The following is a 144179-nucleotide window of genomic DNA, read 5'->3' on the forward strand; positions in this document are numbered from 1 at the left end:
TTCGACTTTTTCGAAATTCACTGGAGAAGGAACAACAATTGGAACTTATTGTTACTATTACTTCCTGAGTAACTAAAAGGACTTAGAGTTGTGAAATGAAATAATAATAAAATAAAAAGAATGAAACAAAAGAAGTGGCAAACCAAGAAAAAGAAAAAGCAAAAGATGAGGACTTAATCATTGCATTTTCAGTTTTGACATATTTATGTGCATGTTGTTGGTTTAAAGCCTTATCACAAGTTCTATTTATTTATAATGGGTAGAATTATTACCCTTTGCTTTAAAACTTTGAGATATATGTGAATGGTGCTAAATCAAAGCCCTTGTCACAAGCTTTATTTACTTAAAAACAATTTATTTACTATGACTGGAATTACTGCCCATTGCTTTAATTTATTTATTGTATTTTTTTTTTGTTACAATGAGTGCATAAGTGACCCGAAGTTCCTTGATTAGATAAGAACCTGAAGTTTCTTGATCTCATCACATAAAATGATTAGACCCGAAATTCCATCATGCAAAAAGATCAGGAATGAAGTCCCTAGATCCACAAGATCGGACATGAAGTTTCTTGATAAGTACCTTAAGTTTGAAGAGTCGAAGTGCCACAACTTAATTGTAATAAAGGCCACTAGAGTCCCAATTCATAGGCTATTAAATAAGGACTAGAAGTTCCTTGATGTATGTAAATGATGATATAATGCATATTTGTTGGAGAGTTTACATCTCAAAGTCTTGATGATTATTGCATATCACTGGGCATTCATGTTAAGCGCCATGTTCCTCATGTCCATACCCAAAAATGGTTTAGCAGAAACATTTATTAAGCGGATGAAATTGATTACCCGTGCTCTGCTCATGAAAAAAAATTGCAAGATGGGTACATACCATTTTACATAATTCATTATTAAGTTCGGTTGAGACCAGTTGCCAACCATCAATATTTCTCAGTACAACTCGTGTTTGGGCACCAGCCAAACATTACACATTTACGAGTTTTTGGTTGTGTTATCCATGTACCTATTGTATTGTCACAACGTATTAAAATAAGACATCAATACAAATTGGGAATTTATGTTGGATTTGATTCACCATTTATCATTCAATATTTGGAACCCTTATTACCAGCATAATTTACGGACTATGATTTTGATAAGACAGTTTTCCCGCCGTTAGGGGAGAAAATAACATTGTTCCAGAAGAACGATGAGAAAATATCATTCCAAAAGAATGATGAGAAAAGACCATTACAGAAGAACGAAGAGAATTTGTCTTATTTTGATTCACGAAGCAATCAATGAGAAAATGAAGTAAGAATAATTGAATGATGCAACGAAAGTGATAAAATCAATATACTTGCTACAAATGTGCCTACAAGAATTGATGTCCTTATTGGACAAAATAATGTGGTAGCAAATGATTTATCTATTACACGCCTGAAGCGTGGTAGACCTTTAGATTCAGAAGGTTCAGTCATTTGAAAGAAGAAGAATATGACATTACTAAACAATTGCATTCTTGAAACATAACTATTGCATGCTAGAAGCATGACAGTCGCCGCATGGATACACGTCCTAGAAAGGACAATTCGTGGACATTAGAATTTTGACATCTCATGCATGAAACATGATAGATGTATAGGTTCCAATGCCTCAACTCCCAAAAGTGGAGATTAGAATCCAAGCTCTATAACACTCCAAAGGAGGTTAAGATCCACATTCTCTAAATTATGACTATCTTGAAAGAGATAGTGCAATGCCCTTGAAGAGGCAATGGATATCCAAAGAAATGAAAAGTTTTAATGCATGCGCATGCACATGAGAATATGGGATCTCAGATTGATGATAACCTATGGTAATTTCGGTTTTTACAAGTAGCTACTAAATTCATCAATGAACTGTGTTGATATTGAGCTGCGTTCTTTTGTTCGTCGACAAAAGGAAAAATTATTGGCAAAAAAATGAAGAAAGGCAATCCCATATCACTTTACCAAGAACGTGGAAAATGGACCTATTGTACAAATCGTCAAATGATGTTAAACCCAGAATGTTACATAAGGCATTTGTAATACAGTGAGCTACACTCAAATGATATGACACAAGGTTCTTAGTTGAAACCTGAAATTGTAATACACTCTTGGAAACATGATTTCTCATTATGAAGCTTGTCCATTTAAATGGAAAATTATATATTACACGAAACTTTATGAGATGCCTGAAGCGTATCTCCACAAGTAAATCCCTCAAGTATATGTGGAAGCAAGTTGCTCTGTATAAATTTCAAAGGAGAATGTGTCATGAAGTTTAGAAAATCCTTGAAGGATTCAAATTGCTTGAAGTAAGCCTTGGAAGGGTAAAGCATAAATAAAGTACTCAATACCAATGGATGATATGAATTGCCTTGGTGAGTACTATCATTATGATATTGTTGCAACATACTAAAATATCTTGATATTATTAAATTGGAACTCCTGAAGAGTCAAGAAAGATTATAAAGTGTTGAAAGAAATATTGTTTCGAGTTGCAGATCGAACAATATGCCAACACGAATCTTATCCACGATGTTTATGGTATTAAAGAACCATATTGATTGAAGATCATGAGTTGAATACTCAAGTGGTTAATTAATATTTAGACACTAAGAAAAATCATTCATCCTCATGAGGAAAAGATGAATGGATGTTTGGTCCAGAAGTACCACATTTTAGTGAAGTTTATGCTTTATTGTATTTACACAATACATTGAATGAAATAAAGCTGACCTATTAATATCTTCGAGAAATTACATACACATGAGTTAAAACAAACAAACAGGAGGGAACCTTCACAAAGGTTGCTCATGTGAAGCCTTAGTACTCGGAAGTACCCTAAAAGGGGAAGACACCAAAGGTTGATTATTTGGAGCCTCAGTACTTGGTGACACTCCAGACGGCTGAGACAATGGGTGTCTTTGGAATAAAGACTCGAACCCCTGATTGTCATTTTGAGTCTGACCTTCAGATTCTAGTAGCTATTCGAGCTTTCTTTTCATGCTCGTCGAGTAATTATTTGCAAGCATGTGTAACACTCTATTCTCGTGCTTGAACCCTCTAATCTCTTGTTTAAGACTTGCCACCTCAGCCATCAATGATTCAACTTGGTGAATTCGAGCAAGTAGGCGTTGACCCATATTAGAAACAGAGCCTGCACATTGAATACTGAGAGTCAATGAGTCTTGAACGGCCGACTCATCAGACCAGTTTGAAAGGATTCTGTTATCCTTGGGAGTGAGAAGATTCCTAGCTACCACTGTAGCAGTTAGGTCATTCTTCATCATAGAGTCCCCAACCGTAAGAGGACCATTAGAAGATAAGAAGGACGTGCGCCATATATTATCCAGACGTGGCTCGTTTGTACCACTCTTAAGATTCAAATCTAAGCAAATATTAGATGGGCAAGCCATTTTTCAGAAATGATGAAGGAAAAAATGAGGTCGGATAAAATCTCAAAAGTGCAAAACATACATTTTGAGCACAATTGATGCCTCTATAAAAGAAGAATCAACAGGGCCACTTGGTCAAAAATCAAAAGGACACCACTCTCCGAATTTCAAAAGCCAGATTTTCAAGATAAAGTTCGTCAACATTTCTCAAACGCAATCTCAGCTTTTGAATATCACGTGCAACTTTGTCAAAGATCTCTGATAAAGTTGAAAATGCGTGAATCTTACTGTTCTAATTACAACACAATTGCTGACAAGAGTAAAGGCACAACACCACTACCTGTAATTGGGAAATCCTTATATATGTCGACCTCTATCTTCCATAACAAGGCAGACCTACAAAAATATCTAACTATTCTTCCTCTCCGAGAATGCATCTTCAACAAAACATCTCGAAATACTCAGTTTTCTTCCTCTCCGAGAATACCTCTTCAAATGAGTCACACTAGAGCAAGAATATTTCATATCATCAGGGACGAGAGCAAAAGTATCTCATATCATGCAATCTCCTTGTCATTTTCTTTGTCCTTATTCGCACCTGGAGGACTAAGGAGAAAGAAAGTAATCAGTTGGAACTTGAAATCAAATTTCCAGTTAGGAACCGACTGCCTGGAAACTTTCCTGATTGCTTATCTAGCATTGCTCTCGAATACTCATTTTCAAACTATTGATATGATGATTGGAGCTGCCAAGCATGATGAGTCACTGAGAAGTGAAGTTCTGAAGGACATTTCAAATGCAAGGTTTGCATTCCACTCCTGCATTAGAGGACAAATACTGCAAGAGAAGATGCCAAACCTGCATAGGGAAAATACCACTTCTACAAAGGGAACATATAAGGTAAGTGAAAATGATACATTGAAGTATGTGGAGACAAGCATAACAAAACACGAACTGATTCATTCCCGACGGAGCTGAAGATCACTTGTCATGTAGAGCTACTCGTGGTTCCATTTCATTCAAGGACAAGTCCCAAGGATCTTGAAGAAATCATAAGTCCGATTCAAGATCAAGTGTCCACCACCCTTGAATCAAATTCCTCTCTAGATAAAAGGAGTAAATCGAGACCTTTGGTGCAAGTCTATCAGAAAGTCCTATAGACCAGTTCAAGAAAAAGCTTGTGGAAAGTTAACAACAAGTAAAACACCTTATTCGACAACTTTCCCCGCTAAGAGACTAAAGCAGAAGGATCGATGATCAACCTAAAGAATTTGAAATCAGTGGGAGATATTCATCAGGGGGAACATCCAAAACAGATCAAAATTTTAACAAGTCAATTGAAGACTTGTGGTCATCCAAGGGGGAGTATTGTAATTCACAGGCCATTCATTGTGGATGGCCACCTATTCCATTACCAATCCACTGTTCATCCCACCACAACTTTGTCTAAAGCCTTGCCTATAAAATGGATGAGAAGAAGGAGAGCAAATATACACAGATAGTCATACGGCTGGTAGAGGAAGAAAGAAGAGAGGAAAAAGGGAAGAGATAATAGAAAGAGTTATCTTTGTAATTTTATTATTCCAGATTATAATGAAAGCACCACTGCTGCCCCAAGGATGTATTCCAGTCGCACTAACTGTAGAGGAATCTCGTAAATTTTGTCTTGTTTATTTATTCCACTGCACACACCGTCAGTTTTACAACATCAATTATATTCCCATTCCAAAAGGTTTTTAAACTACTTCAACAAGAATTCAATTATGACTCATCTCCATTCAAATTCGGGAACTTTAACGAAAAACTTTTGTTACCGTTTACTTTAACGAAAAACCATATTTTTATACTAAAAAGTCAATAATGATACTATTCATTTTACTCTTTATTTTATCTTTATCATTAAAACTCAAAGTTTCTCAACTATTTTCATTAGTTTCTTTCAAATTACTCAGTTTTTATTTCATTTACTTCCGTAAGTTTGGCCGCCGGCGCATACACTTGTTCACAGATACGCCTATAAAATACCACACTAAAATCACAAGGCTGTGCAGCCCAATTCCCTCACCGTCTCACACACAAACAATTCGGTTAATATAAGCATATTCTCTGCTTCACACCGTCGTTGTCCGCTCTCGTCTCATCTCGTTCTGATTGGTCTCTCCGTTTTGTTTGTTTGTTTGTTTTTTATTTTTGTATCCGTTACCGATTTTCTCGCCCTCCACTCTCTCTCCTCTCTCGCACTCTCATCGTTTCCATCGTTGAGAAGAACAGTGAACTCTCTCTCCCGACTCCTATTTTCTTCTCCCCGGAAAACTCCTCTTCCGGCAAGGCCGCCATGGATCTGTGGTCCGTGCGGGCGAATAACATCGGCAGAAGCCCTTTTCTGCTCAGAAACTCGTTTTCTGAGAAACCCATTTCGTTGAGTTTTGTAAATGTGCGGCCTTCCTGGGTTGGCGTTGAAGATGGGAAGGATTTCGACATTGGGGTCTTGAATTTGAAGCGCAGGATTTCGTCTAAAGGGTTTCGTTCTTCAGTTGTCAGAGCCATGGGGAAGAAGAACAATAATGGAAATTCGTCCAACTCTTCGTCTTCGTCAGGTTTGCTCTCTCAGCTGGAATTAAATTGAATCGCAATTCGCATGTGATTGGTCGCTGTGAATTTGACTTCTTTGATTTTGATGGGTTTGATATGGTTTTGCTTTGGTTTGTGTGTGTGGGTTGCGATCGCGGTGATATACTACTGTTAGACGTTTGAAATTTTATGGTTTTGAAGTTTGACTTTCTGGTCTGTTTGGTTTCCGGTGAGCTGGAGAGTGTGGAGAGTGTAGATGTGGAAATCTACAGTCATAGAAAGCAGAATGTCCCACTCCCATATAGGACAGAGGGACTAGGTTGTCCATAGGCCATATGGTTTCACTTGGGCAATCAGACTAGGTAGGTTCCTTGCAAACCTTTATATGGATTGGACGGACAAGATAAATTTGTGGTCTGAAAGCCGTAGTTTACCGATTTCTCAAGGAACGACTTTGGCAGATGTTGTGGTCTGAGCCGGAAAGTCGGTAAAACTAGGATATTCATCTGTGAACCCAGCTCCTATGTGTTTGAGTCCGTAGTTTGATCCTGTTTAATTGGCTCGGTTTAGACAAAAGTGTGCTTAGGCTATAATGGTCTTTGTTCTTTCTCTTATGTGATTGAGAAGTTTCGTCTCCTGGCTAGATAGTTGCATTTTACCCACATACTTCCACTCAGGAATTTGTCAGTTGTCGAGGCTAAGAACTTGATAGCGGATCATGAACCGAGTACTCTGTAGGTCATCAGTGTCAATGACGTGTTTTCTTTAGGATGAAAATCTATGTTCTCTCAGAAAGGAAATGTAACATGTTTATACCAACTTGGGTTTTATGGTTTCGAAAAGTCGAACAGCAAAAAGAAAGATCTTCTTAAAATACTTAATTGTTTGCATTTTCTTTTTCTTCATTTCCTCATTGTGACCAAATAAAGCCTTTGGGGTTTGGAACATGAGATTGTGTATAACTAATATACTTGGTACCAAATTAGAATGGCAAAAGGCATGCAAAGTTTATGTACATGAAATACTTAGTTATATATAATGAAATGATTCAAGATTGTGAAGATTATCTATATAAATTGGGGCTGAAGCCTTATTGTATTTCATCTCAGACCACTGTACAGTTCTCAGTAATTTGAAGAAAATTTTATACTAATAATATTCCAAGTTATGTTGGATGTTTGAGGTAGTTAAATATGTTAAAGACTAGCTAAACTGCCGACTTCATTTCTTTCATTACAAGATAGTGACAATTGTTTACTCCTGATGAGTGCAGAGTTTATTTCTTTTGGCTCCCTACTTATGATGCTATCCTACATGTATATTTTAGCATCCGAGGTGGAGATATAATATGTGTTTTTAATTATGAATGTTATAGTTCCTACTCTTACAACATAATACTCCAATTAGAGTATGCCATGTAAGCATCCCCACATGTGATAGACGGTGACTGTCTTGTGCATTATGTGGCTTTAAAATCAATTCTTGCTCATGAAGCTTTTAATTGGGAGTAAAATTTAGAATTCATCCCTGAACTGACACCCGGGTACAAGGAATGAATTTAAATTTTACTCTTTAAATTGGATCTACAGATGTCAATAAATTGAGGCCTATCTCTATAAAAGCTTGTATAAGATAAAAAAGGGAATTTGTACATACCGTAGAGTATTGCGTGTTGTAGTAGCAGGGTTTCTGTAGATACTGCATTCCTGCAAAGCAGAGTTGATATCTAGATTTCTTGGCAATGGATGCAACTATTAACTTATATACCAGGATGTACATCCCTTTGCTATGTTATGTCCAACCATAGCAAATGGATGTCAACTCCAGAAACCTGAATTTGAGTTTCTTTTTCCTTTTGGTACTCGAATCTTTCGGTTTAGCTCACCAAGTATATCTGCCCTAGCTTTACATTTCACGCGTAAGGTTCATTGATTTGTTTTCATCCCATGTTTGTTAATAGTTGACTAGAATTTTTTTTATCTCCAGTTTCCAATAATCAGGTGTAACATGACCATAGGGGTAAAAGGTAATTAATTTAAATTAATTAGAGTCATTACGGCATGATCACCCACATACTAGTGCATGTTAAAATATTGTAACCCACTGCATCACATAGAATTGTTGAAGTCCTATCCTCACTTCTTAAAGGACACTAATGGTCTATTCTATTTCGTTTTGCTCTATTGAGAATTTGAGAGTATGTTCTTTTCAAAAGAGAATCTGAGAGTATATTCTTGCCTTGTGTTGTAATATAAATAGATTGCTTTTCTTTAGTGCTAATAGTTGTATTATGCTTTTTCTATGTCGTTATCTACATGGTTCTTTCTTTCATTCCTAAAAGTTTCCATCAGTCCCAAACTATTGTATTTGCTCTTCTACTTTCTGTCCTGAATAATTATTCATTTCATTTGATAAGCTTCTTGCTATTTTACTTATGAGTACACTACAAATATGACCAAACAAATTTTACTTTTTGAATCCAGTTGTTTTCTTCTCCCACACTTATGAACTCTGTCAGTATGCCCTCCGCATTACATGTCAATTCTTAAACCCTTCATGATAGCTAAATAAAGCGTTCATGTGATCAATGCTAAGGGAGCTGTTAATAATTTAAATAACGAGAAGAAATTGTAGGAACAATAGGTACTCAATTTAGTTTTCTTCTATTGAGAGATTTTATTTTGACAAAGATGGTAATAGAAACTCTATTGGAGTCTATACATTGTCCATATGCTATGGTGATTATTTCAGAAAAATAATTCTTTCGAAGCCAGACCTGTAATCGAGACTCTTTTCAAATGATTATTTATTGGGTCTGTTTTTCAAATGACTGGGTATAAAACTTTCGTCCTCCATTTATTTCACTTTTCGGTAAAAAGTGAAAAAGCAGTAAAATAATGTTATGTGGTAGTTCTTAGTTATCTATCTATGGGTGTGTGTGTGTGTGTACACTTATCGTATGCGCATCATGTCTTTATGTCTGTATGCACACATGAATGGAGGTTTTCAGCTTTCACATAATACTTAAATTGAGCATGGTAAGAGTGATTTACTTTTAAATTACTCTTTTTTATTTGTTACAACTTATAACTACTTGCATCACAAATAATTTTTGCCATTGGGTTTACAGGAAATGGTGACCGCTCTATTCCAGAAGGTGATAGTGAACAAGAAAACTATTCTTCTGAAAACTTCAGTGACGCTTCTTCCCAGAAAAATTATCAGATAAAGTCGGACTGGAGAGAGGTCAGAGCAAGGCTGTATACTATAGAGCAGGTGAAGTTTTACTTTCCTGAAGGGCTAATGTCCTCTGAAACTAAAATGCATAATAATCATGTTCTATACAATACTCATCAATATATTTTCACTACTCTTCCCTTATTTAGTTAATCGTTTTTTTTTCCAAGGTGATAATAAGACTTACTGAATTTCGAATCATCTTGTTATGCATTAGTTAACGTGTTATTGACCCTTTCAGTTTGTAGGTGATCGGTCGGTTTGCTGACACAGTTGGTTTCTCTAGGTCGAAAATTAAATGGAACTTAACACCCAAACGCACCATGCGACCCTCACATACACCGTGTTTAGGCAAAGAAAAACTCACCCACACAAACCAACCATATCACAAATGTCATACGACAGCCAACCTTATCACAAATATCATATGACAAGAATACACAAAGCAAATCACAAATATATATTTGTCTTGTCTCCCTTTTATGCATTTTATTTTCTTTAGTGTTCTAAGTTGATGGTTACAGACAGCTTTGTAGAAGTTTTGATATCCTACCGTAGACTTCTTCACATCGGGTACTGGTCTGTGGCCTTTTTGGTTATGAGTGAATCAGTCCATAAATAATTAGTGAGTCTTCTTCCACCTTATTTTGATCCTATGCATCCCAAGTGTAGCATTGATCAAATCTAATGGCCGGAGCAAATAAGTGCCCTTGTAAGTTTGTTGGTCCTCACATGGCCCTAACATGACAATTTCTAATGATGATCCTCCATTAATTTCCAAGTTTAACTGGAAACTTTCAACAGGAAGAAAATGCTGAGTCTGATGCTCAGAACCAAGGTGGGGCACCCCACCAGTCGAAACCTCTTGGCCTGAAATGGGCTCATCCTATTTCCGTACCAGAGACAGGCTGTGTCCTTGTTGCCACAGAAAAGCTTGACGGGGTTCGCACCTTTGAAAGAACTGTTGTTCTCCTCCTCAGATCAGGAACCAGACACCCAGAAGAGGGACCATTTGGAGTTGTTATCAACAGGCCACTCCATAAAAAGATTAAACACATGAAGCCCACAAATCCTGATCTTGCAACCACATTTTCTGATTGTTCGTTGCATTTTGGTGGGCCTCTTGAGGCAAGCATGTTTCTGTTAAAAAGCGGGGGCAAGTCAAAGCTTCCTGGGTTTGAAGAGGTGATCCCTGGCCTTTGTTTTGGTGCTCGTAACAGCCTGGATGAAGCTGCAGGGTTAGTAAAGAAGGGTGTTCTTAAGCCTCAAGATTTCAGATTCTTTGTTGGCTATGCTGGGTGGCAGCTGGATCAGTTGGCAGAGGAGATTGAATCGGATTATTGGTATGTGGCTGCCTGCAGTGCAAATTTGATTTTTGGGGCTTCATCGGAGTCCCCACAAGGAAGTTTGTGGGAAGAAATTTTGCAGGAAATGGGTGGCCAGTATTCTGAAGTGAGTCGAAAGCCGAAGCAGGATATGTAGCTTAGTTTATGAGCCTATTCGTGCTCAATAAACAGAACCTAGTTCTAGAGTTTAAGCGAATCGTGCAGTCGATGTATATGTTTAAGCCAATTGTACAGAAAGTTGGCTGGCTTTTCAATTAGTACATCTCGTCTTGTTTCATTTCTTCCATTTTCTTTCGTTCTTTCTTTCTTCTTGTACTTTTTCAATAAAGTTGTGCTATTTCTGGTTTTTGTATGCAAAATGTCCTCTTAACTCAGCTGAAGATATGCACTGCAGAAGTTCTTTGTCTGCAAATTATTTAGAAATTTTCCGGTTGAGTCTAAAGTTCAGTACTCGGGGATCAATTGCGAGACAACCACAGATTGATTAAGACGTTACTGCACATAACTTATATCGAGCGTGTTCTTATCTTACAAGAAAAATGAATCATTAAGAGAAGAAAATTGTTATCTTACAATGTACACAAACAACATCCTTCTCTGTACTGTACAAGGCGAAACTCCAAACCTATAAATTGTCCAGGAACCAACAAAAAACCAAAAGTTCCTTCTCGGTTCTCGTTTGCGCGGTACCTTCATCTTCTCTAGACCTCCATGCTGACATTTCTCATTGGTTTTTGTAGTTAACTAGCAAACTTGGCCGGTGCAAGCAGCTGTTTCTGGTGAGCACTGAGCAGATCAGCATGGTTATAGAAGAGGCAGCAGAATGTCAATCGTTCAGGATCACCGAGGTATGTCTTTTATGGTCATCATCAAAGGTCTTCATTGGTCCTGGCCTTCATCAACGTGCTCGTGCTTTACGTACAGCATGCTGGATTTGTCTTTCGTGCTCTTTGAGCATGTCCTCAAGATTTCCCCCCGGAGGCACCAATGGTCCAGAGTAATGGATTCTGTTCTTAGGTACATAGCACTGAAACCATACAAATAAGTTAGTTCATTATTCATGACTACTTTCGTACAAGAAAATAAGATAACAATCAGAAAAGAATCTGAAAAGAGGAACGAAAAAAAGCGCGTATGATCAGTATCACTAAAAGCATGTGCAGTCTTTCGTAAAATACGCTCCATTGTCCTAAAAGTCATGTCTAAACTTATTTTAACAAGCGGAACAAAGATTAAGAGATCATTAGCCAACACTACAAGCCTTGATTAGCCAGCAACTTTGAAAGAAGAAAAAGCATAAGAAGGTGAAATGAGTGCCGAAAAACAATTCCTTACCCTTCTGGATTCTTTGCTAGCCACTGTTTCATCTTTTTTACTGGAATAACTTGATAAGTCTGCTGCAGCTTGAGGCATGTGAGATCTCTGCGACTTTAACTCTGGCCTACTTGTGTGACCTGCTGTCTTATTGAATGATGATCCCACTGCACTAGGGTGTACCATTGAACTACAAAGAGAGTACCCATTTGGTCTCGCTCCTCCAGGTGGTTCCATTGCAAAGCCAGAGACACTATCTCGTTGGGGCGTGTACTTGTGACCTGTCGTTTTCAGGTTTCTCTGTCCCTGCTAAGTTTATGTTAGCCAAAAGAGTGAAGCTCAAAATATAAAGTATCGACGATTAAATAAATGGTAGATGTGTCAAATTCATTTTTATACCTGCAAAGATACATCTCCCTGAACATTAAATTCTGGTGATGGCCCCTTGGTATCTCTTGAACCCCCTTTAAATGCACCGGCTTTTCGCCTAAAATTTAAGAAAAGACAAATATGAGCTCAAGAGAATATTTGACAGCATCGCTTCCTGGAATGTTTCAGTAGTTTTTTTCCATCCAATCTGAAAGAAGATGGATTTTTTAATCGAGGCTCAGATCATTCTGCAGACTTATTTATCTTTCGTTACAGCTTATCTGATATTATTTTCTGTTATCGGCCACCATGTCATCAACAGATACTAATATAACGAAACAAGTTGATCAAACTGTCCAAAAACTAACCTGTGTCAGCATTCCTAGAACATAACGTATATTTCTGAGTGCCTATCACAGCCTACCTCAATTACATATTTAAGATGCTTATACCTCTGAACGTACTATACCAATTTCTTGTTTTAGGGAAAGGATTTATATCAGGACAAGTGCAATATCATAACAGAAACTGACAGAAAATGAATCAAATTGTTAATATTCTCTTTCTTGTACATATCTCTTCAATATGTACAAGACAGAAAGTCAAAGAAATGAAAGCCTCTTAGAGAAGTACCCTTTTTCCTCATCCCGATGCTTTGCATCAAACTCTTTGCTTGGAGGATATTTTGGTAGACCTGCTGGATCACAAGGTAGAGGATGTGTACCGAAGAACTGCAATGAACAGAGCCAGATAAAAGATACATGAGCAATATTTATTAGCAAATGAAACTAAAGACCAGTGTTCTATAAAGACAGTCGGTAATGATATTTCTGGAAGCTATCTCTACAATTGCATGATATAATTAGTTGCAAACTCGTGAAACTAACGCAAAACCAGGAGATAGTATTAAACACCATCATGAAGGCACATGATTATAGTATTAAAGGAGAAGCTTAAATTTACCTCACTATTAAGCACTGAAGCAGCCGATCCCCGAGTCTCTGGTTCTATTGCAAGGAGTTTTTCAATAAGCCCCAAAGCTGAAGGAGGGAAGTCCTTGAAAGTATCTGCAATACGACGCTTGTAAGGTTGTTGAGGTTTGAAACTAGTTGCAAGGGGTAACTTTGTTTTCTTCCAGAATTCCTCGGATGGTGAACCACAAAGCTTAAAAATTTTATGCATTTGTTCCACCTGAATAGCAGCAATATTAGTTGCCAATGATAACATCGAAGACAATTGTAGAACAATTACTGTATTTACGGATAATTTGTATGAATAAATATATAAAACTAGAAGATTAGACTCATTCCTAACTTATTTTGGAAGAAAAACCTGGCAGAACAAATTGACAGCTCATATAATTTTCAACAATTTTTATCATAAAGCAGGCAGACAAAAAGGACTAATTATTCAAGTCCGGTATCATGCACTTACCGGACCCAGCGGTCACTTGGTTACAGCAAGCATGAAGAAATTCATGAAACTACGAATGAAAAAATTAGTTATTTTACAAATTGTCAATAGATTTATCGGAATGACCAATTTACCTCTGTTCTGCCAGGCATGATAGGCTTTCCAGCAAACATTTCCGCTAGGATACAGCCAGTGCTCCATAGATCTATAGAAACTCCATACTCAGTAGAACCAAGCAAAAGTTCAGGTGCCCTATACCACAGTGTCACAACACGACTTGTTAATGGCTGCTTTTGATCAGGCTCATAAAAGGTCGCCAGACCAAAGTCGCCTATCTTGAGAGTTCCATTGTTGTCAAGCAAAAGATTTGAACCCTTGATATCTCGGTGCAGGACACCTTGACTATGACAGTGTTCTAGTCCGCGAAGCAATTGTTGCATATAACATTTTATCTGCAATTCAATCACACAATTATAATCATAGCATATTTTGATGCAGTGCAACAAGTACATCCAGCTCAAAAGTTATAGAATAAGGAAAAAGAAGAGTGTGTACCTGTGGTTCAGTAAACTTGATGCCACGTGTTGCTGCTAGACCAGCAAGGTCATGTTCCATATACTCAAAGACAAGGTATAAGTTGCACGACATTCTTGAAGTGACTAGACCCTCGAGCTTCATAACATTTGGGTGATTAAGTCTGCGTAAAATTAAGATTTCTCTTGCCATAAAGCGAACACTTTCTGGGTCCATATTTACGAATCGTACTTTCTTCAATGCAACGATTTTACCAGTTTCCAGGTCGCGAGCTTTGTATACACTGCTATAAGTTCCTTGTCCAATCTGCAAAGAAAGCATCCATTGATGTTTAAAATACTTCACCCTGAGGAAAAACTCTTGTCTAGAGCGCACCTACAAACCCCACCTAACGCAAATGATTACATAGCTACCAAGTACATATAGCGCCAATTTCAGTCTATAGTTTTTCATATCAAATGTACAATCCACAAATTCAAAACATGCTATTCTATCTTAATTTCACATGAATCTGATATCCGTTTGAAAGTAAATAATATGCACGAAACAGAGCAAAAGAATTCAACTTAAAACTATCTCCCGATACAGATGCAGCTTTCTGTAAACATCATACAGAATTACCGTTTCTTTTTTGGGTCAACGACAAAATTACAGTTTTAGATTTAGGCAAAAGCACATTTCAAAATTCATTAACAGGAAATAACACCAAAACTCAGTAAGGGCAACCAGACAATGAGAGAACTAATGCAAGCATTTAAAGCACTAAGTAAGAGGAAGTAGGGAAGCAACAATTAGAACTAACTTTGTCTAACTTTTCAAAGGAGTCTGCCCGTCGAGGCACCCACCCTTTGATGGCATCTCCTGCAACCGAAGTTAGCCATGATGGCCATCCAGCAGCAGTTTGTTCTCCCTTTGCCCCATGTGGCATGCTTACTATCCTAGACATCACAGTTTCCCTTTCACTTGCTCCTAAATCCAGTGTTGCCCCTCTTTGATGATTCGAAATCCCTGGCCTTGAGATGACTTTGGTTTTATTTCGATCATCTTTACCAGCATTGTTCCCCACATTTGCTTTTGAGGCTGTTCTTGATAACCTGCGCACTGACCCCTCAGCCCCACCACCGCCACCACCTACTTCTGCTACAATGTCATCTCTCAATGAGGGAGTAGGAGCAATCAATTGAACCGAATAATCCTTCAATGGGCGTTCTACTGTATCAGATTCCTTCACCATTTCCTCTTGCGATGTAGCTTTTGAGCAAAGGCAGCCCATATTTTTGTCACCTCCTAAATCCCCTGTTTCCTGTTTCTTCCAAATTAAACACCCCTTTCGCAAATTATTTAAGTGAGAGCTTTTATCAAATAGGCTACCTGCATTTCCTGGGAAACCCAAGAGTTTCCCTCCTCAATCCATCATTTCTCCTTAAATTCTCAATCTGGGTATCTCCCTTTCCAGCCAAAAGTAACCTGAATTCACATAACCGTAAGCATTTGACCCCTACCCAGATACCCAAATTCCACAAAACCTCAAAATCAAGGAAATGGGGAAGGAAAGCTCTCTCTTTTCTCTATAAAAAAAATAAAAAAAAAGAAGCAGAAAACTGGAAGGTGAGAGAAATTATCCAATCTCAAAAGCCAAAACTTGATCAACAATACTTGGACGTTGTTGTGGAGGAGGAAGAATGAATTAATGTACACAAAAGATTGGAGCTTTAGGAATGGGAGACCCAAAAAACCAGACCAGAAATCCCTGCACCAGAAAATGAAGAAATGAAGTGCTGGTGGAATGCAGAGTTCTGGCTGGCTGGCAGGTAGATTTTTCTGAATTTCAATTATCAATTAATTCCCTATAATAATAATAATTAAATTGCTTTTGGTGTGTTGTTTGAGAAACCAGAAAGTAGGGAGGGAAGAGAGGAGAGAAGGACATGGATGGAAAATCCCCCAAAAAAAAAATGAAAAATAAAAAAGAGAGGAAAAAAAAATGAGGGTAGGGGGAGGACGTGAGTTGTGATTTGGAGGTGGGTCGAGAGAGATAGAGATTTGCGTGCGGACATGGCCCCGAGAAACGCGAGGGGCCGAAGGTTTTTGGGGCTATGACAGGAAGGAAGGAGGGTCCGACTCTGATTCTCTCTCCCTCTCCCTCTCCAGCTGAGCTGTTGTAGAGAGAGAGCTTTTACAGAGAGAGAGAGAGAGAGAGAGAGAGAGAGAGATGTGTAAGAAGCATCGATTCACAGGTACAGAAGGAAGATGCGTAGAGAGAGAGAGAGAGGAGAGAGAGAGAGTGATGAAGGATGGATTTTGGTCTACGATTACTGACTGCATGCATGCACTAATCTACAATGAGGACGTGCGTCGCATAATGTTATGCGGTTCTTGCCCTGTTCAGCATTATTAATATTATTAGTATGGGAGTGGGAAGATTTATTATTTTTTTAAAATTTTTAATTTAATTTTATTAATGATATGTTAGAATTACATGTAGGTGAAGCTTCAGAAAAAAAAACAGTAAAATTTGGTTTTGTGAAATTACATTTTTGCCCCCTATTTCTTAGTCATGTTATGTTTCAATTAGAGGTTAAACTGGTAATTTCATAGGGTTTTAATTGACAATGAATGTTTTATTAATTAGTAGAGATTATTATTTTCTCTATGCCACATATTATGAAGGTGACCCTTTATTACAGTGATGAAAAGATGTTGAGCTTTTGCATAACGACGTGGGCTCAAACCTCATCGGTGGCTAATCTAACAAAATCTACCGTATGAAAAAAAAAAAAAAAAAAACTATGCCACATATTGTTTTAAACAAATATAATAGAATAAAAAATCTATCATTTGTTGCAGTTAATGTCATTTAAGAGTGTAATTCTGTAAATCTAGAAGGATAATGCTAGGGAGACCTAGACAAAATGTGCAATCTAAATGATGTATCACCAATAAAAATGAGCATGTTTATCAATGCTTAAATTCTAATCTAATCATCAGCTTCCATATCAATTAGTTTACAAAATTTTGTCTACAAATATAGTTTCTCTAGCATTATTCAATCTAGAAATAGGATTCCAATAGGATTTGGGATATGTAGTCTCTTTATGACTTGTATTACTTCTAAGTCAAGTAGAGACTACCTAACTAGTATAAATAAAGGTATAAAGCTGGAATGGTGTGCACTACCACTGAGCTCTCTCTTTCTGTCTCTCTTTGAAATTGGATACTAGGCGGAATATCCTGCAAATAAAAATTAACTTTGCACAGTAGACTAGTCAAATGAGCTAGTAAACTAGTTACAAGTTAGTTAGTTAATTAGTTAGTTAGTGATATAAAGTGTAGTTACAAGAACAAAACCTAACTGACCAATAGTTCAACTAAGTAGAGTTTGCCCAGATTAGTTTCACAACAATAATTCCTAAGCTTGAAGACATTTACATATCAGTTCATTATGCAAACAACAATGACAAAGCAATTATGAATTAAAGTATGCTGGATTGACTAATGAAGCTCACCAATCAGCTAAGTATAGATTCGTCAGTTAATCAAATGCAAATCTACGAATCAAACTTAGTTCACTATAAGTTATCCTAGTTAACAACAATTAAGTTCATTGTTCATAATATGCAGTGTAAGCTTAGCCTCTAACACATATCAAATAACGATTCAAAGGATGCATGAAACATATACAAGTAAATAAGATATGTGGACAAACTTAAGAGACAAAGAACGCAAGAAGTTTTTGGCCGGAAAAAAAACACACCTCTAGGTTAAAAAACAGGGGACTCTTCACTGTGTCAAATCCACTAGTATAATCAAAATTCTTACAAAGTACCACGCAAAGCCCAATTCCTAGACCTAGTCTACGAAGCAGATTTATCTTTGTGTAACCTTGCCTTACACGAGATGGATTTCTTCGGTCTTCACAAAGTGGCAGCTCCTCTTGAGCTCTTTAAGGCATCGAAAATGTGTTGTCTCCAATCTTTATAAGATGATAGCTCCTCCTAAACTCTTCACCTTGTGGCACTAAGACCAATTCATAAACTATGTGTATGATAATATCACAATGATATGCAGATCTTGATTCAAATATCCAGTCAGTTTCTCCAGTCAAACTGTTGAAGGAACAAACTGACAAGAACCAAAAAGAGGTTAGTATGAAGATTTTAAACTTGAAAAACTTGACCACAAATTTAAAACAAAATCACAATGACAATGCAATCCTAATATGTAATGATTTGGGTGTTTAGAGTATGAGTGTGATTTTGTGGCTAGGGTTTCTGATGAGGAACTCAAAGAGATAGCTTAAAGCTAAAAAATTATTTTCTGAAAATGTGAAACTCCTAGCCAAAACAAATCAGCATATAAACAAATTTAAGCCAGCAATTTCAAAGATAGATTTAGAAATATTCGATGAAGAACATTACCCCATAATATATGTTTGATGCTCCTAGGAGATCTGAGATGGAGTTGAAAAATAAAGCTCTAAAATACTTTTCCAATCTCAGCCCCAAAAACCAAATGAACCCTAGTAGCCCTTTTAAAGAAAGACATGGATATTTCAAATAAAGGAAGCAAGAGACACATGTCAAGTCCACAAACAATCAAGAAAGATCTAGGGTTAAAAATCACTCTTGGGAAAAAAGGTGTCAGCTGACCCATGTGGGCTGTCTGAAAGTGTGTGCCCAGCAAATTAGAACAAATTGTCTCTCTATAAGAAGATCAAGTCAAGAATGGTGTTCAAGCAATTACTATCCAACTAACGACATCTAAAATTATCTTTGTCAAAGTTCTATAAGCCTTTATGCATGATAACTATCCCATGAAGCATGAATCCTATCTTCAATTTTGAATTATATATCTTGCCACGTCGCGCCGAGCCGCAAACAGCAAACTTAGCCCTAGTTTGGCACTGAGGTGATTCTGAAAAAAAAATGGCTATAAAAAAAAGTTGGGAGCTTTTTTATGTTTGGTAAACATTCAGCTTTAGTTTTTTTCACAGTTTTGGGTGAAAAAAAGCCAAAAACACAAAGCTGCAAAACCCAGCCTTGAAAAACCAACTTTTTTTCACATCTGTTTTACATAAAAGTTTATCAAACATTATAATACTGCTTTTTTTTTTTTTTTTCAAAAGCACTTTTACAAAAAGGTTTACCAAATACTCTGCTGCTTTATTTCACAGCTGCTTATTCTTACAGCACAGCAAAAGCAGATTTTTTTCAAAGCACAACAATATTAAACCAGCCCTTAAACGCCATATGCATGTCTTCTCAGCCCAAGCCGAGACCAAAAACGACATGTCGTTTTTCAACGTGGTCGTTTTCCATAACTCGGCAACCGCCATCTCTGTGTTATGAAAACCTGGCTACAATCTCGATCACCTTTGACGATCATATTGATGCATCAGAGGTGTTGGTCACCAACCAGTGGACGAACCAAAAGATTCTTTTAATCTCACTTAGATTTGTTGGCCCATGCCGTTTATTCCCACGCTGTCGTCTCATTAAGTGTTATATACTTAAACAATAAGTCATTCCCTGGTTAGACCCTTAGGCCTTGTTTGGCACACCGTATAAGACACTGGATAATATTATATAATACGAAACAGGTGTTTGGTGAGCTTTCATGCTAAATAAGCACCGGATTATTAATGCGACCCCACATATTTTGTCTCCCTTACACCCTTTTGTTTCAGGTTCACGGAAACAAAAACACATGACTTTCCTCCAAGCCATCTGCTCTGCACATCACTAACTTATCAAGGTATTATTTCCCTCCCTCTTTCTCCATCCCCATATCCGATCAATATCAAGCATATTTCAAACAATATTCTTTCACTCCCTCTTTCTCCATCCCCACCTGCGATCAGTATCAAGTAGATTTCAAACGGAAAACCAGAGGTGGTAGATAGAACTCAAATCACGCCGGGAGACATTATCTAAGTGTTTAGCTTAAATGTTCCTTGATTTTGTTGATGTGTGGTGATTAAACTCAAAACTGGGTAAGATTTCATTTGGGTTTTTATTATTTCAAAATTTTTACTTTTTTTGTTTCTTTCAGTGGAAATAAGAATTTCGTTGAATTGTAGAGATTACTTGTGGAATCTTTTTTAAGTGCAAATAGGAATTTTGTTGAATTTTGGAGGTTACTTGTGGAAATTTGGAACTGGAAGAATCAATGCTTGAGAGTGGAGTGCATAAATGTTAATATTATTACTTTCTTTTCCACGAGATTGACTTATCTTTTCAGCAAGAAATTGTTTCTATGTTTTTTTATTTTTCTTACAATGATATATATTCACGAGAAAAATAAATTTAAGCGCTCAAATTTTATATTTTTTTAACACTTCAAATTTTGATTAATGTGCTTCCACCTTTATCTATAACATTTCTCAAATTTCCAACTCAACATTTTATGTAAAGTTTAAAGAAAATAAGAATTTTTTATTATTATTAAAACTGAGATAGTCCCTAAATTTGGGTTATCTTTCAAGAATTCATCTACCAATTGGTGAAAGGAGAAACCTTGCAAGAGCTTATAAGAGGTTGGCTACTCCCCATATTGCCAATTGGTTTTATGGTGGAGCATCAACTTTCTTGGACCAAAACATAGCCATATCTTTATCTAGGATAAAGTTGCCAATATTCAAGTGGGAATGTATTGACTTGAATTAGTAATTTAGAGCACTTCCACCGAGGTGCAAATGTGCCAGCACCCAGTCAAAAAACCAAGCTGGGGGTTAGTCCATTCACTCCAGCCCACAAACTTGCCTGGCACCTAGCCCAAGCCAGGCAACAGACTAGCTCATTTTTTACAGACCTAAAGACTGGTCTATTTGGGTGGCGTGTGCAGTTCACTCGCAAGTAGGGGACATGGGTGCAGGTAGCGGAGCCCACTGTCAACCCACTTGTTCTTCACCCGGAAGTAGGCGACGTGGCCCTCTTAGTGTCGTTGGATTTCCAACGGCTAGTTTTTCTAGACTGTTGGATTTCCAACAGTAAAAAAAATTTAAATTTTACTTTTAAAATGGATCATCCGATCACAGATCAATGGTCCACGTTTTTTCCCCAAAAATAAAAATAAAAATAAAAAGGCCCAACGGTCAGAATTATGACTGTTGGCCACGTGGAAGCTCCTTGGCTCTTGGATTTGAATATTTTTCAAATCCAACGGTCCAGATTAATTAACTACATTAAATTAATTTTTTTTTCTATAAATATATAACCCTCATCTTCCACCTTACACCACATTTCAATATTTTCTACACTTTCCACATTTCAATATTTTCTACACTTTGAGAGAAAAAAATGTCTACGTGTCAGCTAATTGAAGATGTTACATTGTGTGAATGTTGGGCTCACACAACTCATGACCCGATTACGGGTAATGAGATGGATAAGCGAGAAATATGGAGCAAAATTATGAAAGCGTTTTGTGATGTACATGGAAAAGACGCCAGAAGTAGTCAAGGTCTTCAAGGTCGCTGGAAAAAACTCAACGCATACTTTACTTGTTGGAAAAACGCCATCTCTCATGCTTTTGGTGATCTACGTAGTGAGACAAGTTTAGCGGATCAGGTGACAATATTTTTATTTATTTATATGTATTCCACCCGCATCAATATTTTAATTTATTTATTTGTGTTACACCCACATTTTTTATAATACTATCGTATCCCACATTTATAGACACTACAAGCACATGCTTTCTACAATGTGAGAACCACAACAAATCATTCAACAAATGAGAATGTTGGCAAATTGTCAAAGATTGTCCTAGATACAAAATTGTGTCAACCAGTCCAGAAGTTGTCATGCACAACATGGGTCTACACAGTTCACCAAAACCAGACATGGCCAAACAAGAAGGCGACACATTTGAAGACACGGAAGGGATGCCTGAAGAAGTGTTGGAGACCCAACCGACTCGTCAGTCCCTCAAGCCTCAAGATAAAAAGGCATCAAAGAAACAAGGTAGTTCTTCCAAAAATGACTACACTAAATATATGGAGGAACTTGCTTGCCAAGGTGAACTAAACATGGCGCGAGAAGAGGCTAGAGATGAGGAAAAAGCTACTGCTATGACAGCAATATTAGCAACTACTGAGAGACGTGATGCGGCGGCTGAGAGACAAAGAGAAATAGTTAATCGAGAGAACAAGATGATTAAAGAAGCATTAATTGAGAAAATGAGATGCTTAGAGAAGAAAGGATAGTTCAAGTAGATCGTGATATTATGAACAAGTCTTTAGTAAGATTGTCTTCAAATTCAAAATATTTTTGGACATTGGAAAAAAGAGATGTCGTGCGAAGGAGGCGTGAGATGCGGAAACAAGTTAAGGAGGTTATAGCTACACAAATCCTAGCAATGAAGATCCTAGCACCACATATCCTAGCTCCAGAGACTTTGTATAATTTCGTATTTATTTGTAGTACTTTATTTAATTTCTTGTGTAATTTCTTATTTATTATTAGTACTTTATGTAATTTCTTATTTATTTTTATTTATAGATGTAATTTCTTATTTATTATTAGTACTTTGTGTAATTTCTTATCTATTATTAGTACTTTATGTAATTTCTTATTTATTTTTAGAACTTTATGCAATTTCAAAAAAAAAAAATGCACTTTATTTAAACACATCAAATAAGATTACATAACCTCACCACATAAACTTAAAAATAAAAAAAAATAAAAAATAAAAAAAACACTTTATTCTTCAACCACAAGCTCATTTTAATTATCTTCGCCTTATTGCAATCCCCACTGGTGCTTAATCAAGTCATTCTGGCAGGTTACGTGCCAGTATGGCTCTTTCACATCAATGTACTGCTGAACGATCAATTCATTGTAATGTCCATCATGTTCCAACAGCTCGTGTTGCACGGGATCTTCGATTTGGTCATGAACATAGTAGATACATGTTCTTGAGTTGTTCATCGGATCCGGCTCATATTCATCAACGGCATCTTATTCATACTCATCTTCCACAATCATGTTGTGGAGAATAATACACGTCATCATAATGGATCGAAGAGCCTCGACATCAAACAGTCTAGCAACAGACCTGACAATCACCCAACGAGCTTGCAGGATACCAAAACAACGCTCCAAATCCTTCCTACACCCCTCTTGACATTTTGCGAAGTTTTTTTCTTTTTCAGTCTGTGGATGTGGCACTATTTTGACAAACGTAGACCACCTTGGGTAAATGCCGTCTGCAAGGTAGTGTGGTCCATCGTATTTAGTGTTTTTAACCCAATATGTGCATCTCGGCGATTTTCCTTGTAGCAGATCGTTGAACACTGGAGATTGAGCAAGGACATTTAGGTCATTGTAAGCTCCTGGAACACCAAAAAAGGCATGCCAAATCCATGTATCAAATGAAGCCACCGCTTCCAAAATGATATTTTTGGCTCATTTTCTGTCGCCATAAGCTCTTTGCCACACACTTGGACAGTTTTTCCAAGTCCAGTGTATGCAGTCGATGCTTCCAATCATGCCAGGGAAGCCTTGCATCTCACCCTTCCTCAGAAGCCTTCGCATGTCCCTTGGCGTAGGTGTTCGAAGGTACTCATTGGTGTATAAGGCTTCAATTGCAGAGTAAAACCGCATCAGGGACTTCAGAACAGTTGTTTTTCCCATCCTCGCGATCTCATCCACTTGATATACAGATGCTCCATATGCAAGCATTCGCAAGGCAGCTGTAATTTTTTACTTTGGAAGAAGACCTAGAACACGAAAAGCATCCTCTTTTTGCACAAAATATGGATCATGGTTGCAAATAACACTCATGATTTTGTTGAGCAAACTTTGTTGCATTCTAAAACGACGTCTAAAAACATGATCAGGGAATACGCTATTGTGAATAAAATTATCTTCCAAGAGATCTTTACCTTATCTTTCCCTTTTTCTATCGAAGTTTGCAGCATGTCTGGTTTGGCTATTTGACCCATAGCTTCCATGAAACGGTGGGAATGTAAGGCCATTTGCCTTCTATGGTCATCATCTGAATCCTCCTCCATTTCAAAAGCCTCATCTCCACCTCCACCTTCCTCGAGGTTGATCAATTATTCCTGTTGTGCCAACAATCTTTTCTGTTGCTCCACAAATTGTTTATGCCCTCTCCTTCAAGAGACATTGTAAAAAAAACTCAAGATTTGAAAACGACGAAGAAGGATTCTGAGCTAAAAAGAAGGATTGTATTTGGTGTGAGGATGGATGTAGAGATGTAGGGTTTATATGGACAAAAAAAGAAAGGATGAGGTTCTAGACAATGCCACGTGGCACTACGTAATTGGTTGAAAATCTTATTGAAATCTTGGCTAAATTATTGCAAATAGGAAGTGACATGTGGCGCATTGGTTAAAAATCTTATCGGAAATTTGTCCACAAAATAGTACATTCGGATAATGACACGTGGCGTAATAAGATGGGTTGAAAATCTTATCGTAATCTTGGCTAAATTATTATAAATAGATAGTGACATGTGGCGCATCGGGATTGGTTGCAAATCTTAGAGGAAATCTATTCACAAAATAGTACGTTCGGATAATGACATGTGGCGTTACGAGATTGGTTAAAAATCTTATCTAAAATTAAAACTATTTTATTTATTTATTCTTTTATAAAAAATTTAAAAAAATTTTAAATGGGCCGGGTGCCAGTGCATTTTGTAAGGGTGGAAATCGTTTATGCCAGCGCATTTTTTTAGGGGTGGAGATGCTTTGGCCTATTACTGTTCATTGGGGTCTATTACTGTTCACTTGAGTGGATAAATGCGTTGGGTGCTAGTGTAAAGTCTTTAGGGGTGGAATTGCTCTTAAAGTCTTGGTCCTTGGAATTATTCGATCGTAAAAAAATTAGAGGGGATTAGTTACTCTCACCACCAGCCAGGACATACCACTTACGCGTGGCACCTAACTGCCAGCTACTACCGGTATGGTGCTAATGGTCTCACGCTAATCTCGATCACAGTTGTACATGATTGGGGATAGTTAGCACCTTGGTCTTCAATTGTCATATACAACAAGACCGTAATATTAAATGGAAAAACTCTATTTTGAGTAAGAGGTTTCTCTTACAAGTGAAAAGAAATAAGACTAGATTATAGTACTAAGTGACAAAACTTTATTTTCATTAGAAAATTTTGTGCTTATTTTGTCAACATTTTCGTAGTTTTTTTTAGAACATTTAAGCCAAAAAAATCTTTGAATTTAGGCAATAATAGATTTCTAATCTTGTTTTGTCAAGTTTTGTATATAAAGTTGTTGGATTTACGTTACAGATTCCTATTTGGGTTCATAATATGGCATTTCAAAAAGAACAGCAAGACAATGAGGGCTAGTGTTATAGTGAAAATTAAGCACTCATGTGACCCTTCTCACTCAGATTCGAAGCTCCTCCACCCTCTTTCGCCCTGCTTTGTCAGAACCCCACCTAACTATTGATAAAAATAAAAAATAAAAAAAATAAAAAAAGCAGATTCCGAGCCTCTACATTTATACAATACATTGGATGATTGATTCCCCTCCCATAAGTTTGAGTTATCTTGAATGCATGTGTCAAAGGTGATCCCGGCAATTTTTCCATATACAGTTTTTCTTGCTAACTCTTGAATTTCTTATTCATAAAATTTGAATTACAAACTTGGGATTTCAACATACATAAGAATTTATTAGACATCATAAACTTAAAGGTTTGAACAGCGTATATATAAATATATATAAAGCATTCACTTTATTATCAAGGGAAACGATAAACTGATGAAAAAGCACGACTCATTTATTTTACTTACTTTTTAAGCCATTTTTTAGTTGGGGCTTAAATTACACGCTTCCTTGAATCTTTGAACTATAGCCACTCTGGTCATCATTGAACTTATCATACAACATGACACCTCCATACTTCGCAGATTTCTTAACAAAAGGCAAAACTTGGTTTATCAGATCATTTGAAGGCACATAGCCAGTGCCAGCAGCCGCCTGCGCAGCAGGGAGTCCCACAAAGAACCGATCAGCTCGTATTGAGGAGGTCCATTTGTTCCACGAGTTCTTGAAGGCATCTGGATTGCTAGAGGTGAATTCACACTGTCGATTGTTGTAGAATTGAACCCAAACATAGTCAAATAGGCCAGTGGTTAGTGCACCATTGAGTTTCTGGTCAGGAAACGGACATTGGGGTGCTGCACTTAAGTACACTTTTCTGCCTCTCTGGCTATACTCAGACAGCCTCCTAGCAAGTGCATCGTAGTGAATATCACCTCTCTCGATATCGAAATCCACGCCATCCAATACGGCGTCTCCTAGAGGCCTCGAGTTTGATTGCCCCCCTAAGAAGTTATTCCATATGTAGTCCGCTACACCTCTAGCATCATCTGCAGATGATAGCGTGTAACTCCCCCTGCTGCCACCAATCGAAAGCAGGACCTTAATGCCTTGGTTCTGGCAGTTTCTGATGTCGATGCTCATTTTTTGACAGCCGTTAGACGCCGGAACACAGTGGCCGGCTAAGTTGATTTGAGGGGTTTGGCCATTGCCAAACTGTGAGAGGAATGCTATGTTTACAATCCGGTACCTTCCTGTGTTACATGTTGCTGTTAGTGTGCCCTCCCCTCCATTTTGGCCCCAGTAAACCACAATGAGCCCGGCGCACGATCTTGAAACCAAAAATGGGAGAATCAGTAGGAGGGTAATGACAACTTTAGAGCAAGACTTGGTATACAGGGAAGCCATAGTAATGCTAAATTGCTAATGAGTTTGTTGGTACCAGTGGTTCCTTTGGTATCAGTTTATTAATATTTATAGGTGTATTCACAGACGTAATTTCACAAAACAAAATTTTGTTGTTTTTTGCTTAAGTCTCACCTACATGTGATTTTAACACCTCTAATTAAAAAAAATTAAAAAAAAAATTGAACCTCTTTAACTCTCCCCATTCATCTCTGCTTTAATTTTAAAAACAAAAATTAAAAACTTCCCATACACTTTGTGTGTGGGCATATACTAGTTTTTGAATTAAATTCTCTCCTCACCCCCCCTCCCCTTTTTTTTTTTCACCCTTCACAGCCTCTATATATCTTAAATTATTTTTTATGAAATTTTCTGTAATTTGTGTACAAAAAGCATGTAGGATTGTCAATGTATTATTTCTGATGAAATAAATAATAATTAGTTTGTTAAACGTTGTGGCATCGTGTTAGACATAGATATAAATTACTACTTGGATAAAAATAAAAAATAAAAGTTAACCCTTAGTAAATTTGACAGGATTTTGCACCGGAGTGCAACCAATCCTTTGAACTAAAATTTGCGACCAACAAAACAATCATATGCAGTTCAGAATTAACTGAATTTCTTTAGTAAATATCATGGTTCATAACATATTCTACATAAAGGTCTTGATAAAGTAAATGTGGCAGTATAGTTCTTACAAACAATTAAAACTAACAAATCATCTGCCAAGGATATTTGGTAGTAAAGTTCTTTATATGGCAACCCAATACTTGAAAACTTGTACAGATAATGGCCTATGGAAGCTCTTCTAGTGAAGTCGTCGCTGTCTCAGAAGACGTTGAAGATAAAAGTAAACAAGCACGCATAATTAAGTTTTGAAGAAGACAGCCAAATTAATAAGGAAGACTTTACAAAGAGATGCATGCCTATTGTTAATTTTTAGAAGGAAAAAATAAAATTACCATTGCTTCTTAATTGGTGGAATTCTTGAATAACAAATTAGTGGATAGTGAGAGATGCAATTCTTGAAGGATGAAGGCAACTCTCCTACAAATCTGTTGCCTCTTAATTTCAATGTTTCCATGTGATATAGTGAGCCTATTGTGGATGAAGGCAAGTCTCCTTAGCATTTCTCTACAACACTTGTTTACTTGTAGTTCATGCATAAAGTTGGATAAAATTTATGTGGTCATTTAATCAATCAGTGTGATATAGTGAGCCTATTGTGGATCAAGGCAAGTCTCCTTAGCATTTCTCTACAATACTTGTTGACTGGTAGTGCATGCCTAAAGTTGGATAAAATTTATGTGGTCATTTAATCAATCAGCTGTAGCAAATAAATAAATAGTTCATAATACTTCATCTCAGTTTACAACCCTCAAGTTTTTTGGTTTTCGACATTTGGTACATCGATTTTTTTTTTCTTTTTCATTCCAGAATGGTACTGGAAGTCATAATTCAGGGACACTTTCATACATCTGTTAAGGTTAATGTTAAATCAACTGTTGACCAGTGACATAGCGCCCACATAGACAATAATTGGGCATAACGTGTCAATATTGGCCCACATGAATATTTAAAAATTAAAAAAAAATTAAAAAATAAAACTTGAAAAAATCAATATGCGCCCTACGCTCAATAATTAATTTTGTTTTGAATGGAATTTTTTGGTCAGAAAGGTTTATTTTTCTTAACTACTATATTTTCCCTGGATCCCAAGACATTGGGGAGAGAAAGAGAAACCCATTGAAAAGCAAATTAATTACCATAGGATGTAAATGCAAGGGCCAAAATGAATTGGTCGGTCGGATCCGAGTCATTCCCCGAGGACCACGTTCAATCTGGGCCTACTGGGGTGCCACTTTCAAAGGCTTCCGGATTCGATCTGCCACCACTTTCTTCAATGCATATGCCATTTCATTTCGGACACGCTACAAAGAAAGGTAGGCCGATAAGTAATCATCATAGGCAATTCAACAGGTGATCAAAATAAAATCACATCTTTATACAGGAATTAAAGTTCCCACAATTCAAGTGGGAATGTATTGACTTCATGACTTAGTAATTTTAAGTCTTGGTCCTTGGAATTATTAGTTAAGAAAATACAAATATTTGTTGACCTGTAGTTCATGCATAAAGTTAGATAAAATCTATATACTCAGGATTTATTATTCGTTTTAAATGTTGTTTGCCTTAGCCCTTTGGCATGTGTGTGATTTACTTGTAGTGCATGCATAAAGTTGGACAAAATCTATAAAATCGTTTAGTTAATCAGTTGTGGTAAATAAATAGACAATTCATAATGTTTTTACTCATTTGTTTTTTATATAGTTGAATGACTTAATGATTTTATATTTTATTAATTTTTTAAAATAAGATCTTTACAAAGTATTTTATAATATGAACAGTTTTGATCATAAACATGAAATTTCTTGAATTGAAAACTAAGTATCTTGAGGAAGTTAATTTAATGAAAAAATGATGCTATTGTATATAATGACAAACATAGGCATGGTTGTGGGGGTCGTGGCAACGACAATAGTGGTGGTGGTAATGGCGGTGATGGTAGTGGCAAATGTGGGGGTTTGGTGGTTGTGACAATAATAGGGTGTGGTGGTTAGGATGTAGAGGTAGCAGCGGTGGCAGCAGTATTAGTGACGATTGTGGTGGTGGTAATGGTGGTGGTGATATAAGGTTAGTCATTGTAGTGGTAGGTGGTGGCGGTCTTTGTTCTCCGAGGGTGAAAATATACGTAGAATGATAAATAATGTCAGTTTTCCTTAATGAGTCTATTATAAGAATTAAAAATATTCATTAAACACTTAGCTCTGCTTTTTATGAAAGCAAGTCTTAAAATTTCTCATTTGTTTTTGTTATGGATAATGTTAGGAAGACCAAATTTTAACAAAAATGCTACTTTTACCACTTAGTTATATCATCTTTTGTACCATCTTTCTAATAGAGATGGAACCCATATGCGTTAGCGGGCCTTACTTCTATTAGAGAGATGGTACAACTAGGTGGTAAGTGTAACATTATTTAAATTTTAACCAAAAATTGCAAACCAAATGACATGTCACCGATCAGAAATAAACATTTTAATCAACACTTAACTAATGATTAACAATCATGTCATTTGTTTGGTAAATTTGGTTTAAAAATTTGGTTTCCCTAACATTATTCGTTTGTTATTGTGAGGTGATTTATGGTTTGTGTTAACCTAAAATGAGATCCATTTTTTCTCCGTAATTAGTATCAAATTCAATAGTGAATGACCATATATTTCTTGATTACCAAGTAACCAAAAGAACATTTGGTTCACAGATTACTCAATGCCTAAGCTGGAGCATAACAAAAGCATGCACATGGAAGTAGTTTACATCTTTAAATACAAACTTGCATCAGATTTATAGACTGAAAAATGCCTTTGCAAATTTAAAGAGAAAAAAAATGAGGAGGAAAAATATCTGCTACAAGGTATGGTGGACTTGTATTTGCACCATTAGTGTCACAGTCATATCGATTTTATATGATGGCGAATTTCTTTGAGTTCTTAGTCATCTTAACCAAATTTAGGTGTCTTTTGATTTCAAACATGGTACAAAAGAGAAATAGACTGACTTAACTATTTCAGCCGAATCAGGGTTCTACTCCTCCAGTTGGCTTGCAATTTCGTCCTTTGTGCACCTCATCGTCATGTTAGCATCCCGGTGTAAAAAAAATTCACATGTAGGATGATGATTAATAGTAAAATGCCAAAAGCACAATAATTCCCTCATCTTAAAAACAACTACAATCAAGATCAAGAGGCATAAACACAATTAATCAAGAGTGCATTGCCTTTGCCCCTGTTACATCTAGTTTTGAAAAGTCAATATGCCAAGTTTTTTTTTGTCCAACCGTGCAAGTGGGTCGGAGTGAGTTTGGTTTCATTTGGTTTCGTTTTTTTTTTTCTTTCGATTTTCGATCTTAACTTTACATGTGTATGCTCATGCAAACTTTCATAACACCTGTGCAGACAATATCAACCATTAGAAACAGATCTTGCAGCCACATAAATTTGAACTTTTTCCATTTATTTTCCACATGAACAAAATATCTTTCCTTTGCTCATTTCTCATGTTCCTTCATATTTTTTCTTTGGTAAACCGATAAATGTCACCAACAATCTATGACACGGTACATTTGGGTGGGGGATTTTCAAGCCATGATTGATAACCAAATTATAAAAAGAAAATACCACAAAATGAGAAAATTCTTCAATAGTACGTAGTCATGAATGATAAAAAATGAATAGACAAGATTGAAAATAGACTATTCAATATTTGTGGAAATCTTTGTACAATAAAATAACCAATCGTTCTTATTTTCCAATGCATTTTCTATTTCATCTCAAACACACTACAAACAAAGGTGGGCCTACAAGTAACTATGAGAGGCAATTCAACATGTGACCAAACCGACAGGAATTAAAGTTTCCCATTGACTTCATGACTTGGTAATTTAAAGTCTTGGTCCTTTGAAATTATTAGTTCATAAAATACAATATTTGTTGACTTGTAGTGCATGCATAAAGTTGGATAAAATCTATATGGTCTTTCAATCAACTATAACAAATAAATAGACAATTCATAATACCTAATCTCAATTTACTACCCTCAAATTTCTTGATTTTCAACATTTGGTACATCAAATTTTTTTCGTCCCGGAATGGTACCTAAAGTCATAATTCAGGGACACTTTCATACATCTGTTAAGATTAATGTTAAATCAGCCGTTAACTAGTGACATGGCGCCCACATGGACAATGACTGGGCACCACATGTCAATATAATCAATCAAATGTGGCAAATAAATAGACAGTTCATAATGCTTTTACTCATTTGTTTCATAGTTGAATGACTAAATGATTTCATATTTTATTAATTTTGTTAGATATGATCTTTACAAAGTATTTAAATGGTTTGATCATTAATACGAAATTTCGTGAATTAAAAACTAAGTATCATGATGAAGAATTCCCTCATCCACTGAGTCATGAACAAAATTAATTCATAATATTAAATATTCACTAACAAGTGAAAATGAATACAACTAGACTTTTAAAAGTTGCAATTTGAAGGCCATTGCTCTATTCTTTCTTTGGTAAAATCGATAAATGTCACTGACAAACTATGACACGGTATATTTGGGAGGGGGATTTTCAAGCCATGGGATTGAAAACCAAATTATAAAAAGAGAATACCACAAAATGAGAAAAAATTTCAATAGTATCTAGGGGTGGACATAGGTTGGTTTGGGTCAGTTTTGGGCCAAAATCGAAACCGACCAAACTAGGTCTAAAACCAATAAGGTCGGTTAACCAACAATGACGGGTTGATTTGGGTCAATTTTCGATTTGTGTGAAGATGAAAATACATAACAAATTCATTTCCCAAAAGTTATAGAACGTAGCACCAATATGAGTGATTGCTCAAAGAAAAACACAAATGATGCAACTTAAGGAGAGCACCAAAGAACAGCTACTACCTTCTCCAAATGGTGACCCTATTTTCCTTTCATAATTTCACTCATCTCTGCTTTTTAGGCACATAAAGGTTTCCTTTTCTTTTTGCTATTTTCTTTTTGAATGAAAGGAAAAAGGACTCTTAAACTATTTAGGTTTTATTTTCATGTGGTGTACCCACGGTAACTCGTAAATAACTAATTATTTATATTACTACATGTATTAATTATGGTTAGAAAAATAAAATAAGTATATGCGGGTCGGTTCGATTAACCGCACCTGAAGAATTTTGAAAACCGTTTGCCAAACCAATTAAGATCAGTGCAGTTTGATTTAACCACCGAAAATTAAAAAAAAAAAAAAAAAAAAAAACAAACAAACCAAACCAACCCATCGATGCGGTTCGGGCAGTTCTATTAGTTTTTTTTTTTTTTTTTTTTTTTTTAAATCCCAGCCCTAGTACGTAGTAAAGGCTTTGGGGAAGTCGAAATAGGAGAGCAGTCATCCTGGGATGGGGTTGCTACTTAGATGCTTTCAGCAGTTATTCACTCCGCACTTGGCCACCCAACGTTTATCGTGGGCATGATAACTGGTACACTAGAGGTGCGTCCTTCCCGGTCCTCTCCTACTAGGCAAAATAGTCCCATAACTTCAGGAAAAGGGGTGCCCCCAATTGCTCAAGATACCCTTTTTAGCTTCTAGAAGAAACTCTGTTATAGTCATTTATGTATATTCAATGTACTCTACGAATAGAGGAATACATAGAGTTGAACAATGAATGATACAGAATGAATGGACAAAATTGAAAATAGACTATTGAATACTTGTGGAATCTTTGTACAATAAAATAACCAATAGTTCTCCTTTTCCAATGCATTTTGCCATTTCATCTCAAACACGCTACAAATAAAAGGTGGGCCTACAAGTAACTATCAAAGGCAATTCAACAGGTGACCAAAACGTAGCCACATCTTTAATTATACAGGAATCAAAGTTTCCTATTGACTTCATGACTTAGTAATTTAAAGTCTTGGTCCTTGGAATTATTAGTTCATAAAATACAATATTTGTTCACTTGTAGTGCATGCATAAAGTTGGATAAAATGTATATGGTCTTTTAATCAATCAGTTGTAGCAAATAAATAGACAGTTCATAATACCTAATCTCAGTTTACCACCCTTAAGATTCTTGGTTTTCAACATTTGGTACATCAAATTTTTTTCATCACATAATGGTACCTAAAGTCATAATTTAGGGAAACTTTCATACATCTGTTAAGGTTAATGTTAAATTAGTCGTTGACCAGTAACGTGGCACCCACATGGACAATGAATGAGCGCCACATGTCAATATAGTCAATCAACTATGACAAATAAATAGATAGTTCGTAATGCTTTTACTCATTTGTTTTTATATAGTTGAATGACTAAATGATTTCATATTTTATTAAATTTGTTAGATATGATCTTTACAAAGTATTTGAACGGTTTCGATCATTAATACGAAATTTCTTGAATTAAAAACTAAATATCTTGAAGAAGAACTCCCCTCATTCATTGAGTCATGAACGAAGTTAATTCATAATATTAAATATTCACTTACAAGTGAAAAAGAATACCACTAAACTTTTAAAAGCTACAATCTGAAGGCCACTGTGCTATTTTTTCTTTGGTAAAATTGATAAATGTCACCGACAAACTATGACACGGTATATTTGGGTGAGAGATTTTTAAGCCATGCGACTGAAAACCAAATTTTAAAAAGAGAATACCCGAAATGAGAAAATTCTTCAATAGTACGTAGTAATGAATGATACGAAATAAATGGACAAGATTGAAAATAGACTATTCAATACTTGTGGAAATCTTTGTACAAAAAAATAACCAGTAGTTCTCCTTCTCCAATTTCATCTCAAACAAGCTACAATCAAAGGTGGGCCTACAAGTAACTATCTAAGGCAATTCAACAGGTGACCAAAACATAGCCATATCTTTAAGGGTTTTTTTTTTATCACAAATGGTTTTTGAGATTGATCAAACTCATCATTTTGGTCCCTCACTTTCAAAATCAATCAATGTTGTCCCTGACATTCACTACCGAACATCAATTTGGTCATTTCGTTAAGATTCTATCAACTATTCTATTAGTTCATATGCGGGACCCACAAATCCAATAAAATGGTGACACGTGGATTACACAAAATAAGGATTTTTATCGCAAATGGTCCCTGACATTGATCCAACTCCTCATTTTGGTCCCTGAACTTCAAAATCGATAAATTTGGTCCCTGACTTTCAGTATCACACGTCAATTTAATCCTTCCTTTCAAGTTTCGTCAATATTTTTTGTCCCACTAATTCAATCATATGGCGCCAAGTGAATTAATTGCAAGACTCTTTTTTTTTTTTTAAAGATTTAAAACTAAAGGTAAAATAAGAGACTGAAAACCAAAACTAAAAGGGGAAAAAAAAAAAAATCATCGTCGTCTTCATCTGGGTATGCTAAAAAATAAAAGGAAGGCACCATGACACCACTAAAGTACTTGGCCTCCTGAACTCACTCCTCCTTCTCTCTAGATGCTTATAATCCTATCAACTTTGAATTGAATTTGGATTTGATTTTATCGAATTTAGATTGAATTTTTCTTCCAATTGGGGTTGTGGGATGCAAAAATGTCAGCGCGGAATACTCGTCCATTGGTTCACTCTTAAAAAAAATAGTTTCTTACAATTAATCCACGTGGAGCCATATTGATGAAATTTTAACGAAATGACTAAATTGATATGCGATTGTGAAAGTCATGGACCAAATTCATCGATTTTTGAAACTCAGGGACCAAAATGAGGGGTTGGACCAATGTCAGGGACCATTGCAATAAAACTTTTATTTTGTGTAATCCACGTGTCACCATTTTATTGGATTTGTGGGTCCCACTTGCAAACTAACAAAATAGTTGACGGAATCTTAACGGAAGAACTAAATTGATGTGGGGTAGTGAATGTCAGGAACGACATTTATTGATTTTGAAAGTGAGGGACCAAAATGATGAGTTTGATTAATCTTAGGGACCATTTGTGATAAAAACCCTATCTTTAATTATATAGGAATGGGTTTTTATCACAAATGGTCCTTAAGATTGACCAAACTCATCATTTTGGACCCTCACTTTCAAAGTCAATCAATGTCGTCCCTGACATTCACTACCACACATCAATTATTTTGTTAGTTTGTATGTGGGATCCACAAATCCAATAAAATGGTGACACGTGGATTATACAAAAGAATGGTTTTTATTGCAAATGGTCCCCCAAACTCCTCATTTTGGTCCTTGAGTTTCAAAAATCAATAAATTTGGTCCCTGACTTTCACTATCGCACATCAATAGAGTCATTCCTTTAAAATTTCGTCAATATTTTTTGTTAGTGTGCTGATGTAGTCCCACTAGTCCAATCATATAGCGCCAAGTGGATTAACTATAAGAAACTAATTTTTTTTTTTTTTTTAGCTTTTGTTTTTAATTTCTTATAGTACTTTTAGTTTTAAATCTTTAAAAAAAAAAAAATTATAGTTAATCCATGTGGTGCCATATGATAGGACCAATAGGACCATATTATCACACTAACAAAAAATATTGACAAAATTTTAACGGAATGACTAAATTGATGTGCAGTAGTGAAAGTCAGGGACCAAATTTATTGATTTTTGAAACTTAGGGACCAAAATGAGAAGTTTGATTAATGTCAGGGACCATTTGTAATAAAAACCCTTCTTTTGTGTAATCCACGTGTCACCATTTTATTGGATTTATGGGTCCCACACGCAAACTAAAAGAAATAGTTGACGGAATCTAAACGTAAGGACCAAATTGATGTGCGGTGGTGAATGTTAGGGACGACATTGATTGATTTTAAAAGTGAGGGAGCAAAATGATGAGTTTGGTCAATCTTAGGGACCATTGGCGATAAAAACCCTATAGAAATTAAAGTTTCCACAATTCAAGTGGGAATGGATTGACTTTAGTAATTTAAAGTCTGGTACTTGGAATTATTAGTCCTGAACATACAATATTTGTTGACCTGTAGTGCATGCATAAAGTTGGATAAAATCTAATACTTAGTATCCGTTTTAAATGTTTTTTGCCTTAGCCCTTTGGCATGTGTGTGATTTACTTGTAGTGCATGCGTAAAGTTGGACAAAATCTGTAAGATCGTTTAATCAATTAGCTGTAGCAAATAAATAGACATTTTATAATACTTTTATTCATTTGTTTTTATATAGTTGAATGACAAAATAATTTCATATTTAATTAATCTTTTTGGATATGATCTTTACAGAGTATTTGAACGGTTTCAATCATTAATACAAAATTTCCTGAATAAAAAACTAAGTACCTTGAGGAACAACTCCCCTCATCCATTGAGTCATGAACGAAGCTAATTCAAAATGTTAAATATTTACTTAAAAGTAAAGAGGAATACGACTAGATTTTTTAATTAAATTTGCCGTCTAGAGGCCATTGTGCTAGAAAAAGGTAGAAATTTTTTTTTTTTTTAACCAAACACTTTTTTATTGTTTAACTTTAAATTGAAACATCTTTTTGTGAAAAAATCAATACCAAATGAGGCCTTAGTGTTACAAGTTTACACAAAGGGTGGAGAGAATAAATTTGTTATATTTACACCTTTTTCTTTCATACTTTTTGAATTCCTTGTCATATATACACCAAGGAGTGAATAGAATAAATTGGTTACAAACTCTTAATTCAGATTCGAACCTAAGACCTTTTTATTACAAATAAATAAAATCATTAATCCAGTATTGCACCAAACGCCATACTAATTTAGTCAGTACTATCCGATGGCTATTTATCATATCTGATTGAAATAGTCAGTACAGTCCGAGGTACCAAATGAGGCCTTAAGGAGTAATAATGGTTTGAACTTGAATAGGCTAAAAAAAAAAAATTAATACAACCTTGGCAAGAACGACATTCTACAGAATATATGACTCATGCTCCTTATGTAATAAAGAGAATGTGATCTAAAGATGTTAAATTCCTGGGACCTTAGAATTGCCAATTGGTCATTGACAATCCGGATAGATCTGCACATACTATGTCTTCTCCCTGGCAAGTGACTAGTCTCGAGCTATTGGTGTGAAAGAGACCAACGCAAGTATGTAAGTGCTCAATAAAGGGTGAGTTCACTGAATGCGATCAACCAGGAGTTCGCATACTTATGTTATATGTAAACTCACTAGTTGGGATATACAAAGTAATCATTTGACCTAAGACACCACAGTTGCCTTATGAGTATGTCTTTGATCATTTGACGATGTAACACAGAGCATGCCTCATCTTGGGCATGTTCCTAGTATTGTTAGGGTCGTTGATTTATTCGTAAAGACATGTAAGTGTACAACAATGGATCTCTAACCTTCAAACCGTTTAGGGAGAATAGTTTATGATGTGTTTAGAGTCTCTAGCCATAGCACCTGAATGTGATTTAGGAAGTAAGTTTCATATCACATTCAAAGTAATCATATAGGCAAGAGAATCATATTAAGTAGTAAACATGAATAAACAATCAACCAAATAATGTGATCAAGAGTATTGATATCGAGAATACCGTATTGCTTTTATTCTCAAACTGAATAGGCTATCCACTTCTTCTGCTTAGTTCGGATAGCTATGACATACTGCCCTACGTGTCACTCATATTTGTAGAAGTCCTAAGAATTAGCAATCATTGATCTTTGCTAATGAGAGAATACAAAGATAGGAATTTTTTTTTCTTTGGTGACATTTGAAAACGTAATTTTCAATGAATCATGAAGTGTTCCTCTTTAGAAACACGAGAAAAAAAGAAGAATCTATTGCGTCTTGTCGTTAAAATGTTCTTAGTTCAATTAACATTAGAATCAAACTCAATTTCCGCCGCCCTACCTTAGTAAGGTAATTAATGCGACTACTTTTACCACACAAAATCAAAATGTCGTGGGTCACTCAGTATGGTAATGGGACTGTACATTTCGATTACTGCATGTCGAGTGATCAACCAATGACTCTTTTCACACACTACATGACCTATCAATTTCACAACGTGAATAAGTAACGAAAATTGTCAAGAATATCTTTAGGCCACATGTTCACAGGGGGTCAGCTACGGAATTTATTAATATGGGAGCTTATTACATGAACAACACATATCGAATGCAATAACTTTGTTTAACAGTTCAAAATCTCCGTGACAGCTAAAAAAAACACAAGTTCAACAACCATAACTTCTTAGAACATGTTACTAAAATAGCTACTTCCCTAGAAATGCTATAAATTTCATTCCATTTTTATCTGACGCGGGGGACTCTGTTGGGAAACTGTGTTGGGACCAATAAGTCTCCTTGGAGGAGTGCCTTCCAACAAAGGCCTCCCATAGCCTTCTGAAATAGGCCTTCCGGTGCCCACAAGGGAAGTCCTCCTTCCACCGTGCGTTGGAAGAACGAGGCGGAATGTCCAATTCAGGACCTTAGGCGCAAACACCCTGTACAGCAGGAATATGTCATACCAACTTGGATACTTAACGTATGAATCTCCTCGACAAGCCCCAGCTACAATCAACCTTGCAAAATCCTCCACAGGCCCACCGGTCACATGTACCTACGACAATATAAATGTCCCACTGATTGGAATGAATAGATATATATATATATATATATATATATATATATAATTAAGCGATTAATTTGTCTGCTCCGGGTACGCAAAATCATTCCAACCAGCATTAGTGCAATGCCTCGTTGGGCCAACTTAATGAAAAGCAATACCATCGATCAATCAGTAGCTCTTACCTCCCTCTCTTCTTTCCACTGCATTTCAGCCCCCTCCTCTATCATGAACTTCCCTCTTGTCATTTCACTTCCAATCCACCCGTGAGTTGCAATTGTTATCCCTACCTCATGGTTTACTTCTAATCTCAAGGTCTCATAAAAGTTAACCAGAGCTGCCTTTGCCGCCTGGTAATTCAAACACAACAAAAGGATAGTAATAAATTGATGCTTGCTAGCTCTTTGATATAGTTAACTTCGACTACAAAAACTGGTCCTAAATAAGTTTTACAAGAAAGTTTGACAGGTCATGGAATGCATCCTAACCACTGGGTAATTCTAATTTGATGATGACGTATACGATTCTAGTTCCATGTATATTTCTCCTTCTAAAATGTTGACTATACTTGATCAATATTCCCATAATAATATGAAAGGATTAAGTAATATATACTCACAGCATATAAACTCATTCTCGGCAGAGGTAACCAGCTCTCAACTGATGCATTGACAATGATCTTTCCATTAGTTTGACGTAGGTAAGGAAGAGCAACATATGTTGGATAAACATTCCCCCAGAAATTTATATCCTGAGACCAATGATATTCAGAACCGCAATACCTCATTGATAGAGAATTTGCCTCATAAGAAATATAAGTTTGTATTAAAAATGTAGTGCAAACTTTTGGACTTCTGCTCATGCAACTTTGCAATCCTTACCAGCAATTGGGGAAAGACAGACGTGTCTGTAACTTCCTCGAAGTAGAATGTATGTCCTAGACTTACTGTATTTACAAGGTGATCCACTGCAAAATTAGAGACAAATCAAAATAACTACTTTAGTTTCAGAATTAACGTCATGGCAGCAGTGAAGGCACAAAATTCTTCTCATGGAGAGATTATGTAAGAAATAGTTACTAGGTTAGTATTAAACAAAAGAAGGGAAGTTACAGAACGGGACAGTGAAGGCTCGTGACAGCAAGCTCTTCTCCCTAACCTTTCCGTTATATTATTAATGCGCAAGCGCACCCCTTTAGAAAAAGGGGCGTAAGCACTTCACTCGCTAGGGGATGGGATTCATTCACTTGCATTCCTGCTAGCAAAATCATGCGGAGTGCAACTATAGAGCATTTTTCTTTTTCCGGTTTAGTAGGAAATCAACTTAAAACAAGCACCACTATCTATCATCAGCTTACAATAAATCATTTATTTTAGCCATATTCCAGCAACTGCTACTAATAAATACAACTCCTTCATATATATATGTGCTTAATTAACCCATGAGGTTTATCAATAGACGTCAGATGTCAAACAGTTGCACTCTCTAGACAAACAAATATATCTAAGAAATTAAAAGTCCACAACCAAATTAGGGTTGGAGTACTGGTATATCCTATAAAGCTTCACATCTGATTCTGTACTAGCTAAAGTTCGATCTTAATTCCTCGGCATGTGTCTGTAGCTTTCGTAGTTGTAGGTTACTGTGAAAAATGTTCAAATGTACATAAATACTCTACTTAATTGAATAAATCTGCAGTCCACTAGTCCGTCTCTGTCATGCTTAATTATGACCTTTCAAGTGTACAACTTTTGTTTTTAAAACTACGGCTTTCTAAATAATCAAATTTGTCCCTGGCGCATACCTCGGCCATAGAAGCTTATCGTTTCACTGATGAAACGCCTACATTCCTCTTCCTTGACAACGTCGGCGGCTACAATCATGACATGCTTTGCACCCATACGCCTTGCATTCTCACTGATCACTCGCAGTCTGTTCTGTCTTCGTGCCACTAGTACAAGATTTGCTCTTCTCTTCGCATATTCATATGCAATTTGCTGCAATCACAACCCTCATGCTACATCACACACACACACACACACACACACACACACACACACACACTACACACACACATATATAACCACTTTTATCAAACTATCAACGTATCGGTGATTATGTTCCTGTATTGTATCCTCTTACCTATCATATACTTACACAATCTGAATTGTGTTTTAGAAAATTAATATGTAATATACATGCATTGTTAAGTAATTAAACATTTGCTAAAGTTTCAGAGTAAACAAATTTATGTTTTGGGCAATTTTCCATCATTTTCATCTAACGGTTAGCGATATCAATATTAAATATCACTATCGATATTTCCATAAAAACCGATATTTAAAACCTTGCTTGAAACAAGATGAACTTCAAAATTAATGGATAAAATTATATTTGGAAATAGGGGACTTATAATTACCTCTCCTATGCCAGAAGAAGCTCCTGTAATTATAACAACCTTATCTTCGACTATTTCACTGTTGAACAAATTGTAAAGCCACTCACAACCGGTGACGAAGGTCAACGCTGGCCAAGCAAACGCCACCATCACTAAACTTGCCGGTGGCACCACCCAATTCAACACCGAGTTAAACAAATCCATCGGTTCGGTTCGCAAAAAGCGTTAACTAACCCTAATTAAACACACAACAGCTTTGCTTTTTTTGTTTTTGGGTAACTGATGATGGTCCGAAATGTGATCGATCAAATTCAGATGGGAATAGATAAGACCGAGAGAGAGGAGTTGATGAGTTTGAAATAATACAGTGGGCAGTGGTAGTGGCAGAGATGATCAACTTCAACTCACATTATCATTACATGCAAGGAGGGCACGTCACGTGTTGATGGCAAGCTCTTGTGGTGACGAATGGAAGGGTTTTTGGATTTCCTGCATGAGTTAGCGTGCTGCTCCAACTTGCCATTTGCTCAGATGTAGCACCATGGTCAGGACACCTGTTCTCTTCACTTGGTTATCTTTCCTTCTTAAAGATTAAAATAAATAAAATAGACTGCCCTAGGGCTACCATTAAAAAGGTTTTTAACTAATATATTATTGTACTTGGTATGGCAGACAGTGTGCCGACACACTAAAAAATTCTCTCTTAGCGACTTTCATTTATTTGAATTCTTCAAGAAGGATTACATGAAGTAAGACAATTAATGAGGAGGTTGGAATCCAATTCGATGGTACAATTTGCAACATGCATAAACAGTTTAAATCACGTATGGTTATTGGGCTTCATATAGGAACAACCTACTCTGATATCATATAAAAATATAATTATTTGAATTACTCGTGTATAATGTTTACAATATAGAGGGTTTGAGAAAATTCATATGTGATAGGAATCTACATTAAAATTGATATTATGTTCTGTTGACTACGGAGAACATTAGGAAGATGCAAGAAAAAATAAGACGGGAGCGAATTTTTAGGATAAATTGATGTTCTACTATAAAACTAATTAATAATATAATAAGTAAACTATCTTACTTATAAGTCATGCAAGTAAAACATGAGAAATGTTAACCAAAATTTTAAAATATCAGAGAATTTTGTGAAAAGATGATAAATTGGAGGTGTGGTTTCATAGATGACAAGATTTTGCGTCTTTATTTTAGTAGTTTTTTATTTCTTCACAAGAAAAGGGCGCACAAAAACATACCACAAGCGCAAGACGAGGAGACCGAAATCGAAGCCCAGCGATTCAATTAAAGTAAGAAAGCCCAAAACGCACCACTCTTCCTCCAACTCCCTCTCCCCCTCTCTCCTTATTTAGCCTCTGCAGCAGCGCCGCCGCCACCACCAGCTCAGACCAGAGGTCGACGCCAGCTCCACCAACCTCCTCCCCAGAATCCACCCACTGTCCCCTCTCATTTCATCTTCCGTTTAACCGGCCTCCTCGGATAAGGTACCAAACTCTCATCCGTTGTTCATTGTAATAACCATATGATGAACATTTTCTTGAGTATTTAGATTGTGCTTTTTCCTATTTAAATTTCTTCGCGCATTAAATTTTGGGCTTCTTGGGTTTTTGTTTATTCTATTAATTTAGGGTCCGGCTTTAATGGTACGCAGCATTCAGAGTTAGGGGTTAGATTTGATCTTCAAAATTATATTTATTTTTCGTAACATTGAGTACTACGTAACACTGAAAAAATTGAGTACTTTATGATTGGAAGTTAATTTTCCAGTTTCTTCTTGTTTATATATTTGTACAGAGGCTTGAAATTTTGTAGATATTGAGATGGCTGCTTCATCGTCGCTATTTTCATCGTCTTCGTTCCAAGGGGTCACGTCGTTTCAGAGCACAAAGTTATGCGCTAGTTCTTCAAACTTTGTCTACAGACAACCAATGCACCTGAAGAGATCGTCACAAAATAACGGGACGGTTTCCTGCCGGGCATTGGAATTTGACAAATCATCTTCCTCCTATTCGGTGGGGAAGGAATTTCAAGTTACTGATGTGATTGAGGCTCAGCAATTCGACAGAGATCTTCTCGGAGCGATATTTGATGTTGCACGAGAGATGGAGAAGATTGAGAAGAAGTCACCAGGAAGTCAAATTCTGAAAGGTTATCTTATGGCTACTCTCTTCTACGAGCCGTCCACGAGGACTAGGCTTTCCTTTGAGTCTGCAATGAGGCGGTTAGGGGGCGAGGTCTTGACAACTGAAAATGCAAGAGAGTTCTCTTCGGCAGCTAAAGGAGAAACCCTCGAAGGTTTGCATATCTCCTTCCATTTCCATTCACGTACTGGAGATGGTTTTTACTTGCTACAATTTGGTCGTGAATCGTGATCTAATGGGGGATTGATTGATTGATTGACTTACAGATACTATAAGAACTGTTGAGGGTTACTCGGATATAATTGTGATGCGGCACTTCGAGAGCGGTGCAGCCAAAAGAGCTGCTGCAACTGCTGGCATTCCTGTCATCAATGCAGGAGATGGTCCTGGACAACACCCAACTCAGGTATCGCACAAGTTTTTAATACAGAAGAGGGAATTGTACCATCGAAAAGATAGATAAGGGATTGTTAAAACTTAAAACACCAAAGTTCTAATCCTCAGATGGATTCTTGTGGGCCAGCCTCAGGAGGGATATTCGTTTATAATTGACTTGCTCAGATGTCTGTTCCATTTGTACATTATCCCGTACTAGAGAACTTTGTGCCGTTGTTTTAGTCTTCCCAATTGAAAACTGTGAATTTAAAAAATAAAAGTACAGAACTACGGTTTTATAACGTAAATGCTGAGGTTTTGTAATGTCAATTACAGATGTGGCTGGTAGCATAATGATCATATCTCATGTTTATGGCGCTTGCATTGGTCTTATTATTTTCCGATTTATGTTTGGCTGCTAGAAGCTCTACAATCTGTTGTGTTAAAAGTTCTGTTTTTTCTTCCACAGGCTCTTTTAGATGTCTATACTATTGAAAGAGAGATAGGAAAACTGGATGGTATTAAAGTTGCACTTGTTGGAGATCTTGCTAACGGAAGGACAGTGCGCTCACTTGCATACTTGCTCGCCAGGTATAACGATGTGAAGATCTACTTTGTCTCTCCTGATGTGGTAAAGATGAAGGTAAAAGTCCAAAATCGTACTTGCATTATTTTGCGCATTTTCCTTTTTTTGATTTATATAAACCTTAGTAATTCAGGAAGTGTGGGGACTACGAGGAATCTAAGATATTGGAGTCTCATCTTTTTTATATTTCCTGTTCCAGAATGATATAAAAGATTATTTGACATCAAGGAACATTCAGTGGGAAGAAAGTGCGGACTTAATGGAAGTTGCTTCTAAGTGTGATGTTGTGTATCAAACTCGCATTCAGCGTGAACGATTTGGAGAGAGAATTGACCTCTATGAAGAAGCTCGAGGCAAGTACATTGTGGATAGTCGTGTGTTAGAGGTGATGCAGAAGCACGCTGTGGTCATGCACCCTCTGCCTAGACTTGACGAGGTACTCACGTGATAATGAAATGGTTTCAAACCCTTTAGCAGACCTCCTTTTATCAATTTCAGTATTCTTAATTTCCATTTTCTCTGAATGTCGTGCAGATTACCGTGGATGTTGATGGGGATACACGAGCTGCCTATTTCAGACAAGCAAAGAACGGCCTATATATAAGGATGGCTCTCTTGAAACTCCTACTTGTAGGGTGGTGAGGGATGCCGTTTTGTTTTCAATTTTTAAGTTTTGATTCAGCTCAGAAGAAAAATTCAAGTTTTGGCACTTGCTTTTCTTCCTTGATTATTTCGAACAAGATTTTGTTACGAAAACCGGCGGAGTTCAAACTCGATAAACAAGCGGGTAAGCTGGTTTCTCTTGACTAGTTCTTTGAAATTTCATTTTTGTTTTCCCTTGGGTCATCATAGTAAGCATGGAAGAACAGATTCTATGAGTGTAAAACGTCTTCGGCTGAATTACCCCTTTTGTGTACATACGTGAAAATGCAACACTAACACATAAAATGCATAGATGATTGTAATCAAACCGTATACGATCAACATAAAACGGAAGTCAGTGCAAACAATTACATCTATGCTCTGCCTTTTCCTTAAAAGCTGAAGAGATTTCCAGCAACTGATCCTCCGAACTCGGGAGCTGGATGTTGAAGGAAATCAGCAGATCGAGAAACAATCTTGAAGCTATGTTCCGGCCAAACATCGTTCCAAACATGTGCTTCTCCACTCTAGCCCGTGATTGTAATGAATTTAAATAGTACATCGTTCGTCCGTTAAATAGTTGTCACATAGTGTCACCGGTTGCATAGAAAATTGCTCCATTTTTCTGGGTTTGCTGTTGGATCTAATATATACGTTCAATTTGCAGCACCAAAACGTGGTTTTGCAATTCATAATAAAATATGTTTATGAAGTGTTAATTGGGCTCGAAATCATCATAGGACACTTGCCTTTTTCCCATGGAGGATCGTTGAATTCAAAGTATGTGAACCGTCATTTGTTCATTATTTGTAAATTCAATTGGTTAGGTGAATTCACGCACTGCACACGAGATTTTGAATTTGTTTTTCGTTTCCTTTTTATCTTTTGTATCAAAAAATAAAAAATCGCGGTTTACCATATTTTCCTTTCTTAGATTGTAGCTCAATTAGATTTTGTATTCACACCTTGTACGTGAGGTCTCAAATCCAATTTATGTTTTTTTCAATATCATAAAGTATAATAATGCAACGTGACTCCTTTTTTGGGAGGTCAAAGTGGTATTGTTACCAGTCTATTTCCATTTCTTGGGCATAGAATTAGTGTACGTTTGTTGTACTAGATTATTTCGAACTGAACTAACTATAGTGATGACACTGGACTGGCTTGACTTGGACTAAGCATGATAAGAATAGTAAAGTGTTTGGTGCAATGCTTGATTAAAGCTGCAAATTAAAATACTTTTCTATTTTTTTATTCACTTTTACAATTTTTTTTTTTTGTCAAACGATAGATTTTGTTAAACTAGCCACTGACGTCGTTGTGCAAGGACTTAACACAAAAATAGTTGACATAAAATGCATAGAGAATAGCTTTTGTGTTAATGGAATTACTCCTTTTGATATATCATTTTATTTCATTCCATTAACACAAAAGTTATTCTCTGGTCTGTATTTTGAAATTTTTTTACTTTGTATGCTTCAAAAAAACACCAACCACCGCTCCAATCTCTTGAATGGAATCCAACCATCTTTCGCGATTCAATTGCAAACACTCCAATCTCTTCAAGATGTGTGATTAATTTGTTTGTAGCTGTTGTGCAAGATAGCTACGGTCAATGTCGAGACATGGTTCAAATAAGGGTATGGAGAAGGCTGGAAAAAGTTGTTGATAGAGCCACAACTAAACACCTTTCGGAAGTGATCAATTCAATTGTAAACGCCCCAATGTCTTCAAGATGCTTTATATCCACTGTCTCTAATCTCTTCAATACTTCTCTTCAAATATGTTGGGATACGATTTCTGAAGTGACACGTAACAAACGCACCCTTAGGGGGCATTGTTTGCCCCCACTAAGTGTCACTAGACTACACTGACATGCTTGTTCTGTAGTGGGACTATGTTAATGAGACTAAAGGGGACTCGCATGGACAAACTCCTTCGCTAGGAGTTCTTAGCGAGACACCCATGGGATTGGCAAGACCTCGTCTGCTCCGTCTCATCTTTTCTCCACTCTTTGTTCTCTTGAGCACCAACAACCACCATCACACCATAACTTGCCAACTCCAGGGGGATCACACCATCAGCCCACCACCACTATCTCCTTCTCTCCTCACCCCGATCTAGAATTTCGAACTGAGGGAGATCCCACTTTTACCGTCGTCCGTCCAGCTCTAGTCGTTTGCTTCATTGCTCTTCGAACTCGACCTCGGACTTGTCGGCTTCGCATGATTGACGAGATCTTGTGAACCCAGTGGTGGGTGAGCCACCCAGTGCGCTTAAAGGAATATAGGAGGCCAAGAATGCCGAAGCCTATGATGGCGAAGAAGACATTGGCTGGATTGGGCAACATGGGCATGTTCTCCGTAAAGGGCAGCGGCTTAGGATTCTTGTTTTCATTTGGTTTTGATTTAAATTGTGTTTTCATTTCGAATTGGGTTTGATGTGACCTGGAATTGGCATTTGATTTGCTCTACAATTGTTTGAATGACTTGCATGTGTAGAATGAATTTTTGGGAAAGACGAAGAGAATTTAAGGGGAAAAAAAAAAGAGACTAAATAACAAAATATTAATATATATTAGATTAAATAATATAATATTAGAATTTGTTATCATTGCGTTTCTTAGTCCGACACAGCACCAAACGTTTCACTAAGTTAGTCCAACTTAGTACAATCTAAGCCAGTTCAGCTTAATCCTTGAAACTAATCTAATCCGAGATAGTTCGGTGCAACAGACGCATTCTTAGAGTCTTACAGCGAGTTGTTGGAACTAACCTAAGAATTAACATTTTACCCTACATCACAATGTGATGCAAGTGGTCATTTACCACAATGGTGGAAATGTGTTAAGCCCTTGCATGACGGCTTGGGTTCAAATCCCGCTAGTGACTAATCTAACATCCAATCTTACAAAATCTATCGTTTGACCAAAAAAAAAAAAAAATTCATAATGCGATATAGACTTACCTCTCGAAGCCATCGTGGTTGTCAAAAGAACTCTTCTACTCATATAGAGACCTTCATATTCTAATGGTGATAGACCCAGAATGTAGAGCACTTTCTTTGTGAGCAGGAAATTCATTTATATGGATGCAATGGTAGCTAGGGGTGGGCACTTGAAATCGAAAATTGAAACCAAAACACAAACCAAATTGGACCGCACCAAATGGTTTGGTTTTGCGGTTTTAAAACCGAACTGCAATTTAGGAAGCGGTTTGGTTTCGGTTTTAGCTTTTGAAAACTGTACCAAAACTGAAATCGCACCTCAATTTGATGTCATCTTTTAATTGGCTATTTGTTAGAGTCCATACATTTAGTATGGACTCAACCACATTAGAATGTCATCCGTTTCCTAATTTTTTACCTTTGGTGCTTCTTTCGTTTTGAATAAACCGTCATTCTTCAACACTAGGCTAAAAAAAATAAAAAATCCATGTCACAGTCACTATTATTTTGATCTCCAGATTTTGAAAGATGGAAAAAGAAATACTATGTAAATGAAAGATGTACTCAGCCTTTTATATGACATGGAACAAGAAATATTTGCAAGTTATACTAAACATTTAAAGAATTAAAGTATGTAGACATTGAAAATTACATTGTGTTCGGATGAAATAAGCACCTAGTTTTCGGTAAGATTAGATCCTTCACCCTTGCTGTTTTTGGAATTGTTTGATAATGACAATTGCTCGAACACAATCTACAAGTTTATTAATTAATGTATTGTGTGAAAAATGAGACCGTCTTATGCGTACGTATGTGTAAATTTTCAATTGTATATTTTTTCTCAAAAATCAATCCAAAAACGTTTGAAACTGCACCGAACCGAACCAAATAATTTTGTTTCATTTGGATTTTGGCTTCAAAACCGCACAAAACCGAACCGCAAAAAGTTTTGGTTTCGATTGCTGTTTCACTCAAAACCGAGCTGTGCCCACCCCTAATAGTAGCCAACTTCCATCTTTCTTGAAGGGTTGGTTGTTCACCTGTTGCACCAAATCCTGATCATGTTGGAGCAGTTTTGAGTATTTATAGGATGTAGGTTTTACACTTATGCAAACTCCAAATGAATTGTATTTACAACACATTAGTTCACCCTTATCATAACCAGTTGACTCCGAATCTGGATCCTCTTTGTGAGGATCTCAGAGATTGGTGAATTATGTCCGTTTATCGTACATCGTGTGGTCAGAAATCATTTTAAATATTTTTGTTTAAAATTAAACATAAATAGTATCTCACAAAAATGTCCGATAAATGGACACGATTTACGGATCCGTAGGATCCTCACCAAAAGGATCCGCAGATGATCCTGTTGGGTTGACTCCAAATAAGATTCTTAGATGAGTGTCATAGACTGCTGCATATATATATTCAACAAAATCTACCCCTATATACAGACACGTGCATAATTTTAGTTACAAGTATATGCTGACATTGCTAAAACATACCTAGACCAAAACCATATAAGTTGACTACAAAAGGTAAATGGGCCTGCTAGTGAGGTCCTTCCTCCTCAATTGCATTGCGTCTCAAATTCAAATTATCTCCCTTAATTTTCTTCATGTAAATTAGTGCTGTGATAAAAACCATATAAATTTGACAGAGATTGACACTAATTAGATTTGGAGATCATAATCGTCAATGGAAATGCTCAAATCATAATCGTCAATGGAAATGCTCAAACCCCCTTGATGATCACCGCCGTTGCCAAATCCATGTCCTCCTCCCCAACTGCCCCTAGAAGTAGAAGTAGAAGTAGAACTCTCTCCCACATAACCATCTTCCCAAAACTCAGTCGTCTCAACCTCATTGCTTCCCGTTCCAGCTGGCTGCGGCGGCTGCGACTTGTTGGCAATCAGCTGAGCATCAACTGCCATGCCAGCATCCGAGGCTGCCTTCTGCACCGACCTGGGCGACATATCATCCCTCGCACAAGACGGTAACTCCAACGGGAAGTTAAGGCCTTCCAACGTGGAAGGTCGACGCAAGCAATAATACGCAACGTCTCGAGCCACCGCTGCCGCCTCTGCCGTGGAGAAGGAGCCTAACCAAAGCCGGTCTTGGGTCCTCGGAACACGGATTTCGGACACCCACTTGCCCCATTTCTGTTGGCGCACCCCCTTGAGTTTTCTGTTTGCTGTGCTGCATGGACTCCCGCCTTCTTCCGAACTGTAACTCATGATGATGATGAGGATGATGATATATACACACACACTTATGTATGTATGTATGTAATAGTAATTAGCTAGTAAAGGAAGAAATGGGAAACGTTGCGACTCAGATTCTGTGAATGAAAAAGGCAAATAGGAAGAAGCGTTTAAATAGGTCGAACAAGTGGGAAGGTCAGACTCAGAGGTGCAATAATTTATTGGGTAGACCCTAGTGGGAGGAAGGCCAAGGTCAAAAGTTTCATAGGTCAAAGCAAGAGGGGATTTCACCACCCAAATCCAATTACATAACGTACAAGCGGCATGGACGGGATTTGGATTCTCGCCCGATCCCGTCCTAGGGATTTTAGGGATTAACGAATCTGGACCGTTGATAAAAAATCGTGCGATCTCAATTAAATATTTTTTATATTTTTAAAAGTCAAGAACCATCGTTTTGCGTAAAAAATATAAATAAAAAAAAATTATGACCGCACGATTTTTGATCAACGGTCCGTGTTCGTTGATCTCTAAAATCTCAGGGGATTAGTGAGGATCCAAATCCGCATGGATGGTAAGGTACTAAAACAAGGCAAGGATTTTATGCACGGAAAGTTAGTCAATTCTTTTTCTTTTTTCATTTACTTATAAAAACTAAATAAATCAACCAAAAATAACAAGAAATACATGAGATAACATACTTTAATATCACGAAAAAAATTAATTTTTCTACATAAAACAATTAATAATATGACCAGCATTAAAATCCTTATTTTCATAATTGTGAATTTATATTTTCAACACACTTACGCCTGTGTAATAAATTTCTAAATTTAAAACTTAAAAAATACACATTAAATGACGTGCAACATGTGGTTTTTAAAAATAGAAGAAATAGGAGTCCTTTTCTACAGAAAAAAACACGAGGTTGATGAAGGTGAGAACATGAAAGCCCATGTTGGGATTTAAGATGGGAAACACACGTCAGGAACACGAACAAACAATGGAGTTTTAGAGGCAGAGATTAAGCCACGTCAGAAGACTAGAAAATACCTTGGGATGTCAATGCATATTACCTAAGCCATGATGTCATGAGTCCACCGCCAACATCTGTCTTTTAGATACGGCCAACATCTGTCTTTTAGATAAAACGCAACGAAGGGAGCGATTGTCCACGGAAAAACCTTTGCCGGTCCAAAACAAGCTAAGAAGATTGACCAGACTGTTTTCATCGTCCTATAGTTATAGCTATAAGTGTTGTTTGCTTTTAGTACTTTGTTGGAGTTACATGAAATCAATTTTTAAGGTGGTTTTTTTTTTTTTTCCCTGCAATTTTTAATGTGTTGATGGCAGCCTTCCTAAGAACATTCACTACTTATTTTTCATTCGTGTATTGACTTTAAATATTCACTCTTCATTTAGTATCATAGGAAATGATATGGAGATTTTTAAAAGTGAGATTTTCTATGACTCTTCGTCACATCATGTTTTTGGCATAATTTTCGAAATAACATTATATAACGTTGTGCAAAAAACATGATGTGTCAGAGAGTCCATAAGAGTCTCACTTTGCAAGAGTCTACTTTATCATTTCTCTTAGTATTATAGTCTGGTGGGAATTTTCTGCAGTTGAAAATGAAAAATCTTGAGTTCAATTCTTGTAAGTGATGTTTTCGTTTTTTTAAAAAAATTATAATAAAAACCTAAAAATTTGTAGCTCTGTTAGTTTGTTTTGTTCTTTCTCATGATATTATTTGTATAAAAAAAGAGTCTTTCTTTTTTTGGTGAACTGGATACTTCATTAACAGGGCAAAGATGCCAAAAAGATACAGAGAAAGCCTACAAGGCGGTAAACAACCAATTTAAAGCATAAAACATCAGGTAGTGTAAGAGGGTACATGATTCCTCGACGCCGTATCTAATGCTTAAAACGTCACCCCTTACATTACCAAATAAGAAACTCAGGAGGGCAGGGAAGCCTATCATTACAGAGGACATGAACTAGGGAAGATAGAGATCGATTAACCCAGATAAAATCGCACATTTCCCTACAATGATTTCACTTGCATACTTGCTCGCCAGGTATAACGATGTGAAGATCTACTTTGTCTCTCCTGATGTGGTAAAGATGAAGGTAAAGTCCAAAATCGTACTTGCATTATTTTGCGCATTTTCCTTTTTTTGATTTATATAAACCTTAATAATTCAGGAAGTGTGGGGACTACGAGGAATCTAAGATATTGGAGTCTCATCTTTTTTATATTTCCTGTTCCAGAATGATATAAAAGATTATTTGACATCAAGGAACATTCAGTGGGAAGAAAGTGCGGACTTAATGGAAGTTGCTTCTAAGTGTGATGTTGTGTATCAAACTCGCATTCAGCGTGAACGATTTGGAGAGAGAATTGACCTCTATGAAGAAGCTCGAGGCAAGTACATTGTGGATAGTCGTGTGTTAGAGGTGATGCAGAAGCACGCTGTGGTCATGCACCCTCTGCCTAGACTTGACGAGGTACTCACGTGATAATGAAATGGTTTCAAACCCTTTAGCACACCTCCTTTTATCAATTTCAGTATTCTTAATTTCCATTTTCTCTGAATGTCGTGCAGATTACCGTGGATGTTGATGGGGATACACGAGCTGCCTATTTCAGACAAGCAAAGAACGGCCTATATATAAGGATGGCTCTCTTGAAACTCCTACTTGTAGGGTGGTGAGGGATGCCGTTTTGTTTTCAATTTTTAAGTTTTGATTCAGCTCAGAAGAAAAATTCAAGTTTTGGCACTTGCTTTTCTTCCTTGATTATTTCGAACAAGATTTTGTTACGAAAACCGGCGGAGTTCAAACTCGATAAACAAGCGGGTAAGCTGGTTTCTCTTGACTAGTTCTTTGAAATTTCATTTTTGTTTTCCCTTGGGTCATCATAGTAAGCATGGAAGAACAGATTCCATGAGTGTAAAACGTCTTCGGCTGAATTACCCCTTTTGTGTACATACGTGAAAATGCAACACTAACACATAAAATGCATAGATGATTGTAATCAAACCGTATACGACCAACATAAAATGGAAGTCAGTGCAAACAAGTACATCTATGCTCTGCCTTTTCCTTAAAAGCTGAAGAGATTTCCAGCAACTGATCCTCCGAACTCGGGAGCTGGATGTTGAAGGAAATCAGCAGATGGAGAAACAATCTTGAAGCTATGTTCCGGTCAAACATCGTTCCAAACATGTGCTTCTCCACTCTAGCCCGTGATTGTAATGAATTTAAATAGTACATCGTTTGTTCGTTAAATAGTTGTCACATAGTGTCACCGGTTGCATAGAAAATTGCTCCATTGTTCTGGGGTTGCTGTTGGATCTAATATCTACGTTCAATTCGCAGCACCAAAACATGGTTTAGAAATTCATAATAAAATATGTTGATGAAGTGTTAATTGGGCTCGAAATCATCATAGGAGACTTGCCTTTTTCCCATGGAGGATCGTTGAATTCAAAGTATGTGAACCGTCATTTGTTCATTATTTGTAAATTCAATTAGTTAGGTGAATTCACGCACTGCACACGAGATTTTGAATTTGTTTTTCGTTTCCTTTTTATCTTTTGTATCAAAAAATAAAAAATCGCGGTTTACCTTCTTTTCCTTTCTTAGATTGTAGCTCAATTAGATTTTGTATTCACACCTTGTACGTGAGGTCTCAAATCCAACTTATGTTTTTTTCAATATCATAAAGTATAATAATGCAACGTAACTCCTTTTTTGGGAGGTCAAAGTGGTATTGTTACCAGTCTGTTTCCATTTCTTGGGCATAGAATTAGGGTACGTTTGTTGTACTAGATTATTTCGAGCTGAACTAACTCTAGTGATGACACTAGACTGGCTTAACTTGGACTAAGCATAATAAGAATAGTAAAGTGTTTGGTGCAATGCTTGATTAAAGCTGCAAATTAAAATACTTTTCTATTTTTTTTATTCACTTTTACAATTTTTTTTTTTTTTGTCAAATGATAGATTTTGTTAGACTAGCCACCGACGTCGTTGTGCAAGGACTTAACACAAAAATAGTTGACATAAAATGCATAGAGAATAGCTTTTGTGTTAATGGAATTACTCCTTTTGATATATCATTTTATTTCATTCCATTAACACAAAAGTTATTCTCTGCTCCATATTTCGAAAATTGTTACTTTGTCTGCTTCTAAAAAACACCAACCACCGCTCCAATCTCTTGAATGGAATCCAACCATCTGCCGCGATTCAATTGCAAACACTCCAATCTCTTCAAGATGTGTGATTAATTTGTTTGTAGCTGTTGTGCAAGATAGCTACGGTCAATGTCGAGACATGGTTCAAATAAGGGTATGGAGAAGGCTGGAAAAAGTTGTTGATAGAGCCACAACTAAACACCTTTCGGAAGTGATCAATTCAATTGTAAACGCCCCAATGTCTTCAAGATGCTTTATATCCACTGTCTCTAATCTCTTCAATACTTCTCTTCACGATATGTTTGGATACGATTTCTGAAGTGACACGTAACAAACGCACCCTTAGGGGGCATTGTTTGCCCCCACTAAGTGTCACTAGACTACACTGACATGCTTGTTTTGTAGTGGGACTATGTTAATGAGACTAAAGGGGACTCGCATGGACAAACTCCTTCGCTAGGAGTTCTTAGCGAGACACCCATGGGATTGGCAAGACCTCGTCTGCTCCGTCTCATCCTTTCTCTACTCTTTGTTCTCTTGAGCACCAACAACCACCATCACACCATAACTTGCCAACTCCAGGGGGATCACACCATCAGCCCACCACCACTATCTCCCTCTCTCCTCACCCCGATCTAGAATTTCGAACTGAGGGAGATCCCACTTTTACCGTCGTCCGTCCAGCTCTAATCGTCTGCTTCATTGCTCTTCGAACTCGACCTCGGACTTGTCGGCTTCGCATGATTGACGAGATCTTGTGAACCCAGTGGTGGGTGAGCCACCCAGTGCGCTTAAAGGAATATAGGAGGCCAAGAATGCCGAAGCCTATGATGGCGAAGAAGACATTGGCTGGATTAGGCAACATGGGCGTGTTCTCCGTAAAGGGCAGCGGCTTAGGATTCTTGTTTTCATTTGGTTTTGATTTAAATTGTGTTTTGATTTCGAATTGGGTTTGATGTGACCTGGAATTGGCATTTGATTTGCTCTACAATTGTTTGAATGATCTGCATGTGTAGAATGAATTTTCGGGAAAGACGAAGAGAATTTAAGGAAAAAAAAAAAGAGACTAAATAACAAAATATTAATATATATTAGATTAAATAATATAATATTAGAATTTGTTATCATCGAGTTTCTTAGTCCGACACAGCACCAAACGTTTCACTAAGTTAGTCCAACTTAGTATAATCTAAGGCAGTTCAGCTTAATCCTTGAAACTAGTCTAATCCGAGATAGTTCGGTGCAACAGACGCATTCTTAGAGTCTTGCAGCGAGTTGTTGGAACTAACCTAAGAATTAACATTTTACCCTACATCACAATGTGATGCAAGTGGTCATTTACCACAATGGTGGAAATGTGTTGAGCCCTTGCATGACGGCTTGGGTTCAAATCCCGCTAGTGACTAATCTAACATCCAATCTGACAAAATCTATCGTTTGACCAAAAAAAAAAAAAAAAATTCATAATGCGATATAGACTTACCTCTCGAAGCCATCGTGGTTGTCAAAAGAACTCTTCTACTCACACAGAGACCTTTATATTCCAATGGTGATAGACCCAGAACGTAGAGCACTTTCTTTGTGAGCAAGAAATTCATTTATATGGATGCAATGGTAGCTAGGGGTGGGCACTTGAAATCGAAAATTGAAACCAAAACACAAACCAAATTGGACCGCACCGAATGGTTTGGTTTTGCGGTTTTAAAACCGAACTGCAATTTAGGAAGCGGTTTGGCTTCGGTTTTGGCTTTTGAAAATTGTACCAAAACCGAAATCGCACCTCAATTTGATGTCATGTTTTAATTGGCTGTTTGTTAGAGTCCATACATTTAGTATGGACTCAACCACATTAGAATGTCATCCGTTTCCTAATTTTTTACCTTTGGTGCTTCTTTCGTTTTGAATAAACCGTCGTTCTTCAACACTAGGCTAAAAAAAATAAAAAATCCATGTCACAGTCACTATTATTTTGATCTCCAGATTTTGAAAGATGGAAAAAGAAATACTATGTAAATGAAAGATGTACTCAGCCTTTTATATGACATGGAACAAGAAATATTTGCAAGTTATACTAAACATTTAAAGAATTAAAGTATGTAGACATTGAAAATTACATTGTATTCGGATGAAATAAGCACCTAGTTTTCGGTAAGATTAGATCCTTCACCCTTGCTGTTTTTGGAATTGTTTGATAATGACAATTGCTCGAACACAATCTACAAGTTTATTAATTAATGTATTGTGTGAAAACTAAGACCGTCTTATGCGTACGTATGTGTAAATTTTCAATTGCATATTTTTTCTCAAAAATCAAATCGAAAACGTTTGAAACTGCACCGAACCGAACCAAATAATTTTGTTTCATTTGGATTTTGGCTTCAAAACCGCACAAAACCGAACCGCAAAAAGTTTTGGTTTCGATTGCGGTTTCACTCAAAACCGAGCCGTGCCCACCCCTACTAGTAGCCAACTTCCATCTATCTTGAAGGGTTGGTTGTTCACCTGTTGCACCAAATCCTGATCGTGTTGGAGCAGTTTTGAGTATTTATAGGATGTAGGTTTTACACTTATGCAAACTCCAAATGAATTGTATTTACAACACATTAGTTCACCTTTATCATAACCAGTTGACTTCGAATCCGGATCCTCTTTGTGAGGATCTCGGAGATTGGTGAATTGTGTCCGTTTATCGTACATCGTGTGGTCAGAAATCATTTTAAATATTTTTGTTTAAAATTAAAAATAAACAGTATCTCACAAAAATTAACCACATGATGTACGATAAACGGACACGATTTACGGATCCGTAGGATCCTCACCAAAAGGATCCGCAGATGATCCTGTTGGGTTGACTCCAAATAAGATTCTTAGATGAGTGTCATAGACTGCTGCATATATATTCAACAAAATCTACCCCTATATACAGACACGTGCATAATTTTAGTTACAAGTATATGCTGACATTGCTAAAACATACCTAGACCAAAACCATATAAGTTGACTACAAAAGGTGAATGGGCCTGCTAGTTAGGTCCTTCCTCCTCAATTGCATTGCGTCTCAAATTCAAATTATCTCCCTTAATTTTCTTAATGTAAATTAGTGCTGTGATAAAAACCATATAAATTTGACAGAGATTGACACTAATTAGATTTGTAGATCATAATCGTCAATGGAAATGCTCAAATCATAATCGTCAATGGAAATGCTCAAACCCCCTTGATGATCACCGCCGTTGCCAAATCCATGTCCTCCTCCCCAACTGCCCCTAGAAGTAGAACTCTCTCCCACATAACCATCTTCCCAAAACTCAGTCGTCTCAACCTCATTGCTTCCCGTTCCAGATGGCTGCGGCGGCTGCGACTTGTTGGCAATCAGCTGAGCATCAACTGCCATGCCAGCATCCGAGGCTGCCTTCTGCACCAACCTGGGCGACATATCATCCCTCGCACAAGACGGTAACTCCAACGGGAAGTTAAGGCCTTCCAACGTGGAAGGTCGACGCAAGCAATAATACGCAACGTCTCGAGCCACCGCTGCCGCCTCTGCCGTGGAGAAGGAGCCTAACCAAAGCCGGTCTTGGGTCCTCGGAACACGGATTTCGGACACCCACTTGCCCCATTTCCGTTGGCGCACCCCCTTGAGTTTTCTGTTTGCTGTGCTGCATGGACTTCCGCTTTCTTCCGAACTGTAACTCATGATGATGATGAGGATGATGATATACGCACACACTTATGTATGTAATAGTAATTAGCTAGTAAAGGAAGAAATGGGAAACGTTGCGACTCAGATTCTGTGGATGAAAAAGGCAAATACGAAGAAGTGTTTAAATAGGTCGAACAAGTGGGAAGGTCAGACTCAGAGGTGCAATAATTTATTGGGTAGACCCTAGTGGGAGGAAGGCCAAGGTCAAAAGTTTCATAGGTCAAAGCAAGAGGGGATTTCACCACCCAAATCCAATTACATAACGTACAAGCGGCATGGACGGGATTTGGATTCTCGCCCGATCCCGTCCTGGGGATTTTAGGAATTATCGAATTTGGACCGTTGATAAAAAATCGTGCGATCTTAATTAAATATTTTTTATATTTTTAAAAGTAAAGAACCATCGTTTTGCGTAAAAAATATAAATAAATAAAAAATCATCGTTCTTCAACACTAGGCTAAAAAAAAAAAAAAAAAATCCATGTCATAGTCACTATTATTTTGATCTCCAGATTTTGAAAGATGGAAAAAGAAATACTATGTAAATGAAAGATGTACTCAGCCTTTTATATGACATGGAACAAGAAATATTTGCAAGTTATACTAAACATTTAAAGAATTAAAGTATGTAGACATTGAAAATTACATTGTGATTGGATGAAATAAGCCCCTAGTTTTCGGTAAGATTAGACCCTTCACCCTTGCTGTTTTTGGAATTGTTTGATAATGACAATTGCTCGAACACAATCTACAAGTTTATTAATTAATGTATTGTGGAAAATGAGACTGTCTTGTGCGTTGTATATTTTTTCTCAAAAATCGAACTGAAAATGTTTGAAATCGCACCAAACCGAACCAAATGGTTTGGTTTCATTTTGATTTTGGCTTCAAACCCGCACTAAACCGCACCGCAAAAAGTTATGGTTTCAATTGCGGTTTCACTCAAAACTGTACTGAACTGAACCGTGCCCACCCCTAATAGTAGCCAACTTCCATCTATCTTGGAGGGTTGGTTGTTCACCTGTTGCACCAAATCCTGATCGTGTTGGAGCAGTTTTGAGTATTTATAGGATGTAGATTTTACACGTATGCAAACTCCAAATGAATTGTATTTACAACACATTGGTTCACCTTTATCATAACCAGTTGACTCTGAGTCGGGATTCTCTTTGTAAGGATCTCAGGGGTCCGTGAATTATGATCGTTTATCGTACATCGTGCAGTTAGAAATCATTTTAAATATTTTTATTGAAAACTAAACACAAATAGTACCAACAAAAACTAATCACACGATATACGATGAACGGACATAATTCACAAATATGTAGGATTCTCACCAAAAAGATCCGGAGATGATCCTGTTGGGTTGACTCCAAATAAGATTCTTAGATGAGTGTGATAGACTGCTGCATATATATTCAACAAAATCTACCCCTATATACAGACACGTGCATAATTTTAGTTACAAATATGTGCTGACATTGCTAAAACATACCTAGACCAAAACCATATAAGTTGACTACAAAAGGTGAATGGGCCTGCTAGTTAGGTCCTTCCTCCTCAATTGCATTGCGTCTCAAATTCAAATTATCTCCCTTAATTTTCTTAATGTAAATTAATGCTGTAATAAAAACCATATAAATTTGACAGAGATTGACACTAATTAGATTTGGAGATCATAATCGTCAATGGAAATGCTCAAACCCCCTTGTTGATCACCGCCGTTGACAAATCCATGTCCTCCTCCCCAACTGCCCCTAGAAGTAGAAGTAGAACTCTCTCCCACATAACCATCTTTCCAAAACTCAGTCGTCTCAACCTCGTTGCTTCCCGTTCCAGCTGGCTGCGGCGGCTGCGACCTGTTGGCAATCAGCTGAGCATCAACTGCCATGCCAGCATCGGAGGCTGCCTTCTGCACCGACCTGGGCGACATATCATCCCTCGCACAAGGCGGTAACTCCAACGGGAAGTTAAGGCCTTCTAACGTGGAAGGTCGACGCAAGCAATAATACGCAACGTCTCGAGCCACCGCTGCCGCCTCTGCCGTGGAGAAGGAGCCTAACCAAAGCCGGTCTTGGGTCCCCGGAACACGGATTTCGGACACCCACTTGCCCCATTTCCGTTGGCGCACCCCCTTGAGTTTTCTGTTTGCTGTGCTGCATGGACTCCCGCTTTCTTCCGAACTGTAACTCATGATGATGATGAGGATGATGATATATACACACACACACTTATGTATGTATGTATGTAATAGTAATTAGCTAGTAAAGGAAGAAATGGGAAACGTTGCGACTCAGATTCTGTGAATGAAAAAGGCAAATAGGAAGAAGCGTTTAAATAGGTCGAACAAGTGGGAAGGTCAGACTCAGAGGTGCAATAATTTATTGGGTAGACCCTAGTGGGAGGAAGCCAAGGTCAAAATTTTCGTAGGTCAAAGCAAGAGGGGATTTCACCACCCAAATCCAATTATATAAACTACAAGCGACATGGACGGGATTTGGATCCTAGGGATCAATGAACACCCGAACCATTGATAAAAAATCGTATGGTTCCAATTAAATATTTTTTATATTTTGAAAGTAAAGCACCATCATATTAGGTGAAAAATAAAAAAATAAAAAATAAAAATTATGATCGCACGATTTTTTATCAACGGTCCCTGTTCGTTAATCCCTATGATCCTTTAGGAAACAAGGCGAGGATTTTATGTACGGAAAGTTAGTCAATTCTTTTTCTTTTTTCATTTACTTATAAAAACTGAATAAATCAACCAAAAATAACAAGAAACACATGAGATAACATATTCTGATATCATGAAAAAAATTAATTTTTCTACATAAAACAATTAATAATATGATCAGCATTAAAATCCTTATTTCCATAATGGTGAATTTATATTTTCAACACACTTACACCAGTATCATAAATTTCCAAATTTAACACTTGAACAATACAAATTAAATGACATGCAACATGTGCTTGTTAAAAATAGAAGAAATAGGAGTTATTTTCTACAGTAAAAACACGAGGTTGATTAAGGTGAGAGCATAAAAGCCCAGGTTGGGATTTAAGATAATGGAGTTTAGAGGCAGAGATTAAGCCACGTCAGAAAACTAGAAAAGACCGTGGGATGTCAATGCGTATTACCTAAGCCATGATGTCATGAGTCCACGGCCAACGTCGGTATTTTAGATAAAACGTAACGAAAGGGGCAATTGTGCACGGAAAAACCTTTGCCGGTCCAAAACAAGCTAAGAAGATTGACCAGACTGTTTTCATCGTCCTATAGTTATAGCTATAGGTGTTGTTTGCTTTTAGTACTTTGTTGGAGTTACATGAAATCAATTTTTAAGGTGGTTTTTTCTTTTTTTTTTTTTTGCAATTTTTAATGTGTTGATGGCGCCCTTCCTAAGAACATTCACTAGTTATTTTTCATTCGTGTATTGACTTTAAATATTCACTCGTCATTAAGTATCATAGGAAATGATATAGAGATTTTTAAAAGTGAGACTTTCTATGATTCTTCGCCACATCATGTTTTTGGCATAATTTTCGGAATAACATTATAAAACGTTGTGCAAAAAATATGAAGTGTCGAAGAGTCCATGAGAGTCTCATTTTAAAAGAGTCTACTTTAGCATTTCTCTTAGTATTATAGTCTTTCTGCACTTGAAAATGAGAAATTTTGAATTCAATTCTTGTAAGTGATGATTTCGTTTTATTAAAAAAATTAGAATAAAAACCTAAAAATTTGTAGCTTTGTTAGTTATGTTTTGTTCTTTCTCATGATATTATTTGTATAAAAAAGTCTTTTTTTTGGTGAATTGGATACTTCATTACCAGGGCAAAGATGCCAAAAAGATACAGAGAAAGCCTACAAGGAGGCAAACAGCCAATTTAAAGCATAAAACACCGAGTAGTGTAAGGGGGTACATGATTCCTCAACGCCGCATCTAATGCTAAAAACGTCATCCCTTACACTACTAAATAAGGACTAAGGAGGGCAAGGAAGCCCATCATTACAGAAGACATGAACTAGGGAAGATAGAGATCGATTAACCTAGATGAAATCGCACATTTCCCTACAACGCCACAACGCTAAGTAGTTAGCTTCCATATTGGCTGATCTTGGGATCCAAGACCAGTGACAATCTTGGAAAGATTCCCCCCCCCCCCCCCCCCATCTTTTACTCTTCACCAAAACGGGAAAAGCTTCCCAACTGCCCTTAGTTAGAGTATTCCTGGGGCAAGAAATTGATTCCGACAAGTTAGACTCAATGATTCCGACAAGTTAGACTCAAGTTAGACAAGTTAGACTCAACTAGCATCCACGTTGATTTTTATGACCTCTGGGCAAGGTGGGATCCAATGGACCATAGCATCAGTAGCAGGATTGCAAGGTAGAAAACTTATAATCAATGGGCAGGACACCTCAATGAAGGCTTTAACCATGGTGGATATTGCTGCTATTACCTGTCTTGGGTTGATCGGTTGATTGTTGAAGAAAGCGTCGTATATGGCTTTCCAAATTTGCCAGCACATAAAGGCAACATAGGACTTCTTTTTTTTCAAATCATGTTTTGATCCATTAGCGGAACTAGAGATGGCAAGAAACCAATTAGCCCATGTAGTTATGTCCTCATGGTTTATCTTGGAGTTTAAAGCTCCACCAAACCAAACCAACTCCACCCAAGGACATAGAAGGAAAATGTGTTCAACCAATTCCTCATGCAGATTGCATGGAGGACATGAAGGTGATGGAGAGGATCTTCATTTAAACAAATTCGCCATTGTAGCAATAGCCGAATGAAGAGCTTTCCACATAAAGCACCGAATTTTAGGGGTAATCTCTAATTTCCACACCATTTTCCAATGAAAATTGGTGATGAAAGCAAATGATGAAGACCATATGTTCCCTTGAGGTAGGTTCCTTGGGTGGGCCTAGTGGTATCCAGATTTGACTGAAAAAGATTCCCTTTTTATCAAAAGGCCACACCAGCTTGACCCGGAGCAATGGATCCCCAATATGAGTCTCCAAAATCGCATCAAATTCCTCAGCCTAGATAAATGGTTTCAAAAAATGAACATCCCACTCCCTGTTTGCAGGGCAGATCAAAGAGTCAACCCTTGTATTACGGGTGACCTACATCGTGCCCATCAGAGAAAGCCGACTCAAGGGAATGGAGGGGATCCATCTATCAACCCACACTCGAACCTTGATACCATTCATGATCTGTCAATATGTTCCCTTAAGAAGGATATCTTTTCTGGCAAGTAGGGTAGACCAAGCCCAAGAAGCTCTCCCACCCCGCTTAGCATCAAGGAATGAGCAGTTAGGGAAGTAGCGAGCTTTTAGCACCAAAGCCCACATGGAATTCAATTCATTGATCAACCTCCAACATTGCTTAGCCAGTAGGGCATCGTTGAAATCCACAAAGCTTCTGAAACCAAGTCCCCCATCAGCTTTTGATCGACCTAATTTTTCCTTCGAAACCGAGTGAATGCGTTTTTCCCCTCCTTTTTGCCCCCACCAAAAGTTTGAGATCATAGCATCTAACTCATTGCATAGAGTCGTGGGGAATTTAAATAGATTCATCGGGTATGTAGGAATTGCTTGCACCATTGCATTTATCAACACCTCTCGCCCAGCTTATGATAAGGTAGATTGCTTCCACCCTTGAATTTTCCCCAAGAGTCTCCCCTTTACATATGCCAATCCACTTTTCTTTGATCGGCCCCAAATAGCAGTAACTCCCATATACAAACTAGGGTCCTCAACCGTGTCCATGCCAAGAATGCCAGTCAACTCTTCCAACAATACCACCGGGACGTTTCCCCTAAAGAAAACACTTGATTTCTACAAGTTAACTTGTTGTCCGAAGCCGAGCAATATGCATCAATTAATTGGACTATGTGTTTGCAATTTTCCTTCTCAGCTTTCAAGAAGATAAGCATGTCATCCATAAAAAAAATATGAGAGATAATTGGGCCAGTGAGGTTCATTTGCTCTCTCTCGACCCACTTCCAGTCACTGGCATGTTGGATAAGAAGTGATAAGACTTCACTAACCAATAGGAATAAGTATGGGGATAGTGGATCCCCTTGGCAAAGACCCCACGATGCAGGAAATTTGGAGCTAGGCTGTCCATTGAGGAGAATGGCAAAGTTCATCGATGAAATACGTCCCATAATGAGATTTCTCCATCTATTGTCAAAACCCAACTTTTCCATCACCGCCAATAAAAAATCCCACTCCACTCTATCATATGCCTTATACATATCCAACTTAATTTCAAGCTCTAACTTGCGTTTTGTCTTTCTCATTTTGAGGAAATGAAAAATCTCATGCACGATACCGATATTATCTTTATTTTGTCTTCCGGCCACAAATGCATTTTGAGTAGAGGGGATCAAGTCCGTCAATAGTGGTTTGAGACAGTTTACCATAACCTTCGAGAGGACCTTGTATGAATAATTGCATAAGCTAATAGGGCGGAATTGCGAAACAGTTTTAGGATTTTGCACTTTTGGAATCCACACTACTTTTGTAGCATTGACCTGGTTAGGGTTTTGAATACCATTCGTTAGGTCTCCAATTAAATCATTCACATCCTTCACAATGATATCCCAATAGGAGTGGTAGAAAATTCCCTAGAAACCATCGGGACCTAGGGCCTTTAGACCCCCATCTGGAGTGCCGCATATTTTCTCTCTTCAATGAAACCAGGTTGGTAAGGGATTCATTCATCTTATCAGTAACTTTTGGGATAATGCAATCAAGGATAGATCCACAGTCCCGCTGCCCCGTCGAAGTGAAGAGATTGATGAAATAGTTGTCAATGCCCCGAACCTAACTTGGATTGTCCACCCACTCCCCACTACCATCCTTTAACGAGACCACTTTATTTCTCCTTTGCTTGTGTAGAGTAGATTGATGGAAGAACGTAGTGTTAGCGTCCCCATCCTTGAGCCATTTTACTATAGATATATGTTGCCAAAAACTCTCATTTTGACTCCACAGACGGTCCATTTTTTTTTATAGTGTATCAATTTTCTAAGAATTGCCTCCCAATCTTCTTGAAGAGTTCCCAATTGTTTCATCATCTCCTCAATTTGCCGATCCCGTTGCTTAAATTTGCCTATACTCCACCTTATTAACTTAAAGCGGCAATCATTTACCTTTATATTCCAGTGCTCCAAACTAATTTCATCACATCAATTTACCCAACAACATTTCACAATCTCACGACATTCTACTTCTTTAGACCAGAAAGCCTCAAAACGAAATAGTTTTTTTTCCCTCTCCCAACATTTGGCCCACATTGAACTAGAACAAGGCAGTGGTCGGACCCCAAAATAGTACCGTGAATGATCGTTGTATTGGGCCAGAGCATCTGCCAATGCCTATTAATCAAAACATGATCAAGCCGAGCCTTCACCAATTAGCCATTTCTGGTCCTTCTCTAAGTGAATTTTGGACCGTTAAAATCCAAATCCATAACCTCCAGCTTACTCATGAAATCCTAAAGGTATTGTGGTCAATTATATCTAACTTCCACACCTCTCAATTTCTTGCAATCCCATAAAAATTCATTAAAGTCACCTTCACGGATCCATGGCATGTTATCCGGGCTAAAATTCAGAATCATCCCCTCCAAAAATCAGCTTTTTCAGCCTAGTAAGAAGTTATGTATACTTTCGTGAATTGAAACACGTATTGGGAATCAACATAGCCTCACCTAGCATCAATAGCATGTTTCGAGGATTCCATAACTTCACTTTTAGTGAGTCATCCCACCAGAGACTCAAACCACCCGCTCTCCCTACCGAAGCAACATTAAACCCATCAGAATAACCCATACATCACCTAATAGCTTCAATTCTATGATCTCTCATTCTGGTTTCCGACATACATATCATAAAGGGCCTATGTTTCCTGATTAGCCCATGTAGGGCCCGAACTACCATGTCCAACCCAAAACCATGGCAATTCCAAAAGAGGTGTATCATAGTGACCGTGCGGTTGTTGAAATGTCAACCGCTACCACCTCGAGATGACCTGCTTTCCTTGCCAACAAGGTTTGTTTCTCCCCCGCAGAGATCTTCTCATATAGTCCCACATGTCTTGATGCTCCATCGGGACTTCCTGCAATTCCTCCTCCGCATAGATCCCTATTTCCATCATCTGGCATATCTCCCTTATGCTTATTCCTCAGTTTTTTATGTAGCTTTCTCCTTTCTCTCATTTATGCTCCTTCTATCTTCCTCATGTTTTGCTTTTTTATGTAGGGAATGCACCATCTCCTGCTGCTTGATTTCCAGCCCCCTTTTAGAATTGTTTCCATTTGCCTCCTTCTGAGAAACCCCAAAACTCTCCTTGTAAATCTTCTCCATACGTATCTCTGCGCTCCGCTTTATCTGCTGAATTTGATTTTGAGTATGAGGCTCAGCAACCACCCCCTTAGTTTAATTATAAGCCTCATCTTGAATTTCCTCAATCGTGACCATAGGATTTTTTACTTGCTCCCATTGCAGCTCCACGAGCCCATAGCCCATAATAAAGCGCTAGTTTAGCTGAGGCCTACGTCTTTCCATAATCCACTGGGTTGGGTTGAAATTTAATCCCTCACTTCTTTTCTGGAATCTATGCCACTTTTTTGTTCATTTTCCTCTATCATGAGTCAGTACCATTGGGTTGTGGACCCCAGTGTCGTTGACATGTTCCATACTTTCATTCCCGTGAATGTCCTCCATACGTTGCTGACTAGGAAGCCTAAAGCTTGTTCTTGCTACTCCAGCACACATTCGTTCCCCTGAGGTAATAGCCAGAGGTCTTGGGGATTTGAATTGGTGTTGCTCTTGTCCACTCCCCGTACCCTGTCGCACCCCCTTCATAGGTTCAAATGAGCACTTGTTGTTGAAGTGTCCAATTCTACCACATCGATAACAGAAGTCTTGTAATCTTTCGTATCGAAACTTTATCCAGGTATCGTTATTATTATCTCTTGGAAGGCAACACCCAATGGTTAGAGGGTTTGAGGTATTGACAAATACCTTAACCCTTAGGAATCCTCGAGCTTTCGCTGGGTCTCCAAGCTCCTAAAACTCCCTATTTTTTGTTGCCAGATGCCTAAAATTTTCTTCTGAGTTGAGGTATAGCGGGACACCCTTAATTTGTACCCAAAAAGACACTATTTTTGTCGTAACTTCCTCCAGTGCTAGCTCATGTGGCCATCTTTTAACATAAAAATTATGTTTCATGACTACCCATGGCACCTGATTTAGAATTTTTGCAGTAGTACTTTCATCTTGTGCAGTGATAATAAAGGTGTTGTCCCTGACCCACTTTACTTCTATCTCCCCCATCTCCTTCCAATAGGATCTAAGAATATTCATAACCCCCCATTTGTTAAGGGTTTTGTTAACCAACGTTGTGCCCATTAGCTTGACCCCTTACTCCATTGTTGACAAATCCATAGTCCTCTCTAAGTGGACCACCAATTCCTCCATCTCCACACCTACCATTTGTCTCTGGTTATGAGTTGCTACACGGACAACTTGAACAGACGTGTACGAAAGGTAGACAATGGAGGCTCTACCACGATTACTACTCTGTTTTTTGCCCTCTCTCCTTCGCACCTCACAGCTTTTTGGATCTAGTTGTTAGTACAGAAGGACCACAAAGATAAAAGGAGGTTATGTAATTCTATTGAATCCGGATCTGAAACATAACTTACCATTAATGCCCGATCTCATGGTAGCTGAGAAGTTCACCTTTACAATTGACAACATGAGTGGTTGAAGGTATTTATGTCTCATCTTTTTGCCATAGTCTGGTTAAAGGTATTTATGTTTATTCATTTTGCCATAGATTCCAGATATGCTAGCACCTCTAGGATTTCCTTCTCATTTATCTCTGATAAATGGGGTTTTGACCCGTTTTCTACCTACCATCCCTGCAGACAAGACCCTTCATGCTTAAGATCTGAGCGGGAATAAGGGATTGACTTGAAAGGTGTTAGGGATTTGGAGTAAATGTGCACACAGAGGGATCGGAGGTTTAGGAATTTTGAAGAAGGGGATCTGAAATTATGAGAGTGCGTCTGTTTGTCACACACATTTGATCACTCTGTAACTAAAAAGAGAAGATATTAGGTCTGAGGTGAGAGGTCTTAGGTTAAAAAAATTCGAACCAAATTATTATGGCTACTCTATTGTGAGACTTAGCAAGTTAGATCACTCTCCCACTTCTTAATGTAAAAAATATCTTATGTATTAAAGGATTGTACGTGGAAGCCGAAGATTACCCAAAAAGCACAATCATGCTAGCATGTGAAGCACACAACATTGAAGCAGATAGCGTTTTATTCAATGACGAAAAATAATGATACTTGTACACTCTAATGCAGGTTAGATCCAATTGATCTTCGTTCCCCTTAATAGTTAATAATTAAGACAATTAATACCGTCGTTTTGTTAAAAATAAAATAAAATAAAATAAAAAATAAAAAATAAAAAAAAGGCCAGGCCGCAACGTAGAAATTCAAATATGTTTTGCTTCTAGCTTGTTTCCCTTTCTCCTACAAACATACCACTTCCAAATTGGATCTTTCCAATTTTGTACGAATCCCTTTGACCACATTGATGCATCTTTACTATAATATCAATTTTATAAACCATGTTTTAAATCCACATGTAGTTCTGGACTCTGCACAGGAAAATATGAGTCCTCATTATTTAAAGTTGAAATTGATCCAAGGTATTGCTACACATGACTATTTTTAAGGAATGTCATCCTTTTTTTTTAAATACCGCTTTATTGCAGTAACAAAAAGTAATTATATCTATACATCAAGGTGTTGATTTAAATCTCGTCTTGTTCTCTAACAATTAACTATTTTACTTAGAAGCAAATAACAAGTTTTTAATCTTTAAATAAATGACATGGTGTAATTTATTTTTTTCTGATTGCTTAATAACCAGATGAGAAATTCTCTAATGTACTAAAAATATGACATGATACATTAAGTATTATAATATAAGTGAGAAGAGAAACTTTTCTTTGTTGACTTCCTTCATGACATCACGTCGTGCGTAATGTGTGCATGTCAACCATATTTTGACATGAAGTGATTGATACTGGTGAAAGTCTGGCCTTTACCGGCCGTCCCTCATACCTCGTGTTGTTCTCCCTTCACTAACAAACCCTACCAATTTGAATATTGCATTCATTGAAAATTGTCGGCATTTAATACGGGGAGAAGTCGAATTTTGACTAGGGAAATTCCAAAAGATAACGGTTTAGCTTAAACAACGTATTTTTAGTATGTTTTGAGAGAATCTTGCATCGAAAATTTTGACCGTTGAACCTTTACTCAATAATTAAATACTAAATATTTGCTCTCTGAAATACTTGTGAAATTATCACTTTTTAGTATGTCATCGATATATGATCAATATAATATTAATTTTTAATTTCTAGTGTGTTCATACAATAGTTATATCGTTAATATTTAACTTTGATCATTTTAACAAGCATTGACTAAAATTAAACCATTACCACCAAAGCCCTTAGTTAAAATAACATATAATGTGCCACTCAGTACTACGATTTAGTGATATTTCTCTTCATTTGTAAATAAGAGATTTTGAATTGAATTTCGTTTTACTAAAAAAAAAAAAAAAAACGTATAAAGTTCGCTGTTGTGGGACCCTTGAGTTACCCTCAATTTGTTGCTCCTACTATCCGGATCTGGATCCTCTCCTGAGCTAATGGAGAGGATCCTCCTCATCAATCATCGTGGGCTGTTGGATTTTTGTCCAACGGCTACAAACAGGGGGTCCTTTTAAAGTTATAATAATTGTAGCCGTTGGATAAAAATCTAACAGCCCACGATAATTGATGAGGAGGATCCTCTCCATTAGCTCAGGAGAGGATCCAAATCCCTACTGTCCAGTATTGATTGGACTGCTATTTAGTAAATTAAGTTTTCAGATCTAACACGTGCTGTTAGACTATTCATTATCCTTGACGAATTTGTTGCTCCTACGATCCTCTTAGATATCCATTTTGACTTTCAAAATTAAAAGTCAAAATATATTTTAAATTATTTCCATTTTCAGGATTTTGTTTTGTTTTATTTTTCTATTTCGTCCTCTCTCTTGGTACCATTCTTCATCTCTTCTTTTCTCATATCTCAACCACGAAAACTAAAAATCAACCAACAAAAATGAAATGGTTATAAATGAAATGGACCTAAGAGGACGGTAGGAGCAACAAATTGGTCAAGGATAATGAAGATCTGAAAACTTATCTAAACCAAACTTGTATTTATGGTATGAAGCAATTGGCACTAGACAACAGTTCCATCAAAAGGAGAAAGCAAAAAACTCAATGCAAATAACAAAATTAAAAATTAAAAACTCGTCCAAGTGTAAGTTTTATTGACGTCCAAATGCTTGAATGGTTAAACGTAGTTATGAAAAAGTTGAAAGTCTACCATAATTGGTAATATGGAGAGTAACCCAATCTCTTATAAGCCCTTGCAAGGTTTCTTCTTTCACTAATGTGGGACTTTTTTACCTTCACATTCTCACACACCCTCTCATGTGAAGTGAATTTTTAAGCTGAACACATGGATAACATAATATTAGGTGATGTGAAGCACGTGTGATCTTTGAGCTTCACATGCGGGCCAATTTGCTCTGATATCATCCTGACTCAAATGAATGGACACAAAATCGATGCATGCTACCCGACATTGGAAGATGACAAGGCCATAATATGCAAATGAGGTGTAATCACCATCTCTGGATGACTCTCTTTCAATTGGTGGTGTTGGCAAAACAACCTTAGAAGAAACCGCTACACGACCAATCAAGAACAATTGCATCACCCACCCTGCTCTAGCCAAAATGAATCCTATTTCGTGTTACCTTCTCCATTACTATGTTCTCATACTTTCCTTTGTTAGAAATCCACAGACAACATTCTGGAACTTCCAAACCAGGGGGCCTGTAAAAATAACAAGAATCGGTGTCATGGTGGTGCTACGAGACGGCAATTTATCGTATAGAAGAATAGATCCACGGGCCTAAGTCTTTATAGGAAATATGTGCCCTTTGCTTGGGTCTGAAAGTGCAAGACTAGCTGGACCTGGACAAACTAATCGCTAAAAGCTCGCCCAAAGTGCCAACTACAGCATTCAGTAAGAAATAGCCATTAACTTCAAATTCTATTCCCTTTGAGCTTACGCGTTCGAGTACTACGCAAATTTGGCAAGAAAGGGGACAAAATATGAAATATGCTCAAATGTTCATGTCAGATTTCCACCTAGCCATTCCAGGGACATTTTCGTATGGGGAATAAAATATAATAAGATTAGGGACGGGTTGCAACATTTTCTATAGTGATTTACACACGTTTTAAGTTATAGCCGCAACTGCGGCAAGAACGGACGAAGGCCACGTAAAGAAATGAAAAAAAAGAGGAACGAAGGTACACAGAAATCACTATGATATATCTATATATATGAACAGATGTATACAATCATTTGATGGAGAGCTTGACCGGTTTTTTCCAAGGATTAAACATTGGAACCGTCTGTCGTGATTTGCCAGTAGAATGCTGGTATGTCTGAACTGATCAAGAGCATGCTAAAGTTCCCCCAGGTTTTGAATCAATAGAAAGAAGAGGAAAGGATCCTAAAGAACCCATCCGGATTATCAGCGTCGACCTGAAAATTAACGGACGAAAACGAGCAACGCTGCATATTTAGCAAATACTGTACATATGGTATCCCATTCATGCAAGTTACAGACAAACTGCATCGAACAATTTCATATTTTAAGCAGCATCTTATACATTCTAGACTGCATTAACAAAACAACACCAAAGAATAACTTGTGAATAACCATATGACAAGCACAACTTCCAAAAAACTACTAATTCCCATGTCCAAAATGACGACAAGCTGTTCCTATGATACTCAGTAGCATTGCAGCAAAGAAAGAGTCACTACTGAACAACAATGACACCACTTTTGCACAAAATTTTAAATCCTAAAACCGCTAACCCATACAAACACCTGTGCTACTAGACCCAAATAACCATCGAAAAGAAATACATTACTTATGACTCCCATGCTCGTTAAGCTCGCCCAGGAGTCCAGGACCCAATACTCATGTATGCATAACACTGCTAAACTTGAAAATTAGATCGGTGCTATAAAAAGAAACAAAAAGTAACAACCAAACATGAAAAAACTTATGCCAGTTAATCCATAAATAAAAGATTCAGAGCCAAAACTACAAATTAATCCATTCAAGCATGTCTCGCAGTTTGAAGTACCTATGCGACATCTTTGGAGAATCCTTGTTGAACTAGAGCATCCACAACATCGCTCTTTGAGGAAACCTGCCTTTAAGAAAAATTGGTAGCATCTCTCTTGGATCCTGATATTTTGCAGTATGCAAGGATTCCCCCTTGACATTCTGAATACAACCTTTGAAGCTTCAGATTGTATATCCACTTTCAACAGCATACCTTCCAATGAAAAAGGCATTACAATACTCATCATACTTGTCACATTGCATTTTTGCACATAGTATTTATGGAGAAGTTGCGAGAAATATCAAAATCACTCCCATTAAAATAGTTCAATAACCACAAAACGGCAGAACGGCTTATCATTCCTGCTGAATCATGAATGACAGAATCCCCATTTTTGCGCTCAGATTTTTCCAAAAAATAAGCCAAGCTTTCAAATAGAATTGGGCCATTAGATACATGATCCCATTTAGCCATAACAGCAGAAACAAAATCCTGAAAACACTGTTAATGGTATTGGAGTTTCCATACAGGAAGAATAGTTGCCCACAAAATGACCAGGACGACAAGGTTGTTGACACTTTTTCGAGATTTCAAATTTCCTACCTGACAAAAACCCGTCGAGCTTGTTGCAATATAGGAGACAGTGCATCACAAGAGGTCAAGACATCAAGTGAACAAATCACTCCTCTCTTAACAAGTACACTAAAAGAAGTTGACACACCTTTAACCAAGATATCGTAATGTTCCACATCATAGTTCTCCATAAGAAGGAAAAGAAATTCAAGAAGAGTGTGAGTTATATCAATGTATCTGGGTATAGAATATACCATTAATAGCACTGCGGGTTCAATATCCATAATATTGTCTACTCTTTCCTCAAAAAAGAGCCAATCATAAAGTAGAGCCAATTTCACATTTGCTTCAACATAATTCTTCGTGCAAGATTTCAATAGCCAACCTATAACAGCCCATCTTGGAACGACATCTGACTGAATGACTTTGTTAGTCGGGTGGTAGGCACAACATATAAATCGAACAATGTCAATTATGAGAGTCTCCCTGTTAGGTTCCCATAGAAACTTCTTGGCAAACCATGCCTGGTGACGCTTCTGGTTTCCCAACTTCACATGAGTGAGTAAAAATCGCAATTGGGACTCCATTTCTGGAGTAATCCGAAGTAACATATACTCACTTGGAGTCCTTGTGTTATAGAGCTGTGGAATACCATAAAATCCCCGAGCCTTAAACTCGCCCTGGTTCAATACCAAATCCTTCCATATTGCTCTAAACTTCGGTAAATGAACCAAATCTTGTAAAAGTCGAACAAGATCCCTGCCAACCTTCAAACACAAAGGAAACTGCTCCTTTAAAACTTTAATACAAAAATCAATTTCCAATTGCTTTAATGCCTCTAATTGTGGATTACTGACAAATCTAGAGTGATCAGCTAAAAGCCGAAGATACGTATACAACCCACTAGTCAAAATCATCGGATCAACTTGTAACAAATAATCCCATTTCAACATAAAGATGGTTGCCATCTCAAAACACAGCCACAGATTTCCATCACTAAAATCCCCTCCAAGAATTTGCCTCAACAAACAAACCAACAAACCTTCAACGCCTACTGCTAGAACATTGATCAACTCCTTAGTAACCCAAATCAATCGAGACTTCACTGGTTCAAGAAGTTTGACATACAATTCATTCACGAACTCGACCAGCAAACTAACAAAGCAGCAATACCCATCAGTGACAATAGCATGCAAGTGCTTAATATGTGCCTTTCCAACATGGGTTTCGCATAAAACACCATAAAGGATGGCTTTGTTGAGAAGCAAGTATTCTTGTCGATTTGGAATAGTTAATGCAAAAGGGGGCCTCAGTTTTGGCTCAACAAGTTCAAAGGCTTGCCTGAGAGAGAGCTCTGTCGGGTTTTTGGCTTCGTGGGAACTGATTTGAATTAGTTTCATATTGCATAAGTTGTAGTAGAATACAGTTGAGAGAATCAGTCAGATGGTACTGAAATTGAACTTAGCAAATCATATTCCAGAGATCCAAATCTTTTGGGTTTTCGAAGAAACAGTTTCATCATCAGTAACTCACTCTAGGGTTTCGAAATCGAAAAAACCCTAAATTTCGTTCTGAAACCCTTAGAGACCCAATTAAATTGAACTTTGAAATTCCAGAAATTACTAACCTTTCGTTGCTTCGGCACCAAGAAATTCGATGACGATGAAGAGTTTGAAGAACATAAAATTAAAAATAGCTTTAACTTTGATGGGAATTGCTAAAAAGGAGATGGTCTGACTGATGGTGAGGTAGGACTCAGAGCTTTCCGCCGTTGAATTACATCCGACGGCTGCCACCGCATCTTGGAGACTCGCGCGCCACGGCTTTGCCCGGGAAAACACGTTGATTTGCAGCTTCCTTTCCTCGAAAAGGGGTTTCGTTTAGTACAGACAGTATTTTAAATATCGGTATCTCTAGAAATATCAATATCTAAATTTATGAAAATAATAATGGGTGTATCAATATCGATATCGGTTTTCTCGATGTAAATGATAGAAATTTGCTCTAAAACGTGGAAATTTAAAATGAAATTTTAAGAAATATCAAGCACTGGTTTAGATGAAATGTAAGTTTCTTTTATATGTAACTGATATGTCAGAAATATCGACGAAAATTGTCGATTTTAGCTGAAATTTAAACTTCACTCCCACTTTCCTCATCTTTCTCTAATTTTTTCAATATTTTCATGAAAATATCAACCGTATCGAAAAAATTTCAAACAGTGAGTATAAATGGATAGAGATTACTAATGGGATTATGATAAGCGTAGCCTTTTAGAGTTACGTACACGATATAAGTAAGGGTCTATGTTCGTCCTCAGTGCGTAACTTACACATAATACTTCTTCGGTCTTATTACGTAATTGGAAGAACCAATCAAAGAACTTTTACTAGCACCCGTGGAGAGATTCAATGACAAAGAGATGTCTCTAAAACTTGACAATCCAGGTTAGTGCTCTAGCGTGTTTTACTGATATGAAAACCTTTGATTAACATTTATGTTAACGAGTTCTTGACATTGATTGATAATGGTAAAACTCTTGCTTTGGCTGGCCATCCCTCTTGTTGTACACCCTTCACTAACAAAGCATACCAATTTGAATTTTGCATTGATTGAAATTCAAAACACACGACGTGAAAGTTCAAATTTGTTTGCTACATACTTGTACATCTAACCAATCCAAAGAACCTCCAGTTTTCAGTTTGGTCACAATTCTAAACAAGTTTATATTTATAGGCCCCAAATACGCGAACAAGTAAGGCCATTTCCAACCGAAGGGTTCAGAGGGTCAAAGGGTCGAAAAACGCCTCCAACCGAGGGCTAGGCCAGAGGGCTCGTGAGCCCCACAGAATCTGAAAGGGTCACCCTGCTGGCCCAATCCAGCCACCCAGCCAACCTCGGGCTGAGCCATAAATTTGAGCATTCCTATCAGATATAACCGATAGCAATATAATATATTCCTATCGGTTATATCCGACTGGAATGCTAGGTCAAAAATTTAAATACAACAGCTAACTAATGTCAGCTAGTCGTTATTTTTTTATTTTTTTTACAATTTTATTTTTTATTTTTTATTTTTTTACAACTTTTTTTTTCCCTATAACTTCTATTTTTTTTCTATAACTTCCTATAACTTCTATTTTACAAAATTTGTTTCATATTTATTTTTAAATTCTATTTTTTATCCTATCCTAAGCCATTATACAACATTAAATTAAATTAAGTAACATGAAACAACATTAAATAACATTAATCAAGTTGTAGTTTTTAAATTTAATTTGTAGTTTTTAAATTTAAGTTGTAGTTTTTAAACATAAGTTGTAGTTTTTTAAATTTAAGTTGTTGTAGTTTTTAAACTTAAATAATAAATTATGTTTGGCCCTACGATCCTTTATTGGAGACAGTTTTTTGTGACAGGGCTAAAACGAGCTCTATGGCCCTTGGTTGGAGATGGAGGCAAATATGACCATGTACTGTTCATTAAAATATTAATATCTTGAAGGGCCAGAGGGTTAAAATGAGCTCTCTGGCCAGACTTCGGTTGGAGATAGCCTAACGGAGGCCTCGTAAAGAAATGTAAAGAACTAAGAACGATGATACAGAAAACTCACTATGATATAAAAAAAGATGTATACAATCGTCTAATGAAGAAATTGACCAGTTCTTTCAATGGAAAAAATAATGGTACCGTCGGGTGATTTGTCAGTAGAATGCTGATATGTCTGAACTGAACTGATCATGAGCACGCTAAAGCTCACCCAGGTTTCGACTCAATAGAAAGAAGAGGAAAGGATCCTAAAGAGCCCATCCGGATTATCCGCGTGGACCTGAAAGTAAAGACGAAAATGAACAGTGTTACATATATTTAGCAAATATGGTGAAATTGATAATATCCCATTCATGCTAGTGCAAAAACAAATTGACCAAACAATTTCATATTTTAAGCAGCAACTTATACATCCTACACCGCATTAACGGTAAGAAATAATCATTTGTGCATAACCCATATGACAACAACTGCCATACACAACTTCCCAAAGACTACTAATTCCTTTGTCCAAGCATGACTAGAAGACTTGAATATTGACCTAACCTGAAAGGTTTAGAACATTAGGAATCACCTGGATCGTGTAAAGGTCCAAATGCAATACAATTCCGAACCTGAGCACTCTTAAAAATAATGATTATTTAACTAAAATCATTCGTGCAGTCTCTCAATTATTTAGTTAAAGTGAAATTTTTTTAATTTAACATGATTAAGAGACTGACTATTTTGATTTACGTTTTGCATAAAAATGTTTTTTTTTTTTTTGTTTTTTGTTGAGGCGTTTAGTTATAGCTCCCTTGCGCATGTTTTCCTTTCGATGAGCATTCAGCAATGGACTTTGTAATTACAGATCCCTGCCAAGTGTATGTTATAGCTTAGTAGGCGTTATACCGATGTAAGCTGCTCCTATGTGACTCAGTAGCACTACAGCAAAGGAAGGATTACTAGTGAATAACAATGACACCAATGTAGCACTAAATCCTAAAACACCTACGGTAATAAGGCACCCCCCAACCCCCCCTCTCTCCCACAAATAAAGAAAAATACAGATATATATTAAAAACTAACTAAGATGCAGTAAATCTGACAAGGACCCAATACTAAAGTATCATGTCAATGATTTTTTTATATATGTGTGCACTGTGTACAAACACAAGTGTTCCATATTGTGTGATTAACTCCAAACTGTAAAGCAACATACCCAGTGGCCTGCATCCTCGAGGACATGCATTTCCACTCCACCTGCCTCCTCCACAGCAAGCTCCTCAGCCGCATGAATTCTCTGGAGATCTCCTAGAGCCCATCTGTGCAAGCTCCTTTCTGCTTTCAAAAAGTTCACATGGACACCTCGAGGCACATCTTCAACAATTTTCCTACAATGATCCAATTTAATAAGAGCCAGTTGCAAATTTGACATTTGAGATATTGGGAGAAAGTTTAAGCACGCACAACTTCAGAATGACAATGTACTTTTTGTTTCAATATGTGAAGAGATTTAACTTTTTATACACACATATAGTATGATTGAAAGGTATTTAGTTTGATGTACATCCAGAATGAAAAAGTGAACACTCCAAAAGAAAACACAATTCATTAAAGAATACCACCAGCTCAGACAAGTGGGTCGTATTTCTTTTTTTAAAAGGATATTTAACCGCTAGAGCCTAGGTATTGACTCTTGTGCCATGTACGACAATAATCCAACACAATAAGGATACGAATAATTACCATAAATTTGTTTCTTCATAAGATTTATACATTTCAGCAATTCCCTTCAGATCGAACACCCATGACAAGGTTGATGGTGATGAACCAGGAGACTTGGTTGGTCGAAGATTAGTAACCACCCACTGCACATGTAACAGCATATAATAACATAAAATAACATCCTGAAGGCATGAATGAATAACATAACAATGCTGACTTGAAAATTAGATTGGTTCCATAAATAAAGAACCAAAAAGTAGCGACCAAACATGCAAAAACTTATGACAGTTATTCACTGAGGATAAAATAGAGAATTAGGCTAAGTATTAATGTCGGCAAGACAAATAAAAAAAAATCCAAACTGATCCATAAACAAAGGTTTCAGAGCCCAAACTACACATTAATCCATTCAAGCATGTCTCACAGTTTGAAGTACCTGTGCAACATCTTTGGAGAATCCTTTTTGAAGTAGAGCATCCACAACATCCCGCTTTGAGGAAACCTGCCTTTAAGAAAAATTGGTAGAATGACAATCTTACACAGAAACGAATGAAATGAAGACAAACATTTTTCAGCATACAAAGTTTCGCCTAATACACATTAACAATATTCTTTATGACAAAACAATGAGAGGTGCACACGTATCTCTGCTCAGTAGGACCCAAAACGCAAGCAATAAACTGATTTACAATGATCTGATATCAAGTTGTATTATATGAATATAACTTAGAGTTGTAAAAAGAGAGAGAGAGAGAGAGAGAGAGAGAGAGAGAGGAGATAAGTAAAAGGGGCAAGAAAATCAAATAATAAAAGGACTACAATACTTAAAGGCGCCCAGCTTCCTTAAAATGAAAAGGAAACAACTATTGAACATGTATTCACCTCTTTGGGCAATGTACTTAGGACGGATATCAATTCTTCTGGATGGTCCTCCCCATCCCCACCAGGACGAACTATTCCAGGCGTAGCATCTAGAACCCAAACCTATACAAACAACTAGTAAGACAAAAAGAAAGATAATGCCCAAGAGACACCCAAACTTTCTAGGATATATATTCAAAATATTCCAATTACTTACTCTGACTGGTCGTGCAAAAGGCTTTGCAGCTTGATCCACCATGCTCAAGGCAACTACATGAAAAATCAGAAACATAGTAAGCATCAATCCATTTTAAGAAGGTGCAGATTTACTGTGTACTAGCACTCTCCAATAAGGGTATGCAACATGCCAAATAAACCTAAGATACCTTTCCCTCCAAAACTGTGGCCAACTATAACCCGAGGTGTTAATCTAAGCTGTTGAACCTATACAGGAAAAGAAATAACATTATATTAGACGTAATTGTATCTGAAGCATGGGAAGGTACCAGACAAAGATATACAAATATATGGGGGTGTTCAAATGCTGTGCGTACAACACTGTTCATGCAAACAGTGATGAAGTTCAGAACAATAACTGAAACTTTTCTTGAAAAATAAGATAATAACATATAACAATTGGACATACTTGTGCTTCAAAAAAGTTACAGTAAGTACTCAAGAAACATGTACCAGTTTTAGGACATCAAGAGCCGTGGAAGAAACACTATGGGGTCCCCTTTTCTTAATTGACGCTGAATCACCATGACACCGCAAGTCCACTAAAAGAAACTTTGCCAATAAACAAAAAAATAACATAAGGTTGTCACCACGACCATATACAAAAATTCCTTGTGCAATCTATCCAAAAAGTAAACACACACACACGCACACAAAAACAAACATAGAAAAACATACTTTACAAGCATAAGTAGTGAACATGACAACAGGAGAAGAAGTACAAATTCTTAATTAGATCAGTCACAAAACTATAGAAAAATATTAAAAGACCCTCAAGTGAGAGCTCAATTCCTAAATACCGCCCAAATTTTTTCCCCCCCCATTTTTCTTCTATCCCCTTGAGACAATTAAAGTATTGTTTTTTAAAACTTTTGCAAATTATCTAAGGTTACAAGGGGTTACTAGGAGTAACAGACCCTTTAAGGGAAGGGATTCCCCTTTTTTTTAAATGGGGATTAGTTGTGGGACCCACTCCACATCGAACTTCAACAATCCAAACTGTTTGTAAGTCTCGATTCGTAGGTCATTCTTGCAAAAATTCAATTCAGTCTGAAACCATTTGCCTAGTTAATTGTCACGATGAAATTTCAAAGTTTCTTAGACTTTAGTGTTCAACAATTTCTTTGAACTCAATTAGATGCCTCAAATATTCCCGATTTGATTAATATTTTGCAAGGATGATCTATGAGGTGTAACTTGAAAAATTGAAGGTTCCTATTGTTGAAGTTCGATGTGGTGTGGGCCCCACAACTAATCCCCATTTTTTGAAAAAAAAAAAAAATGGGGATCCCTTCTCTTAAAGGCTCCGTTGGGAGTTATAAGTGTAGGGTTTAGTATGGTCTAGGACTAATTGATTGAAGGGTTAGAATCACCATTATAGAGCTTAGGATTTTGGGTTGGCTCTCAGGTTTTGGGCGGACTATTGCCCACCCAGGGCTGAGAAGCTTGTTACAAGGAGAAATGCTAGCAACCTTCTCACTTACCTTCTCATTTCAACCTTCTCACTTTCCTTCATGCCACATTCACTCCACCAGCACTCAAAACTAAAACTTTAATTATATCAAAATCCCACTATTCCTTTGTTAGTGTAATTAACATTTTAGTTTGTCAACCAAAAAGTAAAAAAAAAATTTAGTTTTGCGTGCTAGTGGAATACACATAGCATGTGTAGAAGTGAGAAAGTTGAAATGAGAAGGTACGCGGGAAGGTTGTGTGTGCCTCGCTATAGGTTTATTTGTGTGGTTTTGTGTCAGATCTGTACTGATAGTGCTTGCGTTTGTGGTAATTATGATCACTCAGATAAATCAATTTGTCACACTACTGCAGACAAATAAGCCTAGATGATAGAAAATTAAATGTTATGAGCCTTACCACATAAATACATGAACCATTCATGATAAGTGAAAGTACAAAAGCAGAGGGTGCTACCTGCCATGTCGGAAATTCTTGTGCCAATCTCCTGGTGAAGGTTCCTGCAAGATCAGACATTATGAATTAACCCACTGACTATACATGCAACAAACGCATAAAAAATCCCACTATTATCACTTCATTGTAATGATACAAAGATATGGAATTGAAAAGATATACACAAAGAAAATAATATCCAGGAAGGCAACAATAGCACAAATATGAGTGGCATACTTTCCTCATATATGACACAACCCATATATTAAAAAAGAATACTAAAACACCCACATTTGGAATGCACTGAACACCTAATCAGTGACCAATAAAATAGCTACACAAAGACTCAAGTAACTTCTACCAGATTCTTTTCCCAAAAAAAAAAAAAAAAAAAACAAAGATCTGAGGAAAATAATTATATGTAAACTAGAAGAGATAAATGACCGTTCATTTTACCAAGATTTGTAACATGATTACCACAATCAACAGGAAGTAAAAACAGAAGACAGTACCCTTTAGTCCAAAAAACCCTGTCAAATTAGATTTCCAGTCAGTAAGACAGTGCAGTTGAACTTGAATGAACACAAAATCTCGCAAACAGATAAAGACTCGGACAAAATGAGTGGCACAAAACTCAGCATTCTACTCACTTAAAATCTCTCATTTAAATGATTTGTTAAAAGAAGGCAGAGGAACTCAGGAAAGCAGCTCAACGTTGTTAAAACTCCCACCCTCGTAACCAGAAGAGGAATTGTGGAGACTTTTCTCAATAGTCCTAGTTGAAAACGAATTTTCTTTTCTTAATATAACTTGGTGCATATAACCATAAAATGTAATGAGTTCAAGCTAGTCTTGAATTGAACACTTGGATTTACTGGCCAAAATGGTAGATATGCCTTTGTACAGTGGGACTGACAGTATAGTCATACTGTACACTTGTGTCTTTCACTCTTTAGTTTTCATGTGTATCTTACTCTTTAGACTGGAATCCGATGAGGCTTTCATTCTGAAAATTCCAATAATATAACATCATTTAACACCAAAACTATTGAAAGAATTCAACCCATATTGAAAGTATTTTAGAACAGTTCAGTCAAGCTAATAAAACCAAGACAACCACTAAATACGTGTTCTCAACTTTAGCTTATAGTTCGTTTGTACAAATTTACAAAAGAAGACCCGCATGTAGTTTGAAACTTGGTCTTCTTCAAACAATAAGAAACAGAAGATCTGACTAAGAGGGTTCATTTCAAAATCTCATTTGAGTACTTTCAATATTGATATATTTTCCATATTCTTCTATTACAAGGAAAGAAAATAAAATTCACTGTATGCACAACACAAAAGCATCCTATAATATAGTAGTTTCTTAAATTTGTAACTGTAACTAAAGGAATAGAGAATGCACGATTCACTCTTTCAACGCATTGACCAGTAGTCAAGATGAAGTGAAATGACATTAGAAAGAGACAAGAACAAACGTACCCCAGTTCTTCCTGCTACCTAGAATTCCATGCAGAAAAACAGCTGTTGGAGGCTTAGGTAACGACCTGTCCACAACCACAGCCGGACTCCATTTTACCTGCACACTGTAACTATTCAGATATGTGATTATGCAAACTCAAACAATACTAAGAAAAATGAACTATGTGGCAACTCATCATGATTTCTCATCTTCACTGACTACCCCTAGTGCATTTGAGATAGCTTCTCAATTTAATTGTTTGTTAAATTTCAATATAGGTAGTGGGTTGCTATATTTTATTGGGTAGCAGCTCTTATTGATTGCTGTGTAAGTTTAAATAATTAGAAACTTATGGAAACAGAGGGGAATGCATCAGTGGCAGCGGGAGAAAAACGAGGATCGGAAGAAAAAAAGACGGTAAGAAAGAGACTCTGTTATACCATAAAAGATATGGCACAGCAGTAAAGACTAAAGAGAATACATAAGGTATGTGGATGAAGTCCTCGATAGTATATAGGATTACAAATCCTTGATTTACACGTATACTTTCTATACAAGCAATGCTGTAAAAGGTAAGCTAATCTAATGGATTTGATTTATACAGGAATCAATCAGGAATCACAAATCAGCAATCATAATTACCGTCTATCCAGAATAGATTATTATGATGTTTGATTTTTCTAAATGGCGGAGGGGCAGAAAAAGAGTATGCAATTTTTATATGAGCAAGAAGCGTTAGAATCTGAAACAAAAATTGCAACAAGTTCTCAATCATAAACTCACTACATATCACCTTATCAGGAGATTAAAGAATACAAAGACTTACAAGTGCTCCCTGAACAAGATCAAACGCCTGTCGAATAAATAAATAAAACTGTTATTTACGTCAAAGTAACCTAACACTTAAGAGTAATCATCCGCATTCCAAAGAAGACCAACATTTACAATTTCTTTAAGTCACTGTGGAAATAGTAGTTTTAGATACCAGGATGTCAGAAGGCTTGGAAAAATCTCCACTCCGTGCAATGTTCGCATCAACTAATGCCATACGAACACCGGAATTCTTATCTGACTTGCCCAAGTGACCAACTGCTAATTGATTCTATATCAACAAAAGGGAAAATGATGAAGGAAGACAAAAAGGTGATCATCAAACCGAATTTTGGTCTCAGAAACAGGAAAGTATTAAACTACTACAAGTTAGAAACCTAAACCACAGAAAGCTCACATCAGAATTAGAAGAAAAAAAAATAATAATTATAATTATAGTTTTCTTGAATGTAATCCAAATTTCGTGATTAAACCCATATACAATATAAGAAACTTGAAGAAATAAATCTTAAAAAAAAAAGTGCAACACTTCGAAATTCACAAGCAACCATCCATCCAATCATTGTTCAAATTGATGGTCTGAAAAGTAGCATTGTTCAAATGGGTACTCTAACAACCACATTTCTCTGCATTTATTTACATAATTCAGATGAAATGAACAATTGTAAAAAGCAATTGAAGTAGAATTTGACTGGTATGAACGGGGAAAGTACCTTAGAGGGCCAAGAGATCCGAGTTTTCAATCCAGAAGTTGATGGGAGCTGTAACCTCCTCTCTCCGAAAATGCCTAAGTTCCCGCCGTGACTGCAACCCGCAAGATTTGAAATCGCCGCCATTGTTGCCACGACGGCGTCTCGCAATGAGAGATTCAGGAATTTCGCGGAGAGGGAGAGAGGGAGGGAGCGATAAAGTCAGAGAGAGAAGAAGACGGAAGTGGAGGTGGAGGCGGAGACACCGAGGGAAACAGTCGGTGTTCGCGCGTACCCTTCTTTTTTTCTTCTTTTTGACGATTTATATGACAAGTGGAGACATCGGCGTTTGGTGCCTCCTCGAAATTTTGGAAGTTTGCAATTACCTGTAGGAAACTGCAATGTTATGATTCCTTGGGAATTTCTAGAGAGAATAATACTTGGCTACTTAAAAATAAGTAAGAATTTTACTTACAATTTTTTAAGATTGTTCGTTGTTAATTTATAGAAATTTATATTTATAATCAAAACCGTTCATATTATAAATCATCCTATAAAGATTGTCTCTGCAAAAAATCAATTAAAACTAAGGTTGTTTAGTCTAGGGGTGGGCATGGGCTGGACCAGGCAGGGCTCAAATTTGGAGGGATCGGACCGGACCCGCTTAAAAAAGAAACGGGCCGGGCCAGGCCGAATATTACAAATCTAATCACTAGAACCGAACCTCTCAAACAGGCCGGTTCGGGACGGGTCCACGGGTCCTCTATTTTTTTTTTTTTTTTCTGGTTTGGATCGCCCTCCCGGACTCGCCCTATTGTTCATCCTCCAGATCTTTGACATTGCCAGAGCTTACCGGATTCTGCAAAGATCAAGAAATTGTCTAGGGTTAGAATAAGCTCTATTCCTTCACCAAATTAAATCAAAACCCTCCAGAAATGATGGAAACAAGAAGATTTGGGTCGAAATTGGCTTCGGACTCGACGAAACTCAGTCGGAGTCCGTGACCGGTTTCTGGAAAAATGCTCATAGGCATTCAGAGGTTAAGAATCATGATTCCCACTTAAATAAAGGTTAAAACCCTTAAATTTCATCCCAAACCCAACATACATCACTACATAACTCAACCATATACAAATTGGTACGGATTTGGACGAATGACTCACCAAAATTCGATGAGTTGGCCTAGGGTTCTCATTACTACTGTCACAACTTCGGATCTTCCATGTAAGCACACAACATGATCTTCAAGCCATCCAAAAACTGATTTTGGTGGTTTCGATTTGAATCTGGCCGAGAAAATGATGGTTGTGGGTGATGTTTCTCGGTGGAAATAAAAGAGTTTTGCAAAGGTTGAGAGAGAAGGAAATTTAGAAAATGAGGGAGAGAAATCAGGCCGAGAGGTTGATGATGGTGGCAGACGGAAGAGAGATCGACGTTTGATGATGATGGTGGTGAACGAAGGAAAGATGATGTTTGGGTTGAAGTTGGCCTGGGTGAGATGATGTTTGGCGAACGAAGTAGAGATGATGTTCATGACCGGTTTCTGGAACCTCCCAAACCCGATGAGATTTGGATTGAAGTTGGCCTAGGGTTCTCAAACATGCTAGAAACAGGCCGGGCCGGGGGCCCGTCCACTCCTATTTTAAGAACCCCTTCGCCCCGTTAAATTCGTATACCCATCCCGCCCCGCCCCGTTTTGTGTTCTGAAATTTTACCCTCCCCAAATTACGGGTACCCGCCCTAACCCGCAGGTCCTGGACCCGTTTGCCCACCCCTAGTTTAGTCATCAAATTGTTTAAAAAAAATAAACGGTATTGGTAAAAGCATTACAAACCGTCTATGCATTTGCTATAATAGATTGACTAAACGGCCTTAGTTTTGATTTATTTTTTGCAGAGATGATCTTTACAGTGTGATTCATAATATGAACGCTTCTGATCATATGCATAAAGCTCTAACACTAAGAGTTTTAAGTAGAAGTTCCTACTTATCTTTAGGTAGCCCAATATTGTTCTTCTGGAAGACGTGGAAGTCTTAAGTGCTCTTGAAATGGAGAAAATCTTGTCTTCCACCGCATGGCCATGTCATCCGTACGTCCACTTAAGCAATTAAAATGAATTTCTATAACGGAGTTGCACTGCATGGCCACGTCATCCGTACGTCCACTCAAGCAGTTAAAATGAATTTCTATAACGGAGTTTAAGTCGAGGTACATTTTCACAAATAAACATGCATATAACTTGATACTCTGAATAGACACCTAAAAAAAAAATTGTCTTAAAACAAAGTTAGAACTTAGGTTTAAGCTCTTCACCAAGTGGTTAATTGTGTCATGGTGGATGAATGTTTGTTGTTACTCCCAAATGAGATTTGTTTGGTAGTTAACTTACATGTATGAGTAGGGGATTCAATTCATGCCACGTCTTTGCAGTGAAAATGTTTTCCCTCATCCAACGACTGTGATTGCTTTTTGGCGCTATCTTTTGTAAATAGGATTGATAGTCTTGCCTTGTTTTTTGCTCGTTTTACTAGAATGTAGACTTTTAAGTTAAACGTCAACAAAAGCACAAGACATGTAGCTCAATTAATTAAGAGCACTCATATTCTGTATTCAATGCCATAGTTTGATACTCCATTCAGTTCACATTTGCTATATACGTATGTGTGCCTATACATCACATTTGCTTGCTCATACAAGTAACAAGTTCAAAGAAAAAAAGTGTATATATATATATCCTCTCCTTGAGGTAAAAGATGAGAGTAGAGCAAGTAACGTTAAATCTGGTGAGGGAACTATCGTAGGGACCTGGTTTCTCTGCCCTCCCACTTCTCATACACTCTCATCCCCTCCTATTTTGTGTGGTCACAGTTAAGCCACGTTAATATTTTATATTGATTTTTTTATAAAGGTAATAAGACAAAAAATAATAGTAATATAAAATATTAACGTGACTTAACTGTGATCGCACAAATAGGAGAGGATGGGAGTGTATGAGAAGTGGAATGGCTGAGAAGCCAGGTCCCTATCGTAGAAGCCATGGCACACCTCTGATGGCAATCTGTAAAACATGTAGGAATTAAGTGAAAACTGAACTAGTTTTCATATTCGTTAGGTAGAAAAGGAGATAAAACATACAGAAATTTGAGAAATCGGACAACTTTGAACTTACACACACACACACACACACACACACACACACACATATATGTTCGTATTCTACACGTTCACTCTATGCCTCCGTGATTCCATCCTACGCATTGATGAACTTAGATTACTAGAAGGTGGTTCTGAGGGCCACTTGGTACTACGGTCCAGTAGTATTCCTCTTCACTTGTAAGTGAGAGGTCTTAGATTTGATTCTCATCAAAGGTGATTTTGAACCACATTATTGCTAATTGTCAACCCAGTGTGAAGTTTAGCCCACTCCCCACCCTTTTAGTATAAATAATATCGTTTGTTTTTTTTTTTAAATGAAAATAAATAAATGTTGGTTTTGGGGAGATCAAATAGAGAGTTTAGGATGAGATTACATGTAGAGGATCAACAATGCTGGGGGTAAGGGTTTGTGGGTCAATTTAGTTTGGGTAGTGCTATCCACACACACATTTGTACTTCTCACTCACATCTCTCAATTTTTTGTCGTTGGATCGAGAGAATCGAAGATCATTGGCCAAAAATTTATAAAGGTGTAGGATGTGAAAGAAGGTGTGTGAATAGCACTATCCTTTAGTTTTTGGTTTTTTCAATTGAGTACTCCATCTCTGATTGACCGCTTACCGTTTATCTTTCCGCTCTCAATCTTGCGTTCTCAAGCAGCCAAGTTTTAATCTTTTTCGCTTCCAATTTAATGCTTTTTCAAAAATGTTTAATATAATACTGAACTCTTGAAAATATTTGATGTAATAATGAACTCTTAAAAGTGTTTAAGATAATACTGAACTCTTGAGCATAAATCTTATCATGACATTGCAAAGTTTTTATACAATCAAACCAATTCACTATAAGAAATCCTTTGAAATAGCTTGAGTTCGGTATCGGGCTCGAATAGTTTATCATTCGACCTTGGCTCGTGTAAGAACCATGCCAAACCGAACTCAAGCTCGAAAAAGATTAAACAAGCCAAAAATTGAGCACAATAATATTCGGTTCGGTTCGACTTGTTTATAGCTCTAGCTAGCAACTTTCTCACTTGTCTTCTCATTTCAACATTTTCACTTCTACTTATGCCACATGTATTCCACAAGAAAAATAGTGGGATTTGTATAGAATTAAAATTTTAGTTTTTAGTGTTAGTAGAGTACGCGTGGCATAAGAAGTAAGAAGGTTAAATGAAAAGGTAAGTGAGAAGGTTGCTAGCATTTCTCATACAATAACATGAACAATCATTTGAGAGTGAAATAAGAAAATAATCAATCATGAAAAAAAAAAATCATCTATCAAACTTACACCACTATAACAATACATTATAAGAATGGGTAAATTACATTTTATTCCATCAGGTTTGGGGTCGATTGCAACCTCATACAACATCTTTAAAACATTTCAATTTCATACATTTACTTATCATTTTATTTCAATTTCATACATCTATTAGAAAATTTGTTAAGTAAACCGTTAAGTGATGACGTGGCAAATATAAGATCCATATTTGTACTGATGTGGTTGCCAAATTTGTGCCACGTGGCAAAAAAAATTCTATGCATTTAAAAAATAATAATTTAATCACAATATTACATACTAAAATAATTAATTAAAAAAAGTTTTTAAATTTAAAAAAAAAAACAAAATAAATTGGCTCTGATTTTCGGATCAGGATTGTCTCTTGATCTAAGGATGAGAATCCTCCTGACCAATGAGTGTGGGTCGTTGGATGAAAATTCAACGGATACAAACAGGCAGTCTCTTTAAAGTTATAATAATTATAACCGTTAGATTTTCATCCAACAACCTACATTCTTGATTAGGAGGATCCTCATCCTTAGAAGAGGATCCTGATCCCTGATTTTCAAGCAATTCAAGAGAACATCGACGAAAAAACGGTCACACCGTTGCTACCTACCATACCCGCACCACGGGCATGACCCACATCCACATGACTGTTCTACCCAGATCATTTCTTGATCTGTTGAAGGCTCAAAGCCAAGAAACTCGCCCATGGAGTCCAAAATCAGACGACCTGCGAAGCACCCCAGCAAAAAACAGAGAAAATAGAAAACAAAAAAAAAAAAAAAAAGGAAAAAAAGAAAAGGGCCTTCGTTGAAGACTTGAAGTCATGAAACTCGCCCCTGGAGCCCAAAATTCGACGACCCGCGAAGCCCCAGAAGAAAAACAACATAGAAAACAGGGAAAAAAAAGGGAAAAGGACCTCTTACAGGGCGGCGACGAGGACCTCCCTCGCGCCTTTCATGATGAACTGGAGTCGATTGAGCTTTACCCCTTTAGATCGGCGACGAACACCAGGTCTGCCGGAAGAGCTCAAACCAGAACTGGTTCATCACACCGCTCTCACCCTTGCTTCACTGCGTCGTCTCTGAAAAAAGAGTTGGCGTGAATCGACATCGACGTGAAAAACACACCGAGCCAATCTGGGTGGGGTGAATTTGGTTATGAGTTTTTCTTGGGCTACGGCTTTTAGATGAAGGGAGGGAGAAGAAATTGTGGGTTTTCGTGGTTACAAACTTCTGGTTGTTAGTTTGAAAATTAGCATCTACGTTCATCGGATGAGATTGCTGGAGAAGAAAGATTGGGAGAAGAAGACAGGGAGAAAAAGAGGTTCTTGTATATTTTTAATTTGTTTAGTTAAAATTTTGGATTTTTATTAAATAATATTTTTGATTTACATTCTGTAAAGTTAGCAGCCGCATCAATACAAATGTTAATTTTATATTTGCCACATTATCACTTAATGATTTATTTAACGGATTTCTAACGAATGTATGAAATTGAAATAAATGATAAGTAAATGTATGAAATTGAAATTCTTTAAAGATGTTGTATGAGTTTGTAACCGATCTAAACCTAAGGGTGTTCGCTCTTACCCTTCTTTTTTCATTTTTCTTTTGACGATTTATATATAAGTGGAGACTTGGGCATTTGGTTTGGTGCCTCCTCGAAATTTTGGAAGTTTGCAATTACCAGTAGGAAAATGCAATGTTGTGATTCCTTAGGGGATTTCTAAAGGGAACAATACTTGACTACTCAAAGATGAGTAGAAACTTTAACTTAAAAATTTTCAAAATTGTTCGTTGTCAATTTATAGAAATTTGTGTTTATAATCAGAACCGTTCATATTATAAATCACCTTATAAAGACCGTCTCTGCAAAAAATCAATTAAAATTAAAGTTGTTTAGTCATCAACTGTTCAAAAACAAACGAATGGTATTTGTAAAAGCATTACGAACTGTATATGCATTTGCTACTATAGATTGACTAAACGACCTTAGTTTTAATTCATTTTTTGCAGAGATGATATTTACAGTGGCATTCATAGTATGAATGCTTCTGATCATAGGCATAAAGTTTTGTGATTAAATGACACGCCCAACCCTGATATCCTTCAAACACTAGGGTAGGCACGTGCTGGCCAACACCCAAGGGTGACGAAGCCACACTAATATGCATGAGAACCAATTAATATAAATAAGTCTTATAAATTTAAATATAATTAATATGCAAAAGGAACGTGCTCAGAGTATACAACTAATCGAAAACACTAAAAAGAAATAATATAAAATTGAATGAACAAAGGAATGGATCCTACACCGAGAGGACTTGAAGATGCCGATGTGGAGTGCCTTGATGCCGGGATTGTACACCTCGATTCTAAGTTCTGAAGGGGCACAAAACAAAATATGAGTGGATCAAGTTGATATATAAGTAGTACTAACATAATTATTCAACAACGTACTAATCCCTAAAGTTCATGAAAACTCAATAGCATAATATGTAATAGGTTTTCTGAAAACCCTAGCTTCAATAAAACATATATCGCATATAGTGTGCTAAATAGTGGTATCAGTATCACCCGAAGATAGGTCATTCGCTTATAGGCAGAATAATTGCACGTAGGCAGGACATATGCCTGTAGGTAGAACAATCGCCCGTAGGTAGGACATCGTGATCACTAGATAAGCACAAAGTTCATTGAATATAATCTTTCTAGAATATAAGTGTGTGTGTATATATATATATATATATATCTTAACGGAGTTCAGTAGCTCAAACATCATATCTTAAATCATCTTCATAACATACAGTCATGCATCATATATACCACAAACAACGTAAATTCGATAAAGCATGAAATACCATAAGGTGTAAGTCCAATTTACTAAAAAACGTTTCAATAAATGTAGCCATTAAATCATGTTTTTCATGTATACATTTCTAATAGTAAAATCATGCATTTTAGAAGGGGTCCACTCACAGATACTCCGTCGTCGAAGAGCCGTGCAAAATAGGAAGGACGTAAATGTCGCTAATGATCACACTTAAGCACATAAAGCCAATTAATAAAACTCTACCATAACGATTGAATTTTGGAAAACGAACATCATAAACAGATTCAGGACGTTGAAAAATATAAAGGGGCACCTCAGGTACCTTTATGCGCTGCCGTACGCCCCCTTACACGCTGCTATGAGGTGGCGGCCCCGGCGGCCATGAGCCGCCACAAGAGCCATTTTGGGTCGTTGGAAAGTTTGCTGAAAATGTTTATGGCACCGCCGTGGACGGCAGCGGAGCACAGTACCTCTGGTGGAGGCGTGTGTGCTCCATGTGCAGGCCCATACAAAGTCCATGCGCCGTCTGAGTTATGGGTTGGGCCGATTTTCTCTTAGGTTTGGGCCTGGGTTCATTGGGCCGAAGGCCTGGGTTGCACGGCCCCAAAAGCTTGGGTTTGCACGGCCCAAAGGCCTGGGGTAATTGGGTTCCAGGTTTAAAGGGTTTATGGGTTTATGGGTTTATGGGTTTAGGGTTTAGGCTGAAGTCCATAGCCCAAAAACTTGGGCTGGTTTAGTTGGGTCTGGGTTTGACCCGTTTTCGGGTCAGGTCGGCCAAACTTAACGAAAAAGGAAGCCGGTGCTTTCCCGAGCTCCCTTCAACTCCGATTCTCCACCCTAGCATGCGATCTACCCACCAAAATGAAGACCACCAAGAGTAGATTGGGATTTTACCATTTTCAAGTCCAGCCGTGGCAGGGAAATGGTCGAGAATTTGGCTCAAAGCCGTCGAAATTAGTCGGGAAGGGTTGGGTAGCCTCTGTGCTTCCCAGAGAATGAGGTAAGGAGAGAAGCCCATCACGATGGTGGTTGATGGTGATCGTCGGAGAGAATAGGTCTATGCGTGTGTGTAGTGCCCGGGGGAGGAGAGAACGAGGGTGAGTTGCCAGAGAGAGAGAGGTCCGAGAGGGAGAAGGACATAAAGAGTGAGGAGAGAAGAGAGAGGTTGTTCACGAGGGAGGAAATATAGAAGGAAGGAAAGTGAGGAGGAAGTGCCACATGGCAAGCAAAGAATAAGGGAGGTTGGGGAACCAAATAAAAAGCAAATGGGTCCCACCCGGCTCACAAATTAAGACCCAAAAACAATTCTAAAATATCTTCCACCCACGAAATGTCCAAAATGCCCTCGTTTCAAAATCCGTAAAAATTTATCGGGACGAGTTGTTACATTAAAACACTAAGAGTTTTAAGTAAGAGTTCCTACTCATCTTTAACTAGTTAAGTATTGTTCTTCTGGAGGACGTGGAAGTCTAAGTGCTCTTGAAATGGAGAAAATCTTATCTTCCACCGCATAGCCATGTCATTCGTACGTCCACTCAAGCAATTAAAATGAATTTCTATAACGGAGTTGCACCGCATGGCCACATCATCTGAACGTCCACTCAAGCAATTAAAATGAATTTCTATAACGGAGTTTAAGTCGAGGTACATTTTCTTAAATAAACATGCATATAACTTGATTCTCTGAATAGACACAAAATATTTCGTCTTACAACAAAGTTCTACTTAGGTATAATCTCTTCACTAAGTGTTTAATTATGTTATGGTGGATGAACGTTTGTTGTTACTCCCAAATCAGATGTGTTTGGTAGTTAACTTACATGTATGAGTAGGGAACTCAATTCCTGCCACGTCTTTGCACTGAAAATGCTTACTCTTATCCAACGACTGTGATTACTTTTTGGTGCTATCTTTTGTAAATAGGATTGATAGTCTTACCTTGTTTTTTGCTCGTTTTACTAGAATGTAGACTTTTAAGTTAAACGTCAACAAAAACACAAGATATGTAGCTCAATTAATTAAGAGCACTCATATTATGTATTCAATGCCATAGTTTGATACTCCATTCAGTTCACATTTGCTATATACGTATGTGTGCCTATACATCACATTTGCTTGCTCATACAAGTAACAAGTTCAAAGTAAAAAAGTGTACATATATCCTCCCCTTGAGGTGAAAGATGAGAGTAGAGCAAGTAATATTAAATCTGGTGAAGTAACTATCGTGGAAGCCACGGCACACCTTTGATGGTAATCTGTAAAACATGTAGGAATTCAAGTAAAAATTGAACTAGTTTTCATATCCGTTAGGTATAAAAGGAGATAAAACAGACAGAAAGAAATCGGACAACTTTGAACTTATATATATTCATATTCTACACGTTCACTCTATGCCTCCGTGATTCCATCCTACGCATTAATGAACTTAGATTACTAAAAGGTGGTTTTGGGGGCCACTTAGTATCTAGTGGTATTCCTCTTCACTTGTAAGTGAGAGGTCTTAAGTTCGATTCTCACCAAAGGCGAATTTGAACCACATTATTGCTAATTCCCAAGCCCATTGTGAGGTTTAGCCCACTTCCCACCCCTTTAGTATAAATAATATCGTTTGTTAAAAAAAATGAAAATAAATAAATGTTGGTTTTGGGGAGATCAAATAGAGAGTTTAGGATGAGATTACATGTAGAGGATCAGCAACACTGGGGGTTAGGGTTTATGGGTTAATTTAGTTTGGGTAGTGCTATCCACACACACATTTGTACTTTTCACACACATCTCTCAATTTTTTGTTGTTGGATCGAGAGAATTGAAGATCATTGGCCAAAAATTAATAAGGGTGTAGGATGTAAAAGAGGGTGTGTGAATAGCACTATCTTTTTGTTTTTGGTTTTTTTTTATTGAGTACTCCATCTCTGATTGACCGCTTACCGTTTATCTTTCCACTCTCAGCCTTGTGTTCTCAAGCAGCCAAGTTTTAATCTTTTTCGCTTCCAATTTAATGCTTTTTCAATTAATATTCCGTGCTGAAGTTTGGTTGAATTTTGTTTGGGTGTTTGGTCTCAGGATTTCTAAAGTAACATCTTTGACATAGAACATATAGTCACGTGTTTTAACTTTTTCATACAACACATTTTTTTTAAACATTACTACTTTAGCATTCTCCAACTCATAGCATATAAGTTATATAAGTGAAATCACACCTCCTGTGAATTGCGATAACCTTTGAAATTATAGAATAATATTATATTTATTATACCACATTTGTATCACTTTTCTAATAAAAGTAGGACCAATCAACATATGTAGATCTCATCTCGATTAGAGAATTTGTATAAATGCGGTATGAAAAATCTGAGAAGAATACCATTTTTAATAACATATTATAATAGGAAAAAAAAACTTACTCTAACAAAAATTTTAAAATTTAAACCTTATAAACCTTAGGTGTTGAAAAACGTGTTTACTTTACATGGATAACACATTACATGATTTACAAATCTAATCAACTTAACGTTACTTTGAATAAATAGTTGAGCATGGTCCTGCATTGATTGATCATTCATCACACTGCAGGTTTAATTCGATGCAAGAGCCTAGGGGCGCTACCACGTGACTTAAGGGTGGGCACAGTTCAGTTCGGTGTGGTTTTGAGTGAAACCGAAACCAAAATCGAAACTTTTTGCAGTTCAGTTCGGTTCATTTTTGGAGCCAAAACTGAAATGAAACCAAACTGTTTGGTTCGGTTTCAAACATTTTGGTTCAGTTTTTAAGAAAAAATATACAATTTAAAATACAAAACACTCGTTATCTCAAGTTTTACATGAATGCAATCAATAAAGATATCCATTATTTCCCCTGCAATTTTGATTTCTGAACGTCCTTTGTGTGGAACATTTACCCATTGATCACATTTCCAGTGTAGGAGAACACATTTAAGTGCCCACCCCTATTGATGAGTGATGATATTACGTCGAAGAGAAAGAAAGTGATGAATGATGATATTCTAGTGTGGTTAAGTTCATACTAAATGTATGGACTCTAACAAACAACCAATTAAAACATGACCTCTAATATGGACATTTAATTAAATGCTTATTAATATTTACAGTGAGGTTCGGTTTCAGTGCTGTTTTCAAAAGCTAAAACCGAAACCAAACCGTTTCTTACTTTGCGGTTCGGTTCCAAAACCGAAACCATTTCAAAACGGAAAAATCGAACCGTTCAGTGTGGCCTTGGATCGTGTTTTGGTTTCAATTTTCAGTTTTAAGTGTCCACCCCTAATGTGACTGATGCGAAATGGAAGATTTGGTTGGACCTTTGGACTAGAACTTGTTAATTAGCCCCACATCAGTGGTTGAGTAGATGAAAGAAGGGTTTATAAGGGAAAGCCCAATAGCAAAGCATGTCATCATTGGGCAAGGGGAGAGGAAACCCGAAGGAATCAATTTGAACTAATGTGTGGAACCCACTACGAGAGGACAGAGAGAATGACTCTATACCATCCAATTCTTTCCTTTTTGCCAATCTCTACGATATCTAGAGCCGGCCTTGAGGGTAGCCGGGGTAGGCGCCTGCCTAGGGCTCCCACTTTGGAAGGGTCCCCAATTTTTAAGCGAAGATGGGTGGGAACTATGCAGGCTTATATGTAAACACCGAAATCTAGAAATCTTTTTGTAGTAGGGTCGGCCTCATAAAGCAAGGAAAAAGACAACCATTTTCCCAACATCATTTTAATTGCACGATTTAATTAAGATGGTCCCACCATCTTTTTTTATAGCTGCACGTCTTCTCCCTTTTAAATAGTCCACACCATCTTATTTTTACTTTTTTGCTTCTCTCTTAAATATCACCTTTATGTTTATTTTATGGGGTTTTATTACCCTATTTTAAGATCACACCACATATATCTTTATTATGTACCTAAAGGGCTAAAACTCTCACCTTTTTGAAAAATGACATTATTTAATGTTCAAATTAATTAGTTTATATAATATATAATAAATTATTCAAATCCGCATCGTCCGCCTAGGTGCATATACCAAAATTACCATCCTCTTCACTCTAGTATTTTCCCTAGCTGTAAGATGTTGTCTCTGTAATCCAACCATTCATTCATTTATTGAATGTAATAAGTAACATTGTAACAATAAAAAAATGATTGGAATTTGGCATACTGGGTAGGGACTTCTCTTTCGGTTTGAATTGGTTGAAAAATTAGATTATGTAAACTTCATAAGTGCATTTGCATCTAAAAACGCGAGACGGGTAATATTTGAGTAATGTTTATATATTTTTTTTTTGTTTTATATATTAAGTTTTAATGATATTTGATGTAGAAATAGATTTTTCATGTATTTAGTGAATTTTTTTTTTTACACATGTCACTGTACAAAAGGTCGGAAGTTAGATAACTCTAGGGCCCCACTTCAAAGGCTCACCTAAGGCCCCCACATTCAAGGGCTGGCCTAAAGATATCCATTATGTGTTGTTTCGATCTATTGTTAGATTTTTTTCAATAGTTTGGTGTTGCACATTAATAGTCGCTTTTTAAAATTTAGCTTTATATTTGAATTTTTGAAAACCTTTTTTGGGCAACGGGTTTTGGATTGGTTTCGCTATTCGGAGGTTCGAATTCTTTTGTTCCAGTACTTTGTAAGTAAATACCTGTGTAGAATGTGGCGTTCGAAAGTTTTGTATACAACAATCTACCTAACGTTTTTAATGTAAATTGTATTAATCTTTCACAATACAATCATTTATGTCTTTGAAACATAATCTTCCACATTCTACACAGGTATTTTATGTGGCTTTGGATCAATATTAATACATACAAAATATTATGAAACATTATGCTATTTACATGCAAGTGAGATTAGATCGACACATTCTGCATTCAACATCCAAAAATATCTCAATCTTTGATAATGAAATTCGTCGAGATGACAAAAGAGAACTAGAAACTAATAAGACATGAATAAACATGAAACTTGAAAACCATTCTGTAATTCTAACTCGTAGACGCAGAGCACACAACATATTTGAAATATCCATCACCAATGTGAATGAAAATAACGATATTGTAACTGATTATATAATAAACTGAAGGAAGAAGGAAGCGAAAGAGATAACTATTGATAATCTCCAAATTAAGTACATTTGTTGAATTTTTGGGATACTGTTTTTAAATGCCCGACTTAAATCTCACTGAGAAACAATTGCACCTGAAAATACTCACTTTACATGTACAATTACACTCAACTTAGCCAGTAATTTTAGCACTCTTGCTAACTTTTACGGTGCTATTTTATTGTTATCTCATACCAATTGTCTAATACTTGTATGTTTTGTCTGCAGAAAATTTGAGAGAGTTGTGCACAGGTAATTACTGTAATATTTTATCACTTACAAACAGTGGCGAAGCCACGTGAGGGCGAGGAGTGACGGCCGCCACTCCCCTCGCCGCAAAACACAGCCCCAGTGCAGGTTCAGCACCTCCCTTCCCGGAAAAGCCAGCCCCTCTGCTCCCTGTCTGTTCTACGGTGAACTGGTCTACTGCACAGCAAAAGGTTGGGTGGAGGGAACGAGGGTGGATTCAACGGAGGAGGGAGGTTGGAGGGGAAGGCTGCAATGGGGGAAGATAATGAATACCGTGATTATGAAGCTTGGATTTTGATGATTTCAAAAATTGATCTTTGGCTGTTTTGATTAATAATCTTTACAGTTAATGATTTTGAAAACATAAATGGGGAAAAGAACGACTTGAAGCGGGTCTCCGCTCCGGAGAAGAGAGGGATTCAGGGTGAGGTCGCCCGGAGAAGAGCGGGACTGGTGATGGGTCTCCGGAGAAGAGCAGAGTGTGTTTGGTCACATGTTTAAAAGAAGAGTCGTGTGTTTGGTTACAAGAACAGCAGAGTGTTTTGGAGAAACTTTAAATGACAGGTGTTGTCAAATGGTTCCTCCAGATAAGAAGTCAGTGAAATTGGGTACTCTTGTTGAGTACCCAAGTATTATCCTTGGAAAAATAGTAAATAGGCCACCTGTTATATTGTCTTTTTCTTTATCTTCTAACCCCAACTTTTTTTTTGCGTTTTGTTAACCTATTTCTCTCTTTTTTATTATTATTACATTATTTATAAATATTGTATTAATATTTTAAAAATAATTTAAATATTGTTTAATGCTTATTTTACGATAAAAGAAATTTATTTAAATCCATCTAGACTTTTATCTAAATCTTGCCTAGACGCCTAGCTGCTAAGTTCCAGTCCGCTACCTGACTAGCACTTAACGTTTTTTAGAATCTAATCTTAACCAATTTAAGCTTCTTATATGGCTTTGATATTACCACTTACAACTGTTTTGGTGAAAAGATTGTTTTCTGTTATAAATATTGACTAAAAACTTTGCACTGTCCAATGTGAAAGCAACCGCTTCGATTGAACCTTAGGCCATCTCCAACCGAGGGCTGGTCAGAGGGCTCTTTTTAGCCATCTGGCCCTCCAAGATTCTCCAAGATATTAATATTTTAATGAACAATACAGGGCCATATTTGCCTCCGTCTCCAACCGAGGGCCAGAGGGCTCATTTTAGCCCTGCCACAAAAAATCGTCTCCAACCAAGGGCCAAAAGGCCAAACATAATTTATTATTTAAATTTAAAAACTGCAACAACTTAAATTTAAAAACAACAACTTAAATTTAAAAATTACAAATAAAATTTAAAAACAACAAATTAAATTTAAAAACTACAAATAAATTCGAAAACAAGGCCCAAAAAACCCTAAAAAAAAAAATTTGAATCCAACGGTAACTGGCGCCAGCTAGCCGTTGGATTCAAAATTCTTTTTAAAAATTCCTGTCGGTTAAGACTGAATTTTCTGGCCAGCCCTCTAGCCCCCTCCGATTCCGTGGGGCCCTCTCAGATTCCACAGCCTTCTGGCCTAGCCTTTGGTTAGAGACGGTTTTCGGGCTATTTTTGGCCCTCTGGCCCTTTGGACCCTTCACTTGAAGATGGCCTTACGCTCTTTTGAATTTCGCCCCTTCCCTTGGTAAATCCTGGCTTTGCCACTGCTTACAAATGTGTAGAAATTTAATGGAAAGGGAGTTTATTGTTGTAGTGTGAGTGATTAGATCCCATCTTAAGCCGTGACTATATAACCATTTTATCTATCTTGGGTTTGTTGGTTTTTAGATTTATTATCAAGCCATTTGCTTATGTCTGGGGTATGTAGTTTCGGTCTTTTTAATTTTTCGATCACGCACGATGTGCAAGGGTATTTTTTCGCCAATTTCAAGCTCGGGTGTGACAGTTCTTTTTACATGCAGAATTTTTTTTTTTTTTTTTTTTTTTTAAAAAAAAAGAGACAACTGGTGGAAGTCACGGTTATCCACTTCTTCCGAATGCCGGAAAAACTCACAGAGACATTTCAGATTCCCTCTAGCCATACGTCTGACTTCCACACCATCAATGAGTTATTGCATGCAGAGACTCCACATGTGTACGTTCAATAGGCCCACGTGTCACTGTGATGTCTTTATTTTTGTGTTGGTGGGCTCTACAATATATTGAACTTTGCCAGGTACAAGTCCAGCTCCTTTCAAGTTCAAGCCACGGGGTGCATGCATGACGAGCACTCAGGGCAATGGATACAACTTATATTGATGGGTTAATAGTTCTCGTGAAAGGTGGGTTTCAATCTAATAATATAGAGTAATAATTGAATTTTACGGCTTAATTTTGATTGTATTGCATAGAGGAAAAATATATACAAGATACAATTCTTATTCTATAAGGAAACAATAAAGGACACACATATCCTTCCTAATATTTACAATATATATACATGCCCTTTTTTAAATATCACTCACGGCAACACTCCCCCTCAAGTTAGAGAATAGATATCACACATGCCCAACTTGACAAGTGAGTCACCAAAAACTCTACTACACACGGCATGAGTGAGAATATCTGCAAGTTGCTCTTCCGAGTTCACAAACAATATTAACACTATTTTCTTCTCAAGCTTTTCCTTAATAAAATGACGGTCAACCTCCACATGCTTCGTTCTGTCATGTTGTACCAGGTTCTCTGCAATTTCCCGTGCAGATTTATTATCACAATACAAGCTTATTGCCTCATTTTCTTTGAAACCTAGACCGCCAAGTAATTTACGTAACCAAAGAACTTCACATATTCCATGCGCCATACCTCTGAATTCGGCCTCAGCTGAAGACCTTGACACCACATTTTGCTTCTTGCTCCTCCAAGTAACTAGATTTCCACCAACGAACGTAAAGTATCCAGAAGTAAAGCAGCTATCAGTCACATCACCTGCCCAATCAGCATCAGTAAATCCCTCCATCCTCAAATGACTGGAATTTTTATACAAAATTCCTTTTCCTGGAGCTGACTTCAAATAAACTAAAATCTGCATAACAGCTGGCATATGATCCACACTTGGCGAGTGCATAAATTGACTCACCACACTTACTGCATAGGCTATATCTGGATGGGTATGAGCTAAATAAACTAGTCTTCCTACTAGTTTCTGATATCTACCTTGATCCACTGGTTCTTGATCTAGGTAAACCCCCAGGTAATGTTTCTTCATAATGGGAGTATCCACGGGTTTACCAAGCATACATGTTTCCTTCAATAAATCCAAAACATTTTTTCGTTGAGACAAGAAAATACCTTTGGACGAACGAGCGACTTCAACACCAAGAAAATACTTTAAGTCACCTAAACCCTTCATCTCAAACTCGGCAGAAAGGTTCTTCTCTAGTTTGATAATTTCATCTGAATCATCACCTGTTATTATCATATCATCTACATAAATAATCAAGGTTGTTACTTACCGTTTCTCCGCTTCACAAACAAAGTATGATCAGAATGACTCTGATAATACCCATTCTTTCTCATGGCCTGAGTGAACCTCCCAAACCATGCTCGTGGTGACTGCTTAAGCCCATAAAGGGACTTCCGCAATCGGCACACTCCCATTTTTCCTCCATTGCCATACCCTAGAGGGAAATCCATATACAGTTCTTCCTCTAGATGTCCATGAAGAAACGCATTTTTTACATCAAATTGTTTCAGTGGCCAATTCAAATTTGCAGCTAGTGAGATAAGGACTCGTACCGTATTCATCTTAGCCACGAGAGAGAAAGTTTCCTGGTAATCAACTCCGTATGTTTGAGCGTACCCTTTCGCCACCAATCTTGCTTTATACCTATCAAGTGATCCATCAGCCTTGTATTTAACTGTAAACACTCATCGACACCTAATTGGTTTTTTTCCTTTCGACAGCTCAACCACTTCCCATGCATTATCCTTTTGCAATGCCCTCATCTCTTCATCCATTACTTCAGTCCATTCTTTAACTCTTCAAAGCGTTTTCTACCGGAATTGGTACTAGAATGGAATCCACATTATGTACCCACACTTGACGTTCAGATGAAAGGTTTTGACAGGACACATAATTGGCTATGGAACACTTCACTTTTCCTTCTAAAGAGAACCTGTCAGTAGGTACACCACGATTTTGCCTTGGTGTCAATTTATATGTACTTGTAATATCATTAGTTACATGAGTATCACTAGTGCTTACCTTAGGGATATCTAAAGATGATGTATTGGACAACGACACTGTTGAACTAAAGAGGGGGGAAGCTTCGGCCATAGTGGGCTGATCATCAGTGCACTCCCTTTCAGTAGCACCAACACACGGATTGGCAGTCTCTTCCTCAGCAATAAGCTACGGAATATTTGGAGCAGGTTCGGTGAGAACCTGCTGTCTACTCGCAACAGGCTCAGCATAAGGAGACCGAGTATCATAACCTGCATCACTCGGCACACCATGCACTCCCCTTGAAGACCTTGCCTCTTGTACATCCAACCATTCGAAAACACCATCAAGATCACAACTAGAACTCACCCCCTTGTGATCGTAGGGTGGTGATATGGGAGTATAAAAACATTCAGACTCAGAAAAGGTCACATCCATGGTGATATACATGTGATGAGTGGCAGAGTGGTAACACTTGTAACCTTTCTGGTGGGAAGCAAAACCCACAAAGACACACCGAAGAGCACAATGATCCCATTTACTACAATGAATCTTGTGAATATGAACATAAGCCACACATCCAAATACTCAAGGAGTGAGAGTATTGGTGGAAACAACCAGAACATGTTCTGTCAAAACTTGGAGTGGAGTACGAAATTCTAAAACCTGAGATGGCATGCGATTGATAACATACACGGCATAGGTGATGGTGTCGGGCCAAAAACTCTAGGGCACAGACCCACCAATAAGCAATGCACGAGCCGTTTCCAAAATATATCAATTTTTCCTCTCAGCCACCCCATTTTGTTGTGGGGTGTACGAGCAAGTGGTCTCATGGAAGATTCCTTGGTCACGAAAAAAAATTAGAAAGCGCAGAGTTAACATATTCTCCCCCATTATCAGTACAAAGAACTTTAATAAGAGAGGAATATTGAACAGCCACCATCTGAGAGAAAGACCAAATAATGGTACTTACATCACTTTTATGTTTCAATAAATACACCCATGTCATACGAGTGCAATCATCCACAAACGTAACAAACCACTTAACTCCTAAAAATGTAGTAACGGGCAAAGGCCCCCAAACATCTGAATGGACAAGCTCAAACAGAAGCAATCTTTTATTCATACTAAAAGGAAACGAAGCACGATGGCTCTTAGCAAGAATACATACTTCACAATGTAAGTCTGATTCCTTTATTTCATGAAACATACTAGGCAACATACGCCTTAAATAACCAAAAGAAACATGTCCTAACCGATGATGTAACAACCAACTTCTTGCAGATTACTAGTACGGGATGCTCAAACTGTATTAGCTCTGCTAGGAATGACATCATCCACATAGCACAATCCCTCTCTCTTAGTGCCATGCCCAATTATCTCCTTGGTCTGAATATCCTGAAGCAAACAAAAAAATGGATACATAAGTACAACACAATCCAATTGCTCAGTAACTTGGGGAATAGATAATAAATTGTGAGAAAATGATGAAACAAGCAAATAGTGGTGGAAAGAAAGAGATGGTGTGAGGTCCACTGTGCCGGCCCCAGTCACCACGGCAGTGTTGCCATTTGCCGTGGCAACACATTTCTGATGTGTCGTTATCATATGCTTAAACAATCTTTTATCGAATATCATATGATCAGTTGCTCCAGAGTCCAGAATCTAACCTATATGGTGTTCAGTACCAGAAGCTAAAAGAACACGTCTATCAGTACCTGTATTGGATGAAAACTTATTAGGATTGAACCGGGTCAACAAAGCTTGACTTGGATCCCCCTGAGTAGGCACGGCATCTTTGTTTCCAGTTGTTGTGGCAACCATAGGGGGACGCCTTCCACTAGCTCCATTAGAGGCCTGCTCTTTCGCACACAATTTCTTCTTCAATTCAAGGAACCATTTAGGTACTCCATGCTTTTGAAAAAATGTATCTTTCATATGACGGGTTTGCCCACAAAATATACACTTAAAATCATCTTTATTCTCTCGAGTGAAAAGGCGAGAATCAGTTGATGAAGACTGGCCATAGAGCCGGCCAGAAGAAAGAGGTCGTGTCACCATAGCCACGAGGGGAATTCTTCCTTGGTTCCCAGCAGCACTACCTCCCATCATAGTAGCATGGCGTTGAGCTTCCCTCCTAACTACTAAAAACACTTCTTCCACAGATGGTAGCAGCTGAGTTCTCAAAATATCACTACAGACCTTGTCAAAAACATCATCGAGGCCTGCTAAAAAAGCATACACGCGGTCTAGTTAAACTTCCTCCCAAAGTATCTTCAAGTCAAGAGCACACTCTATCTTAATTGGTCTTCTCTGATCGAGTTCTTGCCAGACTGCTTTAAGATCGGCATAGTATACACCAATAGGCCGCCCTTCTTGGCGAAGTCGGAATGACTTCACCTTTAACTCATAAATCTGAAAGATATCAGACCCATCATAATACATCCTGGCAACCTTTTCCCACACTTCTTTAGCAGTACGAAGATGAATGAAAAAACCCATGATAGTCGGATCCATGGAATTAATCAACCATCATTTCACAATTGCATTCCCAGTCTCCTAAGCATCATACTCGGCACTATCTTTTTGAGGCTCCTTAATACTCCCTATCACGAACCCTTTCTTTCCACACCCAGCAATATGCATCTAATACTTTGGACCAAAGAGGGTAATTTAATCCATTGAGTTTTACGGTATTTGGTACATTTGAAGCATCATTTTGAATAACCACGGGATTAACAATTGACCCGTGAGTAGAGCCAGATGCCCTACCCTTTAATTTCAGCACCGCCTCTCCTTGGTCACTCGTCATTGTTCACGATACACACAACACACACGTACGCAGCACACGAACAAATTTGTTGCAGGGATGCAGCGACACCACTGAAAAAACCTACTGTGATTTCTAGTCCCATACGACAGCAATATACGGCAACAGTCTTGACTTGCTGCAGGGATGCAGCAGAGACCACAGACTGCCAGATCTTTTTTTTCTTGTTTTCACGATAGCAGCGGCACGGTGGGAGTCCTAGGGTTACGGTTGGCTCTAATGCCAAATTGAATTTTATGGCTTAATTTTGATTGTATTGCATAGAGGAAAAATATATACAAGATACAATCCTTATTCTATAAGGAAACAATAAATGACACACATATCCTTCCTAATAAAGGATTCCTAATATTTACAATATATATACATGCCCTTTTTAAAATATCACTCACGGCAATAGTAATATTATATATATTATTATTTTCTAAACCAAACTTGTATTACTTTACTAATAAAATAGGATCAATCAACATATGTAAATTCCATCTCGATTAGAGAATTGGTATAAATGAGGTATGAAAATTTTGATAAGAGTACCATTTTATAACTACATATTATAATAGGAAAAAAAAATTACTCTAACAAAAAAAGCAACACCACACGACGATGAATCTATTTCATGAAAGTTTTTGTTATCCAAGTCAGGACCCAGCCCAAAATCAAAATTTTGACTTTGAAAAATTTAAAAGAAGAATGTGAACAAGTAAATAATAAAATTTAAATAAGAGAGATGTGAATAAAAAGGTAATACTAGATTCCTCAAAGTAAATGACCAAAAAAAAATTACCCAAAGTAGAAATTCCGTTTAAATTATATTTTATAACTATTATGACGTGGTTATTTATAAATTTTAGATGTTGAGTAGCGTGTTTATTTATATTAATGAGACATCACGTGATTTACAAATAAAAAAAATACTAAGGAGACATTTGATTTACCTAACATTACTTTGAATAGCCACTCAATACTATGGTCTAGTGATATTCCTCTTCCCTTGGAAGTGAGAGGTTTTAGGTTCGAATCTCATGGATGGCGAATTCGATACTAAATTAGATTGTCTATTGTGTAGCTTAGCCAAACTCTCCTTCTTTTTAGTGTAAAATTATATCAATGTACTAAAAATAAAAAAACATTACTTTGAATAAAATAGTTGAGCATGGTCCGACCTTGATTGATCGCACCGCAGGCTTTATTTGACGGAAATAGCATTAGGGGCGTTTACCATGTGGGATTGATGCGAAATGGAAAAGATTGGGTTAGGCTTTGAATTGGAACTTATTAATTAGTCCTACATCGCTGGTTCAGTACATGAAAGTGGGGTGGGTTCATAAAATCGAAAACCGAAAACAACTGACCCGAACAGTGATCCGAGACAGAAAAAATTGAACGGAATTGAAAAAACTGAACCGAACCGAATTCTTTTCGTTCACACACGTGTGTGTTGGAATGTGTAATGGGCAATTAGTATATTATTAAAATAATTAAAGTGTGGCTGACAAATATAAGTTATCAACATTCAGCATATGGGCCTTGCTTTCGAAGGATAGAAAGATGTCTCTTTTTCTCTCTTACTCTCTGTTATCTCTCTCTCTCTCTACAACCCAGAAATCATGCGCTGACAAAAGTTGTATCAAGATGCACAGAAACCATGTGCTTGCTTTACAAAACTCTGTCTCTCTCTGTCTCTCTCTCTTATCCTCTATGTCGTCTCTCTCATATTATGTCTCTCTACAACCCAAAAGGCAGAAACCTTTCCTTCCACAAAATATATGGTGTATCAAGCACCCACCTAATTCTTCCTTCCACGAAATATATATTGTAATCGCCGCCTGTTTCTCCTCCATGCTCTATTTTCTTCCTCTTCCTCCAAATCAAACTCTCTCTCTCTCTCTCTTTCCCTCTTCTTCCACCTCCATGAACCTGTGGAGGTGGAGTATTCCTTCACTCCAAAGCTTGGCTACAGACGGTTCCTTGAAAGCTCGAAGAAAAGCCGACGCGCTGCTTCGATTACAGAACAGCTGCTGCTTCCAATCTCACCACCAGATATTCTGTCTCTCTCTTTCATGTCCATGGCATGGCAATTGCTCGGCAATCGCAGCGTCTCTTCATCGTCACAACATTCCTTCCAATTCTTTCTAAACTTGGCTTCTTTAATCCCCACCGCACCATCTCCGCCGCCCAATATCACGATTTAAAAAAAATAAAAAATTCATGGAAAAAACTGAACCAGCCTGAAACCGAACCAAAATAAATTGAAACTGAAACAAAATCAAAGAAAAACCGGACCGGACCAAACCGAACAGTAATTTCGTTTTGATTTCCGATTTCGGCCAAAAACCAAACCGAATAGAATCGAACCCATCCCTACATGAAAGAATGGTTTATAAGGGAAAGCCCAACAGCAAAGCATGTCCTCTATGGACAAGGGAAGGGGGACACAGACATCAAATAACTAAAGGAATTAATTTGAACTAATGTGTGGAACCCATTGTGAGAGGACAGAGAGAAGACCCTTACCCCACCACCACCTTAACGAAGGTCACCTGGACAATTTGAACCTGTGGAAGACCACCTTTGTGAGGAGAAATTGTTAAAAGCCCTTTGCAAACTGGACTGGACTACACCATTCCAAACTAGACTAGACTATACCTTTGTGACCATTGTGGGGGGACCCTTGACTGGTGGGACCCATTGCAAGGAGAAATTGAAAACCTTTGCGAACTGGAGTTTGGAACTATACCTGTGCAAGGAAACCTTTGCGAACTGGAGTTGGACTATACCTGTGCAAGGAGAATTTGAAGAAATGAAGTGTGGGATATCTCGCATGGACGAGAAAATATTAACACCAAATTAAATAATAAATAATTAGATAAGAACCCCTCCCTTTTTTTTCTCCTCCTCATCATGTATGTGGGCTGCCTGCCCAGACCAGGAGGAACAGTATCGAACAAATTAAAAAATAAAATAAAAAAGATCAGAAAATATAAAATACCAAGGTGAACAAATTGAACAAATTCATTTCAATATTTAGCACTAAACATCCAATTTCTTTCCTTTTTGCCAGTCTACGATATTCCTATTGTGTTATTTCTATCTATTGTTAAATTTTTCAATAGCTTTGTGTTGCAAATTAATAGTCACTTTTTTTTTTTTTTAATTAGCTTATATTTTGAAAACCTTTTTCAAGGTGCAGTGAAAATTACTATATACATATATATAGAGCACCATATAGAGTCCAAAAGGTACATAGCCCCTTATTGAGAGATATTCTTTTTTAGAGCCTAAAGATTCTTCGAAGCTCTAAATTGGGCTATATCTACCATTTTTCTAGCCCCATATAGAGCCTCTCATTGGAATTGCTCTCACTGACTCATAACCTAGTGTCTATAAGACAAGTGGTTTAATTTTACAGACTACCGGTCCAACTGAATATTTAAATTAATAAAGTTCAATCTAAGATTTTAGCTAATCAGGAGCGAAACCAAATTTCCCTTATTTTATTGTTTAGATTTTGGGCTTGGACCATTAGGATTAGGGGTTATGCTTTTATAAATATAGTTTATAGTTTACTATGAGATAAAATTACACAATGTAGTCCTTCAGTTGTGATCGTCTTGGCATTCTTATTTATTTATATATCACCATATATACTAGTATGGATTTATAAATGGAAGATAAAATATCTTCAAATATTTTCATAGATAATCAGTAGATTAAGTTTTATTTATTTTCATATATAACTTTATCACATGTTAAATATATTTTACCAACTTATAGTGTAGGTATCATCTATGATGTCATAAATTTTTATTTAACTATTTTTCATGAAAGTTGTTCGATTTTTATAGTTAAATATTCAAATTAAAAATTTGGACTTGGATCAAAGTATAAAATATAATTTTGTCAACTTAGTTTGTCTTATCCATCGGAATTCAAAATTATATTTTGGGTAAATTACACTTTACCACCTCAGGTTTGAGGTCTATTGCAACCTCATACAACATCTTCAAAAAATTTCACTTTCATACCTCACGTACTATTTAATTTCAATATAATACATCCGTTACATTTTCCATCCATTGGTCTGTTAAGAGTTGACGTGACTGCCATATTTGTGCCACGTGATAGCCAAATTTGTGCCACATAGAAAAAATAATAATTTTTTTTGCATTAAAAATATTATCATAATTTACCCTATTAAAAAAAAAAAAATTGAAACCCATCTTCTCTCCCGACCCACCTACTCCTTATCCTCCACTTTCTTCACCTCCCTTCCCATCCGAAAAACCCACCCTATCCCACCCCACCCCCACCTCGGCTTCTTCTAAAGGGCTGGCTTGCTCCTACGACGATTGGGAACCGACCGACACCGGTGGCTGGTCTAGAAATGTTCAGAAGATGATGGAGCACGAGTTGGACTGTTTCGATAGGAGTAAGGGGACCGATCGATACAACAGAGATGGCGGAGGGTACGATCGTAATTTGATGCACCGGTCCGAAAGCTTATCTATGTCGAGGAGGTCACCAGCGGAGTTACTGAAAGGGTTTCGATCGAAACGGGATAGGTCCAGGCACAAAGGCAACGGGAGCAGAGCATTGTTGTGGCGGAGGTTCTGGAAGGAGTTAGAGGAGAAAGAAGGAGGGAAGGGGTTCAGGGACATGAGGTCGCCGACGTGGTCGAATTCGAGGTATTCGGGGAGCGAGCAATCTAAGGTTAGGTCTCTGGGGAGGTGGGGGTGGGGTGGTTGCAGGGGAAGTGGGGGTGGGGTGGGTTTTTGGATGGGAGGGGAGGTAAAGAGAGTGGAGGAGAGGGAGGTGGGTCTGAAGGAATGGGTTTTTGCGTTTTAGTTTTTTTTTTTTTTAATAGGGTAAATTATTATAATATTTTTAGTGCTTTTTTTTTTTCCCCATGTGGCACAAATTTTTTTTAATAGGGTAAATTATTATAATATTTTTAATGCATAAAAAAAAAAAATTTTGCCACGTGCCCCAAATTTGACAGCCACATCAGCTCTTAACAGACCAATAGATGGAAAATGTAATTGATGTATTATATTGAAATAAAATAGTACGTGAGGTATGAAAGTGAATTTTTTTGAAGATATTGTATAAGGTTATAATATACCTCAAACTTGAGGTGGTTAAGTGTAATTTACTGTTATTTTTATGAGGCAATTAAGTAAGCAACATATTATAGCTTTTATAGTACAATTTTATTTATTTAATTGTCTATATCATTAGAAATGCTCCTAATAAGTAAATTTGTACGTATATATAGCATTGTATTTTTTTTTCATTCTTTAGTGCTTTCCACTCCTAAAGCAGGATTTGGATCTCATCCAAATTCAAATTGTCAGGATTCCAAGGATCATCACATCCTAGCCGTTTATTGTACATCGTGTGGTCATAAATTATTTTTATATTTTTATATTTGAATTAAACAAATAATACCTAACTAAAACTAATCTTATAATGTACGATGAACGATCATGATACAAGGATTCGTATAATCCCCACAAAAATGATCAAGAGAGATCCTCATACCTAAAGCAAAACTTATGTCTCAATCAATTTGTGTTTGAGTCCAGTCAAAGAGTAGAATCTGACTAAAACCACCGGCACTTGACCTTTTGTCTCCCAAAATTCAAGAGACATCATAAATCTGAAATGTGAAAACTTGCAAAGCATGCGACCAAAACAAAAAACCTTGCCGGTCGATCAATTGTTATTAAATTTGAGTCAAGGGTAGAATAATTAACCGTTTTAAGTATTTAATCATATCCATAACTTCCAAGTACTCGTGTTGCAGCTGTCTTCCGCATTGAGTTTGATATGACCTTGATAATTTAAATGTCCTAATCCAATTAATGGATTAATTATGATTAACATTTAATAATATTTCATGATGTGGATCGCTTAAGTATCCTCGTCACATGATCGACGTGTTCTCAACTTCCGTGATGCTTTCTCCTCTCTTCAGGTGGAGGCTATGAAGGTTAGAGTTCGTTTGGTTTGGGTGATTGCAAGGGATTTCGAAAAAATTCATTTCGACAATGATTTGCTTCAGATTGTAGAAACGTTGTGGAATCCTTCAATCAACTTGATTTTAATTGGGCAAGCTGTGTAGAATATTATAGTGCTAATTTCGGACAATCATTGAGGCTACTTTTACCCATATTCGTTGTCAAGGGCACCGGCTCGCTCACTTCAGTCTTATTGTTAGTCATTTTTGTGAGTTGTTAAGAGTCTCCTCCATGTATTTTTCTTGATTTACTTGTTGAAGATTGTTTGTTGTCCTGATCGGCTCTCATTTCTCTGTTATGACTTTTCGGTATGAATGAAATTTCTATCGTTTTTCTAAAAAAAATAACTCGTTAAAACGTGATGATAGTTTGACTTTTTATACTAAAAATTCCAAGAGCTATATTTAAAGAGAATGACGCTTTCAACCTCTTGTTTGCTGCAACTGAATATGAGTTGTAAATTGGCCAAAAAAAAAAAAATGAGTTGTAAAGCCTTCCATATTAAACCGAAAAATTAAGTTTGATATTGATTTTTATGTTGTAAGCATAATTTCTTGAACGATTATGGAGGCCAAAGAGAGAGGGGGTGTGGCACATAGAGAGAGAAGAGATATATGTGTAATTGTGATGTGTATTCTATTCCACTACATTGTGCCTTTATTTATAGTAGTAGGGAAGGTTAATTTCTTACCCTAATAGGATTACAACTCTTATAGGATAATATCTAACCCTAGTGAATATTCCAATATATCCCTAGATACACTAGGATTTACACAATCACATTCATAATCTAATAGAATTGCAACACTCTCCCTTGAGTGTGTAAATACTTAAACAAATGGCGCATCAGATCTTCAACGATGAAGTAAGTACAGTTGATGAAATCATTAGCACAATGAGCAAATGCGAGTTTCAAATCAATGGAAGAATGCATAAAAGGTAGAACTCACAAAACCTCGCTATGGTAAAACCTAAGGTGGGAGAAAAACTCATAGACTAAGGAGAAAAGTAAGAAGTTGCATTAAGTCAAAACTATACGTCTAGTACACCTTTCTGTGCTGGAGTGGACTATACCTTTGCGACCTGGGGGGACCCTTAATTGGTGGGGACCCATTGCAAGGAGAAATTGAAAACCTTTGCGAACTGGAGTTTGGACTATACCTGTGCAAGGAGAAATTGAACAAAATGAACTGTGGGATATCTCGCATGATCAAGAAAATAATAACACCCAATTAAATAATAAATAATTAGATAAGAAGTTAAGAACCCCTCCCCTTTTTTTTTCTCCTCCTCTTCATGTATGTGGGCAGCCTGCCCAGACAAAGAGGAACGGTATTGAACAAATTAAAAAAAAAAAAAAAAATCAGAAAATATAAAATACCAAATTGAACAAATTCATTTCAATATTTAGCACTAAACATCCAATTTATTTCTTTTTTGCCAATCTACGATATTCATATTGTGTTATTTCCATCTATTGTTAAATTTTTCAACAGTCTTGTGTTGCACATTAATAGTCTCCTTTTTCTTTTCTTTTTTTTTTTTTTTTTTTTTTTTTTTCAATTAGCTTATATTTTGAATTTTTGAAAACCTTTTTTGGGCAACGGGTCTTGGTCTTGTTTTTCGGAAGTTCGCATCCTTCTGTCCCAATACTTTGGAAGTAAATACTTGTGTAGATTATGGTGTACAAAACTTTTGTATATAACAATTTACTTAACATTTTCAATGTAAATTATACTAATCTTTCACAATACAATTATTTATATTATTAAAGCATAACCTTCCACATTCTACACAGGTAGTTTATGTGGCTTTGGATCAATAGTAATACTTACATACAAAAGATTATGAAATAAACCAACAAACGAGATTGAGAGAAAATAATCCAATCCAATAGTTATTATGAAATGAAATCTTATTTTGTCTAATTTTAACCAACGGATGAGATTGAGATATAAACCAACAACAATGCTTAAGTGATGCAATCTAACTTTGTCAGAATTTGAAATTTTTTTAGGTTGACAAGTTAAATAAAAATTTAAGATAACACATCCAAAAATCAAGTTAAGATAAAAATAAATTTACCGCATAATCAAAATTACTACATAAATAAATATATAGCCCCATATAAAACTCGAAAGGTACATTGCCCCCTTTCTTTTAGAGTCAAGAGATTCCTCAGAGCTTTAAATTGGGCTATATCTACCACTTTTCTAGCCTAATATAGAACCCCTCATTAGAAATGCTCTCACTAACTCATAACGTAGCAAGTGTCTATAAAAGACAGGTGGTTAAGTTTTACAAACTACCGGTCCAACCGAATATTTAAATTAATAAAGTTCAATCTAAGATTTTAGTTAATTAGGAGCGAAACCAAAGTTTCCCTTATTTTATTGTTTAGATTTTGGGCTTGGACCATTAGGATTAGGGGTTATGCTTTTATAAATATAGTTTATAGTTTAGTATGAGAAAAAAGTTGCACAATGTAGTCCTTTAGTTTGTAGTTGTCTTGGCATTCTTATTTATTTATATGTCATCATATATACTTGTATGGATTTATAAATGGAAGATAAAATATCTTCGAATATTTTCATAGATGATCGGCAGATGAAGTTTTATTTATTTTCATATATAACTCTTTCACATGTTATATATATTTTACCAGCTTATAGTGTAGGTATCATCTATGATATCATATAAATTTTCATTTAACTATTTTTCAAGAAAGTTGTTCGATTTTTATATTTAAATATTCAAATTAAAATTTTGGACCTGGATCAAAGTATGAAATATAATTTTGTCAACTTAGTTTGTCTAATCCATCGGAGTTCAAAATTATTTTTATGAGACAATTAAGTAAGCAGCATATTACAGCTTTTATAGTACAATTTTATTTATTTATTTGTCTATACCATTATAAATGTTCCTAATAAGTAAATTTGTATGTCTATATAGCACTGTAAATTTTCTACATTCTTTAGTGCTTTCGATTTGGATCCATTCGAATCCAAATTGTGAAGATTCTAAAGATTCTCACATTCTAACCGTTTATCGTATATCGTACAGTCAGAAATTATTTTAAATTTTTTATTTAAATTAAACAAATAGTACCTAACGAAAATTAATCGTACGATGTACAATAAATGATCATGATGTTAAAATTCCTATAATTCCCACAAAAATTATCCAGAGAGGATCCTCATACCTTGGCAAAGCTTATGTCTCAATCAATTTGTGTTTGACTCTAGTCAAAGAGTAGAATCTGACTTAAACCACCGACACTTGACCTTTTGTCCCCCAAAATTCAAGAGAGATCGTAAATTTGAAATGTGAAAACTTGCAAAGCATGCGACCAAAATAAAAACACTTGCCGATCGATCAATTGTTATTAAATTTGAGTCAAAGGTAAAATAACGTCGTTTTTAAGTATTTAATCATATACGTAACTTCGAAGTACTCTATTGTGTTGCAGCTGTTTTCCGCTATGCGTTTGATATGACCTTGATAATTTAAATGTCCTAATCCAATTAATGGATTCATTATGATTAACATATAATAATATTTCTTGATGTGGATCGATTAAGCACCCTCGTCACATGATCCACGTGTTGTCAACTTCCGTGATGTTTTCTCCTCTCTTCAGGCCCAGCAGAATCTTTTCCGTGTCTTTTTTGTGCAGATTCTGAAAATCTGTGAATTATGTTTGTTTATCGTATATTATGTGGTCAGTTTTTTTCAAGTGTTGTTTACATTTATTTTTAAATAAAAATATTTAAAATAATTTTTGACCGTACGATGTACGATAAACGGACACAATTCATAAATCCCCGAGATCCTCACAAAGAAGATCTAGCGAGGATCCGGACTTTCTTCAAGTGGAGGCTATGAAGGTTAGAGTTTGTTTGGTTTGGGCGATTGCAAGGGATTTCGAAAAAATTCATTTCGACAGTGATTCGCTTCAGATTGTAAAAGCGTTGTAGAATCCTTTGATCAACCTGACTTTAATTGGGCAAGCTGTGGAGGATATCAAAGTGCTAATTCCAAACAGTCATTAAGGCTACTTTTGCCCATATTCGTCATCAAAGGCATCGGCTCGCTCACTTCGGTCTTATTGTTAGTCATTTTTGTGAGTTGTTAGAGTCTCCTCCATGTATTATTCTTGATTTACTTGTTGAGGATTGTTTGTTGTCCTGATCAGCTCTCATCTCTCTGTAATAACTTTTCAACATGAATAAAATTTCTATTGTTTTCCTTAAAAAAAAATAACTTAGTAAAACGTGATGATAATTTGACTTTTTATACTAAAAATTCCAAGAGCTATGTTTAAATAGAATGACGCTTTCAACCTCTTGTTTGCTGTGACTCAATATGAGTTGTAAATTGACCACAAAAAAATTTGAGTTGTAAAACCTTCCATATTAAACCGAAAAATTGAGTTTGATATCGATTTTTATAGTTTTTTTTTTTTTTTTTTTTTTAAATTGAGTTTTACGAATGTAATTTCAATTCTTGAGTTCAACCTTTTAAATTCATGAATGGGATTCCTATACAAACATGAGAGTGCTAGCGTTAGGACTGTAAATTACAGTTCAAGCTTGCACTAGGTTTGGCTCGTGTTTGGCTCGTCGAACCTTAGCTCTAGAAATAATCAAGCCAAGCCTAATTTGGTTGGTATTATAAAGCTCATGAGCAGCTCAAAAAGTTTACATACAACTCAAAATAGGCTTGACCTCGGGTCGGTATTTCAAGATTGACAATTGATCATATTTGTAATATAATATATATATATATATATGTATGTATGTATGTACATTCTCAACTCTAATTAAATATAGGGACACTTTGGATACGGTACATAACTATCAATATTCTTTAATTGAAATCTTATTGGTTTTCAATTTTTAATTGAAGTCCTTGAAATTAATGTAATAATATATTTTTATGTAGGTTACTATATTTTTTTAAATTAAAAATTGAAATTTTTAGTTGTTTATATTAATGAGATTTTAAATAAAAACCCCATAATTTGTGGATTAAAATTATTAAAATATAAATTATACTCTCCAACATGTGTTGTGTGTGTGTATGTATGTATGTATATAAATGTGGGTACATTCATTAAAATTTAAAAGAAAATTATTGTACCAAAATATAGGTACATACCACACAAAAAATAATAGATATTAGGCTTAATAACATTAATGAATTTCTTTGATTAAGCTTAACATGGATACATTCTCAAATAAAAAAAAGAATGTACCCACATATAAGTTTGAAAATGAATTAGCAAAAAAAAAAAAAAAAAAACTGAGAAAATAGGGAAAAAAAGGAAAAAGGACCTCCTACCGGGCGGCGACGAGGATCTCCTAAAGGGTGCTGACCAATCTCATCTCCCTCGCACCTTTCCTGACGAACTGGAGTCTGATTGAGGTTTACCCCCTTTAGAACGGCGATGAACACCACGTTTGCCGGAAAAGCTTGAGGTTCATCGAGTCGCTCTCACCCTTGCTCCACTGCGTCTCCTCTGAAAAAAAGCGTTGGCATGAATCGACATCGACGTGAAAAATGCACCGAGCTGATGGTGCGAATCAGGTTGTGATTTTTTTCTTGGGTTGTGGGTTTTCGTGGTTACAGACTTCTGGTTGTGAGTCTGAAAATTAGCATCTACGTTCATTGGAGGAGATTGCTGGAGAAGAAAGATTGGGAGAAAAAGATGTGGGCTTCTTGTATATTTTTAATTTGTTTAGTGAAAATTTTGGATTTTTATTCAATAATAATTTTGATTTACATGTTGTAAAGTTAGCAGCCACGTCAGTACAAATGTTGATCTTATATTTGTCACGTCATCATAAATGTTGATCTCATATTTGTCACGTCATCATTTAATAGTTTACTTAACGGATTTTTTAACGGATGCATGAAATTAAAATAAATGATATGTAAATGTACGAGATTGAAATGTTTTAAAAATGTTGTATAAGGTTGCAACCAACCCCAAACCTACTAAGGTAAAATGTAATTTACCCTACAAGAATTAAATTAAAAGTATTTGACCCTCATCTGAAAGAAGTAAAAAGTTTAATCCCTATGTTGCTAAATCACTTTTTTAAACTTTATCAATTCATGCACTCAAAACACATAAGCTTTATACACTTGAAGAAGACGACATGGTGAATTATTGGATGATCAAACTCTAGGATGGAATAGCTTGAAGTACTTTAATGGAATTATGCTCCTTATACAACGAACTGGTGGGGAGTTCTAGAGTTGTGGTATGTTAGCAGTGTTCACAAGGACCTCAAACTTATATCTGCATCACGTCCCTAGAGCTAGAATGCTAGAAGTTGTAATGAGCCTATAGCTAGAATGCTAAACCCAAGGGAATTGTCTTCCATGCAGGAACCCCTTAAGCAGTAGGAAGTACTATGGGTTTCACTCTTTCTTGTGGCACAATGAATAGCTAACTAATTAAAACTCTTACCTTAATTTATTCGGGATACATGAGAAAGGACAAGGTTAGGGATGAGGATATATGAGGGATATTAGGAGTAGCTCCGAAATTGAAGATAAGATGAGAGGATAGGTTAAGGTAGTTTGGACATGTGAAACGAAGACCTACAGATGCTCCGGTTAGAAGATACAAGTACAAGACACAGGCCTAGGCCCAAAGGGGGTAGCAGAAGACTTGAAAAGAGACTCTAAAAAAAAAAAAATTGGACTACTTGGATCTAATAGAAGACATGACACAAAACTGAACGCAATGATGTTTTAGGATTCATATATATGACCTCAGTTAGTGGGATAAGGTTTTGTTTTTGTTGTTGTTGTTGTTGTTGTTGTTGTTGTTGTTGTTGTTGGTCAAAATAGAACTTCATTACTGGGCCTAAGTCCAAACAAAACACAAAACCTTACTTAAAACAAAGCAAGACATAGAAGATAAAACAGACCTAAGCACAGTAGAGCTGCAACCCAAGACATAAATGGAGGCCTATGCAATTTTAGGCCTGTAGGCACCAATAAAAAAAAACAACAGCAAAAACCCTAATCTCCAGTAGCCAAACGACCGCCGCCTCCTTTGCCACCGTTCCTTTGCCCCAACATAAAAAGAGCACCCGAACCAAAACCTAAATTTGAGAGCATTGCGATGTATCAATTTACAAAGAACCAAAGCCTCCACAGCCCCACCCACTATATAAACAAATTAGAATTGGACTTCAATGTTTAGAACAGTTCTCGGTGGAATTAAGGTTTATTAAAAAAGAGTAATGATAGAGAGACTAAATTTGCAAACTAAATAATGTGTAACCAATAGGAATTACCCATTTATCAACGTTCAAGTAATAAACCAATATTAACTTCCATGTCCTTTAATTTTCAAAAACATTTCTACAACTTTAGTCTCCCTAACATCACCCTTAAAAAAAAAAAAAGAACTTTAACGAAATGTTCCTGGTACTGTTCACTTTAATGAAAAATCACATTTGTACACTAAAAAGTCAATCATAATACTATTCACTTTACCCTTTATTTTATCTTTATTATTAAAAGTTAAAGTTTTCAAATCTTTTTCATTAATTTTTCTTAAAAAAAAAAACCTAATATTCTAGGGGAATCCATAACCCCCATCGTTACGCATGCTAACAAAAGTTGTCGGTGGTAGACAAGAGATCGTGGACATAAAAACAAAAATAAGGACAAACAAAAGGCTCTTGGTCTTATTTTATTTTTGTTTTTATTTATCAATAAAAGCTCTTGTTCTTTATTCAGTGAATCAAAAGATCCAAAACGATGGTATTAGATTTTGTGATTGAAACACTAACTTTACATTGGCTTTAGTCTGTCGGTTTTAACAAGAAGTAAATGTTTAACTTATTTTAAGCACAAAAAAGTACTCCAATTAAGTCGTACCACGCGCGATTTTTACTAACAAAGAATTTTAATGTTTTTGTTGGCAATTAAAGATGAAAAATAGAATATAATTACAAAGATATTAATATTCTTGTTTCTTGTGTAAAAAAATAACACGTGTTATTTGAAGAAGTGAAAAGTTCAAAATACAAAATGCAAAGTTTACTGTATTTCTCTTTTGCTTAACTTGAAAGTTTGAAACGACTGTGAGTTATACTAATTGGCTATGACAGTATATTAGATTAGTTAAGAACTGAACAAAATTAAATTGCACTTTTTAGGAAAATGCATGTTTTTAATTTCGGGGTACACAAGTATGCTGTTAATTTAGAGATTTACAGTGTTTTTGGAACCTGTGGTCCAATCTAAAACCAAACCATCTGCTTTCACATCGAGTAATAATAACGTGAATGATTTAGAAAACCTTGGAAACTACAGGATTAAAGGAAGGAAAACTAGAAAGAACTAATCATTTCAGTAATATATATATATATATATATATATATATATATATATGGGATGGACATGACAATTTTTCACTCAAGTTTTTGGTGGGGTATATTTTATAATATATTTCAAAGATTTGAACATTTTATCTTTTAAATCTTCTTTCAAATAACATATCTATTAAAAACATATAAATCTAAAATATATCATCGTTGGATTAAGGGTTTATGATTTATTTGTAAAAATGATTTAAGAATGATGTTATAAAAGATAAACATTTCAGATCGTTTAAATACATTAAGGAATAGATTCCACAAAAATATATGTCAAAATTTGTGTTAAAAAAATGGTATCACGTATTCATTCATATATGTGTGCGTGCGTGTGTGTGTGTGCGGGACACTTAGTTTCCGGTCCCTCTTGATCATATATTATAGACTCACATCTGATTAGTTTAAAATTTTTGATTCAAGTCCTCCATTTATTACCTTGTGATAAATTACATTCTACTAGCTCACCTTAACGATGAACATGTATGCACCTTAAATTACTGACCTTTCCACTTAGACCTCCAAATTATCCAATCTAATTAACCTCCAAATTATCCCAAATTTATATCACATATCAGTGATATCAGGCACACCAAAAATCAGTTTAATTTGATTTTCAAATTTGAAATAATCTGCACTGCTTACTGGTGAGTACAACCTAGCCAACTAGAACCCACACACAATTTTCTTCTGTAAAATCACCCAAGCAATCCAAAAGTTGTAGAGCACAAAATCATAACACCGTTAATTGCAGCATATTTGCGGTACAATTGTTTATGTTTCAATCTTTGTACCCATGAACCAAAATTTTCTTTTGTCTTTCTACCCACAAAGTGCAAATTAAACCTGCCTTTTGTGTTCATCTTTGTACCCATATATAATATTATCTCATATTTATATGTACCCACTGTAATTGTACCCCAACAAAGGAATTGTGAGAAAGAATGTATCAATTGTAATGTGGAACTCAAATATACACGTTATAAAAATTGTATATGTAACAAGTCCAGAAAAACCATAACATGTTTATGGGTGCAAATATCTCAAATGCATCAATGGGTACATTTAAATTCACATGTACCTGTTAAAGAAATAAGTTGAATTCAAACTAAGATATAAACGAAATAAAAAGCTATGTACCAAAACATATTTTTTTTTGCCGACTATGTAGGAATTGATTGGTTCTCAATAATCTTATGAAATTTTGAAAGGAAATGAATTAATTACATTTATGGGTGGCATAAAGTTTTAAATATAAATATGCTGATGTGTATAAAGTAGAAGGACTTTGATCAAAAATTTAAAATCAATAACACTACTAAATTAAATAGTTTGCATGACGAGAGAGATTTTGTCGCGCAAAGCATTCTTAGGTCGCACAAAAACTATGGCGACTAGAAAATCGTCGCACATATTTTGTCATGCAAATGTAAGAATGTATCGTCACACAATGCATATATTTTATTTTTTTACGTTTTCCTTTTTTATTTGTATGTATTGTAAATTTTTATTTTATTATAAATCAAAAACTCAAACCTAATTAAACATTAAATTAATTAACAAAACTAATTTACCATCCCAAATAGAAATTATAATTAATGCAAATATTAATACTCATCCACATAACATATATTTATTCATTAAATTAAATATAAAGTCCACAAATCTTATTTAAAAATAAAAAATAAAATAAAATTAAAAAAAATAAAAAAAACCAACAACAACAATTAACCACCCTCATCAACTTCAATCCTCCCTCGCCCGCAACACATCAAACTTCCACTGCCGGAAACTCTGCTTGGAAAGCCCATCCACATAAATATGTTGCTTCTCATCAGTTTCATCAACATCCCAATGAACCTACATTAATGCCAATAACAAATTAGTAATTTAAAAAATATTACGTTTTAACAAAAATAATTGTTCATTATTTACCACAAACTTACTGATTAACTCTCCCAACATGGACTTCTTCAACTTCTCAGGGACCTTTTTCCAAGACTCAAACTCTGTAGAACAATCCATCTGCACCAAATTCCCAATGTCATACTTAAATTCGGCGTATGCCTCAGCCAAACTTTTGCCTTAAAAGTACGGCACTTGCTTCTGTCGATACCTCTCTAATTGCACTACAAGTTTCTTTTTGCCAGAACCTTCTCCAGAATCGGCCATTCTTTTTTAAACAAAAATTTTTGAAAACTAGGGCTTTGAAACTGTGTTTATATACACTAGGACACATTTGCGTGATATACATATTCGTCGCACAAATCTCCAAGTTCGTCACGCAAAATGCGTCATAAATGCACAATAAATTGGAAGGTTTGAATGCAGTCTAACCGTGCTTTGCGTGACAAACACATGGATTCATCGCGCAAAGTTGTCTTATGCGACGAATAAAATAATTGTAATTATAAAGTTTAGGTAAACATAGATATCTATCTTTACGTAAACATTATAATTACAAACAAATATTTAGAAAATATTTAATACCTTAAATATTTATTCTAAAAATAATTAATACTTTAAATATTTATTGTATAAATAATTATTACCTGAAATATTATTTTATAAATAATTAATATGTTAAATATTTATTCTATATATAATTAATGCCTTAATCCATACAATTATTTTCAACATAAGTACAATATTCATTGAAGATTGAAAACACACATAAATTGATGATAGGGTGTTTACATTAGGGTTTAGGTCCATTCCGCAATACATAACTTATAAAAAAAAAACCTCAAATTTAAATATTGTCATACAAAACATAAATTTAAAACTACTATTTGGATGGTTCGGGTCCATTCCGCAAGACTTCATAACGCCATCGATTGTAACCTCCCTCCAATGTGTTATCCATCAACTTCATCAATTGTTCGTTCGTATCATCATCAAGAGTATACTTACACTGTTACACATATATGCAAATCATTAATTCCAACATATAACTAAAAATTTCACAAACTTAATTATTACTCCATCAACAATAATAGTTCATCCATCACAGCCTTCTTCATACTCCCGGGCACATCTTCCCAAGAACGCCACTCAACAGTGAGACAATTATTCCCCATGGCTACAGCGATCGCATGCGCAAGCTCAAAATGTTCCCTTAAATCATGTGGGTTGGTGTCGTGTACACTCTCATCCTTGTTTTTATCTGCCATCCCAGCACGAACAAAATTTTAAAGAATAAGGATAATAGAATTGTGAAGAATCAGGACAGCAGAAGCACATATTTATTAGAAGGTTAGCACCTTTGCACGACGAAACCTTTGTCACGCAAACACCTATATTAAATGCGGTATTGATTCCTCGGATTCCCCAGTAGTAAATGGTCAAAACTAATAGGAACTTGTGTGACGAATCATTGGTCGCGCAAGTTTTTTGCGCCAAACAAAATTACCCCGCGTCTTCTTGTTGACTTTACGTGATACCAACAATTATTCATCGCGCAAAGTGCTCTTGCGCGATGAATATCTTCGTCATGCAATTTTATTTTATTTTTTTTGTCTCCTATCTTTTCTATTTTGCGCAACGAAGTATATTTTTTATCGCTCAAGTACGTCTTGCGCGACGAAATACTCTTCGTTGCGCAATCTGTTTTTTCTACTAGTGAAAGGATATTGGTGGTTGGGGATTGCATCCTAGTTTCTTCTATATATATATATATAAACATACATGCAAGTTTTGTCTCAGTTCACTTCACCGGTCAAACATGCAACATCTCCAGTGCACGCGGAGATCGTATTGATGTACGTATCAATTCATGACAAGTATTCAGATAAGATATACTCATTCGCAGCGTTGATTATTTAAACCTAGGATTATGTCAACGTACTTTATTAATAAACAAATTCAGAATAAATTAAGGGTAGAAGCATTGCTCTCGGCTCTGGCTTGGCTAATATAATTATTGAGGTAATTGGATGCTTAGCATGATCCAGCTGTTTCACTCTAAACAAAGACCTATCGACTGATGTATGCATGGTCTCATTTGGATATATATGCCCTTGAGCTGTTACCAATTAAAACCCACTTCTTGTTAGGACTGATTTCTGTATTAGTCACTAACTAAAGGACGTTAGAAATATCACACTAAGTGGACCCTAGCTAGCTTCTACTAGATCTTTCGTGTGGTATAAAATATATGAAACTTTGGTTGTTTAGATTAGGAGAACATATACTGTAATTTGTGGTTTAGGGTTCATACATTGATTGAAAAAAGTTTACTTAATTTTCTAGCTAAAATATTAAAAAACAGTTGGAACCAACCAACTTCGAACGAAGAGGTTCTAAAAAAGGAATGAGAAAAGAGACAACTGAAGTGCGCTACTCCATCAAATAAGCACAGTCCTCGATCGCTTAGCGGGACTCAAACTATAAGAAATAAATGATTACAAGTATATTCTGGATTTATTTCTAAAAATAATGCGTTGTAAATACTATCGATATCTAGTAATATATTTTGGTACTCCTCATATGTAGACATGGTTCATAGTTGATATTAAATGGAAAAATAGTATTTTGTTCATTAGATTTTCTACTGTACTTTGGAGTATCTCACGCTTCAGGTTTTAGCCGTTAATTTTTGTTTAAAATATAATAATTAAAATAAATCAGCGTATCTCATACTTTGTAGCACTGTACTATTTTTGTTTAATTAAAAAAAGATTAAAATGAAAGCACACAACAAATATTTTGCATCGATCTAGGCTATTCCTGATTTGTGGAATTAGATTATTTAATTCCATACCCTTCGATGAAATCACTTTTAGAAACGAACAATACTTGCTACTTAAAGATGAGTAGGAATTCCTACTGAAAATTCTTAGTGTTTTAATCCCGGAGCTTTGTGTTTATGATCATAACCGTTCATACTATGAATCACATTGTAAAGATCATCTCTGCAAAAAAAAAGTTAAAACTAAGGTCGTTTAGTCAATCTATTGTAGCAAATACATAGACAGTTCATAATGCTTTCACCAATACCGTTCATTTGTTTTTGAATAGTTTGATGACTAAACGATCTTAGTTTTAATTGATTTTTTGCATAAACAATCTTTATATAGTAATTTATAATATAAACGGTTTTGATTATAAACACGAAGTTCTATAAATTGATAACAAACAATTTTGAGAAATTTTGAGTAGAAATTCCTACTTATCTTTGAGTAAACAAGTATTCTTCTTTAGAAACCCATGAAACACCACATTTATCATTTTTAATGTTAACTATAGTTTAAAGATCACGTGCATACGCACGAAACAGATTTTTTTTTTTTCTGGTCCAAAACATTTTTTTTTTACTTTTTATTAACCAATACAGAATTTTACTTTCTTGACTACAAAAGATTTACATTCTTCCAAGGATCCTGGAATATGATATTATAGTTTGTATTTATTATACAAAATAGAGAGATAAGGAGAGGGGAGTCAGGCTGGAGAGAGGAGAGAGGGTATATCACCCTTAATTATAAAATTTATATTTAAATTGATTTAGAGTACTAAGGACATTATAGTTATTTTATTCTCTTTAGTTGACAAAGAGAGTTTTCTTAAAAGTGAGGATCGAACTTGCAACCAAGAAAAGAAAAACAAGTGGGATCTCGTCACATGTACGCGGGTGTGGTGTGAGCCAAAAGCTCTTTGATGCCTAAGTTAGACCTAACTGTAGAAAAATGAATCTTAAGTTATGAGTATCTTGACTAAGGAATATTTATCTTTCACTATGTATGAGCATGCCTTTATATAAAGCCAAACATGAACTTAAAGGTGTTTCATTAGGTTATGTGTGGTGTTTCTTAAGTGGTTGGTTTGAATTCATATTATCATGCTCATTTAGCCAACAATGGTTGACTATCAGAGACATGATAAATGGCACCAATCAAGAATTCCGTTTAGGGATGACACCTTACAACATCGGCGATCATAACCTATGCACGGACCATGATTGTAAGGACCATTATGTCTAGGTTTTGTTCATAAAGAATTGGTTCTCCGTAACTTAGAATGTTACGTCTTTTTGGAGTATGCTTGAAAAGAAATTGTCATGGCAACGCGTAATTTTTTATTCGTGGCAATCCAATGTTGGGTCATTGATGACAAGGGCAAGTGAGAACAATCGTCACTCGGGCAAGTCACTTAATAGCTAATTAGGAAGGTTTGTTATTGATTAGGATGAATCTTAGGAATATCTTAAGTTGTAGGGATAAATTTAAGAAGTGCCAATCTTGAGATACGTATCCTATGAATCTTACATCCTAAATTATGTTCCTAGCCATAGGGTGATCGAGTGGATTGTTGAATATTTGCAAATGCCTGTTTATATCATATTCAATAATAAGTCTTACACTAAGCATGTAGTGACATGGAATAGACATAAAGGTGCTCATTTATGAGATTGAGTTTACTGAACATTGACCAACCATAGAAGTGTACGAATGGAAGATTACCTATTTGTTAATCATATCATACTTCTGAGTTATAAATGCAACTAGTTCTCAGACCTGAGGCATCACTGGTTATCTCATGTTAATGAATATGATCTTTGGTCTCACCTCAAAGCTCTCAAATAATAACAGAGCCTTAAAGTATGAGGTTCGGGATCATGTGTTAATATGGAGATAAGTGAAATGTACAATAAGGAATTTGTCACCTTTTAGTTAATGATGAAGCTAGATATGAATTTGATTATCTATTCTTAAGATTTAAAATGAATAGAGGAAATGATGGGTGAGATTCAATCTTATGTCAATTAAATTTTTGGATTTTCAAATTGTTATTTGGACGACGTTAGACTTCAGTGATTTGTTTGAAATATGAACCATAGTTCTCAGACCTGAGGCATCACTAGTTATCTCATGTTAATGAATATGATCTTTGGTCTCACCTCAAAGCTCTCAAATAATAACAGAGCCTTAAAGTGTGATGCACAATAAGGAGATAAGTGAAATGCACAATAAGGAGTTTGTCACCTTTTAGTTAATGATGAAGCTAGATATGAATTTGATTATCTTTTCTTAAGATTTAAAATGAATGGAGGAAATGATGGGTGAGATTCAATCTTATGTCAGTTAAATTTTTGGATTTTCAAATTGTTATTTGGACGACGTCAGACTTCAGTGATTTGTTTGAAATCTGATGGTTCATAGGATCACAATCGTAATTCATGGGACTATATATGGATCAGAAACGTAACTAATGGGACTATATAGGTTAGTATGAAAGTATGCAACTCAAAATCATGAGAGATTAATAGTAGGTGCACTATTTGATTCAAATAACATTATTTTTTTAGGTAAATTATTTTGCATGAATTTTATATATATCGGGCATTTTTGAATATATATGTGTGAAAAAATTTACCTACATTAACATGTAAAATATAATTTTATTGACTTAATTAAGCATGTATAATAGCATATATATATTAGACATGTTTTATGTTATAATATATTAGGCAATGAATTTATAACATTAATGTCACATCCTGGCCCCAGACGGATCACTTCCCGGGCCCGCTCCACCACCGTAGCACGATATTGTCCGCTTTGGGCTTACCATTCCCTCACGGTTTTGTTTTTGGGAACTCACGAGCAACTTCCCAGTGGGTCACCCATCATGAGATTGCTCTAGCCCTCTTCTCGCTTAACTTCGGAGTTCATACGGAACCCGAAACCAGTGAGCTCCCAAAAGGCCTCGTGCTAGGTACGGATGAGAATATACATATAAGGATCACTCCCTTGGGTGATGTGAGATGTCACAATCCACCCCCCTTAGGGGCCCGACGTCCTCGTCGGCACACCACAACCAGGGTTAGGCTCTGATACCAAATTGTCACATCCCGGCCCGGGACGGATCACTTCCCGGGCCCGCTCCACCACCGTAGCACGATATTGTCCGCTTTGGGCTTACCATTCCCTCACGGTTTTGTTTTTGGGAACTCACGAGCAACTTCCTAGTGGGTCACCCATCATGGGATTGCTCTAGCCCTCTTCTCGCTTAACTTCGGAGTTCCTACGGAACCCGAAGCCAGTGAGCTCCCAAAAGGCCTCATGCTAGGTACGGATGAGAATATACATATAAAGATCTCTCTTACGCATGTCATTAATTATGTACATCAAACATTCAAATAGGGTTATATGTTAAAATGGTCCGTTTATTTTAGTCATTAGGGCAATTTAGTCTTTGTGCTTTCAATTTGGCCAATTTAGTCCTTGTGTTTATCTTTGTTAGCCAATTAAGGACATTTTCATCTAATTTTTGTAATTTTTTTTTAATTTATAATAAACATATTTATAAAAGTATAATTTATTTGATTTAAATATTTAAAATGAAATAAAATTAAAAATTAAAAGAAAAATGATTCTCCTTCCAACTCTTTGACCTCCTCCCTAACATTACCCCCTCTCTAACATTACCCCCTCTCTTTTCTATGTCACAACCATAATCATTTTTCAGATTGGAAGTTTTATTTCTTATATGTGTTATTTCTCATTGATTTGCATTTTTATGTAAAGAGAAAGGGTAATTATTTTTCATATGATTTTTCTTATGAATTTTTAAAAAGAGATTGAATGAAATGTCCTTAATTGGCTAACAGAGAAAAACATGAGGACTAAATTAGCCAAGTCGAAAACACGAGAACTAAATTGGCCATATGAATATAACACATGGACCATTTTGATATTTAAGCCAAAAAAATTCCAATAGGGGTATTTTAGGCATTTGATAAGTTTTAAATGTGTGAAGCCAAACATAATTAATGAATTTGTTGATGTGGAATTTAGCCGAAGGGTTTCATTCGAGTAAAAAACTTATGTTGGGCTTTACGTGGAGAAAATTAAATTTTAGGGGCTAAAGTCATATTTTCAGAACCCTTAGACAAGTTTCCAATTTTTTACATTACACAAAACATGGGCCCTATTGCGAAGAAAAATAAACAAAACAACGAAAGGCTGTACGCTTATCTCAGATTCGCAATGCTGATGCTGGTGAGCTCTGTACGAGAATGGATATTCAGTGGGTCCGGACTTCGAATGGATTTCATGCTTCAACCAAAAAAATTAGAAAAAGAAGAAGAATGGATATAGTTCATGCCACCTGGGTTTAAACCGCGTCCTCAACAGTTTACATACTATTTATTGATTAATTACTTGGGTTAACTGCACCAGTCCTCACAGATTTTTGGCTTAAAATATTCCTCCAATACTTGTCAATCTTTTGATTCATCATAGATTGCCTGAACTTTCATCTCCAATTTTTTATATTTCATCATTGATTGCCTGAACTTTCATCTCCAATTTTTTATATTTCAATTTAATTTTAATTATTTTGTTTTAGATCCTTCAACAAATAGAAAAGAAGATAATATTGCGAGCATGCACCTGGGCAAGGCAACTGCTTGGAAGCTCACTTCCTTTCATGTTATGCGACCACGTATCATACCAAAATCACAAGACATTCATATCTATAAATACCAATCAACTGGACGACACTTTCACCAACCAAATTTGTTTTATAATCGTTCTACCATTGCTTCAAAGTTTATTATTCTGCAAACACGCACACCAATTCTAGCATTTTTGCTCACATTTCTCTGCATGCATGGGGGATCCCGCCAATTCTAGCAATGCCTATGGCCCTGCCTCTTCGGCCTACAGAGGCGTGCGCAAGAGAAAATGGGGCAAATGGGTGTCGGAAATCCGCGAGCCTGGAACCAAAACCCGAATTTGGTTAGGCAGCTTCGAGACTCCAGAGATGGCGGCCGCAGCGTATGATGTGGCCGCGTTACATTTCCGGGGTCGCGAAGCGAGGCTCAACTTCCCTGAACTTGTCAACAACTTGCCTCGCCCTGCCAGTTCCACCTCTGATGACATACGCATGGCAGCACATGAAGCAGCCTTGATGCTGAGAGGTAGTGGTGGTGGTGGTGGTGGTGCGGCTGAAGGTCATGAGGTTGGGGGCTCCAGCTCAAACGTCGGGCAGGTCAGGGTGAGGCTGTCGCCGAGTCAAATCCAGGCAATTAACGAATCTCCCTTGGACTCGCCCAAAATGTGGATGCAAATGGCAGAGCCTACGATGTTCTCTAATGACGTTTTTGAGAATCAGTGGGAGGATATGCAGAATGACTCTCTTTGGGATCCTTAATTAGGTAATTAACGTTTACGTAATAGTACAATGACAAAATATGAACTATATATATATAAATTTCCTAAAATTATAATTTTTTTTAGTATAAAATTGTGTGACGTAGTTAATTTGAGTAAAATATATGAGCTATATATTCAAATAAATCTTCCAAACAGATACAGCTTCATTAAAAATAAAAATAAAAGAGATGGGGGACAAGTCTACCAATTAAAAGAGATTGATAAACTTTGAGCTTAATTTGTTTCGAATTGATTGATCAAATCAGCAGATTAAATAATTTAATTGTCTATGGAAAGAGACATTCTTGGTGATCCAATATTTAAAAATTGGATTGGAGGGACACTGATGATTGATCAAGTAGTTCCGGTGTGGCAGTAGGTGAGGTGGAATCGATTTGTGTTGTATGAAGGACCACAAACTCTTTGGCTACTTTTTAAATTAGCCTTATAAGAGTGTACTCGATCGTGTGATTTCTTTTTCTTGTTCTCATTGTCTTTACATTATTTGTTGTAATGGAAATAATTTGTCATTGAGATTAGTGTACGTAATAGTATTGTGTGGGCAATCACTTATTAATTCCGACTAAAGTGTATGTGTACTATTAAACATATGAAGAACTACGCATGCGACTATTGCTGAAGAGTTAATATTGCTTAATCTTTTTTCATTTAGAAAAAAAAAAAAAGAATATACAAAGAACTACGTACAAATTTCCATGCCTGTTTCTGAGAAATGACAAATATGAAATTGTTAAGAAATGGTAATTAAGTATGAAATGCATTTTGTTTCCTTTTCCAATGAGTGGTTTATTCAAGATATAACAAAAATAAACAACAAAACTATTTGGACAAATAAAAGTAACACATCTATCGACACTTTTCCTAATAGATGTGAGCTCTACTATATCATGTGTGAGCATCACCTGTATTAGAGAATGTCTAATAGCATCATCCTAAAATAAAATTCTGTTCAGCTTTTCACTATTACTTTTAGAGAAAACCCATTGGTTGACTTTATTGGCATGTCAATCTTATGACTAAGAAGACCAAGAAGAACTAATTCAAACCTGATCAGAAGTTGATAACTAACAGAGAATTTCAGTGGGTAGTGGTACTTAAAAAACTTATCAAGGGTCACACCATTCTCAGTCAACGTACATGCATGACAAACTCAGTTTTAAAAATCAAACCTCTTGTGCTTATATCGCTTGGACAGATGCTCTCTCTGTCTCTGTTGCATTGATGAATGTTACTAAGTTACTTGATACTCATTCGGGCACCGAACATTCCTCGTACTAAACAGCTTTACCCTCTAATGCCCATGGGTTTAATTCCTAAGAAGTTCCTCCTCCCGCAGGGGTGAAATCGTTAGGGATGTTAGAAGTCTTGCCCTCGATCATGTCAGCCAAAGTTTGGCAGATCAAATTTATCCACTAGGTTCTTGATTTTTAGTTCCACCTGCTTCATGAAGCGCTCCACCCACTTCTTTCTCTCCGTCTCGTTGTTCTCAGCCTTTTACTGTCTCCAATACTGGAGGACCTTGGGGAAGACGTCACCAGCTACGCTGTCCAAATGGAACGGTTGTAAACCGCCATGTCCTCGATGAGTTGTGATTGCATGGCCACCACCATCCACGTCGAACAGATGGCCGTCCTAGCTCTAGGGTTATCGTCTCCTTGTCAACTTTGACAACTGAAGAACAAGCTCTGCTCTTCAGGGACATTATTGCTTTGGCTTCAAGCTTTGAGAATGTGAGAGATTTTTTTTGCTTTCCAAAGTCTGAGGGTTTTTGGTTGATTTGGGTTTCAATGGTTGGTTGAAAGTTGAAACTTAATTGGGGACACAATCGGTGTGCTTTATGTTATCGAACTCACTATCTACAATATTCGAACCTTACACATCTTACTTATAAGTAAAAAAAAAAATATCATTAAACCATACTGCAAGTGTACAAAAAGTTTATCACTTACGTTTACATTAAAACGAACTGCAAGAGCCACTCAGTAGTGCGGTCTGGTGGTATTCCTCTTCACTTGGAAGTGAGAGGTCTTAGATTCGAATCTCGTGGATGGTGAATTCAATACCAAATTAGGTTTCCCATTGTGTGGTTTAGCCGAACTCTCCCTCCTCTTAGTGTAAAAATATCGATGTATTAAAAAAAATAAAAAGAACTGCAAGAAGCACCTGATTATAATGGTATCTTTCACCACCTTCCTCTTTCTCAACAATTTGATTGGTGTATTCAATTGGAAGTTTGAGATATTTTATATCTTTTATAAATCTAGGGTATTCAATTAGTATTTTAAGATATTCTCTAAAATTTGAAGTGTATTGAATCAGGATTTAAGTTAGTTTATTAAAATCCTTAGAAATCCAAGTGTATTCAATTAAAATTTTAAAGGAGTTTATAACATTTCAAGTATATTCAATTAGGAATTGATTTCAAAGTATTTTAAAAAGTTTGAGGAATTCGAGGAACTTTGAGAAATTTCGTAGCATATTTTAAGCATTTGCAAATCTCACATCTTCCCTTGAGATTTTGAGGGGATTAATTCAAAATTTTACATGAAACCTCTACAAACAATCAAACTCCATCAAAATTAGGATAATAAACAACTAATCCAATTAGGATTTACTTATAAGAGTGAAATCTTAAGTTCGATTCTCGCGACGGGCAAATTTGAACCACAATATTACTAGTCCATTATAAGGATTTGCCCACTCTCTTACGTCCTTAATGTAGACAGCATCGTTTGTTCATAAAGTAAAAAATTAGGATTTGGTTTTGATACTTTTCTTGGAAACGAAAACCAACGCTTTCCTTGTCATTTTTGTACAGGGCACCACTCCAAAGCCCTTTTGGATTTGTTTCCTCCGGCCAGCCCAATTCTCTCCACGAGCCCAGCGACACACGGGAGCCCACTTCAAACTTTCTTCGTGCTTTTCTTGTAATTTTTCCATCGAAATCCACGTTAAACTCCTAAGCTATATTTCTGCAAAACTTATCAAGGGATTGTCAATATGTTAGTTGAGGATGGTCTTAATATGTAAACTTAGGTGCGAGATGCTTTTTTCCATACCAGTTGAAATCTTCGGCACAGCTTTGTCGAGACCCAAATAAATACAACCTAGTCATGAATCTCTTTAAATAATGAATATCGAACTCATTTCCTTGATGAGCAACAAGCCTCTTACCCACTCCATTATGGGACAGCTAACATCATCGCCACTGCTACTGTCAGAGGCTTCTTTCATCAGAAATCTAGCAACTCTGTTCTGTCTTAAGCAATTTCCTGAAAACAGTAGATAGAGCAGCAACAGCAACAACAACAAAGTTTTTTCCCACTAAGTGAGGTCGGCTATATGAATCCTACAACGTCATTACGCTCGATTCTATGTCACGCATTCCGTTAGAGCAAGAGAGAATTCCAACACGATGAACAAATCGACAAAGAAACAAAAAACTGCTGCTTCTTAGCACCTCATTACAGAAGATACATCTTCCATTTTCAGAAGTTCCTTCGAATTACTCGGACACCTAGTAATACAGTGGACAAATTCTAATTTACATCATCTGAACAACTTGTATGGTCGAAATCACACGATACTAACCTACGTTGAGGTAACAGTAAACGCTCGGGAGATCTCTAGAACACAAAATTAGACACCTAAAACTGTTCGATACTTTCAATACCCTCTGCTTTGCAAGTTGTCTTATAATGTCCAGTTTGGTTACACCGGCTACAATGGACAGTATGTTTCTCGCGATTCAGGTCCTCTACACAAATTCGTTTCTTTTCCGGTCGTCCTGGCTGTCTACGAAACTTGGGAGGTCGCACGACCTGGATATCGTCATCCATAGAAGCCTCATCTGTCTTTCTCCATTCAATTTTTCCTGGGATAGGGTATATCTCCTGAGCATATGCTTCGCGGTAACTTGCAACTGTAAAAACTTTCTGTGTAAAGGCGTGTACATCTTTTCGACAGGAGATGAGGGCAGCCACAGCGTGGGGACATGGTATCCCATATAGCTGCCAATCACGGCAGGAACAACAATGGGTGCCAATATTCACAATGTCTGATCGATCTGGTGAAAGAACCTCAAATTCTACTTGATCAGACCGAAGGACCTGATATGTGGATGCATGGCTGATGGCTTCTATGATACGCTTCTCCGCAGATGGAGAAAGTACAGAAACCCACGAATTACTCTTCAAACGCCGTTCTTCAAACTCAGCCATCAATCTAATATGAATTGTCTCAATCACTTGGATTATGGGTAGCTCACGAGCTTCAAGAATCCATCTATTAAACTCCTCAATATTTGATGAGAGATGACCATAACGTGTTCCTTCAAAATACACCAATGCCCAGCGGGAAGGATGAAATTGTCGTAGCCATTTTGCAGCTTCCGGAGATGCCTCCTCTATTTCAACCATCTTTTCTTTAAAGCCAATAGTGGTAGTGGCATATGCAGCATTCCATAGAAGATGAACAAGCCTTGAGTTCTTGAACTCTTTTCCAATGCTTTCACTCAAGTGGCGCATGCAAAAAGCATTTAAAGAATTTGGGAACTTCCTTCTTACTGCATCTGCAATTCCCTTATGTCCATCAGATAAAAACGTGAGCTCTGGCATATTCTCACTGTTCATCTCTAGTGCCTTATGCAACTCTGACAGGAACCACATCCAGCTTTCATCATTTTCTACATCAACAACACCATATGCAAGTGGAAATAATCCACCATCCGCATCAAACGAAGTTGCAGAGAGTAAAGTACCGAGATATTTACTTTTTAGCTGAACACCGCCCAGACCAATGATAGGCAAGCAACCATTCAGAAATCCATAAATGGACGCATGAAAGGACACAAACAACCGGTGGAAACGGTGATCTATACCAGTGGTAAATACCTCTGCAATGCTTCCAGGGTTGGTCTTCTTTATTTGTTGGCAGTATGAAGGAAGAAGGCAATACGCTTCCTCAGAAGAACCATAAATTGCGGCAAGTCCTCTTTCTTTTGCACGCCAAGCTTGCTTATATGGTATAGTAATCCCATATTGCTTATGGATGTCATGCAATATATCCTTTGGTTTGTAATTGATGTTACCCCGCAGGCGTTCTTCTATAAAACTGACAATCCAATCAACGGAAGCCTGATGGTGCCCATTGTGTGCATTTCTCCCACAAGTGTGCGTCCCTTCAAGGCTTCTTATTGTAAAGGTTGGGGCATTAGGAAGCTTCACAGCCCGGATACGCCATGGACAGCCATCTGTTGCACACTTTGCAAAGTAGCGGATAAGGTCACTTTTTATGATGCGAAGCTCAAAGTGTTGTGCAATTGCAGCTTCTTTAATTGCATTCCTAAAGGCCTTGACATCAGGGAACTCTTGACCGACAACAAATGTATGGTCCTCCATGTGGCAAACAAAACCAATCAGAAGCACAATTCTTCAACGTAATCATCAACTGTTCCAATGATTTGCTTCCTGGAAAGCGAAAAAATCTTTGAAGAACATCATTTTGTTGCGTCTGACTGGAAACTGCCAGATATACATTCTCATAGCAACAAGTCTGCAAGAAGCCAGTTCCCCTATCAGTAAATTAGAAAAAACACATTGATTAGCCATTTCTCATGCTCTAACTGATTCTTAAAATTTCTTTGGTGCTCTTCACCCGTTGAAAACTCAGCAAGGCTTCTTTCGAAGAACCATATAACCTCTTGTTCTTCTCAAATTAAACGAGAAAACAAATCAATATAAAAAAAGTATATTTTTCTTGATGGGTAGTGGGTACAAAAGATACATTATAATAAGCAACTAAGGTATTAATGGCAACATTTTAAGAGAACAAAAGGCGCTGAATTTACAAACTTCAACTACATATAGCTATTAATAGTAAAACTTCAGAGTAAAATACATAAACGAAATCAGGAAACAATCCAAGAACAATAGTTTAAATACATACACTAATGTCAACAAGCTAATCACGTTTTCTATATAATCAAGGTACCAGAGCATGTTTGTTAATTATTGAATACTTTTATTGTGTTTAAAGTTTAAGTTCCAAAACACATCAAGGAAACATAACAAAATTCAGTCCCCTCTGTGTGTTGGGGGTCGCCAGAGCTGATAAGACGTATATACACATCATCCTAAACAAAATCAAAATGAAACACGGTAAAACTTATCAACAATTACAGACAAACTGCTGAATTACCCCCATAAAAAATATGAATCAACGAAAACAAAACTCCATGTTAAAAAATATTGTACGTAATTTGCACTTCCAGTGTCTAAAAGAAAGATAAAAACTGAAATACATGTACATGACACCTTAAACTTTGTGAAATTATTATCATCACTATTCTGCTTGCATGGAGCATGAAGGGGACTGTATTGATAAAATCACATTATAAACAATAATTAATTCCTTCAATTTACTAGGAAACAAAATTATAAAACTCAGAACTCTACATCTGCTTGACAAACTTACAATTAAGAAGACAAATTAAAAACATTGATGAAAAACCATATGCTCTCGTTACTAGAGGGTATGACATCCTTACTTGCATAAGACACCATATTGGTAACATCATATTGAGAGAAACCAACAAATCACTCTTTTGGAATTTGTTGAATTATAAACTAATATAAAAACTCCATTCTGTACACATCTCTCCTATACCATAACGGCTACAAAGACATATGAAAGAAGCTAACTAAAACTTTCCGGGAACATGAGCTGGGATATTGCAGAAGTTAATTAGAGAATCAAGCAAGCATAAAAAAATGCAAACATTAATCGAGAACTATGTATTAGTGCAGAGACTATAAGTCACATTCATGCAAGTTATCCCTATAATGCAAAGTGAGGGCATAGCTGAAGGAAATTACCGTGGAGAACCATGGTAGTTACTGTACTTTATTGGCTTCCCAGACTTTCTCTTGCAAGTCCTTAACCTGGTCGAAAACCTTTTGCATTAATGCAGGGAACACTTATTATAACGCATATGTTAATTCCAACTAAAACTAATGCAGAACAATGCAAACAAATCCCCTGTAACATGACAATAACTCGACCATCCAAACAAATCCCGAAAACAAACCAAACCCGCATCAGAATTCGCATTGAACGATATACAAACCAATCACAGTTACAAGATTTCATAGAAATCCAAACAAAATTAGACAGAATCGAGACAACCCAATATCAGAGACTGTTCAAATTCTCAGAATGTAGAGAAGCAAACTGAAAAGAGAAGCGTCTGAAAGATGTCAACGACTATTCGGCTTTGATGTTCTTCTTCTGAAAGGGTTCCATGAGAAATCAAATTCTATAGAAATTCCGAACTCAAATCTGTGTTAAGCAAAACCTAGAACCTCATTTTCCCTGTTCTTCCCAATACTATTTATCAACAGATAAACAAACAAATCCAAGAAAAATTGGAGTCAAAAGTTCTATGACGGCTGCTTACCCGGTGATGGTATTCCTTCCGCCGCTAACAGCGTCTCGGTTTGCCTCTTCCGGCGGTGATGAGAGTTCAAGTGAGGCTGAGAGAGGGATACACAGGACAGGAGAAAGATGCCTGCTTTCCCAAACGAAGAACACAGCCCACGTCATCCGATCCAACCCGAACGAAAACTAGTCTTTGGCAGACCAAAGTACCCTTACGTAACTCAGCTCAAAACGACGTCGTAAGGCTACTTCGCCGAAGTGCTAGGGCAACTGTAGTGAGGGCAAGGGTGTCAAATCAAGCCCCCTTGACATGTCAATTCATTAAATTAGCTCCTCCAAATTCCAAAACTGTGTGCTTCAAATGCAAGAGGGTCCCACTTGGCATTATCTGGTATTTATATTTATTTATAAGTAAAAAATTTTAGATTCGACAAGTTCGGTTCATATACTATTATGAAGTACCAATAACATAACTTTTAGTGTTTTATATACAATATTGGTGTTTACTATTTTGTCCTTCTAATATTAAAGCATAGTTTTTTTTTTTTTTTTAGACAAACGATAAGATAATCTACATTAAATTCAATTCAACTATGGGGAGGGGAGAGAGTTTGAACTTGGGTTGAAGAGGAAGACCCTATCCACCACATTCAAAATGTGGTTTCTTAGTTATGTCATTTAACCCAGAGTGTTTTATTTATTTTATTTTTAATTTAACCATAAGACATTCTCCCTGAATATCATAGGTTAACAATCTCACACCCTAGCTCTCAATATCTCTCCCACCGATAACAATCTCTCAAAGTGTTTTCTTTGTAATTTTTATACAAAGAAGAAAACCCTAACGTTCTATTTATATGTATAGGCTTTAATTACATCAAGGAATCCTTCATGAACAAATAAACCTCACTAAAAAGGCTTTAAAATGCGGAAAAAATAGGTAACAAGCAAAGTCGATCGCCCGCTCAAGGCTGCAACTTGCATTAGAGCAAGTCCACCGGGAGCCATTAGGCCGGCACTTAGCAACCTTTTTGGCCCGGCACCCAGCCAATTTCCTTCAACCTAGCCCAAGCCGTCCCATAGGGCGGCCCAGAATGTACTGAGCCAAGGCCCGGGCTATGTGGCGTCATGCTGACGCCGGCGTGATGTCACATGTCGTTTAAATTTTTTTTTGTGCCAGGCGCATGGAAGACACGCGCGCATGGGCCCAAGTAGCGGATAGCGTCGCAGAGGCGAGGCCCACTGTGCAGGTGCAATATGGGGTTCTGGCGTGGGGACACGTGGCTCCTCTGTGTCCGTTGGATTTCCAACGGCTAGTTTTCTGGGCCGTTGGATCTCCAACAGTAAAAAATTTGAAATTTAAAATTAATGATTACTGACGTGGCACAATGACCGTTCAATTTTCAGATTAACAGTCCAGATTTTTCCGCCGAAAAAACTTTAAAAAAATAAATAAAATGTCAGAAATTAATAATATTTTTTTATAAAGTCAAAAATTAAAAATAAAATTGTTATTTTTTTATAATAAAAATAATAAATTTTTAATAAAATTGACGAGGCTATATTTTTTTAGGGGTGGAGATGCATTTGGCCTATTACTATTCATTAGAGTTTATCACTGTTCACTGAGTGAATTAAATGGGCTGGGTGCTAGCGTATTTTTTTAGGGGTGGACTTGCTCTTATGTGCGCTTGTTGTTCCTGCTAGTTGTTGTTGAAGAAGTTGAAGTTTCACCATAAAAGCAATTGGCAATATGGAAAGTAGCTCAACCTCTTATAAGCCTTTGCAAGGTTCTTCCTCTCACCAATGTGGGATTGATTCTCAATACACTTCCTCACGTGTAGCGAATTTTCAAGCCTAACACGTGGACAACACAAACGAGGTGACATGAAGCGCTTTGGCCATTGGGCTCCACACGTGGACAACTTGTTCTGAGACTACAAAGAAGTTGAGGTTCCACCGTAAACCAATCGGCAATATTGGGAATAGCCCAACTTTTTATAAGCCCTTGCAAAGTCTCTTCAATATGAGATTTATTCTCAACCCTTGTCTTCACTGACCGGTTGCTCGGTTGGCCACCCATACCAGATGTTTCCATTCCACCTTCATAGTGATCCAATAATTCACAACATAAAGAGTGTCGTCACAATTTAAAGAGCCAAATTTGAAATCGGTAAATAACACCTATATTGTCATTACTTTATCGTGGGATTTAGGACCCTGAAAGTTTCCCCTCAAAATCTAGTGTAATTTTCAAACTTCTTTCTTCACAAGTTTGTTTTGTAAGTTTGAGTTCACTTGGTGCCTAGAAATGGACTGGTTTTGATAGTTCACGAGAATCAAGGCAAGTGAAAGAAGAAATGAATAAATTTGTTTAAATTTGCAGTCATGAATGAAACTTATACCTTCAATATCCACAATAATGTAGGTTATCATCGATACTTTATAATTTATCACCTTTAATTCCTATAAATTATATATATATATATATATAAATCATTCATCTCTACTTTTATTTTTTATCTTAGTATACTTTAAATCAAGTTCAAATCTTTTGCACCTAAAATCTTCTGTGACCTCTTTGTAATCTCTCATTTGTTGATATCTAGCCATTTATTTAAACTCCATTTAACAGTATTAATTAACTCTTCAACTTATCTCCTCAATTAAAAAAAATGAAAAACTAAAGATAAATTAAGTCAAAAAGACACTGTTATTCACGTATATAGGTCATAGAAAGGCCACATAAAATGTAACTTGAAAAAAAAAAAATTCATGGCCAAAGGGCAAGATACCAAGGCAGCAAACACTTAGTATATTCTATTATTTATTTATTTTTGTTCTATATTTGGCTACACTATTAGTGTTCAATTTTATAATAAATAAGGTAATTAAGTATTATTAGGGGTCCCAAATGGACCAATGCTGCATATCTTCGTAGTCCATTGACTCGACATCACCTTCGTAGTACTTGTTTGGACTGGAATTATCAATGTCCCACAAGTCTCCCCCTAACGACGACGGAGCCTCATGGCAATGAGCCCTGCACATGTATTGCATCCACATCTTTGGCGAGTCCAACGGCGACTCATTAATCGCCTGGATTTGACTCGGAGACAATCCCACCGTCACTGGCGCTGAGCTCAAACCCCTCGACGAGTCACCCGCCTCCTCCGTTGGAAATGCCTCCATTGGCAGCTGCTGTCGTCTAACCCTCAATGCAGCCTCTTGAGCCGCTAGTTGCACGTCCATTGCGCTTGAACTGGCCGGCCTCGGCAGACTATCAGCCATTTCAGGAAAATTAAGCGCCGCCCCACGCCCTTTGAGGTGCAATGCCGCTGCATCATAGGCCGCAGCTGCCATTTCTGGTGCCTCGTAGCTTCCTAGCCATATTCTGGTTTTCTTTCCTGGTTCGCGGATTTCGGACACCCATTTGCCCCATTTTCGCTTGCGAACTCCTCTGTATCTTGCCGGAGAGACGCGGCAGTCTGCAGCCTGGGATTCCATTAATGAAGGGGTTTAATTAATTTCTCGGTTTTGTGATCAGTAAGTGTTTGTTGTTTGATTAACAATTATGTGTGCACTTATGTCTCCTTTATATATATATATATATATATATATGTATACACGTATCTAGGTATGATCGTGCGGTGATTATTAAATCATTAGGGGAGAGGGTGTGGTAGAGTGACTTTCCGAGTAGTTACACGTAAGTGGGAAGATGCTGGCAAGTGGCAATTGATGCACGTGCATAATTTCCATGGCAATCAAATAATGCCACGTGATTATGTTCACACAGCCATAGTTTACTTACCGTTTGTGCTTGTATAAGTGCAAATATGTTGCATGTCATTGTCTAGGACTGTGAACGTAAATAAATAAGATATGGGTAATTATACCACTTGGTATATACTCTAGTAGTTTTTTTTTCTTTATTTGTAAGTGAGAAATTTTATATTTAAATCTCGTAAATAACGAGTTTGATACCAATCTTTTCATCTGCTATTTAGTGTAAATATATTGTTGTGTAAAAAAAAAAAAACAAATCCTATAATCAAACCAAAGTGAAATACATACAATAACTAGAGCCCCTAACTAATAACGTTGAAAATTATGAATGAAAAATATAAATAACCCATTAATGCAGGAAATTATATAATTAACTAATGAGCAAAATGTAATTGTCATCTTTGGACGGTAAATTAGGAATGAAAAATCAGTTCAAACTTTGACCTCAAAAAAAGAAAGTTTGCTTATGTGGAATGTTGGTCAAGGGGTATAATCTAAAAATGGATAATTTTTAGGCTTTCTTTTAAATATGTTAGCACTCAGGTTAAAATCAACTTTTCTATATAATTATGTCCTTAGTCTCCAATCCTTTCTTCTCTTCCTCTCCAAAACAGTAGAAGTCACATATATAGTAGACATTTATTAACCAACCAGCTAGCTAATTAACAAGAAATAAACTAATATGCATGATAATTAATATTAAAATCTCGCAAAGCTTCCATCTTTCTCTTTGTTCTTGAGTTGTTTCACGATAAAGAAGAAGGCGCATTGTTAGAAAGATGGAAATTTGCTCTACTTGATTTGTTTTTTTAACTTAAATTCTCGATAAAAATTGTTTTCCTTCAAATTCAATTGGTAATGTAAGTTCAACCCAATCAACTTTTCAATGGCCACCGAAAATATTTGCCTAAAAGTTAACCCTAATTGAATTGTGTCCGTACGTCCATGCACCCGTACCTTATTTCTCATCTTAGTCCCTACCAATTCGATTTGGTTTTCTACATCCCATGACTCCCATGCAATCATGCATTGCCAAAGTGGAACATTTAGAGAGAGAGCCTCTCGATCAGCCATTAGGATTCTTTCTAATTTTCTTTCCATTTTCTTTCCTCTTCTCCTCTCACATTTTGTTTTTCTCTTTCTATATAAAATCAATATAAAATATTAACATAACTTAACTGTAATTATTCAAATCAGAAACTATAAAAGAGAAAAAAAAAAATAAGGAAGAAAATCCAACCCCTAAACAGAGAGATATGCATGGTCAAGCAGGGTCTGGCGGTTCACGCGTAAACCGTACGTCGGGTACAGCAAGGGACGGTGCGCGGGATCCATTCAGTCAACTCAAAAAGTTGTTTCGATTGCATATTTTCCTAGGTTGTTGGTGATAAAGTGCTCCATGGATGACGAACCAGCTGGCAGTCGTCAAGCTTAGCTAGAGACAGCCTGGTCGAGACTATATGACTAAAAACAGTGAAGGGCCTGACCTGATCAGGTGTCACCTGAGCTGACCGGACCCCTCCAATCCAAATTAGTATAATACTAGCTAGCTGAGCTCCATATATATTACTTTAGCAAGAATACGTGTCCACGTGGTGTTATACCACGTAAACTATGTGCTTCGTTTTGATGTCCCCATCAGATGATGGATTCCGAATCTCAGACATATCTACACCTAATTTGGTAGATTACTTGGTAATTTGCTTCCGCAATATTATAGGATCTAGAAAGGATTCTCTTCGTAATGTTTTAAGTTTTTGTATGTTGACTTGTAGTTCAGTTGTCAACCATGTACTTGAAATCTTATGTTCGATTCTTCCTTCCTATAACTTGGATAAATTTAAAATAAATTATCTTATTGTTTGTAATAAAAAAATGAAATGTTTAGTTTTCAATAAAATATACTCATTGACTTGCTCTCCAAACTTCCTAGAGTGAGATACAAATAATGCCATGCTGTTAATTATCTTTTAGAGGGGTAATGAACAAAATATGTCTGAAGTTCCAGTTGATGGGGGCCTCTTTCAAAGAAAGAGGACGCATTGGCTCGAGTTCTTGAAAGGGAATATGTTGGTCATGTTAGAGCTTATGGATTTGGGGTTACACCTTCAAAGTTAGGTGCTCAAATTATAAACAGCTCATGGAAGCAATCCACGAACAATAAACTAGAAACTGTATTAGGTTAACAAAAGTTTCTACATGAGCGTATAATAAGACGTACGGCCAGGCAATGACGTAGTTAGAATTTTCAATGAGGAGGGGCCTCTTTCATAAAGGTGTTTTTTTTAGTAGATGGTATTTACGAAGCATATATATATATATATATATATATATAATATATATATACATGTGTGTGTGTGTATCAAAATCAAATGTCCAAAAGAACATATGCATAGATAATATTACATACTCACAAAAATTATAATTGTCTTCAACGAGTTTTAATATTTTAAAATCGTTTTATTATAACCTCGTCGCCTATACTAGTAAAGTCAATGAGATAAATAAAAATTTTACGAATCATAACTCTCATGTAATATGTAGAATAGAGAAGAAACAATAGAGAATCAAAGAAATTTAAAACTTATTTGATGAATAGGTATCGAATTTAGGATGATAGACTGTATAAGATTTCAAATAAAAACAAAAAAAAAATAAATAAAGGATTTTTTTTTTAATTCTTATAACTAAAGTTTTCTCTTCCAAGAAAGGCAAAATATTGCTTTGATTTTAAATGCTATTAATTTGTGTTAAGGAGATAGATAAAATATTAAAGCTAATTGGGAGATGGGGTTATGCTTGAAACGTGGAAAGCAGGACTTGAAGCAATAGAAAGATGCATAATTCCCTAATATATATATATTTGTTTTAGAAAGTCAGGATAGGCCTAGGCAATCCCTGGTCCTTTACTCCCTCTGCCAGTGTGGCCAGGTTTCATACTAAGTTTTTGTCAATCCTAGTTTTATAGAATGATGCATTGCTCCCATATATATATATATTTTTTTTTTTCTTCCACAGAATGAGAAGCATTCTACTTATAAAAGAGCTCCTACACAAGTTGGAACTTCACTGGTAAATGATATATTGGTTTCTTATCAGTTCACGCAAGGCGGCACCCGAGTCCCTGCTTATTAGAACCTCACCAATGTCAACTGCAATAACTTACATTGGACTGCAAAAGGCAAA

At 36.7% G+C, this 144179-nt stretch overlaps 11 protein-coding genes and 4 pseudogenes across 23 annotated transcripts; 4 read left to right on the top strand and 11 right to left on the bottom strand.

Annotated features, from left to right (window-relative positions):
* Positions 1–5410: 5410 nt before the first annotated feature.
* LOC137709824 (uncharacterized) lies at positions 5411–10948 on the top strand. Of its 2 annotated transcripts, none has more exons than XM_068448813.2 (3): positions 5411–6017; positions 9146–9267; positions 10033–10948. In XM_068448813.2, the coding sequence occupies exons 1-3, from the start codon at positions 5756–5758 to the stop codon at positions 10708–10710; spliced, it is 1062 nt and encodes a 353-aa protein (XP_068304914.2). In that variant the 5' UTR covers positions 5411–5755; the 3' UTR covers positions 10711–10948. The 2 variants fall into 2 exon arrangements, with proteins under 2 accessions (XP_068304914.2, XP_088542010.1); XM_088685884.1 differs by having other exon boundaries at positions 5466–6017; positions 9122–9267.
* Positions 10949–11054: 106 nt separating this feature from the next.
* On the bottom strand, positions 11055–16209 carry LOC137709815 (putative serine/threonine-protein kinase At1g09600). Of its 2 annotated transcripts, none has more exons than XM_068448806.2 (8): positions 15007–16209; positions 14226–14510; positions 13805–14122; positions 13221–13448; positions 12891–12988; positions 12288–12375; positions 11910–12194; positions 11055–11601 (listed from the first exon to the last, which is right to left on the bottom strand). In XM_068448806.2, exons 1-8 carry the CDS (start codon positions 15475–15477, stop codon positions 11473–11475), a joined length of 1902 nt encoding a protein of 633 aa, XP_068304907.2. In that variant the 5' UTR covers positions 15478–16209; the 3' UTR covers positions 11055–11472. The 2 variants fall into 2 exon arrangements, with proteins under 2 accessions (XP_068304907.2, XP_088542008.1); XM_088685882.1 differs by having other exon boundaries at positions 11322–11601; positions 11910–12197; positions 15007–16075.
* A 9699-nt stretch (positions 16210–25908) lies between these two features.
* On the bottom strand, positions 25909–26961 carry LOC137719971 (acidic endochitinase-like). Its single transcript, XM_068458956.2, has one exon. It carries the CDS (start codon positions 26926–26928, stop codon positions 26023–26025), a length of 906 nt encoding a protein of 301 aa, XP_068315057.2. The 5' UTR covers positions 26929–26961; the 3' UTR covers positions 25909–26022.
* An 11620-nt stretch (positions 26962–38581) lies between these two features.
* Positions 38582–41879, bottom strand: HSD5 (hydroxysteroid dehydrogenase 5). Its single transcript, XM_068468142.2, has 6 exons — positions 41516–41879; positions 40901–41093; positions 39978–40063; positions 39716–39847; positions 39282–39446; positions 38582–39090 (listed from the first exon to the last, which is right to left on the bottom strand). The coding sequence occupies exons 1-6, from the start codon at positions 41696–41698 to the stop codon at positions 38770–38772; spliced, it is 1080 nt and encodes a 359-aa protein (XP_068324243.2). The 5' UTR covers positions 41699–41879; the 3' UTR covers positions 38582–38769.
* Positions 41880–42694: 815 nt separating this feature from the next.
* PYRB (PYRIMIDINE B) lies at positions 42695–45471 on the top strand. Its single transcript, XM_088686856.1, has 6 exons — positions 42695–43007; positions 43318–43818; positions 43931–44070; positions 44509–44682; positions 44825–45061; positions 45160–45471. The coding sequence occupies exons 2-6, from the start codon at positions 43344–43346 to the stop codon at positions 45265–45267; spliced, it is 1134 nt and encodes a 377-aa protein (XP_088542982.1). The 5' UTR covers positions 42695–43007; positions 43318–43343; the 3' UTR covers positions 45268–45471.
* A 4140-nt stretch (positions 45472–49611) lies between these two features.
* On the bottom strand, positions 49612–50567 carry LOC137714654 (ethylene-responsive transcription factor ERF019 pseudogene; annotated as a pseudogene). Its single transcript, XR_015957091.1, has one exon. The product of XR_015957091.1 is annotated as an ethylene-responsive transcription factor ERF019 pseudogene (transcript).
* Positions 50568–52473: 1906 nt separating this feature from the next.
* On the top strand, positions 52474–53339 carry LOC137727667 (aspartate carbamoyltransferase, chloroplastic). The gene is made up of 3 exons (XM_088686857.1): positions 52474–52551; positions 52693–52929; positions 53028–53339. Exons 1-3 carry the CDS (start codon positions 52546–52548, stop codon positions 53133–53135), a joined length of 351 nt encoding a protein of 116 aa, XP_088542983.1. The 5' UTR covers positions 52474–52545; the 3' UTR covers positions 53136–53339.
* Positions 53340–57457: 4118 nt separating this feature from the next.
* LOC137729424 (ethylene-responsive transcription factor ERF020 pseudogene) lies at positions 57458–58405 on the bottom strand (annotated as a pseudogene).
* Positions 58406–59841: 1436 nt separating this feature from the next.
* LOC137738256 (ethylene-responsive transcription factor ERF019 pseudogene) lies at positions 59842–60639 on the bottom strand (annotated as a pseudogene).
* A 6371-nt stretch (positions 60640–67010) lies between these two features.
* LOC148690375 (uncharacterized) lies at positions 67011–68082 on the bottom strand (annotated as a pseudogene).
* Positions 68083–70744: 2662 nt separating this feature from the next.
* EMB2739 (embryo defective 2739) lies at positions 70745–75159 on the bottom strand. Of its 3 annotated transcripts, none has more exons than XM_088686764.1 (3): positions 72677–75159; positions 71874–72062; positions 70745–71341 (listed from the first exon to the last, which is right to left on the bottom strand). In XM_088686764.1, exon 1 carries the CDS (start codon positions 74629–74631, stop codon positions 73258–73260), a length of 1374 nt encoding a protein of 457 aa, XP_088542890.1. In that variant the 5' UTR covers positions 74632–75159; the 3' UTR covers positions 70745–71341; positions 71874–72062; positions 72677–73257. The 3 variants fall into 3 exon arrangements, with proteins under 3 accessions (XP_088542890.1, XP_088542892.1, XP_088542889.1); XM_088686766.1 differs by lacking the exon at positions 70745–71341 and having other exon boundaries at positions 71678–72062; positions 72677–72871; positions 73486–75159; XM_088686763.1 differs by lacking the exon at positions 70745–71341 and having other exon boundaries at positions 71678–72062.
* A 1669-nt stretch (positions 75160–76828) lies between these two features.
* On the bottom strand, positions 76829–86033 carry LOC137742791 (uncharacterized). 4 transcript variants are annotated; one of them, XM_088686721.1, is made up of 15 exons: positions 85640–86033; positions 85111–85335; positions 84501–84862; positions 83942–84058; positions 83783–83809; positions 82977–83073; positions 81513–81556; positions 80037–80135; positions 79733–79790; positions 79564–79616; positions 79368–79469; positions 78922–78987; positions 78507–78628; positions 77980–78151; positions 76829–77058 (listed from the first exon to the last, which is right to left on the bottom strand). In XM_088686721.1, the coding sequence occupies exons 3-15, from the start codon at positions 84621–84623 to the stop codon at positions 77002–77004; spliced, it is 1137 nt and encodes a 378-aa protein (XP_088542847.1). In that variant the 5' UTR covers positions 84624–84862; positions 85111–85335; positions 85640–86033; the 3' UTR covers positions 76829–77001. The 4 variants fall into 4 exon arrangements, with proteins under 4 accessions (XP_088542847.1, XP_088542848.1, XP_088542850.1 ...); XM_088686722.1 differs by lacking the exon at positions 85111–85335 and having other exon boundaries at positions 84501–84872; positions 85640–86021; XM_088686724.1 differs by lacking the exons at positions 85111–85335; positions 85640–86033 and having other exon boundaries at positions 82977–83080.
* Positions 86034–128819: 42786 nt separating this feature from the next.
* LOC137718114 (ethylene-responsive transcription factor ERF021-like) lies at positions 128820–130387 on the top strand. Its single transcript, XM_068457623.2, has one exon. The coding sequence runs from the start codon at positions 129202–129204 to the stop codon at positions 129742–129744; it is 543 nt and encodes a 180-aa protein (XP_068313724.2). The 5' UTR covers positions 128820–129201; the 3' UTR covers positions 129745–130387.
* Positions 130388–133197: 2810 nt separating this feature from the next.
* On the bottom strand, positions 133198–137385 carry LOC137738545 (uncharacterized). Of its 5 annotated transcripts, none has more exons than XM_068478100.2 (3): positions 137224–137385; positions 136643–136708; positions 133198–135320 (listed from the first exon to the last, which is right to left on the bottom strand). In XM_068478100.2, exon 3 carries the CDS (start codon positions 135164–135166, stop codon positions 133415–133417), a length of 1752 nt encoding a protein of 583 aa, XP_068334201.2. In that variant the 5' UTR covers positions 135167–135320; positions 136643–136708; positions 137224–137385; the 3' UTR covers positions 133198–133414. The 5 variants fall into 5 exon arrangements, with proteins under 5 accessions (XP_068334201.2, XP_068334202.2, XP_068334203.2 ...); XM_068478101.2 differs by having other exon boundaries at positions 133198–135339; positions 137224–137381; XM_068478102.2 differs by having other exon boundaries at positions 136643–136720; positions 137224–137365.
* A 2513-nt stretch (positions 137386–139898) lies between these two features.
* LOC137728699 (ethylene-responsive transcription factor ERF022) lies at positions 139899–140787 on the bottom strand. The gene has a single exon (XM_068467443.2). The coding sequence runs from the start codon at positions 140709–140711 to the stop codon at positions 140106–140108; it is 606 nt and encodes a 201-aa protein (XP_068323544.1). The 5' UTR covers positions 140712–140787; the 3' UTR covers positions 139899–140105.
* Between the last annotated feature and the right edge of the window lie 3392 nt (positions 140788–144179).

Source organism: Pyrus communis, chromosome 15 (assembly GCF_041283825.1).
Source record: "Pyrus communis isolate YQ-2024b chromosome 15, ASM4128382v1, whole genome shotgun sequence".
NCBI classification, from domain to species: domain Eukaryota; kingdom Viridiplantae; phylum Streptophyta; class Magnoliopsida; order Rosales; family Rosaceae; genus Pyrus; species Pyrus communis.

Bases quoted from the DNA above. Each gene is read 5' to 3' on its own strand.
- HSD5 (XM_068468142.2), bottom strand. From the start codon at position 41,698: ATGGATTTGTTTAACTCGGTGTTGAATTGGGTGGTGCCACCGGCAAGT. The intron at 39,447-39,715 runs GTGAGTATATAT...TTGAATTACCAG, and splicing joins CGAGAATGAGTTTATATGCT to GCGGCAAAGGCAGCTCTGGT. The intron at 39,091-39,281 runs GTAAGAGCTACT...ATATTGTCGTAG, and splicing joins AGTGGAAAGAAGAGAGGGAG to GTACATGTGACCGGTGGGCC.
- LOC137709815 (XM_088685882.1), bottom strand. From the start codon at position 15,477: ATGGGCTGCCTTTGCTCAAAAGCTACATCGCAAGAGGAAATGGTGAAG. The intron at 12,989-13,220 runs GTAAATTTAAGC...TGTTCATTGCAG, and splicing joins CTTCAGTGCTTAATAGTGAG to TTCTTCGGTACACATCCTCT. The intron at 12,198-12,287 runs GTATAAAAATGA...ACATAAACTTAG, and splicing joins AGGGAGATGTATCTTTGCAG to CAGGGACAGAGAAACCTGAA.
- LOC137738545 (XM_068478100.2), bottom strand. From the start codon at position 135,166: ATGGAGGACCATACATTTGTTGTCGGTCAAGAGTTCCCTGATGTCAAG.
- PYRB (XM_088686856.1), top strand. From the start codon at position 43,344: ATGGCTGCTTCATCGTCGCTATTTTCATCGTCTTCGTTCCAAGGGGTC. The intron at 44,071-44,508 runs GTATCGCACAAG...TTTCTTCCACAG, and splicing joins CTGGACAACACCCAACTCAG to GCTCTTTTAGATGTCTATAC. The intron at 45,062-45,159 runs GTACTCACGTGA...AATGTCGTGCAG, and splicing joins CTCTGCCTAGACTTGACGAG to ATTACCGTGGATGTTGATGG.
- LOC137728699 (XM_068467443.2), bottom strand. From the start codon at position 140,711: ATGGAATCCCAGGCTGCAGACTGCCGCGTCTCTCCGGCAAGATACAGA.
- LOC137709824 (XM_088685884.1), top strand. From the start codon at position 5,756: ATGGATCTGTGGTCCGTGCGGGCGAATAACATCGGCAGAAGCCCTTTT. The intron at 6,018-9,121 runs GTTTGCTCTCTC...TTGGGTTTACAG, and splicing joins CAACTCTTCGTCTTCGTCAG to GAAATGGTGACCGCTCTATT. The intron at 9,268-10,032 runs GTGAAGTTTTAC...AACTTTCAACAG, and splicing joins GGCTGTATACTATAGAGCAG to GAAGAAAATGCTGAGTCTGA.
- LOC137727667 (XM_088686857.1), top strand. The intron at 52,930-53,027 runs GTACTCACGTGA...AATGTCGTGCAG, and splicing joins CTCTGCCTAGACTTGACGAG to ATTACCGTGGATGTTGATGG.
- EMB2739 (XM_088686764.1), bottom strand. From the start codon at position 74,631: ATGAAACTAATTCAAATCAGTTCCCACGAAGCCAAAAACCCGACAGAG.
- LOC137742791 (XM_088686721.1), bottom strand. From the start codon at position 84,623: ATGGCGGCGATTTCAAATCTTGCGGGTTGCAGTCACGGCGGGAACTTA. The intron at 83,810-83,941 runs GTATCTAAAACT...TTTATTCGACAG, and splicing joins CCAAGCCTTCTGACATCCTG to GCGTTTGATCTTGTTCAGGG. The intron at 79,470-79,563 runs GTAAGTAATTGG...TTGTTTGTATAG, and splicing joins CTTTTGCACGACCAGTCAGA to GTTTGGGTTCTAGATGCTAC.
- LOC137718114 (XM_068457623.2), top strand. From the start codon at position 129,202: ATGGGGGATCCCGCCAATTCTAGCAATGCCTATGGCCCTGCCTCTTCG.
- LOC137719971 (XM_068458956.2), bottom strand. From the start codon at position 26,928: ATGGCTTCCCTGTATACCAAGTCTTGCTCTAAAGTTGTCATTACCCTC.